General features: G+C 51.2%; 7 protein-coding genes across 10 annotated transcripts; 3 read left to right on the top strand and 4 right to left on the bottom strand.

Moving 5' to 3' along the window:
* Positions 1–48,403: 48,403 nt before the first annotated feature.
* On the bottom strand, positions 48,404–56,098 carry RHCG (Rh family C glycoprotein; the record flags this gene model as incomplete). Its single annotated transcript, XM_082060712.1, has 10 exons — positions 48,404–48,469; positions 48,583–48,656; positions 49,022–49,146; positions 49,688–49,824; positions 50,168–50,305; positions 50,979–51,145; positions 51,538–51,685; positions 51,844–51,994; positions 52,467–52,653; positions 55,888–56,098. 10 exons carry the CDS (start codon positions 56,096–56,098, stop codon positions 48,404–48,406), a joined length of 1,404 nt encoding a protein of 467 aa, XP_081916838.1.
* Positions 56,099–62,730: 6,632 nt separating this feature from the next.
* Positions 62,731–80,389, top strand: TICRR (TOPBP1 interacting checkpoint and replication regulator). Of its 2 annotated transcripts, none has more exons than XM_082061049.1 (22): positions 62,731–63,465; positions 63,973–64,258; positions 64,838–65,079; positions 65,329–65,566; positions 66,090–66,225; positions 66,959–67,101; positions 67,814–68,026; positions 68,608–68,756; positions 69,501–69,595; positions 69,951–70,044; positions 70,216–70,295; positions 70,605–70,847; positions 71,384–71,480; positions 71,736–71,808; positions 72,495–72,635; positions 73,130–73,220; positions 73,733–73,794; positions 74,619–74,774; positions 75,506–75,663; positions 75,860–78,137; positions 79,477–79,590; positions 79,925–80,389. In XM_082061049.1, the coding sequence occupies exons 1-22, from the start codon at positions 62,809–62,811 to the stop codon at positions 80,041–80,043; spliced, it is 5,865 nt and encodes a 1,954-aa protein (XP_081917175.1). In that variant the 5' UTR covers positions 62,731–62,808; the 3' UTR covers positions 80,044–80,389. The 2 variants fall into 2 exon arrangements, with proteins under 2 accessions (XP_081917175.1, XP_081917174.1); XM_082061048.1 differs by having other exon boundaries at positions 65,329–65,572.
* Positions 80,390–82,316: 1,927 nt separating this feature from the next.
* KIF7 (kinesin family member 7) lies at positions 82,317–93,112 on the bottom strand (the record flags this gene model as incomplete). 3 transcript variants are annotated; one of them, XM_082060861.1, is made up of 18 exons in its annotated part: positions 82,317–83,156; positions 83,565–83,714; positions 83,806–84,004; positions 84,394–84,600; positions 85,132–85,347; positions 85,468–85,644; positions 86,109–86,234; positions 86,462–86,659; positions 86,766–86,968; positions 87,296–87,430; positions 87,745–87,851; positions 88,106–88,305; positions 88,716–88,943; positions 89,080–89,217; positions 89,516–90,047; positions 90,636–91,047; positions 91,282–91,482; positions 92,797–93,112. In XM_082060861.1, 18 exons carry the CDS (start codon positions 93,095–93,097, stop codon positions 82,780–82,782), a joined length of 4,107 nt encoding a protein of 1,368 aa, XP_081916987.1. In that variant the 3' UTR covers positions 82,317–82,779. The 3 variants fall into 3 exon arrangements, with proteins under 3 accessions (XP_081916987.1, XP_081916986.1, XP_081916985.1); XM_082060860.1 differs by having other exon boundaries at positions 82,317–83,153; positions 92,797–93,097; XM_082060859.1 differs by having other exon boundaries at positions 88,106–88,302; positions 92,797–93,097.
* Positions 93,113–93,350: 238 nt separating this feature from the next.
* On the top strand, positions 93,351–96,917 carry LOC309443764 (ras-related and estrogen-regulated growth inhibitor-like protein). The gene is made up of 4 exons (XM_082061018.1): positions 93,351–94,341; positions 94,738–94,791; positions 95,217–95,293; positions 95,612–96,917. Exons 1-4 carry the CDS (start codon positions 94,188–94,190, stop codon positions 96,035–96,037), a joined length of 711 nt encoding a protein of 236 aa, XP_081917144.1. The 5' UTR covers positions 93,351–94,187; the 3' UTR covers positions 96,038–96,917.
* Positions 96,918–97,166: 249 nt separating this feature from the next.
* Positions 97,167–103,083, bottom strand: PLIN1 (perilipin 1). Its single transcript, XM_082060708.1, has 9 exons — positions 103,023–103,083; positions 102,196–102,254; positions 101,469–101,667; positions 101,290–101,372; positions 100,707–100,959; positions 100,326–100,516; positions 99,629–99,781; positions 98,716–98,949; positions 97,167–98,250 (listed from the first exon to the last, which is right to left on the bottom strand). Exons 2-9 carry the CDS (start codon positions 102,238–102,240, stop codon positions 97,879–97,881), a joined length of 1,530 nt encoding a protein of 509 aa, XP_081916834.1. The 5' UTR covers positions 102,241–102,254; positions 103,023–103,083; the 3' UTR covers positions 97,167–97,878.
* Positions 103,084–105,828: 2,745 nt separating this feature from the next.
* On the bottom strand, positions 105,829–111,222 carry PEX11A (peroxisomal biogenesis factor 11 alpha). Its single transcript, XM_082061026.1, has 3 exons — positions 111,105–111,222; positions 110,640–110,755; positions 105,829–109,077 (listed from the first exon to the last, which is right to left on the bottom strand). The coding sequence occupies exons 1-3, from the start codon at positions 111,158–111,160 to the stop codon at positions 108,512–108,514; spliced, it is 738 nt and encodes a 245-aa protein (XP_081917152.1). The 5' UTR covers positions 111,161–111,222; the 3' UTR covers positions 105,829–108,511.
* On the top strand, positions 110,724–123,048 carry WDR93 (WD repeat domain 93). Its single transcript, XM_082061025.1, has 18 exons — positions 110,724–110,784; positions 111,779–111,901; positions 112,032–112,299; positions 113,100–113,295; positions 113,952–114,016; positions 114,258–114,336; positions 115,069–115,196; positions 115,694–115,732; positions 116,658–116,745; positions 117,357–117,540; positions 117,763–117,833; positions 118,284–118,370; positions 118,674–118,805; positions 119,273–119,489; positions 120,242–120,302; positions 121,043–121,199; positions 121,329–121,509; positions 122,550–123,048. The coding sequence occupies exons 3-18, from the start codon at positions 112,036–112,038 to the stop codon at positions 122,665–122,667; spliced, it is 2,067 nt and encodes a 688-aa protein (XP_081917151.1). The 5' UTR covers positions 110,724–110,784; positions 111,779–111,901; positions 112,032–112,035; the 3' UTR covers positions 122,668–123,048.
* Positions 123,049–137,988: the final 14,940 nt, after the last annotated feature.

Genomic DNA, 137,988 nt, shown 5'->3' with positions numbered 1-137,988 from the left:
TTGTAGACTAGAAACTCAGAGCAGAGACTCATAACAGTGCTTCTTTTGATGGAGATGGGTCAAGGAGAAAGAAACCTGGATGCACGCCGGGGCGGGAATCTGGGGCGAGGTTGAATCAGGACGAAGTGCCAACTCTTTGGACCGTCACTTGGGCAGGACTCGCTGTTCTTGTTGTATCCTCCTTGGAAACGGTTCAGCTTCCAGCGCGGCAGCTGAGGCCAGCCCGATCCAGAGGACACTCTGAATCCTTTGCACTCGCCTCCACCCCATGCCACCCATTTTTAGCAGGGGGGAATTTGCAGTGAGAACACCAAGCAGCCCCTTCGCCTGGGTTTGGTTGTGGAGGGGTGGTTGCTCGACTGTGTCAGGATATCAAGGGATAGAGGAGAATCCTCTTCCTCCTCTCCTATGAAGGCACATCTCATTTTTGCATCATTCTGCTACAGTTGCTTGCAAGCCTTAAAGCAGCCCAGGACATGTACCTGCACCCGAAGGTGCATGAATTGAAATGTGTGTCTGCAGGGCAGGTAACTCAGTTTATCTCCACCGGTTGAGAAGAGACAGTTGCAAATGCATCATCTTGAGAGCAAGCTCTGAAACATCTCCCACGTTGCCTGCCTGTCCCCAGAGCCCCACACAGCTGCTCTGTGGGTGGAAGCTCTGTTTTCCTTGTGCCCCCGTGAACTTTATTTTTCGCTGTTTCTCTTTGTGTGCTGCTTAGATGAATCCTCTTCAGTGCCTACAGCTTATTCCAGGGCTTTACTGAGGATCTGGCCAACACATGTAGCCTTACTCCAGGGCACGGCTCTTGAAGAAACTACAAAATGGACACAGCATCTTTTTCATTTAAGGACTGTAAGACCAAACAGCCCAAATCCCAGCCTGCAGCCGAGTTACACAGATAACACCCATGCCCTGGGGGAGAACAAGATTGCCCCTCCAGATCCCACATCCTCAGAGCCGGCAGCGGGAACGTGGGCAGGAACATGTAGGTGTTGGCATGTACAGGCAGGAACACGTGTACGCTGGGGCGAGCGTGCCCATCTCTGCAGGCACAGTCCCACGCCTGCCTGTGTACCAGCCCATCTCTGGGCACTCGCCCTGTGTGACTCTGCCCCATACCTGCCCAAAATGTGGGTTTGAGGATGTAGGGTGACCATGAGGGTTGACGGTAAATTTACCAGTGTTAAATAGGTGGAAGAATGGTAGAAGGGATTAATGGAGCAATCCGTTTGGGATAGAGTGAGGGAAGGTTTCCTGATGCAACACACAGGAGAAGGAGCTAAAAAAGGGAGTGGTGTAGTAGAGAGGGATGTGAGATCAAAGGCTGCTCTGGGCCAAGAGGGAAAGCAGGTGACAGCCAGGAGCAGTTTGTGTTCCTGGGTGCTGGGTGGTGCTGAGGACACTGAAGGAAAGGCACTGGCTGCTCTCAATGAAAGCCATCGAGAGGAGAGACGGGGACATGGGAACAGGATGGAGGGGACCAAGCAGGGAGCTGTCACAGTGCCAGGGTGGGCAGTCTCCCAAGGATGAGCTGAGCCCAGAAGCCAGGACGTGACTAAGGTTTCCAGGAGAGCAGGAAGGAGCTCCACAGTTGGGTTGGTAAGGGGCAAGTCATTTTTCCAAATGCACTGTGTTAGGCCAGATGCTGGAGTTTGAGCACAAGCTGGGCAATAACACACTGGAAATTTAATTTTCCCTCCTGTGCCTGCACAGCATCCCCAGCATCCCTGTGCCACACCGGGGCTGCAGCCTGCCCTGTGGCACTGGGACCATCTGGGGACCACAGGGAAAAGAAGAGCTCTGTCAGCTGCATTCGGATTCCCCTTAACTCACTCAAGTGTCCACCATCACCGCGTGGGCGGCTGAGATCCAGAGGTGAATCAGGCCCTTGCTATTGTTGCTGTTGTTCAGGGCCATTTCTTACAAGACTCCCGGCATCTCAGTACATGAGTTTGGGTTTTGTGATTGATTAAAAGCAAAAATCTTGACCAAAAAAACCCAGAATGTTTACTTGCAACCTCATTGCCATAGTAACGGAGGTCCTGAGGACACCTGTGAAGTAGGTCACCGTGGGCCTTGTTTTGCTGCATCTCCAAGCATGGCACGGCTCTGGTTGGAGGGTGCACCCGCCGTGGTCCAGCTGGGCATCACCCCGGCACAGCTCAGAGCAGCTTGGGGATGGCCAGACTGGAGACCTGCCCTACAGTGACAGCACCCAAGGGTTCCGAGGGCTGTCCTGTGCCCTGTCATGGGGAAAATTCTGTCCCTCCTGCTGCCCCTATGCCAGCTTGCTGGTGTCCCCCACATCAGGGCTCCCATCCCAGCCTACCCTGTCCCCATCCCCCACCACCTCGCTGCCTCCCTCCTCCCTTTCCCCCGCGCCTCTTCTCCTGCTTTGCATAATTTTCCATTTTCAGTGTCCCCTTTTCTTTTTCTCCTCTCCATATGGTGCGTCCCCCTCTCTGCCTGGCGCAGGAGCCGTCCTTAACAAGCTCGGCAAAGCCCTCTCTCTCAGAGACTGCACATGAAAGATGCTCTGTAAAAACAGAGGCCAGGATGGAGCCCCCCTCTTTCTCCCCCTTGATTTATATGGGGCTGGGATGTGGGAACATTTCTGGGTCGCACTTTGGAGCCGCCGGGTGCTTGTGACTGTTTTCTCCAGCCATTCAGTGCAGACCCCTAAGGCCAGCTCGTCCCTTGCCTTTGATCTGCAATGCAGAAAGAGAGGCTGGGGCAAGTTCGCGTCCAGCCTGAGCCCTCATTTTGGCTGGCAGAGAGGGATGCCCTGTCCCCACTGCACCGGTGGCCTTTTCCATACAGCTGTTTTGGCTCCCTCCTACATCCCTGGCACCACCAGGACCTTCAGCCTCACCAGGTCCAAGGTGCTGGGTCCTGGTGAAGCAGCAGGTCACAGATGTGAGATACCCAGCAACTCAGCACGTCTGACCCTCTCCTGCTCCACCACCCATCCTTGCCAGCCAGCACCCAGCCAGCCAAGCCGGGGACCAAGCAAAGGGTGGCCGAGGCTGGTGACGCCTGCCCAGCATTTGATGGGTTAAGCCAGTCTCCAGCTAATTTCTCCCAGCCGCTCCCCTCCTCCTCCTCCACCTCCTCACACTTCTGTATGCAGCAGGCAGGGCCTCAGCGCAGGTTCCTGCACTGAGCTGTTGCCAGGGGAGTAGTTAGGCGAGTCTGAGCTATGCGGGGAAAAGGCCCGGGCTGTCAAAGTGTCTGAGATGAACCATAGCCCGGTCCCCCTGCAGCTGGGCCCAAGCATGCATCAGCCCTTGTTTGGAGCCTGGGAATGGCAAAGCCCAGGGAGGTTCAAGGGCAAACTTGCTATTCATTAGTCAGGGGTCCTTGACGTTCCCACTCTCTGTCTCCCTTCTTCTTCTTCTTCTCTTTTCTGTCCTTCTTTTGACAGATTCCTGGGTGCTTTTGGGGAAAACTCCCCTCCTCCTCCTCGCCCCGGCAAAAGCCCTCCACATAAACTTCCCCAGCAGACAAGGCGGGAGGACAATAACGGCAGGGCCGCGATGCAAACGAGAGCCGGCGGAGCGGCTTCATCCCTCGGGTGTCCTTTCTCCTCTGGTCCTCCCCGTGCTGCTGTGGGAGAGCCAGCCGACGCATTCATTTTGCTCAGCTTGCCCATCGCTGATGTTTTATTATCTTGATGCTTGCAGGAAATTGTAACTTGAGATAAGAAAAATGTCAGCCGCCTTCTCCTCTCTCCCATAGCCCAAAGCACCGAGAAGTTCCTCCATAGGAAATGTAAATGCTTGCCCAGGTGCACAGGACGAGCACGAGATGGAGGGAACCTTGAGAGGCCATGTGAGCATCTCCACCCGGAGATAAAACTCGCAGTGTAGGCGTAACATGGAGCCTTCCCCCCCGCCCCACCGAACAGAATATTTCATAGTTCTTAGAAGCTGAAGCTCCCTTGTAATTATCCAAAGCAAACAGCACGTATTATTAACTAAAAATGATTTTTTTCTCACCCCCTCCCCGGGCCCCTAGAGCAGAATGGAGGTGTAATTGTGCTAAGGAGTTAGCAGGGGAGAGCACAGCTTTTGGTCACATTCAAGTTGGAGGGCTTGAGCCAGGGAGGTGGTATGAAAGGCTGGTATTTGCATAAGCAGCGTGCATCCCTACAAAAAAAGAAAGATATAAGGGGCTTGCAAAATTCAATCAAGGCTGGGAGTGAAGAAAAAAAAAAAGGGGGGTGAGGGGGAGGGAAGGAAGGGAGGGGGGGAAAAAAAATGGACAGTGAAAAAGGTTTTTCTGAGTAACACCCTGGCGAGATTAAATTGTCCAGAAAGTTTCTCCATGTGAGCTGGTGAAGCGGAGGCTGGGCTGAGGGCAGGGGAGGAGCAGGGTCCCTCCTTCCCAGCCTCAATAGGGGATAGGAATCTGATTAGGCAGAGTGTCCTGCATCCATTTGCCATCATTTGAGGGTTTTTTTTCCCCTTCTTGCTGCCCAGAATAGTTGTGGCGGGGCAGTCTGACAGTGTATAAACCTCGGCACTGGCTTTGTAAGGGCACAGAGAGGCACAGGAGCAAGTGCTGGAAAAGAATCGGAGCTGTAATTGCAATTGTTTATGCATAGTTTTTAAAAAAGAGAGGGATAATGAATCCACTTGCTACATTGGAGGATGCTTTCCCCATGCAGAGTGTTGGGCTGGGATCGGGACCTGGCGCAGCCCTATTTTTGCAGGCACCCACAACGCTAGACTGAACTCTGCCTACAGAGAAAGTGCGTGCGGGAGGCTTGGGCTTTCCTGAAGCTTATGTCAAGTCATCTGGGTCAGTCCAGGCCCCCGTGCCCCCAGTAACCAAGTGCTGGAAGGTGCAAACCCACCAGGCAGGCAGGGCATCGTTTCCAGGGCGGACCGATGTCTCGTACCAACGAGCATCCTCTCTGTCTGCACCATAGATTAGTTTCTCTGTAGGTCACAAAAAGCTCAGCTTGCCCAGGGCAGGGGTCTCTACCCTACAAGGGTCTTCCCTGGCAAACACAAGGGTTCAGCCTCCTCCTCTCCTGGGCTTAGGAAAGCAGCCACCACCATTCAGATCCCATCTAACCTGACCTCAACATCCTTGCCAGCCTTGGAGGGACATTGGGGGTGACTTCTAATGTAGGATAAAGCAGTGCTGAGCCTTGGCTTCTTACAGCCTGGGTTTTCCTGCACACACACCAGTGTGGGGTCTGTCCTCTTGGCACGCTAATTCTCTAGAGACATATTGTGGTCCTTCCCAAAACCCATGCAGACGGGGTGAGTTTGGCTTCTGCCTCTCTTAAGTTTTAGGCTTGCTTCAAAGTTGCAAAAGGGAAGGGATTTTCCTCGGATTCCCATCAAGTGCTTCATGAATATTGCAATAAAGGGGTTACAGAAGATCTATTTTTAAGAGAGAGAAAAAATACCCATGAAAATTTCAGCCTGGACCCCAGAGTGTAGAGTATTTGCACAGTTCAAAGAGTTACAGTGGTTCATCCAGTTGCAGCCCAGGAACGTCGTGGTGCGACCTACAGCAGATCACATGCCGGCTGCTCCCAGGGCGGCTCATTAGAGAGCCACACAGAAGATTTATCTCTTAAAATGGGCTTGCAAATATTTTATAAAATTTGCAATATTTTATAAAATTACAATTTGGTGCAATAAAAAGAATAAATTAGCCAGCTGATGGTTCCTTTTGCTGTCTGGATCCTAGTGTATTCAAGAATTAGTTATATTAGTCTTTACTCCTTCCAGCATAACAGTTTATAAGCAGAGCAAAGGGATGAGGGCAAAGGGATGGGACTGGGTTTGGAGGCTGTGCTAGGGGATCTGCATTCGCCGTGGCGAAAGTGCAAAGGAAATTTGAAAAAAATCAGGGAAAAGGAAGGAGAACCTGCTGCAAGGTGCAGGATGTGTGGGGCAAACCCCAGGAGGTGCGGGGAAAGCCGAGAATGGGACTTTCACTGAATGTCACAGCTTCGGCTGCATCTCGGTGGCTTGGTATCACTTTCTCCAGCCAGCCAAGGGTGCCGAGGGCAGGGAAAGTTAACACGAAGATTAAAACATCAGAGGGCTGTGCCTTTAGTGGCTCTGACATGCAGAGTAATCCCATGCCCCAAAGCCTAGGGAGGAAGGACAAGCAGCAAGCCCTCCCCTGGCTGGCGGTGCGTCGGGCAGCCAGAGGTAGGGAATTGGGGCAGATGCAGGGGAAGCTCAGTGTCTCAGTGTTTTGTAGACTGGGACTTTGGCATGGGGAAGGGGGGAAGGTGTCCGGGAGCTGTGGGAAATGTGTGGTGAGAAGGGAAAGAAGTCTGGAGCTTTGCTCCATCAGTGAGCCAAGTTGGTCTGTTCTCAGCTGAGTCCTGCTGGACTGTCTCCCTGCTGGAGATTGTAACTGCTCCATTTTTTTGTTTTGTTTTCTTCCTAGATCCCAAGGAGTGGAGAAGGGACTTTTCAAGTCTGGGAGTTCCTTCTTGCAGTTGGCTACCACCTGTCTGGACTTGCCGTCTGACATCTCCGCATTTCTCCAGGAGGGTCCCGACCTGCTTCTCTGATGGTCCCAGGAAGGAGGCGACTTTGGCTCATGGACACAGAGGGTTTCTGCACCATGCTGGTTCAGCCATGGGGAGGGAGTCAGAGCAGCACAGGGAGCCAGGGGATCATCCCGCATCACTCCTGTACATTGTCTTCAGTGCCCTGAATACCCCAGAGCAGGACCACAGTGCTTAGGCAGAGAGGCTTGAGCAAGCCACCATCTCGCTTGGCAAAATACTGGAGGCACGAAGGTTGGAGGGAGCTTTTAGCGCTGGGCTTTGCTCATGGAGCAGAGCTCAGCCCTCGCCATTCTTCATCCCTGAGTGCGCAGAGGTGCAAGAGCACAGCCGTCCCGATGGTGCTGTGCTCGGGGCCCAGAGGACTATGAGTCTGCCCAGGCCAGGCAGCGCTGCTGCTGTTTTATTGCACCCTCTCTGTTCCTGTAAGAGAAACATACTGGCTGTAATTCTCTCCCATTAAAATCCACCCCCCACCCCATGCACTGTTGAAAATAAACTCTCCCTTTTGCAAAAGTGAGCTGTGTGATTTGGTGCACTCTCGGGATGGAGGAGGTAACGGGCACAAAATAAACTCAGGCAAATCAACAGGGAAGCAGGAGCAGCTGAAAGCCAAGCAACCGGGCTGCGCCATGCCCCACATCAGGCACATTTCCCTCAAAGCCCAAGCGAATCCCTTGCCGCTAAATGATCTTTATTTGGTCTGAACCCCGTCTGGGAAGTAACTGCTAAACCCAATGCAAACAGACCCCCGTGAAAGAATATAATGAATATGTCTCTCAAATGATTTGGAGCCCTTCTGCCTGCAGAGCAGGGTTCCCCATTGTGCCCGGCTCCCGGCGTGCTCGGGGCAGGCTGCGCGAGGTAGCCGCTTTCCCAGCTGAAATCCAAAAAAAAGCAAACAATGGGTCAAGGCCGGCATTGTGCGAGCCCAGGCAGGCAGAAGGAGCGCAGCCCGGCATGGCCAAGTTCAAGGCTGGGCAGGGGGCCGGGCGTGCAGGGATGCTAATGGGGGCTTGCGGGGGCTGCGGAGACGCGGAGCAGGGGGCCAGGGGCTCTGCGTGCCGTTATCCTGTGCGGCCGCCAGCACCTGAAAAACACCTTATGGAGAGGCAATGGGACTTGACTGCCTGGTGCAGCAAGGGGTGCTGGGGGCACTGGTGGGACTGGGAGAGGTTGGGGTAGCTGGGGAAACTGGGACTGCTTGGTGGGCTGGTATTACTGTGGGGGATCAGTGTTACTTGCATGGGGACTGATGTCACTGGGGACAGAGTGGTGCTATCGAGGTGTTACAGGGAAACAGGTGTTGCTAATGGATATTACTGGGGGACCTGGTGCTATGTGGGGGACGCAGAGGGAGATGATGGCACAGTGCAGGGCCCTGCTTGTGCAATGTGCATCCTACTTGGTGGGGATCTCTGGATTTGGGAGCCCCGCAGAGGACACAGCCTCTCTGGGTGTTACACACAGCTCTGCCCGGTGCTCCAGGCCCAAGCAGGGACCCCCCCACACCCCCTCATCTCCCCGCCGATCCCCCCGGCGCGGCACATCTCCCCCCTCCCCGGATGAAGTGTGCGGAGACAGGCGGAGCGGCCCGTGGAAAAACACCATGGAGGGCCCTCACAAAGGGGGTTTTATTCAAATTTGTTTAGAGTTTAGCGGATTTGCATGAAAAATGTGTGAGAAAAGCCGGCTCCAATGACCTCATCCCCAGCTGCCATTAATGTTCAATTAAGTGCTGAATAGCAGCAAAGGGGGAACCGGCCGGGACGTGCAGAGAATCCAGGCTCGGGCGCAGACTGTGAGAACCGGGCGGCCCCCCCGGCCGTCTGGCCCCGGCCAGCCCCGACGGGGTCCCCCCGCCGCCGCCCCCCTCCTCATCGGGAGGTGCGCTGAATCCGTCGGGTCTCAGTCCGTCTGGGTTATCCCCCGGATCACTCGCATCCTAAAGAAAAGCGGACACCCTCCCCGCCCCGCCAAGGTGGGTGTTTGGGGGGGTAATGCCCCCTCTCTCTGCCACTGAGACTGTTGTCACCCCCCCCTGCTCCCCGGCTCGCCCGACCCGGAGCCGCTCTCCGCCTGGCAGACGGTGTCGAAGCCCAAGTTCAAGTCCACGCCGAGGGGCTCTGCCCCGGGATTCCCAGCTCCTTTCTATCCCCGCCTTTTGTTCGCCTCTGACAATTGCTCTTTATTTCTTACACACCCCCAGCCTCCCCCCCCCGCACCCCCCCTCCCTCTCTGCCCGCACTTGGCACCGTTTAGCTGCCTGCCTGCAAACTTAACAAGCCCGGTTCTTGGTATAAGCATTCAAATTACCCTTCTTTCTACATATAAACACGGCCCGGGGTGTGCGGCTCTCCCCGGCCGCGGGGTCCCCCCGGCGCAGCCCAGTTCCCCCGCACCGGCCCAGGCCGGAGGAAGTTTCTGCTGCGGGACACGGCCGGATCCAGCACCCACCCTCTCCGGGGCTCCCCCGGGCCAACTCTCAGGTAAGGGAAGAGTTCCCCCATTTGCTTTTGGGGGACTGCCTCTGCTGCGGAGCGCGATGGCACGGCAGGTTTTAGGGGGTGACGGGGAAGGTCTCTCTGCAGGGGGTCCCGCATCCTCCCGCCAGACCAGCTCTGCCCCGGGCACGCTGATGCGGAGCCCCGAGCCGGCCTCCCCCGGGGGTGCGGACCCCCCCCAGCAGGCGTGCGGGGGGAACTCTGCCTTGGCGGGAACAGTCGGAAAGCCAGGGGAGGGGGGCCTTCCCAAACTTGCCTCTGCCCCGGCCTGCCTCTCTCCGCCCCTCTTTGGAGGGGAACACCCACCCGGGAGCCGGCCGGGGAGGACCCGGCGGGCCGGCACCCCTAAGGCTCCCGGGGACCGACACCGCCGGGCCCGCTGTCCCCCGGGACAGGGAGGGGGGGCACGGGGCTTCAGGGGCAAATCCCCCACCGGGGGAAGCAACAGCAGCATCCCTGCTGAGGGCACACGCCCCACTCCATAGGTGCGATACATGGGGTTGGGGAAGCCACAGGATGCTCAGGAGGGCTGGCTGACTCGCCAATAAATCCCCTCCCAGCACCTGCGGCTGGGCAGTGCTGGGATAAACTGGCCGGGTCACGGCGGGTCTGGTGGGCTGTGTCTGCGCGGAGGCCTCGGGCACAGACTGGCAGATTTGGGGTTTCGGCTAATTTTATTTTTTACTGAGTGAATTTCGGGTGAAGGAAAGGGAATAAACCTTCCTCCCACGATCTCGCGGTTAAACTAGAGATAAGGGACGGAGGCAGAAAAAGCACCTTGACTGGCGAAGGGGAGAAGGGAGGAGGATTTGGGAGAAGGGAAAAAAAAAAAACAAGAGGATAAGAGGCTGAGAAGGGGTGAGATGCGGAGGCAGCAGCGGTCCGGTCCTTGGGGGATGCTGCGACCAGGGGACACCGCGGGGACCGCGCCCCGGGTACCGCGCTGCCACCCTGCACCGCGTCCTGCGGCAGCCGGTAGTATAGCACGGCGTCATAAATTACAGCGTAACGTATCATATACGTGTTTTATATATAGTATGGAGTGTATGTATCACTGTATTGCATTATTGCCGTGCGCCGTCCCCCGGGGTTTCCATCGTGTCCCTGTCGAGGGTGTGGTGGGGTCGCCGCATTCCCGCTCAGGTTGCGGGGACCCCGACCCCCTCCCCAATACAGAGCCCTGAGCTCTAACGGGCGTGTTTAAAAATAGCGGTGTGGGTGCACCTCGGGGCAGTGGGAGAGGCCGCTTTATATAATTGTTGTTGTTATATTATTATTATTATTATTATTATTATTATTATTATTATTATTATTATTATTATTATTATTATTATTATTATTATTATTATTATATTTGGGGGAGTGGCTATTTTAAAACCCCACACCGGTACCACTGCCTCCAGTGTCCGTCCTATCCATGGGCCCACACATGCGAGTGTGCACACGGTTGCTTCTCCTCACTGGTGACGGTGGACACCCTCCACACCGCTCAACAGAAGAACCGAGGGCCGAGCCCCTCCGGGACACCCACCCGGGGCTCTGCGCCCACCGGGAGCCACGTGTGGTGCTGGAGGACCCACGGTGGTCACGAATTGCCGGGATCTCAGCGGCCAGGTCGGCGTCGGACCCCTCGGAAGCAGGGAGGAGACTTTTCTCCCGGTCGGTGGGAGATCAGAAATACCTCCGCTTGTGGAAAAAGCGAGGATTCGAGGATTTGGCTCTGGGCGTGGGGAAGGCAGGATGGATTAGGGGAGAAGGAGGGATGGAGGATGGAAAAGGAGGGATGGAGGAGAGAAGAGTTGGAGCTGGGATGGAGGGATGGAAGAGGAGAAGGAAGGATGGAAGGACGGATGGAGGAAAGGGCGAGTGGCGGGTGGAGAAGAAGGGATGGAGGGTGGAAAAGGACGGATAGAGGTGGGATAAAGAGGGATGGAGGTTGGTGAAGGAAGGATGGAGAGGGAGAAGGAGGAATACAGGGTGGAAATGGAGGGATGGTGGGGGAGAAGGAGGGAGGGGGGAAGGGTGCTTAGCCCCCGATTGGCTGCTAAACACAAAATCCGGCTCTGTGTTTGAAGGGAGGGGGCGCGGGCGGGCCAGGGGCTGCTGGGGGGGCAGAGGTGGGCGGTCGGGCAGGGCCCCCCCCGGCAGCCATTTTGTGGCAGTGCCTGCCGTCGTGCCAGGGCTGGGCGGTGGGGACAGAGGTGCGATCTGCCCTCCCCGGCCCGGCGGGCGGTGAGGGGCGCGGGGTGGGGAGAGGCCTCCATGCCACGGTGGGAAACGTATTACCTCGCCCGCCACGCTTGCCCATTGACAGAGATAAACATGCAAATGAGTCGCTTTGCATGTCATTAGCATACAGGCAGATTGAGGGGGGAGGGGCCGCCTGTGTGCGCACTGCAGCGTGCTTTAATGCAACACCCAAACAGCCATTGCTGGTGTCTCCCGCAAGCAGCACCTGCGGCTCCCCAGGCCCCCCGCCGCGGGCAGTGGGACCCTCGTCACCTCCCCTGCACCCCCTCGGCCCGCGGAGCCGCCACCGGGGCTGCCCCGCCAGGTACCCGGCTCGTCCAGCCCGGCCCGGGGCTGAAGGGCACGGGGACAGGAAGGAATAAATAAACCCAAACCTCGGGCAGCGTTCTTTTGGGTCTATTTCTGTGTTTTCACCTATTTCTGTGTTATTTCACCTTGTGCAGGGGAAGAGAGCGGGTGGGGGGTCCTTACCGTTGCGCCGCCACCGCCTCTTGCAGCCCCGCTCCGCCGCCGGCTTCATTTGCGTGGGGTGGGGGCAGTGGGGAGAGAAAGCTGGTGAATTTGGGGAGACGAGGTGCAGGGGGGGAAGCACGGCCTGGCTTGGGGGGTCTCCGAAGCTCCCGGAGCCGGGGAGCGGCGGGGGTGCATTTGCAGACGACGGGTGTGTATCTGATGCCCGCGTGCGTGTGGAGACACGGGTGTGTCCACGACCTCTGCATGTACCGACTCCTGAGTGTCCACACACGCGTGTCGCATCCCCCTCGCCCCCTACGCGTGTACCCACTCGGGCGGGTGTGCAACTCGGCGGGTATCCGACCTGGAGGTGTGTATATGAGATCTGTGTGTGTGTGTCCCCGCACACGCGTGTGTGTACCCGACTCGGGTATGTCCGCACAAACCGGCTGTACCCGTTCCCCGGGCACCCGTCGGGTGCACCCCTGAACACCGCACCCACGGCCAGGGGGTGCGGAGAAGGCCGCCCCCCCCCCCCTACCCGCTGCCGAGTCGGGAGGACCCCCCCGGCCAGGCTTCCCCTCCCCGCCGGCCGCCGTGCGGTGAGGGGGGGAACCACAGGGGTCCTGCCATCACCCCCCGGGTTTTCGTTGAAGGGGGAGCAGCTCTGCCGTCCCTGCGAGAAAGGCAGGCGAAGCAGCCTGCCACGGGCCGCGGGGCGAGGAAAAAGCATCCGGGGGGAGAATCCACCCTCCGCGGGTGGGGAGGGCACTTCCCGGGTACTTTCTCCCACCCAAAATCCCCGCACGGCTTTGATGAGACGTGGGAAGAGGGGGAAGCGCCCGAGCAGCCCCGGGTGCCGGTTTGGGTGAGGGCCCCGGCGGACCCCGCAGCAGCCGCTCTGCAGCCCGGGGAGACCTGCTGGGGAGTGAACCCCATTTAAAGGGCAGTCAGCAGCGAAATCACCCCCTTTTCGTGCCTCCCCGGAACCGAAGCACAACCCTTCGTACTACAGCTCCCAAAGCAGCGGGTCCCCGTTCTCGCAAAGAAACCCTCTGTTTATTCCTGTAAATAAACCCGCTTTTTATTCCTGTAAATAAACGCGCTTTTTATTCCTGTAAATAAACCCGAATTTTATTCATGCAAAGAAACCCACTTTTTTATTCTTGCAAAGAAATACGAGATTTTTTTTTTTTTCCCTTGCTAACAAACCCGATTTTATTCTAGCAAAGAAACCTGTTTTTCTCCGCCTCGGCGGTTTATTTCTGGTCGGGAAGGACAGGGCGGGGAGAAGGCGCCGTGGCCGGACAGGGCGTTATTTTGGGGAGGGGAAAACCCAAACTGCGTCGGGCGTTGAGAAAAAAAATCGCACTGGCTCGTCTCTGTGTCCCACAGCAGGGAAGAGAAAAGCACCGGCGAATTTGTTTTCCAAAACAATTTTTTAAATCTCGTGTATAGCTTTCCCCTGTGTTTCCTAGGGATAGCGAAAATTCACGGAGCAGTCCCGTAATGAATTATTTCTGCTGAAAATTCTTCCCAAATCCAGTTAATAGATTACTATTACAAATAATGCTGCTTCTTTTTTTCAGCGACTCTATTTACAATTGAATATTCGAAACACCGTGTTTTTTGTTTTGCTTTGTTTTTTTTAAATGTGTGTGGATTTTTATTTTTTTAAATGTACTTGAAATATCTATTTTTTTTTAAGCTTAGGCAGCGCTGCATAACAGCCCAGTGCCTTTAAAAACGACAAAAGTATTAGGTGGAGAGTCCGGGAGAAACACCGTGGCACAGACAACGCCGATGAATCTGTCCGGCGTGCACCACTTACGGGAATCATCCTTTTAATTTCAGTCTCGAGTGAGAAAATTTAGAGAGTAGGAAAAAGCGATTTATGGAGACCATGAGACCTGCGGCCACTGAGGCGGCCCCGGCTCGCACCAGCCACCGGACCTGCCCTCCATCCCCCTGTGTCCGACTACTGCGGGCGGCCGGTGGGATCTGGGCGGCAGGGACATCCCAGGGCTGAAGCGCAAAGTTTTCAGCGCTTGGCAGAATTGTTGCAAGGGCGATGTGGGGCACAGGATCCGTCCCGGCTCTGTGGAGCTGGTTCCGGTCTCTGGGTGCGGGGCTGGTACCGCCTTGTGCCGCCGGCCCCAGGCACAACCGTCACCGGGAGCACCTCTGGTTCCGGCTTTGGGGCCAGTCGCAGGCGAGGAGGAGGGGGAAGCGGCGGTTAACGAAAGAGGGCTGTTTTTCTGGCAGCAAGGCCGTTTTTTTTTTCGCTGGGACCGGGCAAGGCGACCCCGGAGCTTTGCCACCCCGTTTCGCCGTCATCACGGTCCGCAGGACCAGGAGCAACCCCGCATGCTAGCGAGGGCGGCGAAGGCTGGCCGAGCCGCTCAATATTCATTAAAACAGCTCTTCAGCTGCATTTTCGTCCCCCATACACGATTTCCTCGAACAGGCGGGTGCGTTTGCTTTGGGATGGGCTCCGACCCGCTGCCAAACCGTGGTCCGTGCCCACAGCACGGCCCCGCTGCTCAGCGACCCCTGCGGGGTTTGATCTCAGCCCGGTAGCCGATGGAAAAGGGGGAGAGGGACCAGGATCGGTCTCTCCTGGGGAGGAAACCCCCCCTCGGCGCGGCGGGACATGGCCAGGGGACGCGCGGGGACCCGGCGGAACCGCGCCCCGACGGCGGCCCCGCCCCTGTCCAGGGTCCTGAAACCTCCTGCGGCCGCTGCGCCCGCCGAGCCGCCGACGGGGCGGACCCCGGGTGGGAGGTGGCGGGAGCCCGCGGGGTGCAGGAGGGACCCATCAGGTGAGGGGTGGGACCTCTCGGGTGCGGAGTAGGAGTCGCCGGGGTGCGGGGCTGGAGACAGGCCTCCCGCCGGGGAGCCGGTGGCTCGGATGGCAGAGAGAAGGGGCGGCAGCTGTAGGGCTGGCGAGCGGCCTCGACGGCGCATTTCCATGCGCTATTCTTCCCCGATTTACTGCTTGTCATCGGCAGCTCAATGGGGGTCCCCCCTCTCCGGGACCATCGCTGCCTCCCCCCATTACCCCGGCCCCGGGGCCGCGCAGAGCCGACCCCTCCTCTTCCCCCCGGCACACCGCGCTGCCCGGCGGCTCGCTCCCCTGCGCGGCTCCGGAGAAGTTCAAGAAGTTGGCTGGCCCGGCTCCCTGCGCGCAGAGCCAGCCAAAACACCAGCGCCTGCCCCGGAATATTTCACTGTCGAACAGAGGGAAGGGAGGGGGGAGACAGCTTAACCCCCCCACACCCCAACCCCTCGGGCTCTAATCTCCCATGCATCGTTACAACTGTCCGCAATGAGGCGGGGGAGGCCGGGCTGCAATTAGCTATAGAGCTGCTCGCCTTGCAAACAGAGGGGCTCGGATTATTGCAAATTCATTTCTATTTTCCAGGCCAGCGCTTGTATTCTCTGTTAGCATAAGAATAGAGCCAGGCCCTGTGAACTCCTCCGACCTACTGACCCTTCTCCCCAGAAATGAATAGCAGCACTTTCCGTCCCCCTCCTCACCAGCCTCTCCAGCAGACTCGAGCCACTGCCTAAATTCCTAATCAGGGTAATTTAATATATCTTAAGCCCCTGGCTGCTTTATTTTCGCTCCTTTTTTTTAGTTTGTTTTAGGCATTCACTGGCTCTCACCCCGTCATTAGAGATCCTTATTTGACGGATATAAGAAGCTGTTATGAGACTACAAGTCTCTTTTTATCTTCTAAATAAGCTGTGCTTCCCCGTAATTAGAATGGTGTTCCCAGCCTTTGAGGCCTTTCAGGGCCGCCTAACAAAAAACTTGCAGGAGATGAATAATCCCGAAGTACAAACTCCACGGCCCAAGCAAAGAGCCGGGACAGAAAAGCCGCGCCGGGCTGAGGTTCGGGCAGGGCGGGGCGGGGCGGGGGGGTGACGGGTAGCGGCGGCGGCGCTCACGCGTGGGCCACCGTGGCCCCGCCCGCGCCTGTGCAGGGGCGGCTTTGCCCACACCCCCCCCGGCTACCGAAGTGTTGGGCTTTCGGTGTGGTTGGGGCAAGCCCTCGCCTCTTGTTTGGGGCTCTGCCCCGTGCACCTTTAGCCCTCCACTCCCCTGCGAGGGTCTCGCGTGATCACGGGGGCAGCGTGACCCAACCGCACCCCTGGCGCTGTCCCAGCCCTGTCCCCCCCCACGCCGGGGGATGCGGCCCCGCGGTGCCCGACGGAGCGGGGGGGGGGGGGGGGGTCCCCTCCCGCCCCACGTGCTCCTCGAGCCGTCGAGGGGATCCCGCCGGGGCCGCGCCGCTCGTCCCTCATTGGTCAGTGCGGTATGACGACATGCGACCAGGCCTTGCGGATTGGTTGGCAGGAAAGTCGGGATTGATGGCGTCACGGCTGCTCGACGGGGCTCCCCCCCTCACCCCCCGCCGCCTCTCAGCGCTGCTCTGCCCGCCAGGGTGGGGGGACACCACGGTGATGGGCGCGGAAGGCCGCCGTCCCCCCTTCCCCGCCCGATGCGTGTCCCTGTGGAGCGGCAGCCCCTGGTATTTCGGGAGAACATCGCGTGTATATCCATAGATATATAAAATAGATGTGGAAATGCGGGGAAAGTGGCTTTGGGATAATTAGCCTTCTTGATGTGGTTGGAGAGTTATCTAATCCAGAGAAGCCTAAAGGCATCATTACGGAGACAATATTTCAGGAAATCCAATTCATTGGAGCAAAAATATGACATTCATTTTGCTGGTTATGTTATTACAAATATCCTTCAAAGCCGACATTTCACGCCCCCCCCAAAAAAAAAAAAAAAGAAAAAAAAAAAGAAGAAATAAAATAAAATGACCAGACTAAAAGCCCCAAAGCTACAGACGAGAAAAAGGATGAAACCGGCGGCAGAGGGATCACCCCTCGCCTCCAGGACCTGGGCGCAACGGACTGGATGGAAGTGGTGCCCTTGATGCTGGAGAGAGCGCCGGGCGGGAACAGAGGGCTGGGAGGGGCGGTCAGACAGAAACCGTGGCGATCGCCTGACCCTAAACGCCGGGCACCAACGCTGCGGCTGCCCGGGGGCTGGAGGAGGCTGCCCCCGGCTCGGATTGCGCGGGGCTGCGCGCTATTTTCAGCCCTTCCGCGGGGGGACTGCAGTGCGGGCGGCAGTGGGCGGCGGGCAGGGCGGCTCTGCCCCGCCGGCAGAGTGTCGGAGCCGAGTGGTTCCCGTCCGGTGCAGCACAAAACCACGGCCCGCCGGGCAGGAGTTCCCCGCTGCCTGCGCTGCCCGGCGCTCCGCTTCCCGGGTATAAGTACAAGCACCACTGATGCTACTGAGGGAGCACCTGCCCCGGAGATGCTCTGCCGGGGTTTCCCTGCCCGGATCGGGCCCTTCCCAAGTCTTTTATTCGGGGTTGGGGCGGGGGAAGCGGAGCTGGAGCCGGTGGCTGGGTAGGTGTGAGTCGCTCTCCTCGGCGCCCAGGTTCGCCGGACCAGCATTTCCCAAAACTCCTTCAACGAAATCCGCCCCCGGGAGAGCCTCCCGCTTCCCTCCTGCGCCGCACCTCGCCGGGCAGCCCCCCGGCTTCACGCCGGGGCAGGGACACGGGTGGGCCTTCCTCGCCGTGCAGCGCACCGTGTGTTTTTTTGCAAAGCGACGGGCAAAACGGAGAGGGAAGATGATGTTTCCCAGCCGTGGACGGCAAAGTCTGCGGGAAAGCCGGGGGCCCCAGCCGGCCTCGGCCTCCCGGGCCTCGGCGTGGCTCCGACCGGGGCCGGGGCTCGTCCCGGCGGGGCGGCGGCGGGTGTCGCTCCCAAACCGCGCCCAGCCCGGCTCCTCCAGCTGCCGCCACGTCCCCGCTCCAGCTCGCAGCCTGGTTGTTTTGTTTAATTAAACTCAATGTCAGTGTTAATTTTCCGCCTGGCCGGGCAGCCCTGCCTTTGCCGGAGCCGGCGTGTTGGTTACAGATGTCAACGCGCCCCGTCGGGGCTGCGCCAATCCCCTGGAGACGCACCATTCCGGCCACGCGTGGCCGCGGGCTGCGGGGCCGGGAAGGACAGGGACCGGGCTTCCCCGGTAAAGCCCCCGCCTCCCATCCAAGACTCTGTCCTGCGTGGGCGAGCAGGGTGGGCAAGCACCGTTGTGATGTGTGGTGTGGAAAGAGCTGTCCCTGACTGTCTCGCGTGGATTTCCCCGGGGACACGGGGTGATTGGTGAGATCCCTTTCGGCAGGTTTATGGGGAAACCTGGAAGCGCATTTTGGGAGGGAGGAGTGGGTCTCGCCCCGGTGCTGTAGAAAAGAGGTTCCCTCCCGAGGTATATCCCTGGCTCTGGGGATCAGAGATGCTCTGGAGATGAGCAGAGGACATTGGGTCACCCCGAACCCATGGCAGCTCCAGGGCGGAGCCACCCACTCCACAGAGGTGTCCCAGTCCAGGACGGGGTTCAGGACAGTGTCCAGGAGGGATGTGCCCTCCTGCCTGCCCTTACTCAGTATCTGGCTCGCTCCCAGCCCTTCCAGCAGCCAGGCACCTCTCTCCTCTTGATTTCCCAATTACTTTTCCAACCCCTCCAAACTTTCAGTCCCTGCAGCCCCCCAGGTGACTGTCCAAGCAGCTCCCTGTGCTGGGTGTTCAGCTGGTGCATCCAATGCCCTTTGCCTCTTCAAGCAGTGAGTATAAGTGACCATTTACCTTCTCCCTACTATTCATGCTCTTGCAGTCCTCCCTCTTCTGTTCCCTGCTCCTCTCTTTCTACAGGCTGGAGTCCTACTCAGATGGCATCTATTGCACACCTCCAACCTGGCTCCTTGTCCTTTCCTGCTGCCTCCCCAGCCCTGTGAGATCCCCATGTGGAAGCAGGGACCTGCATGGCACAGAGTGAGCAGATCCCTGCCCTCTCCTCTGGTCTATCCCAAGGCATTCTGACTCACTGTGCACCTCTTGCCCACTGCCAGTGACTGAGCTTATCTTTCCAAAGTCATATCCATGGCTCAAAGTGCTCATCCTCCTTGGATGTAGCTGTTTCATGGCCGTGTAGGCAATAGATTTGTTTGCTCTGTGCTCGACACTGAATTCCTCCCTCATTTTAAGGCCAAGTTTGTCAGCACAGTGAGACCCTTCCAAACCCCTCTATACAGTGCCAGGTTTCATTGTGTTGGAGCAGCAGTTGATACTGTCCCATCGCTGCTTCCTCCTTCCTCCCCAACACTTTCCGCCTGCTGCAGGGGCTCCAGCAATGACCCCTCTGTGCTGGGAACCTCCTGGGTTTGTTACGCCACTTTGTCTCCTAACTCTTCACTGGTTATTCATTCCCCAGCTGCTTTTCAAACTTCACTTCTCAGCAACAGGCTCAGCCTTATTTACCAAACAATCAGGTTTATTGCTGTTTCTCCCAATTCTTTGTTACCATTTCTATCTGTTTTCCCCATTAAACTCAGGACGTTGTGATTTTCCGGACCCCCTGTAGAGCCCTTTTGGGGAAGTTGGCTATCCTCCATTCCTATTTACAAAGACCGACTCACACAGGAGGCTAAACTCCAGCTACTGAAATACCCATTTCATATTTAGGTTCTTCTAAAAGCCTTGCCTAAATCCTGTCTTTTCTCACTACTTGTTTTCGTGCACTCAACTGAGCTGTTTTGCAAGCTCTCCTACTGTTATCTGGGCCTTCAGTCATCCAGCGCCCTGGAAAGAAAACTTATTTTGGGGGAATATCTTTAAGATCATGTTGGCAGTCTGCAGTGCAGGGGGATTCATCCCATTTTCTTCTTCCTCCGTTTTCTTCTGCTGCAGATGCCGAGCCCCTAGACATCCACCTTTGGGGCTTTTTATTTGTTTGCTGTCAGCAAATCATTTTTGAAAAATCCCTTTGTCCTGCTTCGTTGTTTTATATCAATGTTGGAGAGTTCACCTCAAAGTGGAGCTGAAGATGGGGTTTGCGGGCTGGGCTCTGACACAGGTGACCAGTATAAACCAGCCACCATATGCCTTCCCCATCCCAATGCAGGGGGGATTTACTCTTACCACCCGTCCCTAAACAGATCCTCGGTCTGGCTGCTGCCAGGGTCCAAACACCACCACCCCAGCCCCTTCTCCATGGCAAGCATCACATCCCAGGAGACAGAGGATGGGGAATGGTGGACCAAGGACAGGAGAGCCTGGGGGGGCTGCAGAGCCATCCCCTTGGCACACATCCAGCTCCCGCCTTACTGGAGGTGCAGGTGTGAAGGCGATAGAATAGGAAAATGGGCCCTGCCTTATTGAAGCCGCTTGTAAACAAAGCCACTTGAGTGGAGAGGATTCAGAGAGCCCAACAGCCGCAGGAAACTATAATTACGTTTAAATATTGTTAGCATCATTATCTTTTATCCGCCATCAGATTAAAACAATTATGGCATTTTCAGGAATCGTCCTGGCATTCTCTTGACCGGCGTTATCTGTCAGGCAGGAAATGTGATTTTTGCTTGGAGAGGCGCCAGCCGCAGCGCGGCCGGTCTCGTGGCCCCTGTGATGCTCCGGTCCTGGGAGAAGCCAGCAGCCGAGGTGGATTCCCATTTTATGGAGAAATCCGCATTCAACCCATTCCCTGTGATCAGGCATCAGTTGCTCCTTCATCCCTATCCCTAAATTGCTTTGAGTTTCTACCCATTGGCTTCAGGGTTAGCCGGCCTGGTGGTGGCAGGGGGAGGCAAAGGGGGGCATGCTGGTCCGTGCCATCACCTCTGCCGGTGGCTGTGGCGGCACGCCGGAGCGGGTGGCCTTGGCAAACACGGCTCCGTGCCTGAAAGCCGTGGTGAGCAATTTACCCGAGGAACTCATTTCAGGAGATCTAGTCTAAGTTAATTAAAGATGGCTGGCTGGGGTCATCGCCTTGGCAACAATTAAGGGCAGGAAAGACGCCTCATTAGTAATAATTTTTAACAAAAAACATAATTTTTCATATCAAGACAATCCCTGGCACACGAGGTGGAGGGGAGCAAGGAAAGGGATTCTGGCTTTCTCTCTTTCCCCACCCTGGCTGTGGGTTAGGACTGGGAGATGGGAAAATGGAATGGAAAGGAAAATCCCCTTTGTGGATCCAAAGGCTAGTGAGGGTCCCGTGGCCAGTGCCTGGGCAGCTGTGCTGGACCGATGAGGAAGGGGCCACACAGATGACAGGGGATATTCCTGGGGGGCAGAGGGTGGGATCTGGCTTCTCGGGAAGGGGAGAAGAAGCCAAGAACTGGCCATTGCCACTGTGCAGGGGCTGCCTGCACATCATGTCCCAGGGGGCATTGTGCCAGGCTGCCACCCCCAACCACCAGCAATAGGGTTATTCCTCCAGCTGTGCCTTTGTTTTTTCATTTCCCCCCTTGTACTCCAGAATCTTAATGGCACTGCCTACTAATGCCAGGCTGGGCAGAGCAGCTTTATTTTCTACTTAATTAACTGTCATCCTGTGATTGATCAATTAATGATGGAGCCATCATGGTAATGCTCTGGGAGCCGTTGTGCTGGGGCCAGGCTGTGTCACAGACTCACCTTTCCACTCCTACCTGCTCTGGCACCCTGGAATGCTCCCCCCAGAGCCGGGGCTGCTCCAGATCCTCTCCTGACAGCAAAGGACAATGTGACAGATGGAAAATCCCTTGCTCCCAGCAAATTTGGCCATTTACAGGGAAGCTGCAGGAGGGACCAGGGACTTAGAGTGATGCTCCTGCCCTGACGTCTCCGGCTGGGGTTGCAGAGAGGGCCACTTCCCTGCCGGACACAGTGTTTGCTGCTGTGTTGAGCTCTAGTCCAAGTATTTATTCTGTTTCCCCCCTTGCAGTGACATTTTGGCTTGGGAGAAAGGACGAGACTGATGTTGCCCATTGGGGTGATGCTCTCGCTGCTGAACTGAAGGGGCCAGGGTTCAGCAGAGCCAGCAGCTCTGACAGAGCGGTTCTGCTTGTGGCCTCCTCCTCCAAAGTTGCACACAAGGCTCAAACAGGAGGGATAAATATAAACTCCATTCAGATATCCATAGAAACAGAGCTGGAGATGGAAGACCCCATGCAGTTATAACCTTCCTCCTCCTTCCCACATGTTGCTATTCCCAATGTTATTCCAGGCCATTTCATAAAACCAGTAGAGCTGGGCAGAAACCAATGGAAATAACCAGCAAGGTGTTACTGGGAAAATCACAGAATGAGGGAAACGCTCTTTCTGCTGAATAATTTATCTGTTAGCATTAAAAAAAACCAATCAGGATTGTGTTTAAAAAGGGGTGAGGCTGCACTTGGCGTGGCAGGGTGTGCCGGCACACACATGCACCGGGCTGGAAGGGATGCAAAGCGACTCCGGCACGGAAGCGGTGGAAGTCCTGTCACTTAATTACTGTTTCCTTTCCATGCCATGAAAAGTGCTGAGATGCAGATTTGATGTGCTGAAAAGCGTCTGGCATCTTGTCACGCACCAGCCCATCTCCAGTATTCAACAGCTGGTGAATACACCCCCAGACATATACCTGCCCTAAAACATTGCCGCCTGTTTACCTATAGATTGGTCCAAATGATAACATGTTTATTCAGACAACTTTGCCAGCTGGTAGAAAAGAAACCAAATTGGTACCAAAAGGAACCAGCCGCTTCTTAGGGCTGCTTGTGTGGCTCTTTCTCCCCACCAGCTCCAGATTGAGTTGTTTGTCTCATTGCATCCCTACACACACATCCACACCCACAAACAGATACATATATAATCCCGTGTGTGCAGCCAGGATAAAACCTTATATAGTATTATAACCATTATGCTATTTTCTGAATTAAAGCTTAAACCTGTCCATTGAAGATGACACATGCAACGCGGTCAAGCCCAAGAATAGGTCTGGAATCAACTCTGGAAAATGTCAATAATCGCCAGCATTTTCTTACATCCCAAGCCCAATCTGACGTAATTTCTGCTGTCGATAACACATGTTTAGGGGGAAAAGACATCCCAGGAGGCCCACATCTGGAGCTCTATCTCCCCTTAGGGGTGAGGTTTCTGCACCTCCCTGGGCTGGGGGAAAGATTATTTCTCCCATCCTCATGGCAAGGAAACTGTTTGCTGAATTAAACCCTCTAGGTGTTTTTCGGGTGGAGACTGATGCCTTTTCTCCACCTGCTCAGTGCCTGAAGGTGCACGGTCATGTTGGATGTGATGTGACCAGTGATGCTCGGGCAGCCCCTGGGCTTGTGCTGGCTGCTGAGCTCTCACATGCTGTAGCCATGCGGAGCCTAAAAATAAGCTGGGGCCTGGCTGGCAAGGAGGTTTTTGCAGTGTGCCAAGGTGGGGTGCAAAGCGAGGAGTGTGTAGCAAAGCAAATCTTCCCTGTAGTCATGCAAGAGAGAGCAGAGAGCTGGAGAAATTGTGCATATATTTGGAAAAGTAATGGCTGAGCATCCTCAGCATCTCCCTGGCTCCTCTCCTGCCAGCTACAGTCATACTGGGCAGGAGCTCAGTGGGTCCAGGGGATTTTGTAGGGCTGACTATGGGGTGGAGGAGGAGGAGAGGCCACAGGGGAGGCGGTCTGGCCGCTTGCCCCAACAAAGGAGCCGGGGCTGGCGGTGCCCAGCATGCCCTGACCCCGTGTGAGGCAGCTGGGACAGCACAGCCACATTGTGACCAGCTCATAAAGATGCTCTGAGACAGAGCTTGAGCCATTTAAAACCAATTAATAAGCTGTAAACTGCCCCGTCCCTTGCTGTTCATTAGGCAACCACAAAGAAACTTTATTTTAGAGTTGCAAGTCTTTTTTTTTTTTTTTTTTTTCTTTTTCAGAGAGAAACTTTTAAAATATGTAATTGGCTCTGGGAACCGGGACCCAAAGGGGTTGCAAAAGCAAGGGAAGCAATTGCCTTAATCAGTCCAAGATCCCTGATTTATTTATGTATTTATTTTGATTTCAAAGCAGTGCCGCTCATCATATCAGGGCCTTTAGAAACACAATTATTCTCTCGACAGAAGACCTAACCTAGGCTGCGATTATTTGCCTTTCTGAAAGGCGGCGGTTCCCTGTCAGCTGTCCTCCCCACAAACACGCTCCCACTCCCGCATCTCTCTGATCGATTTTAGCGTCCGAGAAGCATCCCCCTCAGCCTTCCCATAGCCACAGCCTGCACACCCAGCCCTTCTGCCGAGCTTCCCAGCTTCAAAGAGCTGGACAAGAGCTCGCTGAATAGTGTTTCTTTATTCCTGTTCTTTGGCTGCTTTTCAAGCGGTGGTCGAGAAATGTGCTCGTGTCCTCATGGCTTGCAAAAGGCACCCAAGGACACAGGTGGAACGAGCTGGGCAGAGTCGGCCCTGGGTGGGTTTTGCACCGTGGAGGTTTGCTTGTATTTTAGCACTGATAAATGTTTTATTCCTGGGTTCATCTAGGCTGAGGTCGAAGGGGAATCGGGGTGGGATTCGGAGGTAATGCTCTGCCGGCCTGCGGAAGCTGAGGGTGTTCCAGTGCTGGAAGGGAACAAATGGAAAGGCAGGAAAAGAGGGAGCTGCTCTTTGAAAAGAAACCTCCTCACAGCTGTGGAGGGATGCCCGGGGTCAGGGTGATACCTCGTCTGAGCACAAGTCCTGCCTTCCCACCCTGCAGACATCCATCCCCAGGGTGTGCGGGCAGGTTGGGACCTGCAAGACCAAGGGGGCAGCGAATCTGAAGGGCTGGGACAGATCCTGCTGGTGTTTCCCCCACCAGCTGCAGATTTTGCTGCTGTAAGAGGACAAAACCCTTTTGCAGCACCAGCTCTGCAAACACCCCTATCCAAGGAGGCTCAGGCACCCTGTCCCTAGGAGGTCCCTGTGTCTGGCAGTGGTGCCACATTGTGTCCCCAACCCCACCGTGCAGCTCCTCTGCAGCGGAACCAGCCACCCATGGGCTTGCAAGAAATCCTCGCGTGTTGTGTCCCCCCCATCCCTGCAATGCATATTTTGTGAAGGTTTAATTGGCTGCAATTATTAACTAGCACGGACACTGGAAACCTGCCAGTCAGGAAAATAATGAACCGTTTTAATACAAATTCAGCCCGTAAACAAATGCGGCTGCTGGGAGAGGCTGCACCGGCGTTGACTGGGGAGACCCGGGACAGCCCCATCGTCCCCTCAGCACTGGGTGAAGGTCCGTGTCCTAAAAGTCACCCCATGTCCCCATGTGAAAGGCCTTTCCCCAAAGCTCTCCCATGGTACCATAATGCCACCCCCAAACAGTAGCACCAATAACAGAGCAGGGGCCAAACCTGTGGAGATGTGAGACGCAGATTTGGGCTTTGGGGTAGGTTTGGGGGGGATGAATGGCGGGGAGGGCTGGCAGCGGGGCTGTGCATGGGGGAGCAGGTGTGGGGGGTGCCCAGGGCTGAGCCGTGCCAGAGCATCCTTGCTCCCCGCCTTGCCCTGCATCCCTTCCCGCTCCCATAAGCCCACCCTGGTACCTCCGCCCGGGCTTGCTCTGTCATGGGTACCCATCACAAACCCACCCTCCCTTGGCAGAGATCTCTGTCTGCCAACAGGAAAAGTATCTCTCACCCCAGGCTGCCCCAAAAAAGGGCTTTAAGGGCATCAGACACACACTCTCCTTTGCCCGCTGCAGGCAGGAGCGAGAAATTGTGCATCCCCCGCGCATCCCCCGGGCACCAGCATCCCCTGCCCCCCCCCAGCACCCTGGGCAAAAAGGCAGAGCCCTCCCAGCAAAGGATGTTTGTTTGTGGGACCCAGACTTGAGATCTTCCACCCAGGGAAATATTTCTGCCGAGGTGTGGAGGGACTGCTTTTGGTTTATTCTAAAAACAGCTACAGTTTTCAATGTTGTTTTTAATCTTGTCTCCTTTTTTTTTCTTTTTAAATAGTAAAAAGGGCTGATGGTTCCTTTAAGTTTTAGTAATTTGTGGAAATTAAAAAATAAATTAAAAAAAAAAAAAAAAAAGAAACAAAACAATTTGCAACGTGACCCAGATTTTAATGGCACTCTGAAATGGATGTCTCTGGGCTTTGTGGTTTGGGGTTTGTCTTTTTTTTTTGGATGAACTCGCTCCCTCAATGGTGAGAAATCTCTCAAATCAGGATCATGAAAGTGTTCTGAATTGTTTTCCTGATTTTTTAAATGCTGCTGACAAATTAATTGTTCTGTATCTGGATGGAGATTAAAATCCTCTTCGTCTTACACGTAGCTCACAGGAGCATATTTTACCATTAGAAAATAAACTGAAATTTTACAAACCAGAGTGATTTAAAATATATAAATTAGTAAAAAGGTGGAACCAGCTCTTTCCTCAGCGTCTTGTGTGTGTAAAAAGGCATTTTTACATCTTGTCTGGTTTAAGACTGTTGCTGCTTGCCATCAGAAGCGGTTCCTTCCCTTGAATTAAGCACCAAAGTAGTAAAGATATGGTATTTATAAACCAAAAAATAAAGCTCTCACAGTTTATTAAACAGCTACAAGGTGACAATAAATAATTTTAATGTCAATCAAAATTGGATTATTGTCAGTGAAATTTGGATTGAAAAGATAAAAGCCTGAAAGGGAGAATTGAAATCCAACCCTGGAGACGATTCCAATATCTCTGTTCCTCGTGGCAAATATTTTGGATGAGAGTTTAAACCAGCTCATTCTTAATTTTGGGGGAAAAATGTTGAGTGGGGTAGGCTTTTAAGAAATATGGTAAGAAAATACATTTGTGCTTGGTATTGGTGAGAAGAGATTTGTTTGTTTGTTTTGTGAAAGCGAGAGAAAAAAGATTATTTTATTTTATTTTATTTATTTTATTTTATTTTATTTTATTTTATTTTATTTTATTTTATTTTATTTTATTTTATTTTATTTTATTTTATTTTATTTTATTTTATTTTATTTTATTTTATTTTATTTTATTATTTATTTTATTTTTAAATTTTTTTAATTTTATTTTTAAATTTTTTTTTCTAAGTGCTTGGTTTTAATTTTCTTTTCAGCGTTAGGCAGCAGTGGGAGAGGGATGCTTCTCCCCACCCAGCCAATGTTCATCTTCCTTCCTCTTATCTTAGGAAACTCCAAACTAAGCCTCCTCGGAACGCATTGGCCAAAGCCGCCGGTGCTTTGGGACGGGCACTGATCGGTGCAGCCCAAATTCAAATGCCCGGGGAGCCCCGGCTGCTGCGGGGCTGCTCCACTCCCGGCACCAGCCACGGCTCCAGCTCCACCCCCGCCACACTGGGGCATGGAGGACCAGGGGTCCCTCCGAAAACCCTGGCTGAAATATTCCCCTTTGCTCCCTAAGACAGTCAGGGGGGTGGCATGTGCATCTGAGGAGAGAACAGCCATTTTTGGGGATGGTAAACAAAAAAATAATTCCGGAGCTGGGTGTGTTGGAGAGCAGAAGCCAAAGACATGGTTCTGGAAGAAACATTCTCATCGCCTGTTTTCTAACACCCAGATAAGGATGGTGAGGCTGGTCGGGTGTCATGGGGTGCAGACAGGGCTGCTGGACTCTGCTTGATTCCCCTGGGGGCTGAGGTCCCCTGGGTGGGGGGTCCCCTTCTCAACAGCATCACCGCACTTCCCCTCCTGCACCCCAGGCAGCGGGTCTGCCTTGGCACCAGGTTCAAATGGTGCCCGATTTAGGGCTCTAACCGGCAAATATTGAACCAGAGTGGCCGAGGCAGAAACCCTCTGTGTGTCTCCAGGACGCTGGATTTTATCCTGCATCCTAGTAATGCCCAATTCCTCCTTGAGAGAGGGGTCCCGATTATTTTTTATAAGGATTTAGGAGCATCACATAACTAAATATACTGTTTTGGGTTTTTTTAATGTATGTGCATACCAAATTAACACCCAATATTGGCTTAAAACCCACTGCTCCAGAACATGAATTTATGGAGGTGTGGGCTGGAAGTGAGGTGTCTAAGTTTGTCCCCAAAGCAGCAGGATGGACAGGGAGGAACTAGCAGGGAATGAGAGATTTTAATCAGCATGTGTGTGACAATACTGGGGTGAAGAAGGGGACCTGATACTGGCATCCTTGATTTGTTATAAATCACACCCATAAAAACAGAGGGGAAAAAAAAATAACCTGCAGAATTGTGGTGTTTTTTAGTGCCAGCTCAATCCCCAAGCTGGAACAAAGCTTTGCCAGCCCAGAAATAAATGATGCTGCACCAAACGGCTCTTATCCCTTCCCCGCTGCCTCCGACCAGGCAGCTTTAGGGTTTTAACGATGCTGACACGATGGGAAGCAGCGTCTGGGCCTGATGCTGATTTTTACTGGCAAAGGTAGCCCCATTGGGTGGGGTGGAGGTCCCAGGGGACTCACAGCGGGGAGAGGAGACTTGTCCCCATGTCCCCAGGTCCCCGCTCGGCTGTGGCTTTGCTGATGCCCCGCAGCCGCCGGGCTCCTCTCTCTGCTCAATTGCACAGTGCGCAAATGGAATCGCTCTCCTCGCTGTGTTTGTGGCCACGGGAGTGGAAGAATTACATTGGGCTGAAAATAGTATTTACTTTTACTGATTGAAAAATAGATGTTGGAAAAAAAAATAAAAAAAATAAAAAAGCAGGAATCGAAACTATAATTACAACAAACCGTATGTAAACTCCCAGGTAAACACTGATTATACTGTGTCATTTCAGCCAGACTTTATTAGCGAATCTTCCTTCTCTCTCCACTTGCGGTGGATGCAGCATGCAGAATCCCACTGCCTGCCATTTGTCAAGCACTTTTCACCCTAAAAAATCTCATGTTTATGGCCTGATCCTGCACAGCTTGTGTTGGTTTGGCTTCCTAGGCTGAGCCATGCCGTCACCCTCACGTGGGTGCAGAATGAGGCTGCTGGGATGGTGCCGTGGGCGCAGGGCTGAGCCGCCCCGGAGCACCTCCTCACCTTTGGGGAGAGACTGGGAAGGGGTTGGAGGGTGCCAGGGGGATGAGAAACTCGGGGTGTGGGACCCAACCTGCTCGCTCCTACAGCAGTGTCTCCCTGGGATGGGGTAGGATGGGATGGGACAGGACGGGATGGGATTGGGTGGGATGGGATGGGGTGCTCAGCTGCAGCATCGTCTTTCCTGCAGGCAGTTCACAGGCCTGGCTGTGGGAGGATGGGGCTGGCTGGATTCATCCTTAGGGAAAGGCTGTATTGAGTGAGCAGCTATGGGTGTCACCTCTAAGGCTCCAGCTGCAGCCTTACCAGGCCCCTTGTGTGCCCCCCAGCAATGAAGCCAGACCCTATTTGTGGGGACCTGCGTCCTCAGCACCCCAAATACAGGAGAGGAGCAGGGTTAGCAGGTTGTTCCTGGATCCCTGGGTTACGCAGCATCCCCCTCGCTGGCTGGCGTGGCACATGGTCCCGCAGAGCCTTCGGGATCTCTCCTCCCTGCCAGGCCCAGCAGAGACAGAGCAATGCCATCGCACTCGTGACACGTTGGTCCCCACTGTCCCCCGTGTCACTCTCAGGACATCCCAGAGAGGAACACAACATACCCTCCTCTGCCATGTGGTGCAAGGACCGCCTGGAAGCACCACCCTCTTCAGAAGAATATTTGGGGTGTTCTTTCTGCAGTTTTCTTGCGGGGGGCGAGGGGGGAGATGGGAGAGGAACAAGAAAACCACAGCTAAGGTGGGAAACGCCAGGTATTGCTTATACAACAGGGCTGCAGGGCCCGGCCGACCTTACAGCTTTGCCATAGTGGCACCCTGTGGCAAAATGCATTACTACAGCTGGCAGGGGCTTTGGAGGGGGACACGAGGCCTGGGGGGACCCTTGTCCTGGGGCCTCGCAGCCCCATGGGGGCACACAAGCCCCAAGCAGGCAGGGAGAGGATGCCAAGGGCTGAAAAATGAGTGGTTCCCATCGCCATGACATCCCGATCCCCTGTGGTGGGCACCACCCATCCCTGTGGGTGCCCCGGGGGTCAGCTGGGATGCCCAGACACCCCTCTGGGTCAGTGCTGGGATGCCGACAAGCTCACCAGCAGGTCCACGCTTGCTTAGTGCTCGCCGGTGGCACCCGCATGGCCGGGCAGCGTGGGGCTGCGTGGCAGCGTGGCGGGTGGGGGTGTGTGTGTCTGTATGTGTTGTGTTGGTTTTTCTCCTCCCGGAGCAGACCCGGAGTGACAGAGCGAGCTCTTTGTCTGCTCGCGCGCCTGCCTGTCACGGCTCCCGGCGTTTCCCAGCCACCTTGCATGGCGCGCAGCCACTTTGGCAGGAGCTGTCTCGGAATTTTAATGCAGCTGATTAACACGCCACGATGCAATCACAGAGCCGGCCGTACCCCTTCCCCAGCCTTGCCTTTTTGGGGAAAAAATAACCAAATGCAACTAGGCACCCGCACTCATGGTGCATCACCCTGTCCCAAACTGAGCTGGGGAATGGGACCCACCCAGAGGCACAAGGTGATCCCAAAGGGAGAAATCTCAATGCTGGTCCTGTCTCAGCCCAGAGAGCTGTGGGGTGTAATGTGGACACCTCTGCCGTCCAGTCCAGGGGTGGCAGAGCTGGTTTTGAGGCTGGCACAGGGCTGTGCCAAGGGATGTGGCACTGGGTAAAACAGCAAGGAGTTGCGGGAACGGTCACCTCTCCCTTTGGGAACACAGCTGAGTGATGGAAAACTCCAGGCAGAAGAGAAAATGGTGAAGGGAAGAGAGTGGAGAGGCAGGAGAAAGCTGCCAGCCAAGCAAAGGGAGGAGATGGGTGAACAGATAGCCCTGCAGCCCAGGAGAGGATGAGCGGGAGTTATTGACATAGAGGACACGGTGCTAAAAATTAAATCTGTCCCTTCCTCAGGCAGTGTTGACAGAAGAGGATGGGTAGGAGATATCAACGGCAGGCACACGTGTCCCAGGAGAGGGTGAGACTCCAGCAGAGATGGAGCAAGAAATGAGCCTGTGTGAGGGTGCTGTGCCCAGGATGGCTGCAGGGAAAGGAGGGAGGCAGCAGCTGCGGTGACAAGGACAACAGCCTGGGCATTCCTGTGCGGTTCATGTGCTGGTGACCGGGAGCATGGTGGCATGGCATGTCTCCTTACCACACAGATGTGCAAGGGAGGATGCTCGCAGGGGTAGAATCAAGCAAAGGGGGAGAGACTGGGAGATGCTGCTCAGGACCCATCACGCTGCTGGGGTGTGACAACGGGTAGAGGGGGACACTTGAAGGGAACCAGATACCCAGGGAATACGATTGCTCCAGTAAAGGCCTGAACGTTGAACATATGAACCAAAGGCAGTTTGGGCTCAGATGGGAGAGAAAACCCATTTCTGGAGCACCTCCTCCAGCGGGAGACGCCTTCAGAGACGTCATGGAGATTTGAACTGGCTGAGAATTTGGGACAGCTTAGGCTGGCGTTTCTAACTTGATTGCAACTGAGACAGCACTTCCAGGGATGGTTGTGATGTTTATTAATGGTAGTGAAGGAAGGGACCAGCAGATTTCTAGAGCCCCACAAGTGTAAGGACGGGGAACAGGCCCTTTCCTGGCTGTTGACCATGGACCATGACCATACAACTTCACCCTGGGGCTTACCAGATGTCAGCCATGTCCCCAAAAATAAATGATGAAGAAAGGGAGAACAAACCCCAATGCAAACAAGGCAGCACAAGCCCACCCTCTCACTTCAGGCTGCTCTCACTAGAGGCTCAATCAACCCCTCTTTGGGGACTGCGAGGCGAATGCAGATCAAATGCCACTTGGCTGAGGTCTCTCATTTTGCCTTCAGACCAGGGACCCCCTGGTTTCCACAGCTGCTGGGTGCAGACCCTGGTCATACCATTTCACCCTTTTGTACTGATTGAGAACTTCCTTTGGGAAGGTGGTTTCACTCCCATATGCGCCTTCCCTGGTTTTCTTTGGGGTTGTGTCCTCCCTCCAGCCCCTCGAGCATCCGTCTCCTCGTACCTGCAGACAATATCTGGTCCCCAAGCACTTCCACCTCCCCCCTCCTCAAAAGCTTCCCTCAGCTGTCTTTAAGTCATAGCTGAAATCTGCGGTATGTAGGAGGAGAAATTCAGTCTGACAGCAGTTTAAAACACCGCACTACTTGGCAGATTTAAATGCTATTTTAAATATAAGCTATGACACAATGGACAAAAATAGCATTGAAAATACCCTGTCATGTTCCATATTGCGAGGAATAGAGAAGCAGACCAGGATAGAAAGGAGCAGAGAGAGGGGCCAGATGGAGAGGAGAGGTTATTTTATTTGTTTTAAAGAAACTGGATAAATGTATTTCGTATGTGACTGGGTAAATGCGGTTTATGGAGCATGGAGAAAAAAAAATAAATAAAACTTCTCATGAAAAATCTACACATTTTATTCCATGTGGGATCTGCCAAAGCAGGTTTGCTGGTTAATAATTGGTGAGAGGATATGTTTGTTTCCAGGTTGTTTTGGTGATGCTCAGCACCAGCAGCCACCAGCTATCGGAGACCACTCTTGAGCCTTTTTCTCCTTTTTATTTATCTGTGATTTAACAGGAATTTGCTCTCCTCGAGAAAAAGAAAAAAGCCACCTTAAAATACAGTTCATTTGCGGCCCCTAGCACAGTGACACTGCGGTGTGCTGGGCCAGGAGCAGGCGCTGCAGGAACTGATGTATCGTACCGCTAGGCTGGGGGTGTCCCTGCAGGGTCAGCCTGTGGGACAGGGGAGGGATGGAGGGATGAAGGGCTGAAAGGGTGGAGGGATGATGGGATGAAGGGGTGGAGGGATGAAGGGATGGAGTCATGGAGGGATGCAGGTTGAGCCACCGCCTATTTCTCAAGGTGGATAGGTGTGTGGCTGGAAGATCCCTGAAGCTTGCCTGACCCCACAGCATGGTTGCCCGCCTGGTATGGGTACAAAGCACCCAGAGCATTTGGGTCCCCAGATTGCAGGGTTGCAGAAAGAGGTTTCTTCTTCACCTCCTTCCCAAATAAAAGCGCTGCTCCAAGCTGCTCTCTCCTCATCTTCTTTGACACCCCTCCACATGTGCAGGGCAGGAAGAACATCCAGCCCTTCTTTGGGTTTGTCTCAGAGGAGCAGTTTTTGGCTCCTTCCAACCCTCCCAGTAAAACCAGCAGCAAGTCTGATGAGAGAGGGTTGACCTGAGGACAGCCAGAGAGATTTGAGGACAGGTCAGAGTGCGAGCGAGCCTCAGGCTGCAGCACCACATGCTGCCCTGGGAAGTCCCAGAGACGGTGTTCCCTGCCACGCTGTTCCTGCCTGGGAACAGGCACAGGGACTGGCACCCATGTCAGAGTGGGGACAGGCACCCTTTGAACTTCATAAAATGGGCTGGAGTGTGGGGTTCACTTCCAGTGCAGGATCTGAGCAGCTCTGACTGCCTGACTACAATAGCAATTGCTCCTGCTTATGCTGGGGTAAGGATCCCATTGCTTTGCTGTGATACAGCCCAAATAGCATCAGCACTGTCGGAGCTGGCACTGGGCACTGGGTGCTCCATTCACTACGTGATTTTCATGCCCCATTCAGAAAAGCGGAACTACCACTCTGTAAAAGCATCCTTTTTGTGTTTGTTTTCTATTTTAGATGAAAATAAAAGAGTTTCCTTTATCTTTTGATCTGTGTCACTTCCTTACTGACACTTTCAGGATGCTCACAAGCATTTGAGGATGGAGGGTCCCCAGGACTTCCCAGGGAACCACAGCCATGCAGGTACAAACCGTAGCAGCGAAGCCAAGCAAGGATGGGGTGCGACCCCAGCTTCTCTCAGCCTTTCCCCTGGCTGCCTTGCCCTCCAAAATATCACCCCCTGTTGCAGTACAAACCTCGGGGTGTGGAGTTGCTGATGCTTGGGTACATAGCAGGCACAGCCATGGGTGTACACGGGGCTACTGCCCACCTGCAGCAGGTATTGCAGGGATGGAGATGCTTGTCAGAGCGGTGGCATTGAAGTCCTGCCTCCTCTTACCGCCCTGCCCAGCTGCGACGGCAGCTCAGCTCCCTCCCTTGCTCTTTGTTAACCACTGAATTCATCTGACAACTCAAAGAGAGAGAGAGAGGGGAGAGACCCTGCGGCCCGCCGTGGCCGGCGCGGTTCCCCGGCTCCCCCTCTGCCCTCATTTGCAATGCTTGAGTGGGGATTTCTCTATTTACTAAGCTAACAATGTGGGTTCCCAGGGCCTGGGCTGATGATGACATCCCGGCGCTGGTGGGTGGTGGGGCCGGGGGGGGCGGCAAGGGCTTGGTGAGGGGGGGGAATTGCATAATGCCGAGGCAGGCGTGGGAAACCACAGCATCTGTGAGAAAAGTCTCTGCCAGCCGCTTTGAGCATGGCTCAAAGGGCTCCTGGGGAAACCATGGGGCAGAGGGAGCCCCGGGGACCTGGTTGCAAGGGGAGATGCTCAAACCCACTTCCCACCACCCCAGACCTGCTGCCATGTCCCCACAGAGAGGCCAACGGCCCCGCTGCTGCTGTCTCTGTCCATGGAAGGGTTAACATGGGCCGCCACGGGTCTGCTCATTACAGGGTTAAGGGGGAGATGGCACTTGCAAATCCCTCAATTACCCGGGCCAGAAGGCTGCTCAGGAAGAGCTTTATTAACGTTGCGGTCTTCATTAACCGCTTCTCCACAGCTGCCTAATTACGGCCGCCATTAGGCTCGCTGGGTCTCCCCACCACTGCCCTGACCCCCAGGCCCTCTGATTAACCTTAATTACATCCCCATCCCCGGGAACCGGGTGCTCACCTGAGCGGGGCTGTGGTCGGGGGGCTCCAGGGCTGCCTATTTACGGGCATCCCCGGCCGCGTGGGGAGGGGGCTGGAGGCAGCCGGTGGGCAGCCGCCCGCGGCACACCAGATGTTCGCCGCTGAAAAGCAGAGGGGCTGCCCTCGCACTGAGCTAAGCGGCGGCAATGAGATCGGTAGCAGGGCATTGAGGGAGGCGGTGAAAGGGTTTCCCACCTGAGCCGATGGGGCTCGACCAGGAGGAGAGCGGGGCTTGCTGGCAAGGGAAGGAGAGGGATGGGAGATGCTGTGGGTGCTGCTGTTCCTCCCCTAGTGCCCAGCCCTGCCACGACACTCAGGACGCTTCTGGGTGTCCCCCCCAGCCTTGTTCCTCTCCTTGGGTTAGGCTGTGCGGTGTTACCCAGGCTGGATACGGCAATGCAGGGACGTCCATCCTTGGGTATGGCGGATGCCCACACTCGATATTTCAGGCAAGGCCACGGGCACTACGGAAGGTGGCAGAGACCTTCCTGTCCTCCAGCTCTGCCATCTCCAGAGTGTCACCACTGCTGCAGGACAGCCTGATGTACCACACTGGCCTCCTTCCACAAAGAAGATGCTGCTGCTTTTCTTCTCTTCCTCACCGAAGAGGGTGAAGCACGGCTTGGCGGGTGCAGGGAAAATGGAGCCGCTTTCTCCTTCTCCCGTGCTGCGAGATGCCCCCACTACCTTCTTCCCCCTCCTCAACACACACCTCCCTTTTGGGAGAGGAAAAAAAAAAAAAAGAAGAGATAATAAAGTTCTTATTTCCACCACATTTGCCATTTCCTGGTCTAAGTAAAGAGTGTCATAAGAGTGACAAGCTAAAAGCCACTGATTACTGTGGATTCATGGCATTTATTCTCTTCGTGAAAAGAGCAAACATCAGAAATAATGTGGTCCGGCCTGCCTTGGAGCCTAACCCTGCAATTAATCAGCATTCATGTGCAGAAGGTGCACAAGCATCTGATATGCAGAGAGGGAGTAATTAAAGGCAGATGCAATCTCTGCTTCCCGCAGGCCTGGGGAGGGCAACCGCACCCCCCTTCGCTGTGGTGCAGCCCCCCAAAGTCACCATCTTCCCCTTCCCTCCGGAGCAGCTGGTCATGTTCACCCCGTTTGCCTTTGCTGGGTGCATCAGGGATAGACTCTGCTCCTGTTGCTGGAGCGAGCGGGGTGACAGGGACCCCCTGTCCTTCGGTTTTTGGTGAAGCGAGCAGGAGGGCTTGGGGATGTGGAATTTAGACAAGCTTCCGATGCCTTGAACCCTGACACGGTGAGGTGACACGGCGAGGTCCCCGGAGAGGGGGATTGCTGTGGGCTGGGGCTTGCCCGGGACTATCACTGGCCTCCTCCTGCCGGGGTCTGCCCCGCTGCTCCCGCTGATCCTGTCAAGACCTTTAATCCGTGGGGGATCAGCAAATTAATCCACTAAAGCATGAAGGGCCTGAGCTGTGTTTAATCGCTCCCTTTTGTGTCAGGGGACGGCTAAATGACCATACAAGAGAAAAACCCACAGAGGGGTCAGAGGGGAGGCGGTGGGCGATTAACCCCCGTCACCTCCCTCCAGGCTGCGGCGCAGGGCGAGACGGGGCTGAACCCGCAGCCGCTGGGGCATCGTGGGCATCATTTGAGCCAGTGTCCCCTTGCATCCCGATGCCCTGTGTCCCCAGTCAGGGGTGGCATTGTGGCCCATGGCGCTCTGCACCCACAGCATGGCCAGAGCTGCACCAGCCATGGGCAAGACGAGTTGTGTGTCTCAACCCAGCTCCCAGCAGACAAGCTGTTATCACGGCAATTACTCCCCGATATGCCCTTTGGGAGCTATTTCGGCCGAGGGGTCAGCGGTGCTGACAGCGGCCAAATCCTCCCCTTGCCCCCGGGGAGGAGGAGCCGTGCCGGGGGAGGCTGAGCAGAAGCCGTCTGCCTGCTCCAGCACAGATTGTGCCAACGCGTGGATGAGCGTGGCGAGCACTCGCAGCCAGCACCCTTCAAAAATATCACTCAGGGAACAAATGACACCACCTCCCCCTCGCCATCCTCGCACACCAACGCCCTTGCCACGCCAGCCTGGGTGCTGTGGCCCCCTGGTCCCCCCTCTCCCATTTTCTTCAAAAGGAGAATAACCTGCAATATATATACACATATATATATATATATATTTTTTTTTTTTTTTTTTTTCCTTTCTGGAAACTAATGGACTCCTTAAATAGCAAAAATTGCACCCTGTAATTAAGATCTTGCTTTTTAAATGATTAATCATTCTAACCCCTTCCAGCGGCATCCCACTTACTGCTGCTCTCATATTGAAATGCAGATCTGAGAGGGAGGGAGCCGAGCAGGTCTGCGGAGAGGAGCAATTAAATCTTCCAGCTGTCGCTGGTCCACCCCATCCTCCGTTTTTTGTTGTTTTTTTTTATTTTTTTGTTTCGGGAAGCCCTGGGCGTTGTCTGCCAGGCTGGCTCCATGCCCTGATCCACATCCCCCCTTTTGAAACCCCTCATCTCTGTCCTCCTCCCCACCTCCATCCCTTCTTTTTCTGCTGTCTCTTGGCTTCTGGGCTCAGCGAGACTTCCTCACCACAAGGTCTGACCTTCTTTTCCTTGGAAGTGCTCTCAGCTCCCCAAAAGGCTGCCTGTCCCCCTCTTTGCAGGTGAAAGAATATAACACAGGGTTAATGTTAACATCAGCCAGGGGCTGCAGAGAACCAGTGATCCAAGTCCATAAAAAGCCAGCCTGTTTGGGGACTGGTGCTTTGTGTCTCTGCCTGCGCCAGTGTTTGCAGCCCTCTGAGGTCTCACCTTCCCGTCCTCCTCTTGGCTTTCCCCTGAACCACATCTCACTGTCAAAAATCAAATCCTGCAAAAGACACCCATGAACACGTGCCAACCCCCTGCAAGGGGTTCCCCACAGCCTCGGCACGTCACCTCCCTCCCTCACACTTCCCCGGGATCAACTCTGGGTTTCTCAGGATGCTGCAGCAGGAAAAATGCTCAGCTGTGTAGAAGCCATAACCAAAAGAAGCTCCTCTGGCCTAAATGCTTCCTGTAAATCCTCTCCAGGTTGGAGGGGATCCTTCAGGTGTTTTCTAGAAGCATGCAGTTGTTTTTTCAGTCCATTGCAATGAAGCTATGAGTGGATGGAAATCAGCCAGCAGAAAATGCACCTGGTTTCAGTCCCCAGCAGTGTCAGACTGATGACTTGGGAAGGGCAGGTTCCCTCCTGATCACCATCTGATAGGGAAGGGCCTGGGATGTGTGTCTCTGTTTCAATTCTCTGCAATAAATCACCCTTTTTGTCACCGCCTCAAATCAGTCCCATGGCAGGTCCGCAAGGTGGCCAGGAACCCAGGCCCCATCTGCACGGGCCAAGGAGAACCCTGGTACCCCAGATTTATTGAATTCAGCACAGAGTTTCTCCAAGAAACCAGAGAAAGGGGTCACTGGAGTTTCTATATCTGAGTGTCTTGTATCTCTCTGTCAGTCTGATTTTTCTGATATGGAAATAGAGAGGAGACAAGACAATGTGTAACCATGTGAGATGGGGGAAAGGGAATGACAAAGGAGAGAAAAAGAGATGGTAGGATGGGGAGAGGATGCTCCCCATAGAGTGGAAATGAGAGGAGAAAATGCTTTCTAGAGGTGGTGGGAACGGGAAGCAGGCTCCTGTGTTACTTTTATCTCTAAAATGCTCCTGGACTACACCTGTTTTCTCAAATGTTTCCAAAAAAACCCAAAGATTCCCAGAAGATCTGGGGAAGGGAGAGAGATTTGAGCTCCTCTGGACCATCCATCCTGCAGTCACTGCGCAGTGCATGGCGCAGTGCTGAGCACCGGGGCAGAGCACGGGAAGGATGCTCCATGGGTCAGGGGAGCCAGGAGAGAGTCTCCTCTGTATTACAAGCAAGACACTGTTAGCCCTCACCATCAGCACTGTTTCCACTCTGATTTTCAGGCTTATTCCTACATTCTGAGTTGTAATGTCTAGCTATGATGTGGCTGGAGGAGAGGACATTGTTCTCCTTCAGCAGGTACTGACATCAGCCAGCCGGAGCATCCCAGGACACAAGACAATATTGCTGATGAGGCCAAGAGGAGCTCCAGCCCTCCACTTTCCTCCTCTCAACATGGATATATCCAAGAGGGAAGAAGGTCAGTAAGTACTTTGTCCCTGCTGAAGAGTGCTCTGGTGTTCATGGTCATCAGGATGGCTTTTTGATGGCATGGAAAACATTGACCTGGGACTTCATTGCCCCCACAGCTGGAGCTCAGAGACCTTTTTCCCATGACAAAATGGAGACAATATCAACAGCTACGTAACAAGCATCAGGGGACATGAGCTGCCCTCACAAAAGGGTGACTTCTTGCAGTCCCCAGGCTCCTCTGACACTGCCTCTTATACAGTCTGGATTCTCCAAAACAACCAGTGATCCTCCAGGATTTTAAGGTGTTAAATGCCTGGTTTGATGGTGTTTTGACCTCATCTTGCTGGGAAAACCTCAGCAACCAGCCATAGAAAGGCCATGCTCCTGACTTATACATCCAGGAGCACCACAAGGGTTAACTGGTGGGAAGTGGAGGCGGGTACAGAGCAGTCCTGATGGGACCAGATTCCCAGAGCACCGGGAGGAAAGTCAGCAAACCCCACCAAGCTCTCTATTTATGGATCCCCGCTCCTCTGCATGGCCCCTTTCTTCCTCCTCTTCGCTTCCCTCTTTCTACACCCTGCCCTGAGTTGTAAGGCACAGGACCCTGTCCCGTCCTTGAGCCCCTTCCACACCATCATTTGCATTTTCACCAGCCTTGATTAATGCCAGAGCTTGTTTATAGAGTTACAATCTCCAAATTAGGTTGCTGAAGGCATCCCGGGCCAGCCCTGGAAAAATCTCGGTGGCTGAAAGGAGCCATAACTAAGCCTCGAGCAGACGTCTTTATTCAGCTGTAATTGACGTTTAACAGACGTCTGTAACTTCGTCTGGACTTATTAAAAAAACACGAAAAAAAGTTCTCCCCTCTCTTTATATTCCCCCCTTTTATCCAGCAGTCAAAAGTGTAGGAGCCCACCACACTGGCCCCACTCGGTCAGTGTGCAGCAGGGGCAGTGACAATAGTGGGGCTGAGACAAAGCCGCAGCCCACGCTGCACACACTGGCGCCTTGTATGTCTATTTACCTCCTAGAGTGGTTTATGCTAATTTATTGGCGAGCAGCGACCACTTCTGCATACTGATGTGCTGCCACTTCTTTCTGAGCGGGGGCCCTCGTCTGCAGAGAGGCCCATGGGGGGACCCCCTTCCCCACTGGCGGTACCCCAGGAAAGGATGCTGCAATGCTCGAGGCTCCCCATGTGCCCCCCAACCCATCCAAGCTGCTGGTTTGATTGCACAACAGCTCTTTATTTCAGTCCCTTTTGGACACGGGGTGCTGATACTGTCCATTTGCACTGGGATGTTCCAGGTGCTGGAACCAAACTAAACACATAGCCATAGGATGGAGCTAAGGGTGCAGAAATGCTATAGATAGCTGTGGAGACAGCCAGATTTTCATATAAATATATCTCTGCTGTGTTCTGCTGACATGTGTGAGTATGGGAGGGTGCTCGCAAGTCAGGAAGACACTAGAAATCAGGATAAAATTATTTTCTTCTTTCCTGAGTGCTTACATTGTGTACTATTCTTTGCTGCACAATGGTTTATTTCAGCACGGGGACATGAATTCTCAGATCAGGTTTTACTGACTAGTCCTCGAAGGCAAATTTTCCTTTATTTCTTGAGAAGACATGGTGCCGCGCAGCCCCTGGCTGGGGAAGGGCCCCTGTGCTCTCCTGTGGGTGATCAGACCATCAGGAGGGCAGTCAGGCCTCTTTCTACAGACCACGTCCTTCCCAGAGGAGGGTTTTATAGAGCATTTTCAATGTAGAGACTACCCAGAGTTAAAGGGTAAATTGGTTTTAGTGGTTCAGGATTCCCTGGGGAAAAGTGAAGTTGAACGGGGAGCTGGTGCTCTCGCCCACAAAGCACCTTCCAGCATCTGTCAAGCACAAGTCAAGGCGAAGCCAAGGTTTGGAGGTGAAGCCAAGGCTTGGAGGTGAAGCCAAGGTTTGGAGGCAAAACCAGTAGAAACAACTGAGGCAAAAGGAATAAAGTCTGGAGCATTTCGTTTTGACACTGACTTGCTGTTTGTAGCACATGAAGCTCCTAGAAACCTGGTCAGCGCCATAATGATGTGAAGGTTGGGGACAGTCAAACATGGGTCCTCATGACCATTGTGTGAGCATTGGGTCATGGTATTGCAAAATGTTAAAGTGAATAAGCAGGGCAGTTTATCCAAGAGGAACTGAGCCTATTTGCAGATTTAAACAGGAACTGGGCCAGGAAGCTTTAAGATGCCTGTCACAAGTCCTTTGGCCTCCCCAGGAGAGGATGAAGGTTGTGCTCTCCCATTGCTCCTCTGCACAGGCCATTCCTTGCTGCAGAGTCAGGCAGGAGATCGGTCCGTGCAGCAAAGGATATGTCTCATGGCTAGCAGAGTCACTCAAAACAAGTGAGAAATCTGACCTGAACTACCAGAGGAGTGGTAAGGTCCCAAAGCCGGGAGCTTGTCACTGCTGGGGTGGCCAACAGCTGGGAAAAAAGGATGACAGAGAGTTAGTTGGATGGGCGGGACTGCGAGACACAGCTCAGAGGTCAGCAGGTCTCGCCTGTGCTTTGCTGGCTCAAGTCTAGAGAGACTTGAACATGCCCTTGAGAAGCTGCTGGCTGGGAAGGATTTATTTGGGGTGGGTGCCCACTGACAAGTGTGGCAAGAAACCTGTGCAGCCGCTGCTATCCATGGTGAGCACAAACTGATAGAACACCTGCACTGTCACACCACCTTCCCCAGAACGCCAAATGTAGTCTTCTTGGGAAGACTGGAAAAAGCCATCATGCCTCTGATGTGACTTCAGACTACCTTGGGCACTGGAAATGCCCTGTTGCTGTCCACGGAGCTGAAAGTGGCCATGGCATTGGCACTGACACTGCTCCTTTGGCTACCAAGGGACTCCGCAAACTGGAGAAGAGCTCAGCTCACCAGAGAAGCCAGTTTTTCAGCTGCTTTGTGCCGCTAAAGCTACAGGAAAGAGCTGTATCGCAGCCACGGATCTGGCCTTTTGTGTTTCTAACCCGAAGGCTCAGGGTTTCTTTCCTTTTTATGCTGCCCAAAGCAGTTACTTTTGCAGCCCCTCTAGCACCTTTCCCTGGGGCTTTTTGCAGCAACCGGGTGCAGGGCATGGCTGTGGGGAGAATGTAACTTGCAGTGCCATGCTGGAGTGATTCCCCATTCCTGTGGAAAGGGAAACAGCCTCCCCACAGGACTCTTGCACAGTCCTCCTGCATGTCAGTGCAATGAGCCCCGGTCACCCCTGCCTGTCTTGAGATTCAGGGCTCACAGGAGTCTGAGGTCGAGAAAGTCTTCCCAGGCTGAGGTAGGGACAAGGGGTTTCTCCAGGCTTCCTACAGCTGTGCAGAGGGCGGATTTCTTGCACTGGGCTGAGCACAAAGCCGCTGTGCATCCGTAATACCAAGGGGTGTCTTTGCTTGAGGCTGCAAGGGAGGTTCGGCAGTGGCTCTAGAGAGTCCCTGGAGGTTTCTATGCACAAAGGAGAGCCTCCAGCCTCCCTGCACAGTGTCCTGCCTGCAAGGGAGGGCAGGCAGGGCACTGGGAAGGTGCCAGCCCAGGGTCTGGCAGCCTGCAGCCCTGCCTGCACCGCTGCCTTGCGAGAGAGGAGGGAGACGTGAGTACCATGTCTTAGGCGAGGGCACCTCATGCTGGCAGCTCCAGAAATAGCCTAGAAAGCCTTTGTTTTAGCGATTTCCCTTCTTTATTGCAGGGTGGTTGGCCCCGGCTGGGATTGGGTGTGGGGAGAGGTGGTGAGGTTGCAGGGACCAGGAAGCTGGCCCAAGCCTGGAGATAATCCTCCGTTTTCCTCTGCCACATGTTGCCTTGCAAGGTCAAGCTCCAGAGCCACCCCTGCATGAAGTCAAGCCAGGATTTTTTTTAAGCTACCGGCACCAAGCATCCTCCAAGGCCAAGGTCTTGCTGCACCCCAACTCAGTGGTACACGAGGGCTGTGAGTATGCAGGGGAGTGGGTTGCTCTTCTGCAGCTTGTCTAGGGACACCCTTGTGCAAGGCAGCAAAACCCAAACATTTAGAGCTGAGCCCCCAACTCCAACCCACCCCCAAAATGCTTCTGCACCTTTCCTTTCCTCCCAGGATAAGCCACCTCAGCAGGGCCATCCCAGGTCTCGCTGGCGAGCTGTTATCTGCCAGTCAAAGGTGGGTGAGAAAAGAAACACCCCCCCCCCAAAACCAAGATGTCTGGTGTGAATCTCCTGATCCTGCTAACCCGAGGGCTCTGCTGAAACCGGCTGCGTGCAAGCGTCAGCCCGGGGTCTCACTTAGCAACAGGGCACGGAGCAGCCAGCGGCTGGCGGGAGTAAAAAGGGTCTTTTCTTGTCAGTGAAAGATTCATCGTTGGGCTGAAAGTGGCCCCTCCCCTCTTTCAAATACTTGTCAGCAGGGAGAATACAGCTTAGATACTGGGCTGATCAGATCATGGCTAATCTGTTATTCCTGGCCGCGAAAACTGCCGGAAGACTTTCAAACAACTTCACTGGGAGCGTGTGCGGCGGGAGGGAGCGGGCAGGAGACACTGAGCTACTGGCAGCCCTGTGTCAGCATCCCCATGGCACCCCCTGCTAGTGGTGTGCGTGGCATGGGCAGGACCGGTCTCCCACCCCATGCCAGCGTGGCCTGGTGGCATCCTCTGTGCCATGGGCAGGGGCGATGGAGGGGAAGAGGCTGGCACTGAGCAATGGTGAATGGACGAGATGGGCTGACCAAAGTGTCACCTGTGGTGGGAGCCGGGCCCTCCCAGTTGCATGTTTTTTTCTCCCAAACCAGGTGGTTTTCAGAGGTTTGTCACTGTGGAAGGGCATTTGCCACCCACATCTGGGAGCCTTGGGACTGTGCCAATGACAAGGTGGCCAGCTCGGAGAAAGGTGCTTTTTTCCTGGTTAATCCATCCCTCTGGGCTGAGATGTGTGCAAAGGAAAAAACAGATCAGACAATTCCACTTGACTCAGTGGTTTGCAGGAATTTCACATGGTGGCCCAGATCCTGCTCCTGTACAAGGGGGTATATTAAAGAGATGCCCATTAGCAGGAGAGGTAGAAGCACACTCACAAATACCTCCTACGTGTCCTGCTATGCCCAGCACTTGAGCCAGTGTGGGCGGCCAGCCCAGGGGACAGTGGCAATACATCCTTATGGCCAGAAGCCCACTTCTCCCTGTAAAACCAGGGTAGATGGAGCTGCTTTACCCATTGCCACTGCACAGACCTGATCCCCAGGCCTGGCACATGCTGCTCTGCTTCTCCCCAAATGCTCTGCATGCCCATGCATCTTTTACAGGCACCTTACCCTGCTCCCTAGCTCTCTTGCTGCCGCTGCCTTGCCCTGCTGCATGCCGCTGCTAGCCTGGATTTAGCTCTAAATCTGCCTCTTCTAGGCTCAACATTAACCGTGATTATGGTGCAGGACCTGCCGTGGCGATGGACCCTCGATGGGACAGCTCTGCCTGTGATGGAAGGGAAAACTACCCCAAAGTGGCTCAAGTTGATGAAAGCCCATGACAGGGGGACAGATGCCCAGCAAACCTGGGGACTGGCCTGCACCCTGGCAGGCTTCTCTTACTCAGGAATAATTAATTGCCTTCTTGAGGATCTTAGCTTCAGCCCTTCCCTGCTCATGCTCCAGCCCAGGAGAGGAGGGAGGGAGGAGACGGCAGTGAAGAGGGTAGAGAATTAATTGGACATTGTGTTAGGAATCGCCTCCTGGTCGCTGTCAATCTTGGGAGTGAACAGCCTCTTGTCTCACTCAATAGGAACTTTATATGCTCCTTTAATCCTTCAGTCCGTATTGTCAGAGCTTCCCCCCTCCTCCTGTCTCTCCTTCCCACCACAGGACTTTTGATGACCCCAGCTGTCTGAGGCAATACAAAGAAGCCCCTTAACTAACACCCTGTGATCTATACAGGCAATAAGGAGCTCCCCTTGACAAGGATTTGAGGGCAGAATATATGCAAATGCTGGGAGGTGCGTGGGTAGGGAGGTGTGCCGAAAAAGGCGCTGCACGGCGGGGCACGGCTCCTGGCCCCGGGCATGCGGTGGCCCAAGCGGGGATACGGTGCAGGTGAGGGCTGGCTGGAATGAAACAGGGCTGGCTCGGGCTGGCTGAGCATTGCACATCCCACCATGGGCTAAAGCAAACAGGAATGCCCCGTTCAGCTGGGCTGCAAACCCAAAGCATCCATGGGCACATAAATGGGGGGCTCCTGGTCCATGCCAGGAGCTTTGCTCCTAAACGGCCACCCCCCGAAGTCAGGAGGCCAAGCTCCTTCCCACATTAGCACATGAATGGGGTTAGGGGTGGGGGGAGGCGGGAAGGGGGGCAAGTCCCCACTGTCCACTCAAGCAAACAATTTGGCTAGCAAATTGACATAATTACAAGGGACAGGGAGAAAAGAAAGGCGAGCCCCCTCCCCTGCGCTCCAGAGGGCCCGACCCCTGCCGAGTTACTTAGACCCTTTGTGGAACTCAATGCTGCGTACTGATGAGGGGACGTATGCCCTTTTCAAGGGCCCTAAGCGACCGGCTGCCCTAATCTGATTACAATTTACAGCGCTCCTTCAGAAGGGGCTGGAGCCGTGCTCACGCAGGCACGGACACGCCGGGTCCGACACGCACATGCTCACAGCAGTGCAGAGATGTGCACAGCAAACGTAGATGGATGCACAGCAAAGGTAAATGGGGGTGCACAGCAAAGGCAAATGGATGTGCACAGTGGTGCAGCAGCTGGCAGGCTGGCACCTGTGTGTGAGGGCACACCAACACCACCGGTAATGTGGACAACGTGGTTTTCAGTGCACCAGTTCTGTCTGGTTAAGAAGGCTGAATGCATATGTGTGGGCACATCACCAGTGGGAGACCTGCCATAGCTGGTGCCTCACCGTGCAAGGAGCCCATTTCAGTCCAAATTTGGAGCTTGCACCATGTACCTGCACCCACACACATCAACACACACATGGATGCAGACGCAAGCACACAACCCCCCTTCTGCCAGGCAGGCCTGCAGATGGGGACCCTTTGCAGAGGTGTTGGGGTCCCTGCCAGGGGTAGAAGATGGCAGAGACAAGCAAAGACCTTTCCCCAAAATCTCTGCAGCAACTTGCAGGAGTAGAGGTGTGAGCAAAACCTACCACCTACCTATTAAAAGCAGGATTAAATGATGCTCTTCCCTGTCCCACTCTCTCTAACCTCCTTTGGGCAAACCAACGCCTTTACATGAGATTTTCCTTTTTTATTTTTTAACCTCTTTTCTGCTCTGTGTCCCACAGATCCCAAGGGATTAGCATCCAGACTGGGCCTTCCAGCCTCCTTAAAAGCAGGTTGTTTCAGCCAGCCCCCCCATGGGAACCTGCCCCAGGATAACTCTGGTCAATGCCTCCGGTGCTTCCCAGCCAATTTGTACCACCTAATCCCCACGGGTATCGACAGCCCCTTTCTCACACGTCCTCCCGCCTGCCGGAGCAGCCCAATCCTTTGCTTCCCGTGCTCCCCTGTTGAGAAACCCTCTGTCCACCGCTGGGGCCGCGACCGCACTTCAAACACGCCAGCCCGACCGCGGCATTGTGTGCCAGGGAATTAAAACTGCAAGGGCAGTCCCAGCGAGTGATTTAGGTACTGAGACCAGACTAAGCCCTGCAAGAACATGGGCAATAAAATGCTTCGCTGCCCAGCAGCCTGGGCAATTTAGGTGTCTTCCCACGAGGAGGAGGCAGAGCCTGGAGGAGTGGGGAGCGGGGTTGGGGCTCCTTCTGCCAGCACGTGGGGTAGGACCATCTCCGGTGCTCGCAGACCGCACCAGAGATTCGGGCTGGCCACCTCGCTAAAGCAACACAAGTTGCTCAGTCTCTGCTGTTACTGATCCCCATGTCCCCTTTGCAAGCTGCTGGGGGGAAAGACCAGAGGCCACAGGGGCTGGACACTGTCTCCCCATGGTGGGACGCTGCCTCCCCAGGGGCTGGCATGGCTGGATGCTGGCTTGTCTGGGACGTGGTCAGAGGCTTAAATAGGTGGGACAGAAGAGCAGCGGTCCAGGGAGGCAGTAGGAAATGCAGTGTCCAAGAGGTCTGCCTCTGCTTGCAGGTGGTTTTGAAGACTCGGGGCAAAAAGTTTAGGACTCGGCTTTTGAAATGAGATTGTCTACAGCGCCTGTCAGGAAATGTCCCTGTGATGGTTTCTGACAGGGTCTGTGGATGAAGCTGTGAACAGAAAATGGTTGTTAACATCCTTTACCCACCGCAAAGAGGCTGGGAGATCTTCCTTCCGCATATCCCAGTACAGGGAAATGAGGAACTGCCCCCCATTTTCCAAACCCTGCCCTGGGAAAGGGTGCAGCTCAGCATACACTCAACCTCTGCAAGGATCATTCTCTGGAGACCATTTCTAACCCATCAGACATCTCCTTTGCCATCATAACAGGATGCACAATATACCACGGTATTTCTGAATTTCCCCTTAGCCAACAAACCCTTTCCTTACATCTCATGCTGCTGCTGTGCTTGAGACCTTGCCTCTGGAGGATTTTAGGCCTTTTCTCGTTTTGTTACTCTTATTTTTTCGATGGCAAGGTTGTCTCAGGCCAGAGGTAATGCCGGTTCAGAAGAGAGCATCTCCTGCGCCTGGCTGTCCCCGTCCCCATGCTATGGTGGGGGAACACAGTGTTTTGGCGCCTCCTCCTCTGTCACAATGTTTTTCAGCTCCACCAAGCAAAGTGTCCAATTAGAGCGGAGCCTCTTACTTCCATCTTTGCCGACATTTAATTAATATGCTGCTGCTGGCAGCCGCTGACAAATTCCAGAAACATGTTGTAAAGGGTTTTTGTCTTTACCCAGCATGGAAAATGAGGGTGTCATATCCCAAGGGGATGTGAATAGCTACTTTTGACTCCCCCCCTCAGGTGTGAGAATTACAGCTAGACGCGGTGATGAGACCTATCAGCCCTCCTACCTCCTTCCCACCCACCCCCTCCCCGGCTTTTCTTCTCCTGTGCCTTGTATCATATCATCCTGGAAAACATGTGGGTTTTCGGTCTGATTTTCATTCCTGTCTCCTCCAACTCTGGCTGAAACCTCATGGTGTGGCTAAGAGCCAGGGGCTGTGCTCTGGCTTTACGCTCTGCCCATCAGGATAACCCTGCTAAATGGAAGCAGCAGCTTGATGACACTGGAAGAAATGGCTGAGATCTAAGAAGAGGAAAGGGTCTTGCCGGCCTGCGACACACAGGCAAACAAGGTTCCTGAGGAACTGGTGGGGGCCTCAGTAGAGCAGCTGAGAAGGTGATGGTGGAGGCATGTAAAAGTGTAGCCAGAGGCAAAGCTGACCCTTGGATGGCAGCGTGACATCCCCCTCCAAAAAAGCCACACCAGCCCAGCCGGTGCTTCCCACACAGGCTCAGCCCCCGCCATGGACAGCCTGGCTGCTGCCTCTGGCTGCTGTATTTTAAGGTGCCAGGTCCTGAGCCAAGTGTCTCCTCCCCATCGCCATTGCTTGTGCATCCACTTTGGTCCCTGGGCACCGGGGGTGTCCCAGAGCCTCTGCTTTACCCCCACCAGCCAAGATCTCTGCCAGTAGGTGCCCTGTGCCACTGCGGCTCTGGGTGACATCCCGTCCCGCTCTACTACTCACACAAAGGAGCACAGCTCTGCAAAGAAGAACGTGTTTTTATTTGATTGATAACAGTTCGTTACAAAAACTGTAGAGAAGGGCAGAGCTGGGCGCTTCATCCTCACGGGGAGCAAACGAGCCTTCGCCCCCAAGGAGGGGGGCCCGGGGTCCTGCGGTGGGGGCAGCCACGCCGCCCCCCATCCCGAGGAGGCAGAGCCCTTGTCGGGGGGCGGCGGGCGGCTCAGGGCGAGGCGGGCTTGTCGGGGTTGTGCATGTGGTACACGTCGCTCTCCTCGTCCTCCGGCACCTGCGGCAGAACCTCCTGAGCGCCGCGGGGCGACAGCGCCACCTTGTGCCCTCCGCCCCCTCCCCGCTCCCGGCCGCGACCGCAAACCTCGGCCGCGCCGCCCCCCGCCTCACCTCCCAGTAAACGTCGTCCTCGAAGCAGTTCTCGTCGGCGGGGTCGCCCCAGATGGGTAGCTTCAGGATGGCCCCTGGAAGCAGCCGGGCAGCGCGGTGGGCAGGGGACCATAATGCGCATGGGATGTAGGCAGGGAGCGGATGGCAAGAGTCCACCCGTCCCGGCAACAAAAGGGACAAATGCACGCTGGCATGGTGCTTGGTGCCCATCTCCACTTTTCTCCCAACCCATTTGAGCTTGCTCCCCGGTTTCCCCAGCTCCCGTGAGCTTTGGGGTGTCCTGTTACACAGCATCCAAACGGGAGCAAGCCAGGGGCTGCAGCCCTCGCCATGCAAGCGGGCAGGACACATCCAGCCACAGGCAGCAGTACGTGGACACCTCCATTTTAGCAACAGGCTGGATTCAACCCTCCCCTCTCCGTGTTCCCCTCCTGCTTACCCACAAGGGCCCCTCCAGCTAAAGCCATCAGCAGGGACACAAAAATGCCAGCTGCCTGGAACCCTCCTTGGACGCTGGGTGTCCGCGTCTTGTATGGGCCGGTGAAGTCAAATGCCTTGATGAACCTGCCAAGGGCAGAAATGGCGAGGATTGCTCCCAGCAGGAGATCTTCTCCAGCCCCAGAGGAGCCGTGTTGCCCTGCTCCCTTGGGGCCTCCTCCCTCACCCCATCCCTCTTCTGCAATGGACCAGGAGAGTGTCGCACTGACACAAAAAACTGCACACTTCCTTCTCATATGGCCCCTGGCAAAGCTTTATCCAGGACTATCCTGAAAAATAAACATTTTGTTTGTCTTTCAGACATCCAAGCCCTACCTGACCCCCAAAAAACTATGCAGGGGTGAAGGAGGAACACTTCCCCACCCACTATTCCCCAGAATAATGCCAAGCAGAAGGGTTGTGGCTCACTTTCTGAGGCCACCAGAGTCTGCAAGAGATGAGCCTTTTACACTTCAGTAAGCCTGACATAGCCAGTGCACCCCCATGTTTTTGAGGGGGAAAGGTGCAACTCTGGACAATTAACAAGGGCTGTTAATCACTCCTTGCTCCCAGCCCAAGGAGCCCCAGGTAAAATCTATTTTCATGGAAGAGTTTCAAGCTGTCTTACCCTTCCTTTCCGTATACCTCCTCTGTGGCTGCAGCTGCAGTGATGGCCCCCACGATGCCCCCAATAAGGCCCGGCATGGCATGGAGATTGTGGATGCCACACGTGTCCTGGATGTGCAACCTGGACTCCAAAAAAGGCTGAGAAGAAAGGAGGTAGAGAGTGATCAGGGAGATGAGCACAGCCCTGGAAAAGGATTAGTTTCCTCCATAGGGGTCTGGAATACACAGAGAAGGGTTATATTGTGTCCCATTAAAGGGCTTTTAGACAAAGATGTGGGCCAAACTGAAGATAAAATAACAACATGTCCTCCAAACACTGTCCTGTTGGGAGACTGAACCTTCCTGAACATTTTGGGGCTGTAAATGAAGTCAGAAGTGCATCTAAATAGATGATGGAAAGTAGGAACCCTTAAACGGAAGTAAATCGATTTCTGGTCTCCTTAGCAGGACCAGGGCTGCAGACCTCTAGAGCAGCACTCACCGTGAGGTAGACATACCCCACTGTGGACACGATGCCACAGATGAACCCCACAATGAGGGAGCCGTATGGAGTCAGCATCATCTCCGCGCTGGTGCCCACGGCCACGCCGCCCGCCAGCGTTGCGTTCTGGATGTGGACCTGTAGAAAAAAACGCCCTGTGTTGGCATCTCAGGGAGATTGCAATTGCTCAGGGGTGGTACAAAAGGCAAAGCGGGAGAATCAGCTCTGAAAATGTTTCCAGAGGAAATATCAGGGCCCATTTTCCTGCTTGTTGGTGAAAAACAAGAGAAGAACAGGCAGCCTCTGTCTGTAGCACAGGTGCACATAGACTCCCACTCCCCGTACCACACACATTCTTTGCATCCACAAATCTGGATGGGGAGTTGTGATGAGATGGAAATTGTCTCACCCATGTGTCATGCAAGCTCTGCTGTCACAGAGACATGTCACCCACACACATAACACGTACAAGTCAGCCCCCCGATTGCTCACGAGCTGCTGCGCAGCCCCTGCTCAGCCAAACGTGGCTCTGCAACATGCCCATCAGTAGCAATTTAGGCAAGTCCAGTCCCTGCTGTGACTGAGGTCCACCACGTGCAGGACATCACCCTGCACCTCAGGCACTGCAGGACTCACTCCCCATCTGCTTGTTCAATACAGCCTCTGGGTTTCTGGCTGGAGGCTGGTTGCATCATTGTGCCCTGAAACCCAGTATTTGTTCAGCAAAGGACAAGCACCACTTGCTTACTGAACCCTCAGTCAACCTCATTATACATCCCCTGGGCAGTGCATGGCTCTTCTCCCAGCTTACCATGTCAAGCTTGCCTTTCTTCTGCAGCATGCTGGAGAAGGCCACTGTGGTGAGGACACAAGCAGCCAGCGAGCAGTAGGTATTAATGGCAGCCCGGTGCTGGGCATCCCCATGCTCAGAAATTGCTGAGTTAAAACTGGGCCAGTACATCCATAGATACAGGGTACCTGGTGGGATGGAGAGGAGGTGACAAAGAAGAGAAAGGGAAAAGAGATAATTCAAGGGGTGAAAAAAACTCTAAATTATATCTTTCTGCACGGGGGAAAATTAAATCCCACAGTCCTGCTGCCCTGGAGCAGCACAACCCATGATGGGAGCATCAGGAGGGGCTGGAAGAGAGGGGGAACCAAAATGCATCCTTGTCTTCAAAGGTGCTATCTCAGGCCAGCTACTGATGAAAGGAGCTGAGGAGCTCTGAGAGGTGGAAGACTGGGACACAGAGCTTCTCAGAGCCACATCCTGGTTTCAGTTTGGTTTTCCCAGGGACAAAGGAGGGACCAGCCCTCTGCAGGCAAGTGGTCTGCATGTACCAGCGCCCCTGAGGCAGGGGCTGACTCACCGATCATAGCGAAGAGGTCAGATTGGTACACGGAGCCCTGCTTGTCCTTACTCTGCTCCAGGTTGGGTCTGTACAGGATACGTGTCACCATGAGGCCAAAATAAGCTCCAAAGGTGTGAATGGTCATGGAGCCACCAGCATCCTTAACCTGCAGCCATGGGAAAAGAGAGGTTTGCTTCTGCAGTTGTCACTTGTTTTGGAGCTGAGGTCTGGTTTGCATCATGTCCAACTCATCTGCCCACCCATTCATCCAGCCTGCACTCAGTCATGGGGAGAGAGGGACAAAAATGCTGCATAAAGCCTTACATGAAGGAGGTTGAGGAGGATGTACTCATTCACTGCGAAGAGTGTGACTTGAAACAAAGTCATGACAAGGAGCTGTATGGGGCTGGTTTTGCCCAGGATGGCCCCAAAGGCAATGCACACAGAGCCCACACAGAAATCAGCATTGATCAGGCTGGAAAAAGGGGAAGGATAAATGTGGTTAGTGAGAGAATACTCTTCTGTAACTCACCCTCACCCACCCCGAGCTCTAGAGATCCCACCTGAAGACAAATAGGTGATTTAGAGCCAGCCCTGGATCTCCCACAGACCTTCCTCCCATTCTGACACACTGCCCAGGACAGGTGCTTTCCCACAAATTATTTAAATAATGTGGATTATGTATGTTTTCAGCACTGGCATCCATGGCACTTGGCTTGGGACTAAGGGGTGGCACTCATCTCACATTTCCCTTTGAGCAGTACCAGCACAACAGCAAGTACCTTTGGGCTCAAAGGTGGAAAGCAAGTGGAGATATATGGAGGGAAGACAACATTTTAGAGACTCATTTGCAGGTAACAAAGGCACAGGCGCTGCCAGCTGCTCCTGTCCCAGCTCTTCCACTGGCTGGTCAAGAGGTGGCATCCCAGAGCCCGTCTCTTCCTTACTTCTCCACTCCAATGAGGATTTTCCCATTCTCGAAGGAGTGGAACCAGCCTTGCATCAGGAGAGCCCACTGGATCCCAAAGGCAGCGAGGAGGAAATTGAATCCCACGGCTCCGAATCCATAACGCTTGAGGAACACCATGAGGAACCCAAAGCCCACAAAGATCATCACGTGGACATCCTGGAAGGCTGTGGAGAGAGAAGGGACCATCAGCTCGGTGGGGAAGGCAGGGCTGCAAGTGCTGTTTGAAGTCAAGGGTGAAAGGAAACTAATCACATTGGTGGCAGCAGGGAGGAAATTCAAGAGAAATTGTGTGTTTGCCCCATGTCCCCACATTTCTAAGTCTGAGAATAGCTCAGCTTTTGGAAACTGGCTTTTGGTTAAAAGGCTCAGTCTTGAAAGTAAAAATGTCTATTAAAAGCTGCATGCAAGAGAAGACCGGAAACAATGGAGTGTACAAAAGATAACATTTTCCTATTCAGATTGTTTTTTCCCCTTCTGTAAAAAACTCAGCAAATGTCATGTAAAATAAAAAGTGAAGTTTTGTTAAAAAGACATGAGTGCTCATTGTGGGTAGGTCCATCCAATGCAGGGTCCCAGTGATGGCTCAGAGCAAGAAGGGAAGTTTACAAATACCTTTTTAAATGCCACTGAAATCAGTAGCAAAATATCCTTGTGACCAGGATCCCACCTTGTGAGATTTTGAGTGTTTAAACCACAGAGACCCAGTTCTTCCCACAAATGCTCAGACCTGCTACCTCAAGCCCCTCAGATGCCCTTCCCCGGGGGAAACCAAACCTGCGTGAGCCTCTTGAAAGAACTTCTCGGTGCAGTAAACCTGCTGTACTTTTTAATGCTGCACATTTCTACCAGATAAGCATCACTTTGCAATTAATTGAGCTGAAACACCATATACTTACAAATTGAACCACACAAACCCCCACTCTGGAGGCCACTCTGCCCATGAAAAATGCAGGAGACCCAAGGTTGGGTTCCCCTGCTGGGAGACTCACCAGCAAACCCACTCTGTAGAACAGACAAACACAGCATTGATGGAGCTACGGCAGCAAGTTCTGCATTATGCAGCACACAAACCATTACAGGAAATTCAGTGACTGAGAATCTGCTCTACCCTGAACCCCATGCTGAAATCCAGCAGCCCCTGATCTGCTCCTGCAGTAACAGTGGGGTTGTGTCTGCTGCTTCCACTATGGGCTGGGTGAGGATCTGGGTGAGATGTAGTTCTGCAGAAGCCTTGGCTTTTGTCCTTTGGTGCTTTACAAGATCTTGAAACTTGTTTAAGGACAAGCATTTGGACGGGCTCCAGCAATGTAGTGCCATGTCGCAGACAGGTTAATCTGCTTGTTTTTAAAAATTAAAAAATGCCTTCCATGCCTATGAAATCACTTGTTAAAAATGGAAGGAGACAAGATCTGCTTCAAATGCATGTCCTAAGAAACAGTCTTCCTAACTCTGATTTTACCATACAATCCCACAGACTGTCCCTCTGCAGCTGTATTTATTCTCCCAACCTCTCTTCTCCAATGTAAGCAGCACAAAACACAGCTAGAATTATCTGCTGCCATTTGCATTATATATTCCCACTTTCATCCTGAAAGCAGAAATACAGAGCTCAGAGTTAAAGCTGCAGACTGTGTGCCCTCTGAAAACCCAGAGGATCCCCACTGTGTGTTAGACCTGTACAAAGCCAGGAGGAAGAGCAGGTCTTTCTTCAAACTACACCCAGTCTAAAGCATTATTCTAACTCTTGCATTTGTTTTCTCTTGGTGTTGGCATAGTTTGGAGGCAGCCCAAGTGCTGCCATGCCCTAAAGGTTTTGTAACCTCGCTTTTGTTGAAGGACAATTGCTGTCACTATCAAGAGGCAGTGTCTAGGCTTTGGGAACACTACCTGTGCTGGAGAATCTCATTTATTTTCCCTAGAGAGTGGCTGAGTGACCCGTTAGGGAACATCACTGTCTGATTCAAAATGAGGAGGAATTGTCACACAGACTGGACCTGGCAATGGACACCACTGACACAGCCATGTACAGGCTTCCCTCTCTTGCCTTCCCAGTCAGCTCTGGGCTTGGAGGAGCTGTCAGGTTGTCACTCCTATCCCACTGCCATTGCAGACCCGTCCTATGGACAACAGCAGTCACAGAAACATTAATACGAATGATCCTTGAGTGTTCAACCATCCCACTGTCTTTCTGCATGCTGGATGGACACAGGGATCACAATGCCAGCATTTGGTCACCCTGCCGTGTTTGTCCCTCTTTGCAGAGAGAGAATATTTCTGATTAGATAATGGAGAAAAACCATCTGTGCTTTTGGGCACATGAGCCCTTCCTCAGATCTGAAACAGAAACATATTCAAAGCTAAACTGAGCTAAGAAGTTGCTCTCAGGTTGATTTAGTTACGCGAATCCATGCAGCCATTTGCAGGGGAATATTTTGCGCTGCGGAGCAGGGGTGGGATATGAGTACAGAAGAGATGTCATGTCCTTAGCTCCTGAAGGCTCTTTCTTGGACCTTGCTGTCCTCCCAGCACATCAGTGACAAGAGCAGCCCTCAACCTGTGTGGGGTTAGTCCCAAGGGCACATCTCAAGGGTCAGTCCAGGGCAGCCATGGCCATAGACTATCTCAGAGGCTGGCTGAGCAGCAGGTTTCTGTAAGCAAATCCTTTTCTGAACTAGTTAATCCTCAGCAGCTACAGGTTTCTATAGCTCCTTTGATTTAGCAGGTGTTTTTAATGGAAATGTTCTAAATAGATGCATGACTCAGGCCTGTTGCTTCCTTGGAAACAATTGCCTGCAGAAGCAGCCTGTTTCCAACCGCTCGCAAAGATGACCAGCCCTGGAGATCAAAGCTGGCCAAAGGCACGGCCTGGCCAGAAGAGCTTTAACCACCTGAATAATCCCCCTGGCAATACAATGCAGTGATCCAAGAGCCCTGGGAAGCTGGCAGGTTAGGAGGGCTCCGGCAGCGAAATGCCAGTAGCTAAAGGGTAATTTACTAGTGAGGGGGAGGATGTAGGAAGGGGAGGAAGATGTCACAGGATCTCGACAGCCGTTCCTCTGCATGCACAGAAAAGCTTGCTCTGATCTAGAGCTGAGGGAGGGGGCAGCAAGCTGAAACTTGCAGGGTGCTGGGAACACGTCAGCTCTATTCCTGGAAAAAAAGCCATCACGTACTGGTGTCACAGTGCCCTGCTGACAGAGCCCCAAGAGCACTGGAGGGTCATGAGGCTTTTCTCTTGCTCTCTGGTGTGCGCCAAATCAGCCTCAAGGCAAGAGCCTGATTTTCCAGCAATGGGTGGAGAAGTGACCTCTGACAAGTGATGGGACGGGATGGGATGGGATGGGATGGGATGGGATGGGGACCAGCCAGCACCAGGATTAGGCTTCCCAAGTACTCACATGGATATCTGAAGTAGAAATCATTCTCTATGTCACTGGTCAGGTTCCTATGTCTCTTCTCTTCCTCCCAGTGTGCGTCGGCTTCGGGGTTGAAGCGCACAAAGACCCCGAAGAGGACGATCATGGCCACCTCCCAGAGGAGGCACACGAGCGGCAGCCGCCAGCGCATGTAAGTGTTCTTCGCCATCCCCTGGTGCCTCGGCCGCTCCATCCGCAGGGATCCCTGGGGTCCTGGCAGACTGTGTGAGCCCGTGTCCCTCACACCCGGCCAAAGCAGGTGACATATATAGGTTGGAGAGGGCGAGGTGGGGCCCAGGGAGGTGCCTGCGGCAGGATCACATTTCAGAGTTCAGGAACTTTGGCAGGTTTGCTCCTCTTGCCCTCCTTCCTCCCTGGGAGGAGGGACAGGTCTTTCCCCCTCTGAGCTCCTCTGAGCTCTGCCTCCCTGGGGACAAGAAGATGTGGAGGCCAGTGGGAGCAGGGAGTGGAGCCTGGGTGTCCTGCCCCCTGCTCTGCCTGGCCCCGCACCCCTTCGCTTGCCCTCGCAGGAGCACCCTGACCACCACCATGCCCAGCACCCTCCTTCCCGCACTGGGTGCTCCCCTCACACCCCCTGGCTCTGCAAGCACCCTTCCCCAGCCGGCACTGAGCAGGAAGGCAGGGTCCTCCTTGCTCCAGCTCTCAGCTGTCCCCCTGCCCATGTCCCACAGGTCACAAGGGAGCAGCCCCAGGCGACTCTTTGCCTTGGGGTGAGACTGTCCTGCTCCCCGCTTTGCAGCCTGCACCTGGACAGTCGACCACACCGTGCAAGCCAGGGTGGAGGTATGTGGCAACAGGCTTGCCACCCCCTGCACAGCAAATCCCAGAGCCTCTTGGGCAACACCAAACTGTCACCGGGGCCTGTTTCCTCCTAAGAGTTTCTGTCCTGGGTGTGGAGATGGGGGGACACAGCCCTGCTGTGTGGGTCTGCCTGGGGCTGCCCACACCCTCCTCAGAGCAGCCATCTCTGACCCAGAGCAAACGGGGTGAGCTGTGGGGCCTCCCCACATCCCTGCCAAGGCAGCCTGAGTCACTGGGTGCAGGTCCTGGTATGGGACAGTCCCAGAAGGAAGATACGTGCTTCAAATAAGACACTCAGGTTGTACACACACGCACAGACAAGGCTGCCATGTGTCTATAGGGATATGGAAGTGACACATGATCCATCATCTCCCAGAATGATTTACCCAGTGCACCCTTCCATCGACATGAGCCAGGCTGGGGCTGTGTGAACCAGGGCAGTTCTCTGAGATGGTGCAGGAGACCTCAGAGCTGCAGCCTAAATGTCCCCTCCTCTGCTATGGGGCTTCCTTTAGTTAATAAACACAATGCTCCTTTCTTCCCATGGTTTTGAACTGTGTGCTCTTTCCCCAAAGAGCCAGCTGAGACCTCCAAGTGGGTCCCAGCTCCTTCCTCTGCCTGCAGATCCCAGAGACGCCTGTCAGTCTTCAAGGGATGAAAGACTGCAGCCCAGGCAAGCTGCCTAAATTTGCTGATGGCATCTAATTGTGGCCTGCAGGCTGAGCAAGCAACACTGATTTCTGTGTTGATTAGGCAATAATTTGGTTTTGTTTTTGTTTTGTTTTTTTTCTTGTTTGCATTCTTCTCAAAATGACAGATGGCAGAAAAATGTTGTGGATGATCTTGAAGAGACTGAAGGCCACACAAAATCCTTCTTCAACCTTATTTGAGCCCCGTGCAGGCAGCAGGGCAGAGGCAGTTTTGGGAAGAGCCAGGGAGATGCAGCTCAGGAGCACTTCTGTATGGCAGAGGAACCAGCCAGTGATCCAGACACACCAGGGAGGGTCACCTGGGAGTAAGAGAGCAAATGAACACTGACAGCGAGTGAATGCCAACCATGGGAGAACATTGGGTGCAGGCTTCTTCCTGCAGCCCTGGGGGAGCACTGGGAGGTCAGGGCCACAAAACAGTGCTACGCTTGTCTTTCCAAGGGTCCAGACCAGCACCGTTCCCCTCCCATCCATGCTGGTGCTAAGGAGAAGGGAGCTCCATCTGCCCAGCCCTTTACACTGCACGAGCAGAGCTTCAGCCGGCTTTGGCTGGGCCAGGGTCACTTGGTGGGGACACCTAAAACAAGTGGATGTTGTTGCTGTCCTGAGGATGGGCACTCCCTTGAGTGATGCTGCTCAGGACCCACCCACTGTGGTTTTGGGTCTCCCATGACACATGGTCTCTGCGGGGTGTTCTCAGCTCTGTGCACCAGGAAAGAAGAGATCTCCAGCTAGAAAGAAGCCGAAATCCCTAAATAATACCTGAGCCCTAATCACTAGAAGCACTGTTGATAGTTGCATGTTCTGCCGCCTACATGGTAGGAACGGTCTTCAGCCAGACCTTACAGCAGCTCTTAGACACCTTGAGTGGAGCATCTTCCTTATGAGGAAAGGCTGAGGGAGCTGGGTCTCTTTAGCTTGGAAAAGAGGAGACTGAGGGGTGACCTTACTAATGTTTACAAATATATAAAGGGTGAGTGTCACGAGGCTGAAGCCAGGCTCTTCTCAGTGACAACCAACAGTAGGACAAGGGGTAATGGGTTCAAATTGGAACACAAGAGGTTCCACTTAAATTTGAGAAGAAACTTCTTCTCAGTGAGGGTGGCAGAGCCTGGCGCAGGCTGCCCAGGGGGGTTGTGGAGTCTCCTTCTCTGCAGACATTCCAACCCGCCTGAACACTTTCCTGTGTAACCTCATCTGGGTGTTCCTGCTCCATGGGGGGATTGCACTGGATGAGCTTTCCAGGTCCCTTCCAATCCCTGACATTCTGTGATTCTGTGAAAGAGAACACGGAGGCACAGAGGAGCATTTTGTATCACAGGGGAACTTGCTACGACCGGGTAGTGTAGCCACCAGCAATTATGCTCTGTGATCACCCTTTTAGCAGAAGAAACCAAACTGCAGGGATTTCCAAGCTAAAGTTTCACTAAAATTGCAGTGTCCCCAGAAAAGCAGCCTGTGAAGCCCTTGCAGAGCCCAGGAGGCAGCAGCTCTGTCCCACCTGCTGTCCCTGGCCCCTCTCTCCGGCGTCTGGAGGCTGAGGACAAAGGCTAATAGCTTTTTGGCTGGCCTGATAGTCTCACCTTGCTGCACCACTTCGTGCTGACCCTTCTTATCGCCCTGCAGATCAGTCCTTTGCCACTGCAGTCCCATCCAGCTGGGCATGCTTCGCTGGCTGCCACACCGTGAGAACCATTAAATGACCAGATTCTCTCCAGGCTCCTTTGCAGGACCAGAGTAATGCCAGAAAGGCTGACAAGGCTGCCAGCAATGCAGGCAGAGTGCTTCCTGCAGTGGGTTACACCAAATCCTTTGTGTCCATCCTACTAGGTACCTAACTGTGTGATGGGACGCATGGGGCAGATTTCACCGTGCTCCAGTCACAAACGCCAACCTGCTTAAAAGCCCATTTGGAAACTCCACACCAGTGTGAGGCAGCACAATGTGGGCTGGAAGCAACACTTGCCTGGTCTACCACTGGATTTGGTACATCATGTCCAGCACCTGTAAGAGCAGCAAGGTTTCCCCAGAAAATCATTGGGATGATGCTGGGGGAAGAGGAGCAGGTACATTTGCCCTCCTGCCCTGGAGATGTGGGACCAGGCTGGCAGCACTCAGGTCTCAGTTGCCCTGGGAAGGCTCTGTGTGAGGGTTATACAGTACTGGTCTCAGTTGTGTCTTCTCTCAGTTTTTCACTTTTACAAGCACTAAAAATACTTGAGAGATGTAAAACCAAAATCTAAAGTGCACAGAAATCCCTCTCTCTTGCCTGGAGGGCTCAGGGCAGCTTCACTCTGGAGAGGACAAGACAGGGGCTCCTTGGCTCACTGCGAACTGTTTTGGTAGATGTTATTGAAGCCAACACTGGGGCCAAGGCACTGTACCAGCTTTGAGAGGTGACCCCCAAGCCGAGGACCCCAGAGGTCTGGAGGTGCTGGGGAAGGGCAGAGCTGGAAGCACCATCTCCACCGTCTGCAGCGTTGCAGGCACTGGCCTGACAGCCCTGCCTGCTCACCCTTGCCTTTCCCTCCTTTATCTCCTGGCAGCTCCAAGGATTCACTGGAGTGAGGAGAACTGGGTGAAACCAGGCAATTCCAGAACTTCTCCAGGGCAGGGATGTGAGGCTGGGCCAGCCCGCATGCAGCGGGCACCAGTCCTTGTTACTGGCTGGATTTGCCCCAGAGCTCACGTGGTCTAGCCTAGAAGGGAAACAGATGAAGTTCTCTTCTGTTAAGACAGGGAACTGGGAAGTTGCCTCCCCAGGAGGCACCAGTGACATCCCACATCATGCTACACCCAGGCCAAAGCCACCTCCGAGAAGCACAGCCAACCCTTTCAGCTTGCCCCCTTCCCCTCCAGCAGCTCTCTTCCTTCTCAGAAAACAGCCTGGAGATCCACCAAGGAGCCCCTTTCCCCAGCTTGACTTGCTCTTCCAGAATTAGTGGGCAAATAAGCAGCAGCCACTACCAGTAGCCTTTGGGCACATGGGCACTGGAGGAGGATGATATTGGGGGGGTCAGAAGGCTCCATGCAGCACAAGGGAGTCTCAGGGTGTTGCCCAGTATCAAAGGTGACTCGTTCCTTGTGCAGGTCTTGGAGGAGTGTCCTGACAGTAAATCACCTGAGACAAGCCAAAACAAAGCCTTTTTTTTATTGCTGGCTCAGCAGAACAGCAAATAATCTCACACCAGGGTGGGACAGAGTGGTGGTATGGTGGGAGATCAAACAGTTCATGTAGGTCTGGGTTTTCTCAGCCCCCTTTTCAGCCCTCACCTTTAAATATCACTCAGAGAGAAATGTTAGAAAAAGGTCAAAATAAAGCAAGACTTTTTTTAAGTTAAAAAACCCTGTTTCAGTCAAAGTGCCAACCAAATGTGAGCCCAATTTATAAATTGTTTTTCTTGTGTCTTCTCCTTCCTCCAGAGAAACTGCATTTATCAGCAAGTAAATGATTGTCCAAGGGCTCTGTTTGAGAGAGAAGCCTGTGTCCTTGGGGAGCAGGCGGAGAGGGCGAATGTCTCTGTGAGCAGCGCAAGCACGAGGCAACATGAGAAGCAGAGGCATGACTGTAGGGGGGAAACACACAGGTCACTGGGGCTCAGCAAACATCTCTGGTGGCTTTCCCAGGAGCTGGATGGACTTCGAGAGCAAATACACTGGGGTGGGCAGGAAAGGAGAAGGGGTTCGAGCAGCTGGTGGCAATTCCTGGGTCGGGAGCTGCCAAGCTTGGCTGGGAAACTACCCAGTGCCCTGAGTTTTTTTCTGGTCCCAGGTAGACTGTGATAAGGCAGATTTTGGTCACACTCTGCTAAGTGTCCTCAGCAAGCTGCTGGGATGGTCAGCAGGACAAGGGAAGTGATCCTTCCCCTGTACTCTGCATTGGTGAGGCCACACCTGGAGTATTGTGTTCAGTTCTGGGCCCCTCAGTTCAGGAAAGACATTGAAGTGCTGGAGCGGGTCCAGAGAAGAGCAACACGACTGGTGAAGGGACTTGAACATAAGACCTATGGGGAGAGGCTGAGGGAGCTGGGGTTGTTTAGTCTAGAGAAGAGGAGGCTTAGAGGTGACCTCATCACTCTCTATAACTACCTGAAGGGAAGTTATAGCCAGGTGGGATTGGTCTCTTCTCCCAGGCATCAGCAATAGGACAAGGGGGCATGGGCTTAAACTCTGCCAGGGGAAATTTAGGCTGGATATTAGAAAGAAATTCTTTACAGAGAGAGTGGTCAGGCATTGGAATGGCTGCCCAGGGAGGTGCTGGACTCGCTGTCCCTGGAGGTTTTTAAACTGAGATTGGACATGGCACTTAGTGCCATGATCTAATAAATGGACTGGAGTTGGAGCAAGGACTCGATGATCTCTGAGGTCTTTTCCAGCCCTGTCGATTCTGTGATGGACACCAGTGCTGGGCAACGGCAGTGGGAGCATGACAGGGTTGGCTTTTCTTCAGGGCTTGTGCGGGCGAGTGATTTATTGCCAAGCAGCACAAGATGTCTCACCAGGTCAAGAACAACTCCCAGCCAGGAGGAGGGACCCAAGGCTCCCCAAGCTGCCAGCCACCCTTTCAGCCAGGGAGACCTGGTGTCCTTCCCTTGCTCTTGGTGGCAGGTTTCTCCTGAGCACCCGAGTGGATCAGCTCCTCGTTCCAGCTCATTAACCCCACTTGCGTTTGCAGTCACCAACAAAGCCAAACAGGTGCTTTGCTGCCCGCTTGCCTTTGTTGCTCCGTAAATACGGCTGGCTGCCGGTGACACTGGTTCGGGCTGGGGCAGGCGGGCTCTGAGAAGGGTGTGGACAGGGGGTGGCTCTGATCTGCGGGGCTCCCTCCTCCCTGGGGGACCCATCCGCGCCCCGCCTGCTGACACCGCACGGTCGGACGTGCCCCAAGAGCACTGACATCATCGTGGCGTCACCGCCCTTAGGTCCAATGAGGGGAGAGGACAGAAAAACGTCATCACCACTACGCGCGCCCCGACGGCTTTAAATTTTAAATTGGCGGCAGCGGCCAATCGGCTCGCTCCGAGCGCCGGCTTCGCCCTCTGCTTTCGTCACGGACACCCGCCAATGGAATACCGCGCTGCTCCGCACGCACGTCGCGGCTGGCCAATCAGCGGAGAGCACCGCTCGAACGGCTGGCGCCGCTTCTCCCTTCCCTCCCCCGCCTACCCCCAGCGCGGGCGCCGCATTGCGCAGGCGCACCATTCGGCTGCTCCGCCGCGGCCCAATGAGAAGCGAGGAATGGAGGGGGCGGGCGCTCGGCGGCGGCCAATGAGGACGCGCGAGGCGAGGGCGCCAGAAGTGATCCGGGGCGATGGCGGCGGCCGCGCTCTGACGGGCCCGCGGGCGGCCGTTGGGCTGTGCTGAGGCGGCCATGGCGTGCTCCCACAGCGTGGTGTTCCTGCTGGACACGGCCAGCCCGGGCCGGCGGGCGCGGCTGCAGCGCGGCGCCCTGCGGCTCCTCAACCACCTGGGCTGCCGCTTCGGCCTGCCCCGCCTCCGCTGGGCCTTCAGGTTCTTCGACTCGCTCGGGGGTCGCGGTGGGGCCTCGCGGGGCGGCGGCTTCCGCTCGCCGGGGCCCCGCGCCTGGGCCCGCTTCGAGGAGGAGCTGGCGGAGCGGTTCGGGGCGCGGGGACCCGCCGCCGTCCTGCCCGGGCCGGCTCCCCGCGCCGCCCTCACCCACAATGGCCTCAAGGAGACGCTCCTCGACTTCCAGTGGGACCGCCCGGAGATCGCGTCCCCCGCCAAGCCGCTCCGCAGGAGCCGGGGGACGGGCCTGGCCACGGGCGAGCCCCCGGAGAGCCAGCCCCCCCCCGAGGGCTTTGTGAACGCTGTCTTCCTCTTCTCCCCCTGTCCGCACTCGCGGAGGGAGCTGCGGCGGTTCGTGTCTGGGAGCGACGCCCCTTCCTCCCCTTGTGACCCCCCTACGGTGCAGGAGCTGGCAGAGAAACTCCTGCCCAAGAGTGTCCAGGAGCTGATCGTGGACCAGAAAATCACGCTGTTCTGGGTGGACACTGCTGAGTGGTCTCAGGTAATGAGATTATACTGCTCTGGTTTCAGTGGCCATCTTCTACATGGCAGCTTTGTGCTGCGGTCCCTGGGGTGATAGGGGAAGGTGTTTGGTTACTGTCACGCGATCTTGTTCAGCAAGAGACCGAAAACTGGAATGGTAATTCTCCCCGTGGAGATGGAGATATATCAGCAATTGAGTAGCTGTACAGTGTTTTTTAATGAGTCGTCTTGTGCTTTGAGTTAGGTGGGAGTTAAAGCTATTCAGAATTGCAAATGGCAGCCTGACAATTCAGGTGTCTAGACACATGCTTGAAAATATTGGTTACCTCTTAATTCAGTGGGAATAGTGTTTTCTTTATTAGATTCTGATATGGTTAATAAACTCCATAAAAACATGTGGAAAGCACTGTGTTAAGATGCTCTGTCTGCATTTCCTATGCCAGTTTTTTTATAAGCATGCAATCTCTGTTCAAATATGTTATCTCACTGCCAACATTAACTTGAGACCTCTCTTATTTTATTTCAGCTGATTGAATCCCCAGATCATGTTGGATACTGGACAATGTTTGAACTGATCTGTCAGATGGGTGGCACCATTTTGCCATCTGAAACCTTAGTGCAATGTTTGAGTCACCACAGGGCAGATTTTGCTCATGGTTTTCTTGGAGACTTAAGTTGCCCAATGCCTCAGACTGTGCCTTGGACCATGCTTCTGCCGTTGGATGCAACTTTGAACTGCTTGTTCTCGAAGCCGTCTGTATTTCAAGCAGTATTCCCCCAGCAAGAAGGAACATTGGTTCTCAGCATGCCTGGTAATTAAAAAAAAATAAATTAGGTGTGCACAGTAATAACTGTCATCTTTCATGCAGGATCCTTGATGAGTTTCCCTTGTGAACAGTATGTGTAGAAGTAACTTAAGATATTGAAGAGCCTAAGTCTAAAAACCAAAAAGTCCTGCATGTGCTTCAGTTTCTCTGATATGAGAGTTATTAACCCTTCAGAGTTATTAATTCTTCAGTTTTCTGTGCTTCCAGAAGTTTGGGTGTATGAAGAGCTCTTTGCTGGTCTCACCTTGTGTAGCTGTACACTCTTATACATGCTTTGTCTTGGCTTCAGTTTAGCTGAACTAAGAATGCAAATAAAAAGCTCCTTTAAAAGAAAAGCGATTAGCTTTAAAGCAACATGCAGTGTACATTGGCTCTCTCTTTAGTTGTCCCCTTGTGTGCTCAGCTCCTTTTTGAGGATATTTGTTCTGCAATACACTTACTGTAGAGCTGTTTGCAGTTTAATCTCAAAACCTTTTTTTTTTTTTTGCATTGAAGTCTCTTCGTCTATATGAAAACCCCATTTTACCTGCTTCAGGACTTTTCCTTTATCTTATCCTTGCACAGGAGGAAAGAAGCAGGAAAGCTGTGCTGTGGTCCTGGAACCCCTAGCCATGAGCCAAAGACAACTGCATTCTCCAGTACATATTTTTCTGAAAGGTAGCTTGACAGGTTGGAGCTTGATGCAGGCTGGCCCCTTTCTCACAGAGAGCTGGATATTGCAGAACTCATGGGCTGAGCAGGCAGAAGGTAACAGGTCACTGTTTCATCGGCTGTTAAAGAGTCTAATGACTGAAGAACTGCACATGGTAAATCTTTCTCTTTGCCTTAAACTAATATTTGTTCTGAAATGAGCTGTGATCAAAGAGGTGACAGTGTATCTTGTTGTGAAGACAATAATAGTGGTATTTGTTGCACTGCAAGTCATTTGGAGTTAAATTCAGAACGTTCTTTAGGAGAGCATGTCAGTCTATAAGCTGTTTGTAAAGTATCTGTACTCCTTAGGTCTCTGCATTTCTAGAAAATGTAAACTTTCCTCTTTTTTTAAAAAAATGTAGGTTGCTGAGGTATCTCCATCTAAAACTTGGTGCCCCTGCACTGCTGTTTTATCACCACTTTCTGAGTGTGCTGCGGTTCTGACTATACTTGGTCCTGAGAAGACTGCTGAAGTTCAGCGGTGCAGCCTTGCAGGAGCTGTAGTGGAGAACTCTTCCCAAGACTCTGCTCTTCACCTCCCAGAGATTGTGAATAGCGTATTGAGTAAAATTAACACATCGGTGGAAGATTCTCTGGCTGGTATGGGTAGGTATCAGGAAATGCAAAACTTACCATCTTATGATCATCCCTAGATATGAGTTGGAATGGAGAAATCTAAAGTAATTTCTTCAATGAGTGTCTCTCATTTTTGGGACTTGTTAATTTTGTCTTGCCTTCTGTGGCTCAGGCCTTGTGATGTGATGCAGAAATCTGCACTGGTGTACCTTTCTGTTTTATTGACAGAGAATTAGTTCCCATTAGCTTGTAGATAAAGCACAGGTGCTTGTGCTGGGGATAAGTTTCTAGAATGAGGTTTCCTGAAATGTGTCCCATCAGCCATCCCTGGCCAGTAAAGCCTTTGTGTGTGGCTGCAAGGCTGTGTGCCTTTAGCTCACCTGTTTTGTATTAGAGTCTGCCAACCTGATATATTGGCTATTAAATTGTCCCCCGCCAGGAGCAAAGGTTTGGAAACCCCTTCTTTAGAGTCTCTGAAGGCTGGGACCTTCTGCCACTTCATTTAGTTTCCTTCTAACTTTTTTTTTTTGTGTGTGTCTGCTCACAGGAGAAGAAACTCCTGTGCCAGAGTGGGTCCAACGGGAGCTGTCCCATGCAGATGGCTGGCATCCCTCAGTGCTTGACGCATGGTATCCTGCATCGAATGCTTGTGGAGCAACCTCAGATCTGATGGAGTCATTCAGGTATTTTTCTGAAACACATCTGAGTAATAACCAGGGATTTCTGCTTCCTCTTAAGGGAGTATGGCTGTAGTGTTGCTTGGAGTTCTAGAATTAAATGTTTCTCTTAGTGCTTGTATTTCTGTAGTGAGTTTACTGTATGCTCTTGCTTCATTGTGTCTTGGCGTATTTGACAAAAGGAACTGGGAACAGGCTTCTTGGGTAGCAGTTTGCATGCATTAAGATCTTGACAGTTTCAGGAGTTGTGGAGGTGACTTAAAATGACCAAAACTACTTGGGGGAATGCCAGACTTCACCATCTTATGGTTCGATAAGATCCACTGCAAGATGCTGAAGACAGTGGTTGTATTGTCACAGTTGGTATTTATTAGGAATGAAGCCTGCTTTTCTTCGAGGAGCTTGCTGAGTGAAACAAAAAAATAAATAGCAGGATATGATACCTTAGCCCAAAGTTGCTCGTGTAGTTTTGTGGCATATCCACTGTACATCAGGCAACTCTTGTTATGCTTGTTTCCAACTTGATGTGACCCCTTTAAGAGGGTGGTTTGGATTGTTTTGTATCTTCTAAGTAAGAGTTTTGGGGAGCAGGCATTGGAAGAGTACTAGCATGTGTTGCTTGCACTACATTACTGTGGGCTGGTACCTAGAAAAACCTGGTTTCTGCACACTGAGAACAAGGAACATGCCTCCTACTCCCATTTTTTTTTTATAACTACTAAATGACTCTTTTATATAGACTGCTGCAGGTTCCTTGTGCTAATGGGAAGGATGACACAGACCAATCTGAAGTTGAACTCTCAGAGAGTCTATCTGAGCTGTACCAGAGAAAATTCAGCGAAACATCTGCTGCAACTGGACCAGGAAATAACAAGAAAAGACGTATGTATACTTCAGGATCACACGTGCATGTTGGCAATTAAAGATGACAAATACTTCTCAGCAGGCCTTCTTAATGCCTGAACCCTAGAGGTCTGTACTCTCCTGAGCATGCTTTAGAATTTTTTTTAGAGATCGTAATTTACATATTAATATTAGGATTGTCCTTTAATACAATGCAAATAACTAATTCAAAGCTGTGCAGCAACTGACAAAACTGTTAAAAAGCAGCATGCAGAGCTTTGCAGTTTCACTAGATGTTGAAACAGGGACCACTCCCAACTACTAGTAAATATTGCAACCTCTCAACTTTGTTCTAATTTGGAGAAAGGAAACACTTCCTTATAGAAGAACTTAATCATTGCATTTCAGTAGACTAACTACAGTTGCATATATCCTGACCTTATGTATCCCTAAGTCTTGCTCTGTCAGCTATTTCTGTGATGTAAGATTGCGTCTTGGATATGTAAATTCTGATTATACCTATATAAGCACTTTCACAGAGCAAGAGTTTTTACCTGATTTTTACTTAGAGAAGCAGCTGCCTCTACAGTTATTTTTGTGGAGAAATATAAACCTTCTGGGCCATGTTTTCCACTAGAAGGTTGCTAATCTCATTTGACAGTAACACAGAATTCAGTATTATGCTCTACCTTCGGTAGAGTTCCTGCCCCAGTGTGTCTGATGGCAGAACTCCCTTTTTGTGGTGTTGCAGGTGGAATTCCCCGAACTCCAGTCAGGCAGAAGATGAAGACCATGTCCAGATCCCTCCAGATGCTCAACGTAGCAAGACTGAATGTAAAAGCTCAGAAGTTTCACCCTGATGGTGTGTCACTAGCAGTGAACGAGAAGCTTCCACAGAAGCTTTCAGCAAAAAGATTGGATGAAAAGGTGGAAGAAAAGGAAAAGGCACTTAAAATATCAATAGGTGTGTGTTGCCAGTCCTGATATATTAGTAGGTCATAAGGGCCTTTTATGGAAGGGAGAGGGAAGGATGATAATGGAGTATTAGGTGCTAGGGAGCAGATCAGTGCTTGTGTTTCTGCATCTTCAGCTTGGCATGGAGTGTGGTTATTTTTTTTCATCTTTCTCCCAGTTTTGGTTTCTATAAATGTTCACAACCTAGTGTTACAACTACTCCCAGGGTCAGTTTCCTGCCTTGTCTCCATCTGCAAAAAGCAATAAGGAACTGTCTTTCCCTTTTCTTTTTAACCAAAAGAAGTAGAGGGAAACACCCATCAAGGTATAACTGGAAACGTAGTCCTATTTATTAATTACGCAGAAGTAAAGTGAATTTCTTGACTGCTACAGTAATCTGAAAGCTTGCTGATCTACTTGGAACTAAGCTTATTATTTGTCATGGGTCTGAACCTTGGACTGCTGCTTTTGGTGTTCTGTGGTCTGGATGCCCCTTTGGAGAAAATCTATGAGATTCTGCTGCAATGAGTGTTTTATCAGTAAGGTGTGGTGAAAGGGTGTTTAGTTAACTTTAGACCACTTCCCTTGCAGACTTCAAAACTGAGGAGGAACTGCAGTCCCACTTAATTGCAAGCTACCAGAAGGCTGTTGCTGAGGGAGATATTTCATCTGTGTGTGCCCAGAATATGATCATGGCCATTAAAAAGTTCTTGAAAGTACAAGATGCCAATGAGAAAGAGGTAAGAAAGAGCATGTGGGCAGGGTTGTTACTGATCTGGAAATTAATGTTTTTTGCTATTCCACGCTACCTTTTTTCCATCTTACATGAAGTTTTTAGGGGCAGTTACGTGTAGTCAAAACCATAACCAACTAGCTACTTCTACCTGTGCCAACTCAATAGTGAAAAAGGGTAGTTGCCAAGAATGTAAGGAAATCCAGTTAAGTTATCAGTCTAGACCTTTGCTAAATTGTGTTGACTTCATTCTGAATACTAATTTCACTTATTCAAAGACAGTATTTAAAAAAATATTCCAAACCATATTTTACAAAAGGTGCATCTTCTGGTTTTGCTTTACATAATAAATCTAGACCTGCTACTTCTCCAGGAAAGAGAAATATAGTTCAAAGTATGTTTTACTTTAAATGTATAAACAGTGTTAAAGATTGTAACTCACTGAAACCAAAATTGGTAAACTTGTGAACAACTGAAAAAAATACTGTGGGAAGACAAATCCATTGTTATATATCCATATATAAATCCATAGAAGGCGGCCTGAAGCTGCAAGTGACGTTCTTTGCGATTTCAAGCTCTTAAGTTCTATGTCTGGTGTCATTATAACTTTGCTTCTGAAAGAAAAAGATAATTCTTTTCCTTGAAGGAGAAGAAAGAAAAAAAGGGTCAAGATAGGAGGTGAGGGGGAAACCCATGTCCTGCAGACAGGGAACAGACTTAAAGTTTTTGCTGTAATTCTGTCTCTCTGCAGGTGGCCTGTGTGGAAAGAGTCAGAAACCACCTCCTGAAGACCAGCAAAGCGCTCAGGCAACAGCACAGTTCACAGAAGGAGGCCAAAGTCAGAGAGTATGAGACACTATTTACTTCAGCTTCTGAGACACTATAGAGTTGGTTAGCAGTTTTTAGTGGTGGCTTTTTTGTACAAGTGGAACAGTATTTACATGGGGTAAATATTCCAAGGAGAATATCTGGTCACAGTAAAAACATCCATTAAGTGCAAATATACACAGGCTGTGTGATAAGCATTGCAGTCTATATCTGAAATGAGGCATCTACCGTGCCACCAGAATTAAATGCCAACCAAATTATGCTGTCAAAAGGAACCACTTCCCCTCCCATTGCTTTTTTGAGTATACCTTCTGCAGTAAACATGCTGATTCCACCAGAAAAAAAGGCAGTGAATGACTACTTGTTTTCTTAGGTGCCGACTTCAGGTATTTTTGCGCCTTGAGTTATGTCTTCAGTGCCCTTCACTGCAAAGCAACGCTGATGAAATGGAACAGCTGTTAGAAGAGGTAAATTATGGATCAGGTTGTGTTTCCGGATGGCCCTAGAAATGCAGACCTTGAACCTGGAGTTTTCCACTAATTTTTACTGTAACCGTTTTATATTCCTTGCTCAAAAAATATTGGGTGTTGCAGCTGTCACCAGCTTAATCCACTTTCCCACCTGGCTTTCTTTTCCAGATGACAGATATGCTGCGAATTTTATGTCTGACTGAAGACCCAGGGTATCTTACAAAATTTCTAGAAGAAATATTAGAATTGTAAGTTCTTTAGGATGGTTTAAGTGTTACTGGGTACTGTGGTTTCGGTTGGATATCTGAGTAAACAGCAATCTACAGCTTTCATTTACTGCATCTTTATAACTTTCAGTTTAGATATGGTCTTCTTGTGCTTGTATCTTCATCAAAGAAAAAGTAGATGAGGAAGTAAACTCATGAAAAAAGTTGATTTTCAGTTGTGGGGTTTTTTTTAATTGACACCAGAGAAAAAAAAATTCCTTCAGACCTCAAGATTGGAACATTGACAGTTTTGTGGGTGATTGCATTTGATGTTGGTTCTCTCTGCTCTAGGTATATGAACTTTATACCCAAGACCCTTGGAGATATTTACTATGGTCTCGGTACACAAATACCCTCAAAGCTGGCATCTGTTCTGCCTTCGGACTTCTTCAGTGATGACTCTCTGACTCTGGATAGCAAATCTCCAGGCCTTCCACCGTCTTTATCATCTGTCTTAACTCCTGGTGCTGTTTGTGTAGGCACTGAGAGTGATCAGCTTGAGGAGCTGCGCACCCGCTCTGCCAAAAAAAGAAGGTAATAATTCCGAATGGGAAACAGCTTGTTGCAGCCTGGGCTGAGGAATTGTCTAAACTATAGCTCAGTAATTTTGTTTCTGTTGCTGGATAACTGGTTGGGGCAGGCTGGCACCTGCTGACAGTTCTGCAAGCCTGAGAGAAATATTAAGGGCTCCCATTTTTCATTTGAACTTGCCATTGTTGACTATATGAAAGTGTAATCTTCATTCTGTATGTGTATCTTATGCATAAGTAGAGTTTGTGTCTTCCATGAGAAGAAAAGGAATATACTGTAGACCTTTATGCTGGAGATCCTGCATATGTTTTAACAAATTGTGAAATGAGTTTTAATACCAACTGTAAAGTTAGGTATTGCTGTTTATATCGCAAATAACTTTTCAGTTTTGTAACTTAACTGAGGTACCATTGCAATTTGCAATGTGAATTTAGGTAAAGATTTCCTATGTCTAGAGTCAAGCCTAAGTTGAATTGTCATTAGGTTGATAACCATGCTTCTGACTTTATTTTAACTTAATCTTTGTCTGCTTTCTAAAGGAATAATGTATTAGCCAGACACAGGAGCATGACAGAAGCACCACAGAACTTGCGTCAAATTGAGATTCCCAAGATAGCCAAGAATCCCAGCAGAAAGGTAAAACTTCCAGAAGGATTGTGTGTGAATTGCTCCTGCGGGGTGCAGCAAAGCTCTGAAGTGACACTTGAGTGCAGAAACTCTTGTGCTGTGTTCACTTAGTAGGTATGTCCTGTATCAGCTGTACAGAGATAAAAGTAGTTTTGAAGGAGAAATTGAAACAATGTGTGTATGGTTCAGAGCTTACAGTTAATATTCATAATAGTTAACTGTAACATTAAATTACCAGTGTGGCTAATTTCTTTTTTGTTTCAGGAGAGCTTGCGTTCTTACCTTGCCACTGAGAAGTCCCAACAGATGCCTTTGTTGCAGAAAGAAGCAGTGCAAGGTATATTGAGTTCTAGCTTTTCCATGGAAAGGTGTGTCTTCAGCACATGTTCTCCCTGTAAATTTTAGTGAGCTGTGATGAAATTATGCTGAACCATGCTGGAAATCAAAAGGAAGTTTTGCTGAATTCTGCAGGAACTTTGAGCAAAAAATAATCTCTATTCTGTGTGTCCTCACACAGAAAAAACTTAAGTCCTGTGTTCTGAGAGGAGAACTTTTCTGTTCGTCCTTGAATCTTGCAATTATTTCTACCTTCTCTGTCCTGAAAACAAGGACAAGAGTGGACTCATATCTGGAAACAGGATATTTCTCTGCAAGATACTTAAAATGAAATCTCACATGTGTTCTCTGAACCAATATGTTGCTTGAGATTTTTGTAGCTCACTTAATGTTGCTCCATCTAGGACACTGACTAGCTGCTTTTTCTGCTATGGCATCTGCTTGTAGCTTATTGCTGAAATAATGCAAAGAATGCCAATTCGTAATAAGTCCAGGATGGATTTAGAGGATGACATTTCCAGTAGCAGAAAAACAACTTTTGAATGCTTTGTGGCCTCTAAAAAGTTGTTTTTCTATGTTGGTATGTCATATTCCCATCCCCAGTGGCCAGAAAAAAAATCATCTTCCAGGGATTTCTTCTTTTTTTCCTTTTAATATGATCATTTATTGCTTTTTCTTGCCTCACAGAGGTTACAAAAGTAAGAAGGAACCTCTTCAATGAAGAGCTGCTTTCACCATCCAAAAGGTCAATGAAGAAGATGCCTAGAAGCCAGTCAGTGTCTGCCGTGGAAGGCCTAAGATACAAATGCACTGATGAAGGCACTAAAGGTAGGACATGACTTGCACACGTAGGGTTGTTGTGGATGATCTTTTGCTAAAGTTCCTATTCTTGCATCTTCAGTTCTATGCAACAATTATACTTTTTTAATGAAGAAGAAAATATTTCAGATGATTGCTGTGGTGGTTGTAGGATGAATAAGATATTAAAACTGAACTCTGAACTGAACTCTGCATCTCATAAAGAAAACTCATGTTAAGTGCTTGGTTAAAAAAGAATCTGTGAATGGAAGACGAAGAAAGAAATTTATCTTTGTAAGTTAATTATGTCTGACACAAAGTCAGTGCTATTAATGATATTGAGGGATTGAGAAGGAAAAGTAGACACTGGGCTCTGAAATGGTCACTTATGAGTGCTGGGAGACTGCACAATGTTTCTATATTGGCTGTCATTCTTAAACTGAAGCCTGTACAACACTGTATGTATTTATTTGTCCTAACTGCTTTATAACTGTGTGATGTTGTAGCTCTTGCTTGATTTTTAGATCATCGGAAGTTACTGACGAAGAGAGTTGCAGAAACACCACTACATAAGCAGGTCTCCAGGAGACTACTACATAAGCAGATCAAAGGCCGGTGAGTGAGTGCTTTCTTTCTTGATTTCAGTAAATATTGTATGTATAATTAATGGCTGCGAGCACAAGAACCAGGTATCTTTTTGTGGTCAAAGTGTCATCCTCACCTATGTCAGCAAGAGAACCAATGGATGCTAATTTCTGTTGTCTGAGTGAGGAGGAATACTGCTTGCTTCATTGTGTAAGTCAGCGTGCTTTAATTCCTGCAGCTAACTTTTGTTCAGGGTCAGTTGCTGTTTCAAGGGCCTCTGAAGGAAAGGCCTGAGCTGTGTTTTGTGGACTCCAGGCTGAAATTTAGCATTTACCTTCATGTGGAACCATTACGTATACAGCTAGGCAGTTTCCCATACTCAACCGTTTTTTAATAGTAGGCAAAGTGCTTACTGATCGCTTAGAGTATCCAAAAAAGCAATGTGTTGTAGAACAGACCACTGCTTTTCAGTCTATGTGGCAAATTCTGTTTTTGTAAATGTGACCAGTATGTAAAGTCCAAAATGTCTGGTGTTTCTCAAGGTCTTCTGATCCAGGTTGTGACACTGGCATTGTAGAAGAATCTCCAGAGAAGACCATAAATGGTAAGCACTCTTTTTCTTCTGATTAAAGGTGGTTTTGCTGTGTTGTAGCTTGTAAGATGACCGTGCTTCAATTTAGGCAATTTGTGAATGGTCAGTACAAACGTATTGCGCTATTCTGTTGGTGGGGCAAAGCCTCCTCTGACAGAACCACTTACTGCTCGTGGCTTTGACAACCTTGTACAGTATAAGTTAAGAAAGGTAGATATAACTCTTTTAAATGAAAATGCATGAAGAACTTTAAAGGTGAACAAGATTCTGAGCTGCTGTCATTACTGTCAAACCAGTGGGTGCAAGGTGATATTTTTTAAATGTAACTTCAACATGCTGTGCTGTGACCCTAACACTGCTCTAGTTTTGACTGTAGCAGACAGCTGCTGGGCTCTGTGGAGTGTCTCCATGTTATGTTGACTACTGCTGTTTCTTTTCCCCAGGAAGGAAGTAGAAAAGAGCATGGTTTGGCAAACAGGAAGATAAAATCGCTAGTAAAAAGAGACAGGAGAAGGAATTGATCATTTAACCTGGATGTAATTTGAGTTGAACATGGCTTTTCTAGCATTCCTTTCTATATAATTGCCAGAGAGGGGTGAGAGTAATCATGACTTAGAGGAGGGGGCATTATGAGTTAGAAGATTTGTATCCATTAATACTCCAAACCCCAAGAAAGCTGAAGCTTTCTTCTTCACATGCTTGCCTCCCTTCACAAGACAGTTAGGCATATGGAAGTTCAGTAGAGTGTGTTCTTTTCAGTTAGGAACCGTTCCTGAAGATCTCCCCGTTGTTGAGGGAGAAAGAAGGCTCAATTTCCAATGTCTTTACCTTTTCAGAAGTAGGTTTGAGAAGAAGCCCACGCATCAAACAGCTGTCTTTGAATAGGACCTGTTCTGGTGTTCTCAATTCCACTACACAGCCCAGCTCACGAAATTCACAGCGAGTCCATCAGGGACAAGAAGGGGAGAGCTGTATGCTGCAGGATGTCAAAGGTACTGAATGGGATCTGAGCAGGCTGATATCGCTGATCTGAAAAGCTGATGCGGATAGATCAAAGTCTGATTTGATTGGTCTCTACAAGAGACTGTAGGAAGCCAAGAGCTATCATGCAATATCTTCTGTAGACAAAAATTCATCCCCAGTAATTATTTTTTGAATTGGGAATCTGAATTTGGAGGATGGTAAGGCAACTAATTTCTATGATGATACACTGCCAACTTAACGGAGTCAGGCCCATCTAATGGAATACCACTGATTGTCAGTCTGCATTCCCTGAATGCAGCGAAATCCTTGTAAAATATGGGACAGAAACCCCAAAGCTTACTTTCAGTCTACTCTGTGGCAGTATAAAGCAGTGACTGATGGGATCTTCTTTGTTGGCTGTCTCAGTAGGATTATCAGCTACAAATGGTGACATTTAGTTCTTTATATTGTACTTACTAGAATCCTTAGTCATGAACCAGAACTTTAAGCTACAAGCTATAAATAGAATAGGAGGCTGAGCTATTTTGTACTTTTTGTCCTACTAGAGCACTCTTTCTACAGATGGATATTAGTTTCATATTGGGGAAATAACAGTAATTCTGGTGAAGCTTTAACATTTGGCTAGAAAAGAACATGCTAGGGCTTTGTACGCTACTTGTCCATACATCTGAAGTGATTGAAACAATTGTTCATGGCAGGTTACTTACTGTTAGTGGAATAGTACTATTCTACTTTACAGGCATTAAACAGCATTCAGAGAGCCCCACTGTCCAGACTCCCAAGAGGTTTTTCTTTGGTGCAGTCATTGACATGTGTAGTCCTGCAGCGAAGCCTTCACCTGGAAGGAGGAGAACAAGAAAAGATTCCTTACACTTAGAGGAGCTGACCGTATGTCAGGTAGAAACACTCTCTTCCCATCCTCTTTTTCTGTTCATGTTTAGTGAATCCTATGCATCTTAAATTTAGTATTTCTGTTAAGTCCAATCAAATGGTTTCTGTGTTTTGAATATTGAGAAGTAAGTTGCAAGAAGGGTATATAATACCTCTGGAAAGAACAAGCATGATTCTTTAATTTATTTCTCTCCCTCTTCAGACTCCTAGAAAAACTCCTCATAAATTTGCACAGAAGCTACCAAATTCTGCCAGTAAGCTACCGAGGAGATCACCTCGCATTCTCTACAGGACCCCACAGAAGCTGGAGAAGACTCCTCGCAGAAGTCCAGCTGCTAAGCAGACTGCAGTGAAGTGTTTGGGAAAGTATTTCTCTCATCCTGTACAAAGGGTCAAATCACCATCTGTGTTAAGTGAAAATAAGAGGGTTCACTTGCTGCAAGGAACTTCTAAGGATTGTTCTCCAGCAGAAAAACTTTCCCCTCCTTGCAAAGAGACTGGTTTACAAGTACCAGAACTTGAAGGGCTCACAGTGCTCAGTGCCTCATTGTTACCTCTGACAGATTCAAATCCAGCTGCCTCTCCCTCCTCTGCTGTCCAGGAAAGATGTTTTGCAGAGCAGCAAACTCCAAGGCATTCCTTGAGATACCTCTCAAAATTAGCATCTCCAGTTGGTACTCGGAGGCAAATCCTCCCAAAGGAAACTCAAGTGCAATCAGATTCATTACCTCGAGCAACTAAAAGTACTCCCAGGAAACCTGAAGATCCAGGTTCAAAATTATGTACCAGCCCACTGAATGTGGAAGTGTCACCGCTTGCTGTGAGGCTGGAGCCTTCCTTCAGTCCTCCTCTCTGTCAAAGTCCCACAAATGCTGTGGCAATCTGCTCTCCTTCCCATGTGCAGGCTATGGAGTCTGATTGGGAACCATCTCTTCAAAAATCTCCAGTTATTACTGGCACTTCACGGAGATCCCTGCTTCACACATCCAAGGAGGCCAAATGTGAACCAAATTCTGGAGGAGAAAACCTCACACTTGCATGTGTAACACCTTCAAAGAATAGGGAGAATCATCGTTACAGTGTTGGTAACTCTTGCGTAGAAAGCCTCCAGCTTTGTCAATCCCAAGTTACTGAAAATGCTGCTGTATTGGAGGAGAATAAGCAGATGGATGTGGCATCTCAAAAGTCTTTTCCAAGAGAGGACTTGGAAAACTTGGAAAAGCAGTTGTCTCCCAAGCCTGCTGGAGGGCAGGTCCATGCACAGAATGCTGAGATAGAGTGTGAGCAATTGATTACAGAGGGGAACTCCAGCGCAAGCACCTGTGTGTCCTTCCAAGGGGGTTCTCAAACAGTTAGTGACGACTTGGAACCAAGAACCCTGCTGAGAGAAGAATATGTGGGGCTGAAGGCTCCAAGTCTTAAGAGGCACTCCAGATTTGCCCTGAATACTTCACCTCCTGCGCCAAAACCTGCTTCTGCCTATTCTTTACGCTGTACTGCAGACAGGAGACAGAGGGAGGCTGCAGCACGGATGGGAAATCCTCAACTTATAGACAAGTTCTCTACTCCTAAAAGTCGTTGCAAACCGCCTTTGGTTAGTTCACCCACTTACGAAGTTGAACTTGAAATGCAAGCTTCAGGCCTGCCCAAGCTTCGCATTAAGAAAATTGGCTCTTGCTCGTCATTGGAAGTTCAGCCTGAAGCAAGTGCCAGCAAACCCAAGGGAGGAGAAAGCCCCTTTGGTGATCTTGCTATGACCTGGTGTAGCAAGCACCCAGGAAAACCAGCAGCTGCCTGTGTTTCACCGTCCTGCTTTCGCTCTTTCCACAGTACACCTGGGAAAGGCGGAGGACAGACCTACATATGCCAGTCGTATACCCCAACAAGCTGCGCTTCTAACACCACCTCCCCGTCCCCCTTGGAAGCAGGAGTTCCCTGGACACCTCCCAAGCAGAAGGGAAAGACTACCCCTGATGCCATCAACGATTGGCCTCGGAGAAAGAGAGCAGCAAGCAGGACTGCTAACGCTAGCTGTGGTCAAACCGAGAAGAATGCTGATGAACAGAAGAGAATGTCCACAGGCAGAGAAGGAGAGGTGAAGATCTTGGAGCACTGCAGCAGCAAAGTGACAAATACTCTTGGGGAATTTGGACTGGAAGGGATTTACAGGCTCCAGGATCAGGCATCTCCTAGTGACTCTGATTTGAGGGCTGTTGAGGATTTTGCCATGGGAGCTTTTGGCTTGAAATCTCGGAAGCGAGTCTTGACTTATCTGTCACCAGAAAAGGAGGAGAACCGTGATCCCAAGAGATCTTGCACTGATAGGTGCAACTTGGATCTCACTGGCTTTTCCACAGATGAAAGCAGCAGAAGCAAATCAAGAATGGACTCTGTACCTCTTGAGAAACCAGGAGCATGTGCGCTTATAACTCCTGAGCAGCACAGTTGTGGAGGGGATGACGATGTCTTCCTTTTGTCAGGTAATTAAGTGGCATGAATGACACACCATTGAAATCGGAAGTGGTTAAAACTGTGTGGTAGACAAAAACAAGAAAAAAAACTTTTCTGAAGGAGAATGAGATGGAGGGGGTGAGTAGGTTTTAATTGACGTAGAAGTTAATTATGTGGAGAGGCAGATTAGATATGAGGAGTTCATCAATGGAGTATTAATGATGTGAGAGAGATCAGAGAAATATGAAAAAGGAGGAGGCTGGAGGAAGCAAAAGGAAAATTTGTAGAACTTGAGGAGGGAGGGTCACAATTACATCTACCTGCTGTCTTGTAAATGGTGATGACTCAAGTTGAATAAAGGTGGTGTAAGGTCACTACGGTGTACTGAATGGAGTGTGAACTGTGACTTAGGGAAGTGATAGCTCTTCTATTGCAATACATGTTGAAATCAGACCAGGTGATTTATTTGGGTTTTTGGTGATGCTGCCAGCTATTTCTGCCCAGCATGCAGCACTGAAGTTAACTCTCGTAAGTGTAAAGCTGCTGCAATATAGGCTGGAGCCTTGGGGGTTAGTCCTGGGAATGTTGGTATTTATTAATGCCCCATCTGCTTGTGGGGGTGGGGCCATTGAAAGCAGGTATCAGAAATTTTTGCCTTGCTAGCAGTGATGTTGTGGCAGTAGGTATTTAACTTTAAACTACCTATTTGCTTTTGCTGTGGGTAGAGATGATTCAGCTGACCTTGGTGAAACAGGCTGTCTCAGCTCTGTAATCAAGGCCTTGTGAATTGCAAATACTTAATCTAGAATTGTTCCAGAAATAATGGAAGTTATGGGGGACTATGGCAGATGTTGTTCTATAGTCATTGCATGCCCTGAAGCTAAGCCTCAGTGTCTGTTTCCTCTCGAAAGGAAAGGTTTGTATATAGAGGCAGTGTCTTACTCATCCAACAGGTATCACTGAGAAAAATGGACAAACTTTAAAGCACCATTAGTCTGTATTTGGGACATGGAATAATAGCAGTATTTAGCCTTAAGCTAGACCTGTAAGAGATTTCTGTACCTACAGAGCTTCTTTTTGTGTAAGAGACGATCACAGTTGTAACAACAGTTTCCTTCCAGGACACATAAGGTAACTGAAGAGTAAGTTTAACGAGTGAAGTGTTTTTCTACAAAACCACCTAAAAGACTAGCTCTAAGAGCTAAATCCAGAGTGTCGTTTGCCTTTCCTGATGCCAGAAACCCACTATGCCAGCCTAGCTTTTGATTCAGATAAACTCAAAGTATCACTTGTACTGATGGAAGTTTCAAACTAGAATAAAGGCTGTGTATTGTCAGTTTGCTGCAGCATCTCACTGTGCTTTTCCAGGCTCGACTCCACCACTGAAGAGCACGCTTTCTGCTAACAGCCTTCTAGCGCTGACCCAGTCCCCGCTGCTGTGCCAGGGACAGACACCACCATCTCGGAGAAAGCATCTTCAAGGTAAACACCTGTGCTGGAAGAAAAGGCTTGAGCAGACCAGGTTTCCACTCCACTTGCCTCCCGCTAAATAAGAACAAAGGCATACTGTGCTAGGGATTGGTCTTTGTGTAGAGAGCCCGTGTATCTGCCACTTCTATGTGCAGTGTCCCCATCTCATACGCTTCCAAGAAACTTGCTGTGAATTGGGAAGTTTGGAAGGGAGGGGAGGTAGCAATGAAGAAAGCAGCTAAGTAGGAAGTTATTGTTCGTGTTGTTTCCAGTTGGTATCTTGCTTATTGGAGTCACCAGTAAACTTTAGCAAACTGTGGCTTAATTTATTCTTTCTGTTTTGTAGAAGAGGAAACCGATGCCTTCCAAATTACTGCTGACCAGGAGCTGTCTCCATTCCACATCATGGCTTCCAGGAAGCATCCCCTTAGCAGGACTTACTCACGGAAAAAGCTGCTCAGCTGAAGTTTGGAGACAGAACAACATGGAAAACTTTGCATTATCCCAGCTGTACAACATCCTTTTTAACCAGGACCTTATGTTTGGTGCTGGACTGGAGCTGTCTTGTGTTGGTAGGAGACTGGATGCAAGCCTATGACAGTGGAAATAAGGACAACTCTAAAAGGGTTTGTTTTTAACCTCAATTGCAGCACCTCTCCATATGTTCAAAGCCTATCTCAGTCTTTGTGGTACTTCTCCTGCATGTGATAGCAGAGTTCTGCAGTGAAGGTTCAATTCTGCTAGGTAAAGAGGGACAATTGTCACTTTTCTACAGTTTTTGTGTAAAATAAACTGAATTTTCATTGTGTCACTTAATGAGAAATCTGTCTTGAACCCAAATCATGGGTGAGGGCTTTGGGATGCAGGAAGAAGGATGCGAACAAGGATGTACAAAACAAGCTGAGTGTTCCTGCTGTGGATCTCATCCTGATACTAACTGGATCCCTTGCTTAGTTGCATGCAATTTGCTGCAGCTTAGTGGGAAAACAACTAGCAGATAAATTCTGGATGAGTAAATTACTCAAAAATACTTAAATGCCAAAGACTACAGAGGTGGGAAAGACAACTTAGTTGAAGGAGAGGAGTTTGAGTCTTCTGCTGTAGGTTACGAATGGTTTGGTGTATCTGCTCTTGGCCACTTCTGGGTAAGCAGAAGCTGATGGATTAACTTCGTGCTTTCTTGCAAACTTGCAATGAGGGGTAAACTTCCTCAAGAGGTTAAACTTGATGGAATAACTAGAGATGACAGTTCAAAGATTACCAAACTGAGTCACTGCTTGAACAGTGACTTAGTACCCTGTGAAATGTGCTTGCATTCTAACCTCATGAAGGCAGCAGGAGCTGTGACTCAGTGCCTGGGATGCAGCCTCCAAGGGGCTAAAATTGTGCGTTATCTTGGAAGGGCTGGGTTTTTCCTTTAGGACAGCAATCTGTGCACAGCAGGGTATTGGGAAGTCACCCCGCTGTGCCCAGCAAATGCACAGGAAGCAGAGCTGTGAGGATGGTGTGAGGTCATCCTGAAAACAGGCACAGCAATGCACAAATTTGTTACATGGTATTGAATGAAATTTATTTCCTGGCAATGCTATTTATTGTAGGAAGGCTGACTCTCCCTCTGCCAAGAGAGCGTGTCTATACCAGTACATAGTGACAGGACAAGGGGTAATGGCTTTAAACTGAAAAGAGGGGAGGTTTACATTAGATATTAGGAAGAAATTCTTCCCCATGAGGGTGGTGAGGCCTTGGAACAGGCTGCCCAGAGCAGCTGTGGATGCCCCATCCCTGGGAGGGTTCAAGGCCAGGCTGGATGGGGCTTTGAGCAAGCTGTTCTAGTGGAAGGTGTCCCTGCCCATGGCATGGCGGGTTGGACTAGATGATTGTTAAGGTCCCTTCCACCCCAAACCTGTTTTGCTTGTGGGAGAGGTGACACCCGCTTCACAGATGTGGATTGATACACAGGCGTGGAGCTCCAACCACTACTACTTTTCCAAGTAGCATGGATTATTCTTGTCTCTGCTGAAGAACATTTTTAGCAGCAGAAAATAAAGGCTCTGAACTTAAATCTTGTTCAGCTCAGCCACACCCAGAGCCCTCAGCAATGTCCTCCCTCAAAGCTACACACCTACAGGCAAGATCAAGTGTGTAAGAGGATGATCAGGTAGTTCCTACATCAGATGGCAGCTTTCAACTTGGTGTATGTTATTCCTCAAATGGTACTTGTGGTAGCTGTGCTCCTTGTGATTTCAGACTGAAGCAGTGGCTTGGTTTTGGGGATTAGGTAGCCAAGCTGCTTTCTCCCCTTGTTCTTAAAGCAGGGAGCTGGGCTTTCATTTTTAGCTCTGCTAGAAATAAACTTATGTCCCACATCCCAAGGTGGATGGTGTCAGTGTTAAGCTGCAGGATTTTATTTAACCTCCCCTATATCCAGACCAGGAGTTTTCCCAAGAATAAGAAAATGCTGCTTAAAGCAGCTTGTAGGCTGGAGCAGAAAAGGGCACCGAACCAGGGTTGCTTTTACCCTGGATGCTTCAGACAATTCTGCTGCTGTCTGGAGATGCTTTTCCTGCAGCAACTCAATGTAGGAAGCCTACCAGCTCTGTGAATACTTAAAAAGCAGTTGCTTAAACATTAAGGCAACACTGTGACAGTAGCCAAGTTCCTATGCAGTGAGGTTTAAATATAACCCCTTTCTACATACCAAGAGTAAATGACTACAGCCTCTGATAAGTGACTGCTTCATAAAAAACACTCTGCTTTATTAGAAAAGTTACAGTAAAAATGTAAAAAACCCCCAAAGTTACTACAAAAATCTATGTACAAGTTCTGCAGGACTGCAGAGCATCTCTCCCCAAGGCTGCTAGGGCTGAGCAAGCCCTGCGGCAGGGGTTTCCAAACTGTAAACAGGTTTTTAGTGTTTAGAGGCCAGGGTGGGAGGTATCTCCCACTACCCAGTGTTGATGCTGCTGAGGGTGCAGGAGCAAAGGTGTCCAGTCAGCAACTGTGTAGACTGGCAGCAACGTGGGCACTGTAGCCTGATAGTTATTTCCCTTATGATGAAAATTCATGTAATTTTCTTCCTCAGGCCTCTGAAACGTACCAGGTTTGTAGCCAGGCTGGCTTATGGGGCACAAAGGCTCTTAAACTCATGTCATTACTATCTGCTGCTCCCTGCCCTGTGCCAGGTAAGCGCTAAGCCTGCAATTAGACTGGGTTTTTCCTCACGTCGATCATTGCCGGGTGGTAAGGCACTGGGGTGACGCTCAGGCTGGCTCTGCGCAGCTCTCGCCGGGGCTTGGCGGCAGGAGCCAGGCTCCGCGGTGGGTGCACCTCCAGGGGCTGCCCCGCTCTCGGCAAGTGCTCGGCGTCCCTCTGCCGAAGGTCCGCGGGGCTGTCGTTGGGCAGGGACGAACGCCGCCACGTCGATGGTAAAGGCGCGTGCACCAGGTCCCTGCTCTCGTCCCTCACCCGAGGGCTTTCTTCCATGGGCACAGGCTGTTCCCCAAGGCTGGGCTCCTCGCAGGGCCTGAGTGCGGGGGGAGCTCTGTCCCCAGCCCCGTGAATGCTTCTTTCCATGCCTACTGGGAAAGATTTGGGGTACAGTGAGATGAGGAAGAATATTTTACAATGAGAGTGGTAGAACACTGGCACAGGTTGCCCAGAGTGGTGCTGCATGGTGCTCCCATCCCTGGAAACATTTAAGGCCAGGCTGGATGGGGCTCTGAGCAACGTGATCTGGGTGAAGATGTCCCTGTTCTTTATAGGGGGTTGTACTAGATAAGCTTTGAAGGTCCCTTCCAAACTATTCTATGAGCATCAAGATATCTAATCTTCTCATCATAATCAGTGCCTGTGGAGCACTTGTTCAAGGCCAACAAAGTCCCACACCACTCCTCACTCTGCTCCAGGCTCTTGCTGCCAGGGAAAGGAATTTAAACTCCTTTTAATTCAGTAGGATCAGCAAAGCCCCAGCCTGCTTTTCCTCTCACCTTTGGTCTGTCCAGGATGGAGGTTCATGTTACTCAGCCTCTGGTTCAGCTCCTGGTTTGCCCACATGTAACGGCTCAGCTCCTTCTCCAGCACCTGAATCCTCGCCTCGTACTGCAGCTTGCTGCTGGCCAGCCCCTCATCCATGTGCTCTACAAAGAAAAACGAGGCCATTTCAAGCTGCGAGCCCCGTGAAAGACAAAAGCTGTGCCACTGCTGCCCGTTTTGGAGCTGGGCGGTTACCGCGGCTCTGCTGAAGCAGTAACTGTATGTTCTGCTCATGCTCCTTCTGCTGCAGGGTGAGCTGCCGGTCCATCTCCAGGCGCTGCCGTTCCACAGCTGCCTCCAGCCAGTACACCAGCTGCTGCTGCTCCTCCAGCTGCATCTCCAGCTCCGAGAAGGCAATGTGCTGCCTGTGCTGATCCTCTCGCAGCGTCACCACCTGGCCAGGGCCCAAGAGCAAGAAACATCTCAGCTCCTTCAGAGCCTGGAAGCTTTCCCGCACCACTGAGCCTGATCAAGTTACTTTTTTGGGTACAGTGTACAAAGGTTAGTAGTTCTGGGATGTCACAGGTGCCTTGCAGAGGGAAAGCAACATGTGGCTGCACTGCTGTGGCAAAGCCACAGCAGGGATCCATGCATCCTATTCACTAGTTAGGCTTCTCTCCCAGATGTTGGGGACAGGCAGGGATCACGGTGCTGTGGCTTTGTGACCTGACTTTACAGGGTAAGAGTACAGTAGGACGCAGGCAGAAAGCTTGAAACTGAGGAAAATGAGAGTTTGGCCAGATACTAGAGCTCCCACCAGCCCAGAAGGCAGTTGTCTCCCACCTTGTCAAAGTACTTGCAGAGCAGAGCTCGGGTCTCGGAGGAGGACAGGTAGCTGAGCTTGGCCATGAGGTTCATCTCGCACTGGGACAGCAGGCTGGCTGAGGCCCGCAGGACTCGTTGCCTGCATGTGATGGACTCATTCTTGTACTCGATGGCTGCATCCAGAGCCTCGATTGCCTCGTCCAACTGGAACAAGATCCGTTCTTCCTGCCAGGGCAGAGCTGCAGTTACTAGAGAGCAAAGGGTTTGCTCTGTCTCACTTTGTCCTGACCTCCCTTGTCACCTCAGCAGTGCTGGCAAGAAGATGGGTATGCACAGTTTGGGGATGTTGGGGAATATCTGCTAACAACCCCATGCTCAGGTGTTTACTTAGAATCACAGAATCATTTAGGTTGGAAAAGACTTTTAAGATCAAGTCCCACCATTAAGCTAGCACTGCCAAGTCCACCACTAAGCCATGTCCCTAAGCACCACTACTACATGTCTTTTAAGTAACTTCAGGGATGGTGATTCCACCGCTTCCCAGGTGTTCCAATGCCTGACAACCCTTTTGGTGAGGAAATTTTTCCTAACATCCAATCTAAACCTCCCCTGGTGCAACTTGAGGCTATTTCCTCTCTCCTATCGCTTGTTGGGAGATGAGACAGACACCCATCTCCCTATAACCTCCTTTCAGGTATTTCTTTCTTACTACTTTCTGCTCTTGTAAACAGAGGAGCCCAGCCCAAGAAAAGGTACCTCTGGGGACAGCAGGGTGCCCTGACGCAGCTTGTTGTCGAGTTCCAACCTCTGTTTGAGCAGCTGGTCCTTCTCCTGGCGCAGGCTGTTGATCTCCTGGCGGATCTGCTGCTGGTCGTGGGCGCTGCTGTGACGCAGCTGCCCGTTCTTCTCAGTCAGCTCCTTCTCCAGGTGCTCCAGGCGGCTGGACACACGTACTATGTCATCTGTCAGGGCCTGAAGCAGAAGATGCTCAAGGGGATCTGCTCCAGAGGCAAGTCAGACTCCCAGTCCCTTTCTACTCCCACCTCTGCTGGAAATCAAGCAAGGGGTTGAGGTGTCACGCTCTTGTCCCACCTGGCTGGAACGCAGCCGTTTGCTCTCCAGGCCGTTCTTCTCCTGCAGCAGGGCTTCCTTTTTGGCCACGACAGCTTCCCGCTTCCGCAGCTCATCTTCCAGCTCATCCAGGGCCCGGCGCTGCTCCAGAACTTTATCCATCTCTGTATCCAGCCACTTCTTCTGTTCCTCGATTTTCTGATGGAAGGAGAGGAAAAAGGCATGTGCGTGCATGCAAACAGCAGCAACAACGCCCAAGACTGCTAGACTAAGGAGCAATGGGGTTGAGAGTCTTGAGTCCATCTCTGCTAACACTGGTTTTATCCTTCCAGCTGCTCTGAGAGGCAGAGCTGAGCTACAACCACAGCTGCCAAGGAGCCCGTAGGGGCTGCATCTCTCACTGCCCTTCTGCTAATAGACAAGATTTCACAGTTTCTCTACCAATGATAGGATTTAGAAGAGAACCCTGGTCATTGGGGTAATGTAAGATCTAAGTCCTCTGCTACTAGACACAAGTGACATTCTGGACTGTCCTCCTCAAGGGCAGGATGGGCTACGTCCCATCTCAACTTGAAGCTCCTGCTTCCTCCCCATCAACCAGCACTCTGCCACAGCCACCCCCTTGGAACTGGAAGGAAGTGGCAGGTTCGCTCTGCCTGTACCTGCTGCTGCTCCAGGCTGATCATGGAGCCGTTGCTGCCGCTCCGCCGCTTCCTCTGGAAAGCTGCTATTTCCTCTGTTTTGATGCGCAGGATTTTCTGGTGTTGCTCGTGCTTCAGTTCTAGTTCCTGTATGGGAAGGAGTAGCTGTGAGCCTCAAGAGGAAGTTTCTGTTCTCTGCTAGTTCTTTGGATACTCCTAAAAAAAAATCGTCTCTCCATCCCCATGATCCCCATGCACTCCAAGACAATCACAGACCCCATCAGAGCTACTCATCTGCCCAGCAGCTTGCAGAGCCCACCCATCACTGTCTTCACAAACACGGTGGTAGCACAACTGCTCCTGCCTGTTCCTACCTTGACTTGGTGCTGCCTCTTATTCACCTCCGTCTCCAGCCGCCGTTTCTGCTCGCTCTCCTCCCGCAGCCGGCGCTGCAGCTGGCCCTGCTGCCGCCGCATCAGCTGAATGTTCCTCTCCAGCTCCTGCACTCGCTTCTCGCTCTGGGCTGAGAGTGACACCAGCCTCTCCGTCGCCTGCTTCTTCTTGCACAGAACCTGCCGGAGGGCAAAAGCTGCCCTTGGGCTCGGTGCCTTTTGCAGAGATGTTTCCCAGCTCTGCCCCTGCCCAGCTCCCCGGGCAGACAGAGCCCTTTCCACTCACCCGTGCCTTGCTCTGTGCGGCGGCCACACGCGTGCGGTACTCCTGCAGCTTGCGCTTCTCCCCGGGGTCGCACAGCTCTTTGCTCTCCAGCTCCTGGAGCTGCTTCTGGCTGTCGCTCAGCTCTGCCCGCACCTGTTCTGCCTCCTGCTCCAGCTCACTGATCTTCTGGCAGTACTGCCTGTTCAAAGCCTGCGCATCCTTGCCTGCAACACATCCCCCCTCTGCCGTGATCTCCAGGCCCCTTTCCTCGCAGGCAGGATCCTGCCAAGCGATGGACCTTTCCTCTCTCTTTCCCCAACTATTTTTTGCTACTGAATGCTCCCCTTCCTTCACCTGCTCCAGGGAAGGAAGAAACCAATGGGAAGGGTCTTAGCTGGAGAGATGGAGAAACAGGGCTCTGCTGCCTACAGGAGAAGGCACTGAGCATAAGCAATGCAGGGACGGAAGGTGAGGATGGGAGTAGAGACAAAGCACCCCAATTAGGAGATTTCATGGGGAATGGGTGCACGTTCCTGCCAGCAGCTCTGCACCTGTCTTAATGAGCTCCGTGATCAGCTCCTCCTTCATGCGGATGTTGATCGCCAGCTCTCGGATCTTCTGCTGTGCTTGCACCAGCCTCCACTCAGAACCTTTCCCTGGCAGGCGCTCCTGCCTCCTGCAGACCTCTGCAACACAGATTCCCAGGTGAGGAAGGTCCTGTCTTAGCAGCCAGCTGACAGAAGAACAATCTGATCAGTAGCCAAGGTCTGGCACAGCATTGCTGAGGGTCACCTGCGGCTTCCGCCAAAACACACAGCTCTCGCCAGAGCCCCAGCGGCTCAAGTTTCTCCTTAAGAAAAGCAGCTGCTAGACTGTCATCTGCTCCATTTTTGTCCTCTGGGCTCATCCAGGTGAGACATGCTGCCTTCCTATCAACAGTACCCAACAAAGCACCACCAGCCCTAGGAAGACTCTCCAATAACCTACAGCTGGCACTTGCCTTTTGACAGCTCCAGCTGCTCCTCCTGAATCGAGTGGGCATTGCCTCCACTTAACTCCTCGCTCAACTTGCAGATCTCCTTCTTGCTCCAGCTTTGGATCCCGTTTCTAGAAGAAGCAGCAAATTAATTAGTAGTGTCTGGGTACTGCCAGAGCTGTTTCCAGCGAGATCCACAAGCTTCAGAAGGAGATAGAAATAGTCGCTGTGGTCAGGAAAGATTGTAATTAGCTCCCCAGCAAGCAGGCAGCTGTCTTGGTAGAATTACTAACCCCAGAAACAGCGTTTGCTTCTACATCCTATGTGAGGGCTGGGTCACACAAATGCCAGGGCACTGCACAGTGCTGGGACAGTCTCAACTCACCGGCGCTGGGACAGGGACCGTTTCTGTTCCCACTCCTCCTCCTCTCCCGAGGACAGCTCTGCCGGCTTCTCCGGGTCCTGGCTGAGCTCCCTCCTCAGCTCTGCGTCTTTCATCTCTGGATTGCCGGTTGGGCACTGCGTGTGGTTCGGGTGCCAGCCGGCTGGGTCCTCCTCCTGGAAGGAGGGGATGCTGTCGAGCTGCTGGGGCAGAGGATCAAAAGAGAGGGAACACATTGTGTGAGAGCGGGTACTAGGAAAAGCAGGTGGCTACCACTGCTAGACACAAAGAAAAGCAACACAATGGAGTTGAACGTGTTTTCAGGAGGAATGGTGTGTTGCTAGACCCAGCTGCCTGCCCTCCCGCCTTCTGCTGCTCAGAAGCTGATCAAATCTGAGACCTGCCTGTAACAACCAAGTAAAAGCTTCAGTTTTGAAGCTGTGCTGTTTTTGCCGGAGTTGTGAATCTCTTTGGATGTGAACACTGAGCACAGTCCTCTAGATTACGCCTCTGGCAAGCTTCACATTCAGAGTCAGGGGAAAAAAGCAGTTCCTGTGGTGGAGAGCATCTGAAAAGGCAGCAGCTCCTCAATGGCACAGACCTGCACCCTCACCTTCCTGCAAAGAGCTTTTCCACCCTGCTCTGTGGGAAGGAGCCCTGAGGGAGCTCCGCTGAGGCCGTGGGATGGGGTGGCATCCAGCGGGGCCGTGTGAGGTCTCTGGCCAGCAGTCACCAGGTGAAGGTTTTCCAGCAGTTCTGGCACACACAGGTTGGGCATTGCCATCTCCAAGCGCACGTGCAGCTCTGAGATCTGATCCTGCTGTTCCTGTAGCTTGTCACTCTAGGAGGCAACGAGAAAAATGTGGTTTTGTACGTGTGGATCCTGGACTTGCTGCAGAGGAACCTGAAAGCTGGGCTGTGCTTTCCTGGGGAGGAGTGGGACAGGTCCCTACAAAGAGAGCAGAGCCCAGAAATACCTGCAGCTTGTACTGCTCCATGGCATCTTCCAGGGCAGCCAGGAAATCCCGGTTCTCCTCCTCCAGGCGCTCCACTTGCCTCTGCAGTTTGGCCACCTGCTCGTCTTTGATGGACTCACACCCCTTCTCGCTGTTCCCCTGCACCCCAAAATACAAGAGAGGCAGCATCAGCATTCACTTCGTTTTTTCTCTTCCCGTGCTGGATTCCGCAAGAGCACAGCAGCTCTGCAGACCCAAACTTTTCCTGTGAATTAAATCTCTCTGCCACAGCTGAATCCAGCTCTCCCTGCCTGCTCTGAGGACCATGACATTCTGCCTCCTCACTGCCTCTTGGCCAGGTTTCTTCTCTCCTGACCCACTGGGCTGTACTGAGGCCGCTGCATTCAGTGACCACCAGATGAACCCCACCTTGGAGCTAAACCACCCCAACCCTTACCTGGGCTTTTGCCAGCTTGGAGCCTTGTGCCTCGGGGCTCTGGTCTTCTGCTGAGGTGCTCTCGATGCCGCTATCCAGCCCAGCCGAGGTCAGCTCGCTCCTCTCGCTCTCCACCGCGCACAACCACTCCTTAACCCGCAGGATCTGCTCCACCGTCAGGTTACTGTCCTCCTGCAGCTCCATCAGCAGTCGGTACGCGGCGTCGGTGCAGGTCCGGTAATGCGCACACTCGGCCAGCAGCCGAGCCGTGGGGTCGGGCGCGCAGCGTTTGGCGGTGGCCGCGCGGTTGATGATACGGGTCTCGGAGCGGTGCCGCTGTTCCAGCGCCTTCTGCAGGTTCTTTATCTGACGGTGAAGATCTTCGATGTGCTCCGTCTCCTTGCGGCAGTTCACCACGGCTTTGTTCTGGATGTTTTGAGCCCGGCTGGCGTAGTTCAGAGTATTGAGGCTTTCATCGAAGTCAGCGGAGGATGGGCTAACACAGGCTATCATCACGGTCTGGGCATTCCCCCCCAGGGAGTCTTTCAGGATCCTAGGGAAGAGCACAGCAATTCAAATAGATAAAATATAATACAATACAGGAACCAGAAGGTTTCCAACCCCTTTCAGAAGTTAAACCCAAGGAAAAGCATATTCTCACTCTGCGGATGGCTCAGCACCAATAAGTTGAGCAGAATGATTAGCAGAGGAATAATAGTTTGGACCATGGCAAGTTTCATCTGCATAACTCCTGAGGCTGGGAGCGCCCCAGCTCTGTGATCGCTGCTAGGCACATGCTACACGGGAACCTCTTGGAGATTGCAAAGGCCACTTGCTCAAGCTAAAAACTAACTGCAGACCATCAAACAAGCCTACTAGGAGCCTTTCTTATTCACTGCCAGGCAGGAAGGGTCAGGACATGGTCCCAGTGTCCTATCTGGAAGTGTACAGAGCGGGTCTGTGAAAGCAGAAGGGACAAGTGGCCCTGCAAGCTCCTCTTAGCTACCCTGAGGACTTTGCCACCACCCAACCTTGCAGGCTGGACATGAGAAAAGCAGGGAGAAGCACCTGTCACCTCCCTCCTGCTGGGCCAAGAGCCTGTGAAATGTATACAGCATGGGGGACCCGGTCCCAGCTGTACCTGGTGATTTTGGAGTCCCTGTAGGGAATGTGGCTGCTCTTCCTGCGAGGGTCTCCCAAAGCACTGATGACGTTGCCCAATGCCAGGAGACCACTGTTGATCTGAATACTCTCCTTTAGCCTCTCCCCTGTGTTTCCTGTCTTCACAATTCGCTCCGAGCCTGCCAGATCCACAAAGTGAAACTTGGAAACCAGGACCTGGCCCGAGGCGGGGATGGAGGCGGGGGGGTGGTGGAGGAGCAGGCGGCCGGCCCCGCGCCGCTGTTCCATGGTCACTGTGAAGATGGTGTGCGAGCGGCTCGACTGTCTGTTGATGTGTGTCGCTCCTGTGTGCTTGGCCGTGTTCCCCATCTCCAGCAGGCTCAGCACCTCATCCAGCCCTTCTACTTCTGCCTCCTTCACACCGCAGAGCACTGCAACAGCAAACAGAGCTGTGGCTGTGCCCAAGGATGCAGATACTCTGCACAGCCTGGTGCCATCACCCTGCCCACACAGACCAGCTTTTCAGCACCAAGCAGGACTACGCACAGCAACCTGCTGCAGGGGAAGGATGGAGGGAGAAGACCTGGCTCTGCCATCAGGAACAAACAGCCCAACACTGGCCTTAGCGTGGGGAGAAAAGGGTTCTCGTGAGAAACCACACATACCAATGTTCCCCTTGTCATCCTCACGGATCTGGATGTCTTTGCTGGCTGTATCCACCTGCAGTAGGTCCCGAAACTCCTCCTTGTACACTTCCAGATAGGACACTCGGACCATGTAGTCGATCAGGTCATTCTCATCAATGAGCCTGAAGGTCTCGGCCATGGCTCGCGGGATGATGCCCTGCTCATCTTCATTGATGGAAGCTGCCAAAGAGATGCATGCGGTCATGGGGGCAGCGAATGTCTGGGGTGCCCTTGCTGGCCGGGGCCAGAGCCATGGGCAAGAGCCTGCTTGAGTGCACGTCAGCTGGACGGGAGCAGCCTCACAGCCTGGATTAAACATCCCCCTGAGTGTTTCTTAGCAAATCCTATCCCACTGCTGTGCTGGATTCCAGAATGCTGCTTGTTTCCAGTCCTTCCTCAAGAAGGAAAAAGCATGTTAGCATTTCAGCAGGTAGCAAACAGCACACCTGCAGCTACACCATGCTGTCCTTTGAAGCCAGCACAACTCCGCAACCTCTCCCAGCTCTGAGAAGTTGTGGGGTTTGTGTTTGTTTGTGTTTGTTTGTTTTGAGCTTGCAGCCTGCTTGTATCTGGCCACAGCACTCTGCTGTCTGAATTTCTGAATTGTAAATTTGCTTTTGTGTCCAACAGCTACATAAAAAGGCCATCCCCGAATGTGATGCAATGACAGCCTGAACTGGGAAACTGAAAACAGAGGTAAACTGAAAGTATGGAAACAATTTAATGTTTACAAATTGTGCAGTTAACTAAGGCTGACGAAAACATCTACAGTACATCCTGGTAAGATACCAACAATACCATTAAACCAGCACTTATGCTAGGGAAAGGTTTCCTCTTTCCTTCTCTCCTTCACATAAACAAACTGACATGAATACCACCCTACAGTTCTCCCTCTCCTTAGGGCACATTTCAGGACAAAGCTGACAGACTCCAGCCAGGTGACAGCAGTGGTGCCCTAGGAAGATCACCACCACCTCCAGAACAGCCACGGTCCTCTCTGCAGTGGCAGAAAAGAAAACCTACTTGCTGTGATCTCAAAGAAGGTGTTGTCCGGGGTGGGGGGTGGTTACAGCAGTGCGGGTGGTGGGAGGAGAAGCTGTTGGGGTGGGCAGGATGGAGATGGGTGGTGGTTGGGTTGGTGGGGTTTGGCTGGGAGGGTCAAGAGGGAAGGCAGGGTAGAAGGAGAACTTGGGATGGTGATGCTGGAAGTGATGGAGATGGTGATGCTGTTGGTTTGGATGAAGAGAGCAAAGCTGGTGAGATGGGTGGGGATGGTGGCAATGGTGAGGCTGCTGAGTTGGGAGCGATGGCTGGGACGGTGGCGGTGGTGTCTTGAAACGAAGGGATATGGTGATGTGGCAGTGGTGGGTTGCTGAGGAGAGCAGAGGAGGGTGGAGATGCTGGTGGGACCGGGATGCTGGTGGGACCGGGATGCTGGTGGGACCGGGATGCAGGCGGGACCGGGATGCAGGCGGGCACGGTGCCGCGACTCACCGACGCTGGCCTCCCCGATGGTGTAGGTCTTGCCGGAGCCGGTCTGCCCGTAGGCGAAGACGGTGGCGTTGATGCCGCGGAAGAAGGCCCGCAGCAGCGGCTGCACGCAGGCCCGGTACACGGCCGCCTGCCCCGCCGCCTCGGGCAGCACGGCGGCGAAGCGGAAGCGGCGGCGGCCCAGCGCCACCTCGCCGCTGGCAGCGTCGCCCCGCAGGCAGGGCCGGTGTCCCCGCAGCGCCTCCCGGGGCAGCAGCGGCCGCACCCGCACCGCCACCCGCACCGCCGCGCCCTCCGCCGCCATGGCGGGGCGGCCCCGGGCAGCGCGATGGGCCCGGCCCGGCGCGCAGCGATGGCGTCAGGCGGCTCCGCACGGCGCCGCGGAGGGGGAGAGGAGGGGAGAGGAGGAGGGGAGAGGAGCAGAAAGGAAACAGCCCGGGAGGGAGCGGGTGGAGGGAGCGGGGGGGTTGAGGTGGCGGCTGCGGACACGGGTGGGCTGCGAGGGTTACGGGGTGGGCTGCTCCCGGGGTGCTCCATCATTTGTGAGACAACGCTCGGGCACTAGTGACATGCTCCATCGTTTTTGAGGTTCTCCGTCACTTGTCAGACAACGCTCTGTTGCTCCATCACTTGTGAGGCAACGCTTGGTCACTAATGGCACACTCCGTCACTCATGAGATGCTCCATCGCTTGCGAGGCAATACTCTGTTGCTTTTGAGATACTCCATCACTTGTGAGATTCTCCCTCACTTTTGTGACAACGCTCCATCACTCGTGGAATGCTCCATCGCTTGTCAGACAATGCTCCATTGCTCTTGAGATGCTCCATCACTTGTGAGACAATGCTCCATTGCTAATGACACACTCCATCGCTCTTGAGATGCTCCATCGCTTGTTTGACAACACTCCATCACTTGCACGATGCTCCATCACTCGTGAGACAACGCTCCACCACTTGTGAGACGCTCCATCCCTTGTGAGATGACACTGCATCACTCGTGAGATGCTCCACCACCCCTCGCAGACAGCCCTGCAGTCGCCACAGGGAAGGGACAGGGGCTGCGTGTCCCTGCCAAGGGACAATGCTCCTGATGTGAAGATGTGGCCAGCCTCCTGGGATATGGTTTGCAGAGCAGCTGGTGCAGACAACTGGTGCTTCCCGGCTGCCTACCACGCTGGGGGATGATGGGGCCCGCTCCGGGCACTGACGTGTATTTGGGATGATCTGAGTGATAACAGAGTTTTTCATCCGGCTGCCTGCAGCTCCCTCTGCACCGCCCCTGCAGCCGCGGGGAGGGGGATGGCCCTCGCGGGTCCCCTGGGTGCCGTGGGAAGTGCTGGCTCCTCGGCTGCGCGGAGGGAGTCGCACACGCCGCCGGGACCACTGGCAAGTCATGGCTGCGCTTGGCATGGGGCTGCGGCTCCCGCTGCGCCGCAGCGCCAGCTTCACCCCTGACCACCCTGCCCTCATGGAGATGCCTGGTCCCACCACCCTGAAGATGGAAGCGAATGTCCTTGTTATGGGAGCAGACAATGTGGGGAAATCAGGTAAGAACTGGCCATGGGCTAGGAGCAGGGGGTTCCCAGGCAGGGAGACCTGTTTTTTCCCCCCAAAAAAGGCTGAAAACTGCAGCAGTGTTTGGAGAACAAACTGCAGAGAACAGCCTCATGGAGCAAGCTGGTGAGGTGAGGCTGAGCTTTTGGGTAGGATGGTGATTTGAGGTGGGGAAGCTCAGCACAACCTCGCAGGCAGCAGGCGAGCGGCTGGGGAAGGTATTTTCTGCTGAGCTGTGGTTTGCTGATGCTCTGGTTCGTGCTGCGCCTCTGCTCTGCTCGCAGACAGGGAGTTAATAGGGGGATGGCGCCTGACTCTGCTCTGGATTAAAAAATGTAAATCCTTCAGGTTTAGGGTTATTCTGATGGTGCTTATTCTCCTCTCTGCAGCTCTGACTGTGCGTTTCCTCACCCGGCGCTTTATCGGGGAGTACGGAGACATGGGTGAGTGCCAGGCCAGGGCCAGGTGGTTCCCATTAGGGACGGGGGTCAGGAGGCCAGCCGGCTCCTGCCTGCGGGATTTCATTGCTTTCCATCCTTTCCTGCCTTTTTCCAGAGCCTTTGCTTGCTCCTGGGATGCTCAGTGGTTGTATTTGTTCAGTGACTCATCCCTTTGGGGTGCAAAAGGTCCTGGCTGGCAACTGGTGTCACCAGTGTGCCTGGGGACTGCACGCTGTGGTGGTGACAGCCCTGGAGGCCACCATGTGCTGCATGGGTGTTGCTGTGTGAAGAGTCTGCAGACATTGCCTTGTAGAGCATGGTCTACCAGGGTGGACATGACAGGTTTGTCCCCATGAGGAGAAGACCTGGGTTGAACAGGCTCTCTTCTGGATTCATGAAGATGATGATTTTTCTCATTTTCTTGGCAGAATTCATTTACAGCCACAACCTGACTGTGGATGGTCGAGAGATTCTCTTCCACATCTGGGATGTCCCCAGTTCCCAGGTGAGAGGGCTCCTCTTCCATCCCTTGTTTTCACTCTGGGGAGAAAAAAGAGGTCTACTAAAAGTTGCATGGGGGGGGAACCATAGGCATAGGCAAAACTCTCATGTCAGGTGGTCTGTAGACAGCTAAATCCTTGCCTGCAGCAGCCTTGCTGGCAGGGTAGCAAGAGCCACCATAGCCCATGGTCCTCTGACTGAGGATGTTGAGGCTGAAGCACGAATGTTGTCAACCTGGATTGAGGATCACAGTGCCCTGTGCTAGCAGGCAGGTGTGAAAGGAGGGAGCTGGATAAAAGACCTTCCTTTTCTCCATCCCCAGGAGCAGGCAGAGGAGGGTTCCTCGGAGGAGAAGCGAATCCAGTGGGCAGACTGCTTTGTCCTGGTCTACAGCATCTGCGACCGCGCCAGCTTCAACATCCTGCCCCTCAAAATCCAGTTCATCAAGGCAGCCAAGGAGGGGCAGAGCCAGGAGAAGGTGCCCATCGTCATTGTGGGCAACAAACGGGACCTGCACCACCAACGGGTGGTGTCCAGCGAGGAGGGTCGGCTCCTGGCCCTCTCTTTAGACTGTGGTTTCTACGAGGTCTCTGCAGCTGAAGCTTATCATGGGGCCCTCATGGTCTTCCACGGACTGGCTGAGCGCATCCCTGACACCAAACTGGCGCTGAAAAAGGGGACGGGGATTCGTGGCATCGTCAAGACCATGTCAGCTGTGTTTGCCCGTAAGCGAACGGATTCACTCTGAGCTATGGCATGGGTGTTGCTTCTCTCTGCAGTGACCAGCTGGACCAAGCCTCCTCCCTGGATGCCCATGGAGATGGTGTGCATTTCCATAAGTACAATGGGTTCCTTGTTGTCCTCCTAACATCGGGATCTTGGTTTTCTGCCATACACAGCCAGTGCAGCTGAGGACTGTAGTGCCTTCCTCTTGGCTCCGTGATAGGACAGAGTCTCTAGTCTTTGCTGTACCAGATTTTTAGTTGCCTCCTGAGTTTTCCTTCCATCCTCCAGCGCTGGAAACCACCAGGTGATTTTTGCCACTACTCCAGGCAGCATCATCCCCAGCTCCTTTGGTGGGAGCTGCCCGGGTTGTCGATGAGCAGGGAGGACATGCTGCTTCTGCACAGCCACCTGGCTCCCTGTCCCCCTGCTCCTACCCTGGGATCCTTATTCCTGTCTTCTCACTGGTAACCCTGGAGCACCCATGAGCTGGCACGGTGGGGGTTTCTCCACCAGGGAGCCGCACCAGGACCTCGGTGAGGGCTGACGCCTCCCATCCCACCCACTTTGCTTTTGAACTGCCCTGCTGGTGGTTCTTTCACCTACAGCCTTTCAGTGATTGCAGCAGTTTCCTTTGTGCAAGTGTCATACGGGCCCTGCCTGGGAAAATCCAGGCGTGTGGCTGGTTCCCAGGATGGGGATTGCACCGTCCGCCTTCCCCAGCTGCTCCTTCTGCAGGGCTGCCCGTCCCCAGGGAGGAGACGAGGTGGGGAAGGGGTCGCCAGGCTCAACGCTGAACCCTTGTGCTGCTGGGAGGATTTTCGCTGCCTGTTCCCAAACCTTTCCCCGATTTGCCTGGGAAAGCAGCATGTTGGGCATGTGTGTGCAGTACAGACAGTGATTTCTCTGCTCTGTTCTGGAAAAGCAATAAATCATCTTTGGCAGGAGGTCCCCAGCTCCTTTCAGCTGTGAATTTGTACTCAGAACATGGGAAAAGACACGTATTGTGCTGGCACAAGCCCCCACCATCCCTGCAGCAGCAGCGACCTGAGGATATGTTTCCCATACCTGCTCCCTTGGCCCTGTTTTGGGTGTCTTGCCTTGCTCTGCTCCGTCCTTTTGGTCCTAAAGCAGCCGAGCAGACCAGGTGAGTGGCAGGTTGGGAAAGTTTATTTATTATTGCAGCAGTTACAACAAGGTGCTGCGGGAAGCCAGGCTGTCCTGTGGGAGAGAGGGGCTTCAGGAGCTCCACTTGTTCTCACCGGTCTTCTTCTTGACCCCACCACCCATCCCACCGTGAGCTGGAGGTGGGTGCCCAGGGCTTTCCAACTTATGAGCCCTGCTGCTCGATGGGGACCTTCAGCTCGTCCACAGGGGATCAATCTGTGGCCAGGGATGGACCTTGCAAGGAGGGACGGAAGGAGGAAGGGTGGGGAACCAGGCTTGCTGTGGTGGTGTCTGGTGGCTTTGCTGTCCTCCCTTCTCTGTCTCAGCACTGTTCTCAGCATGAAGCCCATCTAAGTCCAGGCTATCTGTTAAAGAGGGACCAGTATAGCCTAGTACCAGGCCTGGTTGGTCCCTTTTTCTTTTTTCTGGTCTCACCATTCTTTCCACATCTCCTTTGCCTCTCTGGTTACTTCTGGTCCCACCTCCCTCTACCTTCTCCTTCCACCAACAGGGTTTTTGGCTGCCTTTATTCCCCCATCCTGGCCCCGACGCGCTTCAGAAGAAGACATCCCATGGCACGTCTACCACTTTGAGCTCCTGTCCTGGTACAGGGGTGCGTGTGGGCGGCTGGTGGGGGCCCGAGCGAAGCGTGCTGGGGGGCTTAGAGGGGAGCTGGGATGTGCTCATCCTCCCCGTGGCTCAGTCCTTCTTGAAGGTCGGGCTGTAGAGGTTGGTGTAGTAAGCCCGGCTGTACATGGCCTCCGGGCTGAAGCGGTAGGAGCCCTCACTCACCCGCCTGTTGTAGGGGGTGAAGGCGGATTTCCGCGGGAGGGGGCACTCGGGCTCGAAGGCTGAGCTGCGGTAGAGGTTGTGCCGCAGGAAAAGGGGGTCCTCAAGCCCCAGGAAGGAGAGGGGATGATGGCCGCGGTACATCCGCCAGTCACCCCTCAGCTGGGATTTGTCCTCGGTGGAGGGGCTGTCAGGCTTGCTGTCCTCCTCCTTCTGCTCCGTCTCCGGGCTGGGTTTGCTGCTACCGGCTGCCTCCTCTTCCTTCACCGACTGCCTGCGGAGCTGAAGGCTGGGGTGAGTGCCCGGCTGGGCTCTGCTCTCCCTCTGCCGCACAGCCCCCCTAAAACTGCAGGGACTGCAGGACAAGCCAGTCTGGTCCCCAGTGGAGGGGCTCTTGGGCAGCTGCAGTGGAGAAATGGTCCTGAGGGAGCAGTGGGGTGAGGGGAAGGAAAGTGTGTGGAAGGAAGGTCTCATCCTGAACTTTCGCTTTCCCAGGAATTTGTGGTTGCATCTCAACTTAGGCATGAGCCTTATGGAGGTGCCACCACTGGCTGACCTGCCAGCTCTATGGGGAGGACTTGTTGTCACGGCTTGGGGGATGCTCAGGAGGAGGATGGGACTAAGGTGTCCCACGAGCACCACATCTCTGCGCTCTAGTACCTCCTGGCACCACCTGGCTCATGGGAGAAGGCTGGGTAAAGTGGGGTTTGTTGAAGATGGATGGGACCTGGCTGGGGACAAACTCACCGGCACGTAGCTGTACAGGGTGCCCAGGAGATGCTTGGGGGCACTGACAAGGGTGCCCCCAAGGGCATCCACTGTCTCCATGGCCTTGGACAGTCTGCGGGGGGTGAAGAGGATCAACCCCTCTGCTGCATCCCAGGCCACAGCCGGGACCTTCTTCACGCTGGAGATGCCGGAGGCACAGGCGCTTTGCAGGTTATGAGCCACACTGCCCACCAGCCCGGGGCTGTCCTCTGCCTGCCGAGAGACACCATGAGCTGGTGTGTCCCTGCCAGCCCCTCCAGGCAGGACAGGGCTGGCACTGGGCTCCCCATCCCCTCTGCAACCCAAAGCCTGAACACTTTCAGCTTGCTGCTTGCAAAAGCCACCGTGGCCCTTTGCAGCAGGGTCACTCCCTGTCCCCCTTTTCCATCCCGCCCCACTCCCAGGCCCCAGGGGAACCCCCATCCCCAGCTGCGCTTCCGCTGCACACAGAGGCGAAGGGCAGCAACCCCGACCTGCTGCTTCCTGTCCCCATGTCCCAACGGAGCTGCTGCTGGGGACAGTTCCCAGCTCCGCCAGCTCCCACCACCTTTTGCTGCTGGGACCATGGAGGGAGGATTTTTCAGGGGTGTTCAGGGGCTACACGGGGCGTGCGGTGCTGAGACCCCACAGCAGCAAAGGAGTCTGGAATATACAAGCCAGGGTGACGGTGCCTGGCACAGAGGCTGCCAACAGCCCCCAGTTTTGGAGGATCGGGGAATGGGGTTGTGCACACTCCCCCTGCCACCCCCCCCCCTCACCTCCTCCAAGATTCAGAAGGGATGGGAGCCCGGTCCCCAAGGGTGTGGTGGAACATCCCCTATGCCAACATGGTGCGTGGGTAGGAGTATGCTTTGGGGCACCCCTGGCTCACTGCCCCCCTTTTTCTCCATACCTCCTTCGAGTGGTTGTCATCTTTCTTCCCCACCTTCTCCTGCTTCTGCTCCTGCACCTTGCTCTGCCGCCGGCTCATCCAGCCGGCCCTGGTGCTCTCCCCATCACCATGGCCCCGCGGCGCCTCAGGCATGCTCGGCTTGGCCAGGCTGCCCTGGGAGGGGAACAAAAAGCCACTGCTGGGGGAGCTGGCATGTCCCATCTGCCCCATCCTGCTCATCCTGGATGTTTCACAGGGGCCCTGGGGTGCCCAGGGAGCAGAGGGGTTTGCTGCTCTGTACGTGGGAAGAAATCCTGAGGGTAGCTGGGAGCTCTGGGATTTTGGCACAGGTCAGGGACGGGGTTCCCACCACAGTGCTGGGTGGGAGAGGAGAGGTGGCTCCTTCTCCCCGTTCCCTCTGGGCCCCTGGAGGGGCTTTCTACTTCAGGGAGGATGTTATGGTAAGGCCATAAATCAACAATATACATCAGGAGATGGCTAAAAATAACTCATCCTTCTAACACAGTACAAGGCTGTGTGTGAATGTGCCACAGGAACTGCCAGCCCCGGCTTGTCCTGCTGAGCGGGTACACCAGCATTGCCCACCACTCTGCTCTCAGGTGTGCTCCAAGTACCCTGAAATATCTCATCCAAAAGCAAAAATGGCCCAAAAGAGGGAGGGAGCAGGGACCTGGGGGGAGCAGGTTTTATCACTCACCACGATGGGGATCAAGATGGCCAGCTCCTGCCCTTTGGCTTTGGCACGCTGGAGGCCGTGGGTGGTTTGCTGGTAAGCGCGGTGGGAAGCGGTGCTAACCAGGGTACTTATGCGGTCCAGGGTGCTGGGAGCACTGGGCTGCTGCTGGGAGACCTTGGCTGCTGACCCACGCTTCTCTTTGGGCTTCTGATCTAAAGGCAGAAGAGCACAGACAGAAGAGCAGTGGGGGATTATGTCCCAGTGGGACGACCCTCCTAAGCAGCCCTGTGCCAAAATCCAGGGGCTTCCTCCTGCCATGTACACCCCATGAGCGAGGTGCCACCCCACATGTGGCCAGCCCTCCCCAGACACCTTCAGATGGGATTTGGGTGTCAGGACTACCTGCTTCTTCATCCTCCTCCGGCAGCAGGTACTCCACCAGCTTCTCCAGCCCTCCCAGGGCCGTGTCGACCCCCGCAGCTGCCATCTGGCTCACCGAGTTCCTCCTCGTGTACTTTGCTGTTGTTTCCACGGTGCTCTTGGTGGCTTCGTAGCCTTCCGCCGCCAGCTCCTTGATCTTATCCACGGAGTTGCCAATGGTGCTTTTGGCACTTTGGAGGGGGGAGGAGATGGTGTCCTTCAGTTCGGACGCGAGCTGTGGGTGCAGAGATGGAGAATAAGGCTGCCACTGTGCTTGGGGCAGAATGGGACAACTGGAGGGACCACGGGGACACCGGCCATGGCCATGCTAGCAGACAGCCACAAGAGGGGGCTGGAGTTAGCTGGCAGGCATGGTACCTAGGATGCTGCTGACCTATATTTGGGAGCACCCCAACCATCCCCTGGATTGCAGGAGCTCCTGCTTGGAGGTGCTACACTGTTCTCCCTGAGCAGCCCATCACCATCAGAAACAAGCCCAGAGAAGACATGCTGTGGGCTCTGCAGAGGGGCCAGGGGGTCCCAGACTGTCCCACCTGTGATTTACCTTGTCGACAGGGTACTGGAGGGCAGGGATCTTCTCCTCCAGGTGGTCTAAGCCCCGGCATGCCAGGTTGTTAGCCACGGCAACTGCCTTGGGCAAAAGCATGGAGGTGGGTTGGTGAGAAAAGCTCCTGGGCTGTGCCAGGGGCTCCCACCAAGGGAGTCTTTGGGGGATGGACTTACACTGGGGCTCCAGCCTCCGCACCACGGGCTCCACGCTCCACATGGCCAAGGCACCAGCACCCTGCACCCCCCGCTCATAGACCTCGCACACTGAGGCCACGAGCGGGTGGGCTTCCTTGGTGCTGGTGTAGGTCCGCTGGAGGCTTTCGCAGGTCGAGCTCACCACCGGGAGCTGCAGGACCCTCTGCAGCACGTTCTCCTGCACATGGCAGATGGATATTGATTAGCCAACAGCCCTTCCCCAAGGAACACTCCACCACCCACACACTGGTGGCGTTTGGTGTGTTGCAGCGACCACAGAGGACCTCAGCTCATGCTGGAGGAGGAGGAAGGCATTTCTCAAACCCCACTGAGGGTCTCTCAGCTACATCGCATATGGCACAGCCATGGACAACCAGGCTGGCTGCTGCCACTGCAGAAGCAGGGACACCACAGGCAATGTTGGAGAAATGATGGTCCTCAATACCCCCATCCTGCAAGCCCGACCATCCAGGTTCTCCCTCTGGCTTTCCACCCTGCTCTGCTGCCTCTTCCATCTGCCCCAGCCCTTGCTCCTGGCCTGGGACCAGCAAAGTCCATTTTCCCTATGTGGCACTCTGTCCTGTCACCACTGTGACAAGAAAGGGACACAGACCTCAAAAAGGATTCCCTGGCCACAGCCTGTACAGGCTACCTGGCCCCCTGTGCACACCTCTGCCTTCCCCTCTCTCCCTCTCCCCACACCCACCTTGGCACTTCCATTCTGCAGAGACTGAGTCTGCTTTGCTGTCATGGTGACACGTCCTCCTGCAAAGAAAAGTTGGGAGCTGCAGCCCCCCACTGTGAAGGCAACACTGGGCTCAGCCCTCCCCCTCACTCCTGTCCCCCTGAGCGTGGTGGCGCCGGGAGCTGGGCTCAGACACACACCTCCTGTGGGTGCAATGGATGTGGCATTGCCTAACGCTTGACTTTTTACCAGATAAGCTGTAAAACCAATGACTCCACACAGCCCTCCCCTGCTAGTGTGTCTTAACACCCAAAAATGCAAAGAATTAGTTGAGAGGCATCTATTAACAGTTTGGAGGAGCTACAGTGCAAGGCAAGATAAAGAGCACTGGCAGAGCTGTACAGCAAACTCAGAGTAACCGGGATACTATAGATGTGCATGGGAGCCAGGCTAAGAGATGCAGGCTGAGAGGTGCAGGCTGAGAGGTGCAGGCTGAGAGGCGCAGGCTGAGAGGCGCAGGATGAGAAAGGCTACAAAGGCAGGACAGGAGCTGAGAGAGGAGCTGTGGGTGAGCTGCCCAGCCGTGCTGTGCATCCCCTCCCCACAACTTTGCTGCTCACAACACCCATGCCCATCCCGGTGCAGTCCCAGCTGGATGTGAGCGCCGCAGAACACCTGTCTCTAGCAGTCCCAGGTGGGTGACACCTGAAAGCACAGCTCCAGCTCCCAGCCCTGGCACACACCCCCTTTTCTTAGCCACAGATGGAATTTGGGAGATTTAGAGAAAGCAGGTGATCCCTGTCACATCCCTCTGGTCCCCGGAGCCCCAGTAGGGACAGGCTACTCACCGAGGGGCAGCTTGTCCCCAGCAGAGCAGGAGCAGAGGGTGGTGGCTGCACTGTCCCTTTGCCCAGGTCCTCTGTGAGCGATGCCTGGTGCCTCGGCCACTACCACCACGAGGCCCCACCTCCCAGTTGCGCAGGTTTGGGAGCTGGCGGGTTGTGGTGGAAAGTGGCCAAGAAGCCACCATAATTTGGAACAGATGACGGCAGAAATTCCCCTTCATTGTCTGCCCTGCTGAGCCCAGAAGCTGTGGCAGAGCTGGGATGCACCAGGGTTTAATCTTCTGCACAAGGAGCAGATGAAAAGAAGCTGCCCTTGGACATCATGACCTCGAAAGCAACAGATCACAGGCAGCCAGGGAGAAGGTGAAGAGTCCGGCAGGGTTTCCTGAGAGATTAAAACCTTCCTGCATTTCTGTAGCTCCTGTGATCCCCTGTGCTAGACCAGGATCCTATCCTATTGGGAAACACAACACCAGGAACATAGTTTCTCCCCAGGAGAGTCTGCTAAACACAAGGAGCAGACACATCCTGCATACAATAATCTAGGTTGGCCAGGTCTGCAATTTCTATGAGAATTCACTGAGGATTTTGGCGAGGAGCCTTTTAGCTGAGGGCCAGGATACACACTGTATTAGGAAAACTTCAGGCATTTGGAGGAGACAGAAATGGAGGAAAAAGTCAGGCTGGAAGTGACCTGGATGTCACCACATCCAACTCTTGCTCAAAGCAGGGCTACCCTCAAAGCCAGATCAGGCTGCTCAAGGTCTTGTCCAGTCTTGAAAAATCTCCAAGGAAAAGATTCCCACCTCTCTGGGGCACATCTCCAGCACTAACCATGCTCCAGGTAAACCACCTTTTCCTTACATCCGACTGGAATTTCCTCTGTTGCAATTTGTGCTCACCATCTCTTAGTCTTGCTCTGTGCACTTCTGAGCAGAGTTCGTGCCCCAGTCTGTGCTGGTCCATGCCCCTAAACATCTTACTCTCTTAACAATCCTCTGCTGGACTCTAGTCAAGATCTCACCTCTGCTGGTGGTGCCAAAACAGGACACAGGTCCCCAAACGTGGCCTCACAAGTGAACAAGGAAGAGCCACACTGATGAGATGAGGACAACATAGTGACAAGAGGACAAATGTCAGAGGATAAAGGAATAACTGAGGGGATCGAGGCAGAGGAGGGACGCAGTCAGCCTGCTGGCACAGGGCTGCTGGTGTCATGGAACCCCCGGCATGAGGCAGGGAGACCCTCGGCTGCACGTCAGCCATTGGGGAGGCTCAAGCAGCAGAGCCGAGTCCTTGAACACCCACAACTGCCTGATGTCCCCATGCAGGACGTGGAGGTGTGCACCCAATGTGTCTGCATGGCTCCCGCTCCTGGCTGCGCTGCTCATATGTGGGGGTGGGAGACACCCCAGGGATGTGGGAAAGGCACACACAGGAGGAAAACACCCCCTTTTCTCCCCCAAATCCTGGAGTTCACTTCCAGCCCCCAGCTCTGCAAAGCTCACAGACCCACCTCGCTAGCTGGGTACAGCAGCATGTGGATGTCCTGGGCTGTCTCCAGCCCACGGTGGGGTGGTTCACTTCTCTCCAGAAAGCAGGACAAAGGGCAGCAGCCTGCTCTAAATTTTGCTCTCTTGGCACTCAGACTATTTACAGCCCCGCTGGCTGTGCTGAAACGCAGGAGGCATGCCAACCTTCCCTCTGCCTTGGCAGGAGCTGGGAGCCTTTGCCCTACTGACGCCTCTGCTCATCCCCCCGCTTTCCCCTGGGGCAAAGACTGTGCCGGCCCCCGGCTCTGCAGTGCAAAGGTACCACCGCCTCCACCCCACACCAGAAACACTTTCTGTGTCTCTGCAGGCAACACTTAGAGCTCACTGGGTCAGCTGGGTGCAGGGAAGCACTTTTACACCCTTGTCTCTGCAGTCTGCTCCATAGCCATTAATATACCACGCTGAGGGGATGAGCCAGATCCCCAAAGCCCTGCAAGGTACCTTCACACTCAGGTCTGCGAGGGAGCTGAAGAGATAACTAATTCATTTCTGTGGCCTATGGCAGGATCAGCACTCCCTAAACCACTGCTGGCAGATGTCTGTCCAGTTTCTTTTTAAGGACTGCCTTCCTGGGCAATCCACTCAGTCTTTTATTTTACTTACAGTTTGAAAAAGGTCGCTTGTGTAACTTGATTCTCCTTTGCTGCAATATAAGAGTATTTACCTCTCAGATGGATTTAGAAACCAATTTATTGCCTTCCTCTCAGCAGTCAACCTTTTAGACACTGGGAGACGTCTCACCCTCCCCCAGGCACCTTTCCTCTGCAGAACCGGTTCATTCAGTCCCTCCCTGGAGATGTTGATTTTTAGAGCTTTGATTGTTCTTGCCACTCACCTGGGAATCCCGAGTGGTTCACGCACTTCTTCAAATATCATGCCAAGCATGGTATTAACATAGGAAGGCCTTGGCTGTAAGCAGAGTAGAAGATTACTTTGCGTATCTCACACAGACCACTCTCCTGCTAATTGTTTCCATTACAAAATGTGCATGAGACCAGTAATTCAGAAGGGAACCCTTGCTAAATCATTGCTGAATGCAATGCTTTATGTATTGTTCAGGAACTGACATTTTTGAGCTTCCAAGTTTGCAAGGCTCTTACCGCAGCGGATAGGAGCTAACAGTAAGCTTGGTTTTAATGGTTATCCGGACTCCATTCCTCCCTTCAGAAAAGCCAGAGATGGGAGGGAGGATTCCTCCTTCTGCATCTCTTTTTCCCACCTTCTAAGTTACACAGACAGACACAGTGTCACGCTCATCTCAGTTTATTTCTTCTGTTCAAACAATTGTATTCCAACCGCTGTATTAGAAACAGATACAAAAAACAAATAAGGCACTAAAAGGATTTTCTCCATTTGATCACGATTCTATGGCTTCAGTCATTATGTTAAAGAACGTTAAATTGCTAGTCCCCAGCTGGGGCGCAGAAGGCAAATATTAGTGCTTAACATCCAGTAAAGAGGGTTACTCCTGTATGCTCCAACCCAAGTCATGTAGAAAGGGACAGGTAAGGCTGAGACAGGGTGAAAATTCACTGCCCCATCTCCCAGGTTAAGTCTGTACTTGTTAATCCGCACCAGGAGAAACACCAAAGCGCGGCTCATGGCTTTGCACAGTGTTTGCCTGGCACAAGGGTAAAAAACACCCTTCTCCCTCTGCAGCGCATAGGGAGGTATATCTGGCTAGAGGCCACATCGGTGTGTTAATGCATTTCCCTTTCCCTACAAACTACAAGGGGAAAAGATAAATCAGCTCACAAAACAGTGAAAGAAGTATTTTTTACCTGAGAGCATCCCTGAGAGGAATTAAAAATGCATTTCGTTAGATGAAATTCTGTAGACAAATGGTGGCCAAACCTCTGCTGCCAGATCATCAAGACTCCTGTTCCTTCCTTACAGGTGTACACAGGGATAATGACCAAATCTGAACAAGGGAGGGATGGGCCCCACATTGCCAGGAGCTCGAAGGCAAATGGAGTAAAGAAATAAAACAACTCCATTGTTAAAGAGGAGAGGAAGTCCCTGAAGACAACACACCCCATATGTAATGCTCCACCACAGTCTGAACTGCCAGCATGCTCTACTTTTAATGGCATTCATTTCTGCATTAAAAAGAAGAGCTGCTGCAGGCCACATTTGCTCTTCAAGCACACTTAATCAGCCTGCCCCGCAACATCTTGTTTTCAAACACTCCACTGGCAGGCGAACAGTTCAGATTCAAACTGGAAATAATTCCGAGCCTGACCACAAAGACTGAAGGTAAACTGGGGCACTGCCTTACCGTGCCTACTCAGTTCCACAGCCTTCTCCTTTTAACAATGGAGAGCAGCACCTTTTATCTTTTTTTTTTTGTTTTCAGACACTATCAGAAATGATAAGAGAGTACCTTGGTCAAGGTTAGAGTAGTCTCTGCTCATACCTCCTGACAGATTAAACAAGGAGCCCTTGCACCAGAAAGTAGCAGAACACACAGGCCTAACTGTGATGAAGAAAAATGACAATTTTAACCCCCACATAATGTGCAAATTTTTCTCAGATAGTGTCAGAACTGGTACTCTGCAAAGTCAGGAGCAAGAAAGACTGCATGCCATGTAACTGTTCAACAGCTGGACACAGCATTTCTCCTTCAAGCCAGATTACACTGCCAGGCAACCATTCCCAGCGAGGTAAGTGATGAGCAATAGTGCAGTTGCAGGGCAAACACAAGGCATTTTCAAATGGTAGAACCCATTCAGCCAGCAAGGGAACACACAAGAAATCTCGTGGTCATGGGAGGGAAGGATAGGCAGGACCAGATAAGAAAATCTAAACCATGAATGCCCAAGTCCAGTAATTATTTTCTTCTCACAGGGGATTCTGATATTATCACAATCAACTCCATTCCCTTCTCTCCAGAGCTTACACAACTAGAAACACACCCTTGCAGCTTTTCTGACTTGGTGAGCTCTGAGCCAGGCTTCTCTCTTTAACTGCAGGTTCCAAAGCTCCTCATTATACTGGAATATTTCACATAAAATTATAACAGTAAAATACGCTCCTTGTCACAATACAATTAATGGAAAATTGTTGCACTTGGAATCACAGGGGTTTGGGAGTTAAGATGCGTGTGAGATGGGAAATGTAGTGCTTGTGAGTGATTTCAGATTCACAGCTTTGGAAACCCAGTTCCCTACAAATCACAGCATCACCAGCACCCAGACAAGCTTCTCCCACACTCTGTCCTTCACCAAAAGCCTCAGCCGTGGCCTGCTGGAGAAGTCAGAGTGAGTGGCAAACAGTCCTTGGCTCACATTATTGAAGGAAAAGAGGAAAGTGCTGATTTACTGGGACACAAGTTGGCACTCACTAGACTACAGGTCCAGCGTCACCAGTGCTGGTTACAGAGATCATTGGAAGGTCAGGTCACACCACTCTTCGCTTATCATCACACTGCATTCAAACCACTGCCTACAGATAACAGGATCCAGAGACCCAAGCCCATCAAACACTCATACTTGTTCAGTCCATTTTAACCACAGCACCTAATCTGCCTGATCCCACTATAGAAAATCTGACTGTAGGAACCTTTGATTGGTGAATTCCAGCTTTCCAGTGTAAATACAATTAGTTATGAGTCATATACCTATTACAGTTGCTTATGCAGCTATTTCACAACCCTGTATTAAAACATAGGAACATCAATATTTCCTTATCTTGCAAGTTCCAAGTCTTGTTTCTGTTTGTGAAATATTATTGTGCCTTGTTCCATCTCTGCTCCATTAAGGAGTGTGTCATGGCACCAAACTCATCTGCAAAAACACAGGGAAGGAAAAGGGTAGAATTCACAAAATTAACCTTGAGGTTACTGTCAGACATGTTCATTTTGAAAGTGCTGCATGGAGGATAAAAACCTATCAGAGGATCAAAGCTGCTGGCTCACTGCACACTATGCAGCTCTTTATGTCACTGTTTCAGCTTCAGGTGTGGTCTTGCTAATGTGAGGATCCCCACCAGCGAGGAGAGGACACCACAGAAACCAATCACTCCTGGGTTGGTCTTGTAGATCCCTAGCGTGTCCAAAGGACCTGAGAGATCACAGACGTTCTTCACCAAGTCCAGCAGCAAAGGAGGATGCCTTCTCAGTATCTGAAAGAGGAGGAGGAGAAAACCGTGCAAACCATCACATTTCACACAGTTTAGTTCCCGATCCTGTTTGTCGCAGAAGAAATTCTCCTTCATCTTTTCTTCCTGCACAGCTTGTTCCAGCCTCCAGAAGATCTCATACCAATCCCTGGCTAGATTCAACAGGACGGAAAAGTAGTAACACTTGGTAGCCCAATTCTGCCACTTTGGCTGATCGATGTCAGGCTGGAGCCCGGTGCTCTTCAGCCACAGGACCGCATCGCAGGTGAAGTAGAGGGCACGGCTCAGGTTGGAGGCTGTAAGGCAGAAGCGAGGAAACACATCTGGCAGCTGTGTAGTTCTCCTGGCTGCTACCAAGGCGTGTACCATGTTGCCCAGTCTGAACACTGCAAGAAACCCCACAAAAGTTAGTGTGGCTTGGTGTTTACTACAGAGACAGCCCTACGCAGGACAACTTGGCATGTCACTGTCCACATGTACTTTTCAAAACCTTAGTAGGCTTTGGGCATTTGTATGTTCAAGCATTTTCTTCTCACAGTGTGAGAAGCTTGTATTAGCAAGGAAAGGTGTAAAGATCTCAGCTATGTCCTGCAGCAGCCCAGGACCTACACATGAATTTTGTCAATAGTGTGGACTACGAGCCTTCTCCTGCTGTTCTCCTCTCAGCACGTGGGTGCCCTCTGGACCAGTATCACCCATGGCCCTGAATGAGTCCGTGTCAGCAAAATGTGACACAAACAGAGCCTCCAATTTCAGCTTTACGCTACACTGGGCTTCACTTAACTCTGTGGAGAGCAGATGTTACTGCACTAACCCCACTGCAACCAGGAGTTACATTTGTGCTAAGCTTCTGTGAGAGCTCGTAATTCACATGCCCAGCACACTGAGACCCAAGTCCCTCCTCAGCCATCAGTTTGTCAGAGGTACATGTAGCCCCCTGCAAAAAGGAACAGTATATTCTGTTTCAAGCTATAATATATGGCAAGCCTGATTTAATCCGCTGCACTGTTTCGGTTTCATCCTGTGAATGTTAACACAATATTATGCAAAATACTTTCCAGAACCTGCTGCACTGTCACAGTGACAGATGTTGGCAGCAGCCAAGCTTAGTGGAACTGTAGGAGTCCTGAATTTAGGCCTGATGTCTATTAGAGATTCGTTTAGCAGAAGCAAGAGAATTATGTCTATGCTGATAAACCAGTTGGCCACTGTGCTAGAAATTACCATGCTCAGGAGCTAACTGGAAAAATAAAACAAACCCATGGTAACACATTAAATTAGAATCTTTGCCTCATATATTGAAGTTGTTCCAGGATTGAGCAATTGATAGTAGGTGTAAGATCAACCCGAAAGCAAGCAATACAACCACAGCAACAGCGTAGCCACAATGGACACAGCTGTGACACAGAATGAAGTGATGCATATGGTTAGACTGTGAGAAGGGTATGGAAGGGTATATGACTTAGTAGAGTATAAATGCTAAAGAAAATGAATATGCAAAGTAGGATATAAAAAGCCATATTGAAGGACGGTCCTTCAGAGGTGATTTTATTGGGATGAAGATCTTTAATGTTAGGCCGTCCCAACCAATTAGCTGGAAAGACTAACGAGAGCACAGCAAGCCAGCCTGGCGTCCTAACTTTGTGGTCTGTCCCCAAGTGGAGATGACAACTTGATCTCTGCAGCAACAGCTGACTCTTAACTTATTTCTCTTGTTTTCCCAGCAATAATTCAGATTGCCTGATAGGAGAGAAGGCTGAGGAAGCCATAAATGTCTATTTGTCCCTATCTAGCCTGGCAAGCCAAGGTTCATTGACAATTTTGTGAATATACTAAAAGAAGTTTTGTGGCTCAGGTAAGTTAACCTCAGAAAACGTGAGGCCAGGAACTGTTCTGTTGGAAGGGGCAAGTGAAGAAGGACTCATCGCTCTAGACACCAGGTACTTACTTTTCCGGCCAGAACTCACGCTAGATTCCAACTTCTTGAGTTTCATTACCAGCTTCTCTTTATCAGCCTTATGCTCTATTAAATAGCTAAGCAACATACATGTGCACTGAGTGGCTCTGCAATGGAGAAAAAGAAGAGGAAAACGGTACACGGGTGACACATGGGCAGTCCACAGGAACGGCAGCAGCGGGACAGCGTGTCCTTAAGTTCACCCCCGCAGCGCCTGGGCCGGTGACACCCGTGGAAGGGGCACAAGCGCAGACGGGGCGGCCGCGGCCGTGGGAAGCGGGGAGCAGCGAGCGGAGTGCGGCTGGTGCCCGCCGGGGTCCCGGGCAGCGTTCCTAAAGCGACTGGGGGCTGCGAGAGGGACCCGCTCGGGTCCCATTGCCCCACGGGGGGCCCCCAAGAGCCGGCACCCAGGGGCCGCTGCCCGGCACGGGGAGGCTGCTTGGCCCCCGCACTCACCGGAACAGCAGGTCGCGGCCCTGGCTGCGGTTGGTAAAGTCCACGAAGCCCTCCATGGCGGCGGTGGCAGGGCGGCAGCGGCGGGAGGTGTGCGGGGACCGCGGCCGCTCCGCCCCGCTCCGCCCAGGCCCCGCCCCGCCGGCGGAACCCTCCGCTCCGGTGCGCGGTTCCGGCCGGGCCGCGCCGCCCCGCGCCGTTGCCACGGCGACCGTCAACAACCGGGCGGGTGTCCCCGCTAAAGGCTCCCCCGGCCGCGGCGCCCGGGACCCGCAGATAGCGGCTGCGGCGGTTCAGCCCGGGGAGGCCGGAGGGGAGCGGGTTGGTCCCGGTCCCGTCTCACCCCACGGCTCTGCTCGGAGGTGGGTCCGCCGGGAGCTGCCCCGGCCCCGCCGCAGAGGGGAAGGCTGAGAAAGCGACCCGGTGGCTTGGAAATGAAGTTTGTAACTCCCAGTGAAATCACCTGCTTTGCAAATTATTTGTTGGGATTTTAGCCAGGTCGAGTAAAGTGTTGTTTTTTCCTTTATATATATATATATATTTTTTTTTTTAAATTTATTTTATTTATTTATTTATTTATTTTTTAATGAAGAACAAGCTAGTATTTTTTAAATGCTTTTCATAATTCTTATACAAACTCATGCCAAAGTTTTTACGCTCCCTTTTTCTGTAGGCAGCCTACAAGTATCTGTGTGGCTGATATTCCCAGAGCAGGACAAAACCCCTGAGTAGCAGAAGCAATGCAGCAAGTAGGAATGAGCTATATAGAATAGAATTGCTCTGGCTATTTATACTGAAAGGTACCACCCTTTCCTTTTAGAAATCATTAATCTTTTTATTTTCACTTGTTACCTCATGAAAGCAGATATCTCACGATTCTTCGTTCTTCTGCATCTATCGTGATTCCTGCATCTGGGGCGTGTTCTGCAGGACCATGGCCGCGCAAATCCCGAAGCATCCCCTGGAGATTCCTCCACCATCTGAAAAGGACTGGCTAAAGGATGACGAGGAAGATTTCTTCCTGCAGGATCCTGATCGAGAGCGTGATGCGTTGCCTCAGCCCTTCAGGATGGTCAACAAACTGGTCACGCTTGTTTTTGAGAATGCTATGGAAATCATTGAAAAAAGGGAGATGCTCCGAGAAGCGGAGAAACTTAAGGTCCAGCCCACAAAATGCTTTCCCACAGCTGAATTCCAGGTACAGAGCTCCTCACAGCAGATAGTGTTTGATGATCCTGTGGGTCTCTTCCAACCAAAATGATTCTATGATTCTATAAGCAGCACAGCAGTTTTTCTAGAGAATATCCATTCGATTGATTTTACATTCCTCTGTACATACCCTTCTTTGGAATCCACCACCATCGCACTGATTCACTTGAAAAAGCTGCAGCTTCAAAGCTTGTCTGACAGGTTCTGCTTCCCACCCATCTATGACACCTCTCTGAAAAGAGAGAAACAGAATTTAAACAGCACTGAAGTCACCTTCTTCTCAGGCTGCTCCACCCTTGTCTGTCAAGGAGAAGTTAATTAGTCAGGAGCATATAGATGGGCAAACCCAGCTCTGGGTTATGTGAACACCCTAACGGGAGCAGTGTGAGCAGAAGGGCAGCGCTGCCTTCCCCAGCGTTACATGGAGGTATCCAGGAGGGTACACTGGCGTCTGCTGGGGTTCTGCAGTTGCCTGGAGCTGCTCAGCATCCCATCACAGCTCTGCATTAGCCATGGGAGGACCGAGTGCTCCTGAGTTCTTGGCCTTTAAAGCACTTTCTGTTTATCAGAAGGGGAAGGTGGAAGCAGACTTTCTCATTCCCAACACAGAACAATCTCTGTGGCAGAGATGAGATCCCCTCCCCTGCTCTTATGATGAAAGTTCATGCAAAATTTTTTTCCCTTGTAGAATAAATCAGCCTTTTCTGTTGGTGGATATTGCTGGTATGGCTGATGTGTCCTGTGCTGGGGAAGCAGCTGGATACACTCATGTTTTCCCTTTCTTGGTAGGTAACTGGAAGAGCCAATTGCTTGGCAGTGTCTGGAAAATACATCTTTGTTGGTCTGTCCGAGGGTCTGGCTGCCTTCACAGTGTTCAACTGGGAGGAGGTCTGTGCTTGGGATGCAGTGAAGACAGAGATTTGTGCCATCCATGCCTTGGATTTGGAGAATGAGCACCACATCCTGCTTGCTGTGGATGAAATGGGTTAGTGTGACATGGATTTCCTTGACCTAGCAGGGAATGGCTGTGCTCTGGAGATGCAGAGTTGGCAGCTGCATTATGGAAGAGTGGCAAATCAGGACGAACATTGGAATGGCTGACAGGTTTCCTAGAAAGCCCTGATAAAAGGGCATTAAATTACAGGTTGTAGGGTGAAAGAATGGTCTTAGGGCATTGTGATCAGTAGCAGGTATGGGTTTGGTGTTCCCTCCGGAGCAGCAGAGGCAGGTGCAGAGCTGAGAATGAAGTGCAGTAAATTTTGAGAACACCTTGGACCAGGCAGAAAGAACCATGGCTAGGTATGAACTCCTGCCCATGCTTTGTTTCAGCACCTGTAATTGCACAGCCCTGTGGTAAACGGGTTAGTTTGTTGATTCACCTGAAACCTTTCAATTCTGCTGGAGATACTTTTCAAACTGGTTTATCCATCTCTGTGTACAACTCAGCATATGCTGGTGCTGGCATAAGGAAGCCAGCAAAAGTTTAGTGCTGGAAGCAGTGGGATATTCCTGCTTGAGTCCAGGAAAAAAATGTAGTCCTGTTCACTCTCCTGCTCGTGTTGTAACAGCCATCTCCCAAAAGCACCACTACTATCTGTTAACTTTTCTCCTACTGCTGTTACTTTTGTATTTCTATTCCAGGGCTTGTCTGGCTCTTCTGCTTTCACAAGGAAAGCTTCCGACTCATTAAAATCCTAAATGAAGTGGTAAGTACAGAGCTAATTCTAAAGATGCTGGGCACAGGCTGGTAAGTAATCAATCATGAGGAGTACTAATAAGCCTCAGGAATTTCTGTCATGGGCAGCAGCACTCCAGAAGTGCTGCCCAATATTTATTATTGTTCTCCCAATAATCTGTCTGGGCTTCACCCTGTTGTGAGCTGTGTAAGGCCACGGAGCTCTCTGAATTTGTGATCTTGCTGTGATACCAGCCTGTTGTTCTTGGCAGGAGGATATCAGCAAGCGAAGTACTTGTGTGGAGGTAGTGCTGTCCACAGGAGGTGATTACGCAGGATTCCTGCTGCAAGGCAAGTGTGGGAACATGGTGTGTTGGGCGATGGCTGTTGTGTTCAAGCAGAAGGGCCAGCAGCAATGCTTTTAAAATGCTCCATGTGTTCTGGGTGAGCTGTCTGGAACTGGTCAGTGCTGTTCCCAGCTCCCAGAAGGCTCAGTGAATGCAGGTTTCTCTCTCCAGAAGTACCAAACTCAATTCTTCCTCTGGTTTGCTATGGCTCTCTTTTACACTGCAAAAATGTAGACCTGATGAATTTTCTGTGCAGGTGTAAGCCAAGCAGCATAGAGACAGTCTTTAAAAACACTACAACAAACTCCTTGCTGCAATGTTCTGTTTCATGGCAGCTGCCTTTGTCAACCCATTTGATGCTGGCAGGTTCTCTGCACCCATGTTTGGTGGAATCTGCATGGAAATATGCTGAGAATGAGATATGTAGCATAGAGACTATGTCACTTTCTACTTTACCTCGGAGGCTACAGCTCAAATTCTTTAACTGAGTCATTTTATGACATTTCTTTGGTGGGTGTGGGACCTCAAGTACTTCAGCTGGAGGCTGAGATGTCAGTGTCAGTCAAGCATATTAAGCCTAAAGTGGGAGGAGAGGTGGGATGCATTGAGTTCACAGGGATTTTATATTCCAAAAAATATCCAGATCTTGTTTTAAGGATGTAAGATAACAGAGGCTGCTTGCTTGAAAGACCTTTTCTCCTCATCTCCAATTGCTCAACGCGGTTTCCCAACGCAGACAGTACAAAAGCTTGGCTGGAGATCTACCGATTGCCTAAGGATTCCTGGCTGAAGGAGATGGAAAAGAGCTCAGGAGCTGCAGCAGGGCTGGCTCACTGGAGGAGGAGGTCAACTGCCATATCTATGGTACAAACTAGTTCCATCTCCCACTGTGCTATTTTTTCTTATACCCTTTTGCCTACAAGTCTTGCCCCACGCCTTGCTCCTGCAGGCAGCGACAGCAAGATACAGGCTGAACAAGCCTGTTGGCCCAGGGGGCTGGAATATATGTCTCTACAGCTGCCCATCCCACATTTCATAAGGCCTTTTTGTTATTGTGACATGTTTACCCTCCCAAGACAGACTTTCCAGAGAGGTTCCCTGGGTCCCAGGGCTAACGTTCCCCCTGCCGCTCCCTGAAACTGGCACCTCCTTTCCCAGCAGTGTTGCCCCATCTGAGGAGGCCCCGTGCGAGGGTATTCCCACAGGGCTTCTCCCTGATGTCACTGGGGGAAGGTGAAGGAAGTGGGAGCCCTGAACCAGGGTTTGTGTGTTAGATTGTCTAAAAGAGGAGCCTGGTGGGGTCATGGCTGAACCCCACTGAGCAGGGCGCTAACCACTGGCATCTCTGCTTCTTTTGGCAGAAAAGTCTGGAGCTGCGAGGAGATGGTTCTGCAGAGAAGGTAACTGGCTTCAATGAATGTCCTGAGCTGTTAGGGGGAATTTTAAGTGCTGAGTCAGTGCTTAGCCCTCTCCTGCATTGCTTTCCCCCTGCTAGATTTTACCTCTCAAGATACAGGCACCCTCTGCCCAGCACCTCCAGCCAGCTCTCTGTGATACCTGTCTCATAACCCTTCCCTTCTCCCTCAGCAGAGACTTTTCTGGCCATTCAAGCAGGAGCTGCTTCTCAGCACTGTCTTCAGGGCAAACATGCCCCTTAACTTGGCCAAGCCAAAACCAAACACCCAGGCATTCCCTCTTTGCTGATTCCATGTAAACCACCCAAGTTCTTGCCTCTTCCTTCTTGGACATGCTTGATTATTTAGCCAGATCTTTTCTATTTAGCCAAGTGTCAACATGTGTGGGTGGGACGGTGGCTGTGGGGCCACACTGGTGCTAGTCCCCTGTTAGGATTTTCCATTCCTAGCCAAGCATCTACGTGACCTCCTTCTGTCCTGGCTCTCTGAAGTAAAATCTGGTTCTTGTATTCAGCAGCACTCTGCAACCTTTAGTCCCATTTCTTCTTTTCTTCTTTTTTTTTAATTTTTACTTTTTTTTTCCTGAGCCCTGCTGTGCCCCACCCAGGCCTGTGCTGCAACAAGAGTAATTCAGAGAGATTAGCAGAATCAGAAGCAGAGGTTATTTAGAGCACAAAGACAGGAGGTGTCTGGGCATGTTATCCTTTGTAATATTGTTGAGAAAGTAGTGATGTCCCTGAAGCTTCTTTGCTTTGGCCTAAAGAATGAGCCTAAAACTAGTATCTCCTAGGCAATGTCAACCAACAGCCAAGCTTTGCATACACTTACTTTAGGAAGCATTTGATACCCATGAACAGGTGAAAACATAGCAGCACAATACAGTTCTCAGGGTGATGTTTTTCTGTTGCAGGAGTCTCCTGCGTCTGCAACTAAAGCTGATGCAAAGCTGAGTCTCCCAGTGCTGCTGCTGAAAGTGAAGCCACCCAAACCTGTTACAGGTCAGGACTGATTCTGTGCTTGCAACCTGCATCCCCCTTCATGTAGCAAAGGAATTGTGGCCTTTATGATTGCAGAACAGGTCAGGCAGTTTCCATATGTGCTCCCTGGTCCCTTCCTGACCTGTCTTTGTAGTTATGTCATCCTGCAGTGGAAGTTGCTTCTTAGCCCACCAGCTTGCATGTCACCTTTGTTAGCACAAAATACGTCAGAGTGTCTTGAAGTGGGTGTTGTACACCCTTGGCTTCATTGTCGCTAGAGAGGGTAGAGGTTGAACCCCTAGTTCACCTCTCTGAGGCCCGGATTCATAAGAAAATGCTGAGGATGAGGAGGGAGGGGACCTCATGCTGGCACACTGTGAGGGAGAATGCCACAGAAAGGCAAAGCGAGCTGGCTTCTAGTCCCTACCTTCAAATACTGGAAGATGGGCTAGTGATATGGGAAGTCACACAGAATATATTCTTGATGTTTAAATACTTCTACCAGGAAGATGCAGTCTGTCCCTCTCCAAGACAATGTCACTGTGAAGGAGGGATGGTCAAAGTGCCGCTGAGCACTCCAAGGTGTTTGCTCCTCCAGGGCTGTGCCTTTTCTCTTTGTGTTCCCAATCCAGGCAGTAGCTTTAAAAGCCCCTTGGATGCCTTGAAGAAAGTGGATGATGGCATCATGCTTGGCTTGGGCTACAACCACCTAATCAAGGACTCCCAGTGGGAGCAGCGGGAACGAATCTTCTGCAGCACTTATCCAGAGTGTCTGGAGACTGAGGGTGAGAGAAAGAACAAGGAGGAGATCCCCAGGTGAGAGGGAGAACCAAGCAGGATTTCAGCCCATGAGACTTCAACACAGGGTACTTTTTCAAGTGTAGGTGGAAGCGCCTGTCTTAGCTTTGCTTCCTTCATCCCAAGGCTTCAGGGCAGGGGGATAGAACCATTCCAGATCTTGTTGCAGTGCTGTGTACTTATCAAGGCATTTATTTTATATACATTTCTTACTTCCTATTTTTTTTTTTTTTTCTTCAGACATGCTACTTTTCATTTTCTTCTCCCTAGCCAGATCCTACAAGTACAACCAGAAATGAAAGTACAGCCAGGTAATCCAAACAGGCAAAAAGCCGTTAACCTATGAAGCATGTTGTTGTATTACATTGTACTGCAGATAGAGCCAATGGCTCTGGCTTGGGTTCACTATATAAATTGCATCTCCAAGGACATAAGCCTGGATAAAAATGTCAGCCCTGAGACTTGTCAGTCACCATCGTGTAGTCAAACTTAGCTCCATAGTTAAAAACAACAACAGACGAACAAAAACACAGAGCCCCCCAACATCAAAAAAGATGAGGGGGCACATAGGTAAGGTAAAAATAACAGACAAGGGGAGAGTTTGTTGTAGTTTATTTCTGTGTGAGCAGAGTTTCTATAAGTCTCATCAGGGAGACTGAAGGAGTACTAATGAGAATTTTCCAATGGTGTTTTGGTGTCCTGGATTGTTCCTTTCTTTGTCCTCAGTCTTCTCTCTTTTGTTGTCGCCTTTTCTGTACCAGATGTTCCAGCTGGCATCAGTGTGCACTGGGATGGGAGCCACAATCTCTGTTTCTACTTACTTAACCATCCACTCAAGGATAAAGCGGGTAGGAAAGTCTTGTTTTCTCTAGCAGAGTACTCTGTAGGGAGTGGGAGTGTTCAGTGGCTGTCATTGAGCCAGATCTTCATGATTCAGGGAAATAAGGAATGGGACGGAGAGCGGCCCTGTATCTTGTGGGTTAGGCTGGATTGTAGGGCTCCATGTTGCACAGGTTGGCAGTATTTTTAGTGAAGCCACTCTGGCAGTAGACCCCAGAATGGTGCATGTTTTGTTGGGAAACTAGAAGCTGGTACCGTGAAAGAGAATGCTCTGCACCTTCTTACAGTTATCTCTGTGTCCTTCTGTTTAGATTCTGATCCAAACCCTGAAGTTGTGTGGCCATGTGCAGCTCCAATTGTGTGCTCAGCTGTCAGCTCCTGCTCCAGCTACCTGGCATTGGCATGTGAAGATGCAACAATAACTATTTGGGATACACGCCTAGGTAAGTTTGCCCTTTGGGACTGTGTATTGGGATCACAGTGGATAAATTGCTTCCTTCCCTAGGAGTCTGCCTTGGTGTGAACAGGGACCAGCAGTGAGTTTACAAGCAAATCTGAAAATCGTTAGGACTCACTTCTTCATGGGATGCTTGGCCAGAGGTTGCCAAGGCAGCATGACCGCCTTAGCCGTGGCAGAACCCTTCCCATGCACAGCAATGCAGGGGCTGTGAGCCGCTGCAGCGAGTGCTGGTGCTCGTCCTGCCCTGAGGCTGTGAGACGGTCACTGCTTGGCTGCTGCACACTTGGGTCATCTTCGAGGCTGCTGTGGCATCACAGTCCAGGCTGCCATCACTGACATCAGGATTACGGAGCAGGCCACAGTCCAAGCTAAGCTTTTCTTGGATAAACTGCCTGTTCCTTTTTCTTCCCCAACTGTTGTGTTGGATTTTTTTTTTTCCTGCCTCCCCAGGATACCCGCTGTCTGTGACTGCCATTCTAGAGGAACGCCTCATCCGTAGCATCCACTTCTTGCAGAGTTGTACAGCTGCCAGTGAGGAGACACCTTGCCCTGGTACAGATCCTGCCTGTCCCATTGTGCAGCTCCTAGTGCTGTGTACAGACAGCTCTTTCTATTTGGTGAAAACACCCGTGGCTGGGAAGTCCAGCATCACGCTCTTGGCAGACAGGTGAGCCAGACTCTGACAGACCTTCCTCCAGCTAAAGCAACTGAAAAAGGTTATTAGATCCTAATTTCCTATTTTCCTATAACAGCAACTGTGTGGCACAGTGGTCAGGTCCAGCAGGGAGCCACGGGTTTCTGTGGGGCAGAGAACTTTCTGCTCCTTTTACTCAGATAGCTCTGCTTTGCTGCTGTCAGCAGCAAGTGTGGTTTTGCTAGGAGCTAGTTCCAGTGCTAAAATCCAATGGTTATATCAGAATTAGGGGTGTTTCTGGGTTCTTCTATGCACTAGAGAACAAGTGCTTGTAGTACTGACCTAGGGCTGATGTTCAGCTAGCCCAGTTACTGCCAGGTTCCCAGGGGAACTTTCTTCTCTTCTGCCCTTGCCAGAATAACTTCCCTATAGAAGTCAGAACAAGCATTTCTTGCCATCTTTCTATCAGTTTTATGTTCATTTGTCACCTTGGTTTGAGGAGAAGGGTCAGCTTTGGGGAAGCCGCTGCTCTGAAGGCTGTGGTTTCATGCCTCCATGGCAGGCAGGGGGTTTGTATCTCCAACATAGCTCCTAGGCAGGTATGCACTGGGGCTGGCCTTGGGGACTCCATCTCAGGAGAAGAGAGGCTTAGTCTCCATAGGGAAGGTGCTTGGCTGGAACTTTACACCAGCCTGCATGCCACAAATGACTATTGTCACTATTACAGCCTCTCAGTACGTGACAGGTACATAAAGCAGTGGCATAAGGCTGAATCTGTTTTACAGGCCTAAAGATCCGAATCTTGCTGTCAGTGCTGTGGTGCCTGTCCTGGCGTTCCCCAGTGCAGTGAGTATTACAGCTCTCTTAAGAACTGGGTGAGAACACAGGTCCATCTGGCCTAGGATTCTGTTTCCAGTAATGACTGTAACTCAGTGCCTGGAAGATAAAGAACAGGGTGATCAGATATGGTGCTGCCTTCACATCCTTTCCCAGCCTCCAACTGTTCTTAGCGTAGGGACTCCCTGCACCAGTTACAGACCTGTATGTAGCTGGTAACTCTCAAGGGATTTATCTTCTATGATATTACTCAGAATCCCCTTGCATCGATGTCCCCTAATTGACCACTGAGTTGGGAGGCACTGGAGGCCCTCTGCATATGGACAGGTCCATCTGCAAAGATGAGAAGGTCCAGGCACAAAGCTTCAGGCATCAGGGTCAAATATGAGAGGGCATCATGGTGAGGAGAAGTTGCAAGCACAAATCCAGCCAGACCTTTCAGGTGGCCTCAGAAAGTTTTCAGGCATGGTGAGAAAAAAGAGTAAAAGCTGCTTTCTAGAGCAGAATTCTGGATCTAATTCAGTTCTGACCTGCACTGTTGGCCCTTCCCAATCCCAGCCTGCAGAAATTCCAGTCCAAGTTCCCTGCACAGCCTGTTCTTCATCTTCTGTGGCCCTATGACTACTGAACAGGCAAAGAAAACAGCACCATTGTTGGAGAGGTGAAGTCCTGAATGTCATTCCATGTCCTTTCAGGAAATACTTTCACCTTTCTTATGTCCATTTCTAAGTGTCAATTTGCTGTTTCAGGCCCTGGTCTTCTCCTGGAATGGCACAGTGTCCCTGATGAACACTGCCACATCACAGATGGTTTACTGCTTCAGTACTCCACCTTCTCATGCTGTAGCATCTCCCTGGCAGCCAGTGTTCACAGTGGATAGTATGAATTGGTGCCTGCTGCTTCAAGGTGGGTAACACCTTGGAGTAGTCATAGGTACATGGTCACTGGGTGCATTCAGCTGTGCGCTGATCCTTGATAGTTCTTTTTATTGGATGACTCCTGATGCACTAGCCCATGGTTCTCACTTCTGTCTAGGACACAAGCAGCAGCAGAGAGGTGCATTGGCAGAGAGCACAGCCAGTCACAGCACAATCTTTATTTTTGATTTCAACTCCTACTCATTGAAGGAGGCTTTCCCAAAGGAACCCAGTTTGCCACTCAAATCCATGCAGAACCTGCCATGGGTTGAGAGATGTAACATTTTCTTACATGAGAGGTAAGGTTCTCCTTCTGCCCCATAGGTAAGTGCACCTTTGTTATTGTCAGCTATGGTGTTTCTCAGGTCCCTGCAAGGTTTCACCCTGGAGTTTCTGGGTTCTTCTGTGTGCTGTGACAGATTTATGTCTGGGTAAGGTTGATGTTGAAGTAGCTGGTTTCCTGAGAGCCACCCAGAACCCTTCCTCCTCTCCCTTGTCCTTCCTGGAACAACTTAAGAGCTTTAAGTCAGGATGCCTGGGGCAAGCTTGTCATTCCAGGTAGAGAGGTCTTGCTGGTTCTGATGTGCCTTTGTACAGCACAGATTGTGCAGGTTTGTCAGGGAATACAATCCTCACTTAAGTACTTGCCTCTACCTTCTGGCCCCATAGCCAGGCAGAGCTGGGATCTCTCTGTACCTTGCTCCTCCCCTCCATTCCGGGATTCATTTGATGTTTAAAAAGATTAGTGTTGAATGTTTCTGGGTTTGAGAAGGTTCCCAGCACACTCAGGCCGGTTGCAGAGCTTAGCTGATGCATTGAGTTCATGCCGTCACTAGATGGCAATGTGACATCTCTTATTGGGTGACCTTTTCCTTGAATTGTTTTGGGAACCTGGAGCCAGATCCATGTCAATATTGTTGTTGTTGTTTTTCTTTCTTCCCTATGCCTTAATTCTCCAATTTGGAGTGGAACAGGTGGGTGCGGGTCTGACCTTACAGCACACATTTGCTGGTAGCCTTCTCTCATGTCTTGTCTCCGGAGTGAGTCCTGTGGTGCTGTGTGGCTATTTAAGTTTCATTGTATGGTATGAGCCACCAGTTCTGTCCCTCCTTCTCATAAAGCTGGAGAGGAGACTCTTGTCTGCCTTACAGCAGAAAAAACAGGGAGACATCACCTCCAGGGGTATCTTGCTCCCTGGTTACTTAGGGAATCACTGAGGATTTTGGACACAAAGTCTGAATTGCTTAATTTGTAGTGAGCTCCAGGGAGCTATGGAGGGTTGTCTGAGCACCAGGGGAACGGCTGGGATTGTTTTAACCACCTTTTCTTCCCTCATTAGACAGCAGAGCCTGCCAGGACTCAGGGGACTGTCGCCAGAATACTGGAGTCGGCTGCAGGCACACGCAGCTGCCATGGACAAGGAGAGACAGAAGGTAGAGGGACAGAAGAAGCTGTAGTCAGCCTTGCATCCTGTGGGCCAGGCTCTGCACTATCACCATCCTGCAGACCCAGGATCCAGCACTGATATTTTGACAGCGAGTCTATTCAAATCTATCCTGCTGCTTGCCAGCCTGGGGCAGTTTGTTATCTGAAATAGCTGCCTGTCTGCCACTGCTGAGCCACAAGGCTCTGTGCCATGCCTCTCTCCTCTCCCTCAGCCTGTTCCAACAGGGTTCAGCCCGTCCTCCTCAGAGACAAACATTGCTGATGGAGGAGCCTTGGGGTGGGAAAGGCTTCCCATCGAGGTGGCAAGCCTGTGTGGTTCAGCGAAGGATTTGTGCTGGATCTCTGAGTCCTTCCATAGACCTGGAGCATCAGAGCAATGTGGTATGTTACAATGCCCCTCATTAATAAAGCATTTTCTCAAGTAAATGTCTCTTGCTCTTCACAGGACTGGCATTTTATGATTCTGATGTTCTGTTCTTGTGTTGCTGGGGCTCACCCGTGTGTTTCATCTTCTTCTCTGACCCAGCTGGGCAGAGAGCAGCATCCTTGTGCTTAGCAAGAGACCTGGTCTTTTCAAACCAGGCAGCAAATCCGCCATGAAGGTGGCATCCTCCAGAGCACAGCAGCGCCAAGCAGCAGTGACACTGCAAAGCGTTATCAGGCCTGACCTAGGCTGTTCCACAGTCCAGTTGTTTCTTTTGAATTCAAAACAGGCAGCTTTGGGATAAGATTGCTTAGAAACTGAAGTCTGCAAATGTGCAGGCAAGCTCGCTGGGTTAAGGTCAGGCTAGAACTGGTGTTAGAGCCAAGAATTAATGTCACTGAGGAGCAGGACAGAAACTGGGGTTTTGGAAAAGTCAGAGCTATGCTTAGCCAAAAACAGGCCAGGAGCATGGCCAGCACATTGTCAAAAACAAGCATCCCTCCTACAGGCAGCACAGGACACAGAACTAGCAGTGGCAATGTGAGGCCAAGCATCCACATATTTGTTTCTTACTCCAGAAGTTTATTAAGTTAGTAGCTTGCCCTGTATCCTTCAAGAGATGGGGCAAACAGTGATGCAGGCTCTCTGGTCAGTCTTTCACCGGTCAGTATTTTCAGGTCCACAGTCTTGTGGCAGACTGGCAGCACCTAGACGTGAGCTGCAGGGTTTGATTGCTCTGTCAGGGGCTGACAGCATAACAGCATTTTGCATGGGGCACCTTTGCTGCTCTTCAAGCAGTCAGGGGTCTGCTGGAACTTGATGGGCTTTAGGGGAGGTGACACAAAACACCCATTTTCAAGCATAGCAAATACATGCATTTTCAAGCATAAAAACCATGAGAAAGCCACAGTCTTTTGACAACTGATTGTGCTTCCAGGATGACTGCCTAATCCACAAAGAATCTGACAAATCTGCCAGCAAGCAGCCCGATCTGTGTGCATGGGTGAGTGGTATTTTTTCCAGATCTCCCTCTCATGATTCCCTCAAAGATTCCACAAAGCATCAATGCAGGGTGCCAGGGATTCAGCACAGACAGAGCTATGTAGACACTCAGTTTCTCATAGCAAGTTGTTTTGCATTGGACTGAGTTTTGATGAGAGGTCTCAGCTCATCCCCTGAAAATAAAGTCGGCCAGTCTTTTGTGGAGGTAGGAAAGGGGAGAAGCATTCCACTTGTTCCAGTCTCAGATGCCTGGTTGGAGAAGGACAGCTATTTGAATTAAACCTTCCTATTTGTTACATTTGTGAAGGGCTTTGAGGGCCATAGGAAAGCCTTTTGTGCTGTCATTTTCCATCTGCCACCGTCTACAGCTTCACAGCTCATCTGATTGTTACAGATATTGCTACTGGGTTGTGTGAGCACTTGCCATCTGCTTCAGTGCAAAGTCAAGTGGGTTTGCTCAAACCACCTTCAATGCCTGTTTAAGCTGAGCCACCTGATTCAGCACTGAGGTGAACAAGGAACAATCCTTGATTCTTCTGTTCTTGCTGTGGTAGCAGAGACAACTTAATTATTTTGTTTCTATGGTACTTTAAGAAACAATGGACCTTCTGCTGTAACTGGGCCCAGGGTATTACTCAGGGCAGCAATTCCTATTCCTGTATTGCTTCCCATGCTGCAAAGAGCCAGCACAATTAATGTGTGACCCATCAAACAGCACTAGCTCTAATTCTTGCTATTTTTGCAAATGTAAAGGGATTGTGGATCTGTTCCCTAAATCCTTCCCCATCTGCTTTCCATCCAGAAGAGGAGCAGGGCTTGCCTAGCATCAGAAGAAGAGGCAGTACAGGATCTGCTAAACAGTTAGAAGTACTCTGCAGCCACCAGTTTGTGTGCATTCATCTCAAGATGTGCTTGTTTGTTTGCAGCTTGAATTTGCTCTAAAACCCTAATCATGTGCTTGGCCAAGATAACCAGGAGCTGGCAGGCTCCACTGAGAAAGGAAAACAAGCAGCATCTGCAGGAGGCTGATGAAGAGCCTTTGTTTTTACTCATGACTTCAGCAGGGGACCATTTGTTTCCTGCTTCTTTGAAGGGATACAGAAAAATTGGTATACTCAGTGTGTTGACACGTGTGGTGGTGATGGAGCTGTGTGCTGAGCTCCACAGCATGTTCTAGAGAGGACCAGGGACACCTGCTTGCTTGTTCCAAAGACAATGCCAGCTATTATTCCACTCCTGGTCACTCTGAGCCCATGGCAGCTGAAGGTCTGAGCCAATATGAGCTATTCTGCTGCTGGAAACCATAGAAATGCCTTTAAGAGGTATCATAAATATCACCATCAAAAGATGAAACTGTTAGAGTTTTGGCTGGGCCAACTCCTAGCTCAGTGCCAAGTTCAGTGAACTCAGAGGTGCTGCCTGGTTATAACAGGAGCAATTTGGCTCTGTATTAAAAATAAAATGAAATAAATAATAAGAAGAAAATTGTTTGGTGGATTGAGGACTGTGAGGGAAGAAGAGGAGCTCAGATCCACAGAGAGGCGCTGGAGCAGTGTTTTTCCAGCGGAGTCAGTTTCTGCCCAGCCCTGCCGAGATGCTCTCTGTGGGAGATGAGGCTGTTCTTTAATCTCACTAAATTATCTGCTGTTCTCTGCAAGACGCCAAATGTCATCTTACTTCTTTGCATACTTGCTTGTGCTGTGGAAGGAGAGGAAATCAGAGGCTGATCTGATAAGATTCCCCCACTCCCGAGGGCCAGCAAAGGTTCGGGCTGTTTGGGTAAGCCACGTCTGCGCTGTTGAAAGAACTGTAGTCCTCAGAAGAGCTGGAGCATTGTGTGCTCCAGGAGCTGCACTCCCTGTACCCATACTGCCAGCTTTCATGCAACAACCCACACATCCAATGGTGCCTCACCACGTACAACCTGAAGCCATCCTAAGGAGGAATCTGCAAAGACATCTGTGTCCTATCTGGGGCAAATAATGTCCCTGCAAGACACTGTGGGGCATGCAGAGGTGCCTGCAGCAGGGCAGTTCCACCAAGTGCTTTCTGGAAGCTGTGGAAGAAGGGAAACACTCGGGTGTAGGGGCTGCAGAAACTCAAGCATCCTCCCCTGCTTTACAAATTTGTATCTAGACATAGGTGAACCGCTCCTAATTGCTCAAATTGCTCTTGTTGTCCAAACTGGTGTCGCCTCATTACCTCTTATGCCAGTTCCCTGTACCAGGGAACGGTTTCTCGCCTTACTTTGAACCCAGGCTATTGCTGTCGAGTTGCGCTGTTCAGCCAAGCTATGCAGATTAACTCTTTTAATCTTCCCTAATGCATTGTGCCAGACATCTCAGTCTGGTTTAATTTGAGGTTTCTGCAAACCCCTTCCAGTTTGTCTCTTTTTCTGTTCCAGTTTGCAGTTGTCCAGTATTTCTGGCACTGCTCTGCCTAGGATCTGGTATTATATAATACTGATATATGGTCGTTCACAGTGACTGGTTCAGCTGGCCCTCATACCTGGTTCTGTGAGAGCAGGACCATTGGCTGGGATGAGAAAAGAGCTGTGTTTTTGAGACCAAAATAAAGGGGAAAGTTGGCTGAGGGTGCTAGAAAGAGATTTGCATGATGACTAGGGTGATGCTGTGTTTCAGCTATTCACAGGCACTTTGTGCAGCTGAAGACAGACAGGGCTCATGCTGTGAAGAACTTACACCCTGTGTAAGCCAAGTGCTGGGGTTGGGGAAGGCTGGTTGTGCACTAGAGGAGGATTTGTCATCATAAGGGCCAGGTCTTCCCGTGTCACACCTCTGTGCCGTGCCATGCTCTGGCTTAGTCCCAGGAAAGTCTGTGCTTAAAGAGGATGGAAAGGTGAGTGACTCATGTCACTGCAGGGCTGCAGATGAGGCGGGAGGGAAAACGTACAGGATCTGAATGGCAAATTGGCCCAGGCTGCTGAGTGTGAAACACTTTGACTGCTTTGAGCTCGTCAGGCTGAACACCTTGTTCTGTTAGAAACTTCGAGTCAGACCACTTGAGCAAATGGCAGTTCTGCTGGATCATTGTCTGTGGGAGAGGGAAGAGGTGCGTGTTGTGAGTGGGTGTGCATGGGAGGTGGAGAGCTGTGGGGAAAAAACAAGTCCTGCACTGAGCTATGAGGAAGAAATGCTAATTAGGCAAGGAAGAGGAACCTGCCAGGTTGCAATCCTGACCTAACAATCAATTATAGGATAATATAGTGCAGTAATGCAGGGTAAACACTTGGAGGATGCTTCTGAATTAATTCCTTTTTGAAACACAGTGATAATTTAAAAATATCGGGTATCCTAATTTTAAACTGCCAGTCATACATGCCAGCACAGCCTGTGGTAAATTGTCCCAGTTGTTAAAATACCTGTGTTGTTTGAATTTACACCCTGTTGCTAATCTGAATAGGCCACATTCCATTATCCAGTCACTGGACCTTGCTGGATCTTTGGGAGATGGAAGAGCTCACCAGCAAAAGGTTTGCGTGGAAGGACTTACAAGCCATGTATGTGTACAAAGCAGATGTAGGGAAACTAAACAGTTCTCAGTGTCCATGGTGGAGCAAAGCAGTGCGTTCAGGTTAGGTGTGAGGGGAAATTTGTGCTGGCCATGGAGGCAGCGTTAGGGTAGATTTTCTGGAGAGTCATGTAGTGTTCATTGATGGAAACCTCCTCAAACATCTGCCAGGAATGACATCATATAGACCTTGCCCTGACCAGGGAGATTCACTCCTGTTGGGGAAACTCTTGAGTTCTTTCTAAGCCCAGTTTCCTGTGATTCTCAGTTTCTAAAAGTGAAATGCTCTGCATTCCTGAAGCCTTCCCCATACATTCTGCACTCAGGTCCTTTCTTTCCATGAAGGCTACAACATACTTCTAGTGTGGCAGAGAAAAATGAGAAAATTGTATCACCCAATTCTTGGGGCAATGCAGAGAGGCAGCATGAGAGGGGAGACCGACCAGGAAAAAGATTTGTAATTGCCCAAATGGGAATTGAATATTCAGTTCCATTACTGGTAGCTTTTGCTCTTTATGGATTCCCCCCATGACAGAGTCCTGGGGGAGACCGGGGGGTGACGGCGGATGAGACAAGACTGAACATCTCCCAGGTTGTGCTTCCCTCTCTTTCAACGGCCCTTCACAGCAGTGGATACTACAGTTTTGTCATCTCTTTTCTCCTGGCGCTGTCTCTGTGGATGCTCTATTTTAGCAATTCATTTTCTTAAAAATATTTCTGCCAAAATCATTACCAGAAGGTCCCTTGGCACTGGTAAATGTTTGCAAAGGCTGAATTATGTTGATCAGCATTGTGGACAAGCACCCTTCCTGCAGATTAAATCCAAGCAGGTGCTGCTGAGAAGAGTAACAAGGGGTAAAGCAAGTATGAGTGATAAAAGGAGGAAGCCCTGAGTTATTTTGCTTTGCTATGATCACTTTAATCAGTGGTTTTCAGGAACAAGTTGTATTTTTTTTCAGTGCACATTACCAGTGTTGTAAATCATCATTCCTCAGGGATCAGAAAGGCTGAGGTTATTTACTTGTTGGCACTAGAGCGAACAGATAAAGATAGAGACTTACACATTTCCTTTACAAAATGAATCTTAATCAAAAGCTTCCCTCTATACATTCTCTACCTCTTGAGGGAAAGCCTGACATCCAGATCTGGATTTTACACTTGTGTCTCTCTCTGACCACACTGATCCTAATCTTCCAGACTGGGGAAGAATATACAGAGCCTAACTATCATTTAGGCTACCTCTTCTGCTTCTGTACTTCCATTTAAGTCAGTCTTAAAAACAGTGTCTCTCACTGAACACATTAGGGCAGCCTCATTATATCATAATTATTTTGCTGAAAAACATGCGTCTTGTTGCCACGTTCCAGAGCTTCCAGAGGAAAGACAGTTTGCAGTTTGATTATCGTTGTGGTGATAGTTGTTTTCCCATTTAATTTTGACTTGCTTTTATTCTTTGGGAACAGAGCAACTCTCCCCCTTTTCAAGATGCCATCCTGCAGCTAGGAAATATTTAGCAAGGCACTGGGGCAACAGAACAGACACGTAAAAGGCACATAATAAAATATAATGAATTGTTGGTGAAAATGTCAACCAATTAATGCTTTCAGCTGTTGCAGTGCAAAAAAGACATATTCCCTCCCCAAAAGGTAGATCAAGCACTGTTATGAATTCCTAAAGCCTCTTTAGAGAATTTAAGTGTATCTTCCAGCTCTAAGTTGTAGACCCACATAGCATTTCAGCAATAATATTTTCCCAAGGATGAACTGTTCCTGAACAGAATGGCCACTGAAGTGCATTTGATTTTGTGAGGGATTTCAAGTTAGCAGGATCTAATAGTTCTATAAGGCATGTATCATCTGTCGGAAACCTAAGCGCTTCCCCAAGAAGATTGAAAACAATCCTGTGAAGGTGTTTACAGATCTTGAGTACAAACCCAGCATTTTTCCACCTGTCTTTATTATCAAATTAGAGGCACAAGGTGAAGAAGGAAGAAGAATCTTGAACATTAAGTTCTAGGTAAACCGTGAGCTGAGCCCCGTGTTTGCTGCAACCCCTTGGGCCAAGGCAAGGGTCTGGAGTCAGAAAAGCTGAGCAGGGCTGAAACTGTGGACACATCTGCAGTTGTTGTGCCTGCAGGAGCTCTGTGCTGGTGACAAATGGCTGACGTGAGTGAGACTGCGTCTGATGCAGGCAGTGCCCAGGCAGGGGCAGGAGCCTGGAAATTGCCTCCTACCAACAGCACGTTGCTGAGAGAGGAAGGGAATTTTGAACTAAATCTGCTGGAGACTCAGGGGCCTTCTGGGAAGGATGCTGATGAGGGCAGAGAGCTCCAGGTTATTCTCTTTTTCAGGAGCAAATGCCTTTTATGCGATCATTTTAGGCCCCCTCTTGGCTTCAGTGCCCTCCCCATGACAGTGAGGCTGATTATTTGTGCTAATGTCCTCATCTCTGGTGAACAATATTGCTGCTATATTTAATATGAGAGAGGGTTATTGCAATATTATCTAGGATGAGCCATAACCATTACAGGTTGCTCTGTATCTCAAAGCTAGTTTTAATTAAAACTGCCAATAACTTTTGAGTTCTTTGACTGCTGGAGTTGAAGCAAAGGAACAAGATGCTCAGGTCGTTTCGTTTTATTGTAGAACTGATTATTAGAAGGGTGTAATCGGGTTGTCTGGCAGCTGAGCCCTGCAGTTTCCATGCTGTGAGAGCCCATCAGAGCCTGGCTAGGCTCGCCTTCCCAACACATGTGTATCTGGGAGCAGGTTACCACTTCCACAGGCCCATCCACGGAAACAGATGTTATCCTCTCCCACTCCACTCATCTTGATTTTTATTATGAGCCAAAACTGTGGGAATTCATCTTGCCTGGGATGCTATTTGATCAAACACCCTGGTAACCTGAAATAAAGAACTGGGTCCTCAGCGACTGTTTGGTCTGCAGTAAATACAGAAAGTTTTCCTGCTCCCTCCTGAGCTTCAGCAAATCTAGACATCATATCTGCGTGTGACAGAATACAAGGTCATGCCTCCCTTTACCTGCAGAAAGTAGAAAAGAGCCTCACAAGTGCGATAATAAAAGACTGAAATGAACGTGCAATTGGAGATCAGAGAAGTCTTCTTGCAGGAAAGTGCTAATTAGTCCAATCAGAGATTTGTGTGTCTCTCTTTCCCTGTGCACATCAGAGTTCAAGCTTTTGACAGTCACAGTAAACTTGGAAAATCCATTTCTATCCAACACTTGATGGCTTGTATAAGCTACATAATTTATCTTCTTTATATAGACCTTTGCCTATGACCTACAGGTGATCAATACCCGAAGGCAGCAGAGGTGAGCTCGGGGCCGTAGCTGACACTGAAGGTGGTTTGCAGTCAGATATACTCGTTGGTTTGAAGGAATTCGCCCTTTTACCACATCCCTCTTCCACCCTCTCGCCCTGTGAGACTCTGGATGTGTTTGAGAAGTTACCCAGGGCAGATTTCTAGAAGTAGAAAGTAGGAGAGGGGAAAAGAACTGGGATTTCACGAGCATTAAGGCGGCTTTGTGAGGAGGGTACCACTCCAACCCCAGATTCAAAGGGGCATAACAATGAATTAAATGACCTCTTCCTCCCAGTTCCTCTGCCTGCGCTTCGTCTCCTGAATTTTCTTTCATATTGTCAGTCAATTGGCAATTTCCCCACCTCAGGTACTGATAGGTTTTGACTATTGACTAACACATCCCATGTGCTAGTACACTTAGTGCTGTAATTGCTATCTCCAGGAGAAAAATCATCCCAGATTTACCCTTATAGGAGATTTACACTCAGATTTACATCCTGTCCCTTTCCTTGGAGCATAGAGACAATCTTGCACAATTACATGGTTTGAATAATCTGGAATAGCACCAAATCACCCATCCCCTTGCTGCAATGATATGATTAGAGGCCTTTGTAAGAAACCTTGTGTACTTTCGCTTTATTTTGCTATCTAATCAGTTCACATTGAATCAGAATTAGCAGTGTAATATGAGGAAAAATACAGCCTATTTGTTTGGGAAAATAAAGGCAGGCAACAACGGTATGTGTAAGTGATATTCCTTCTTAGCTATGCCGTGAAACCGTTTTTTCTCAGCCTGAAACTTCAGTCTCGATTTCCTTAATAGCCAGCTCTTTCATTTTGTTCTCCTTGTTCAGCCTTAAAAGTTATTTACAAGGTACTTCTAAAAGTGGGTGATTTAGGCTGCTCTAATGCTTGGTTTGTTTTTGTCTCATCAAATTGCCTGCTGACCTGCAAGCAGTGGGCAAATCAGACTGAAATTAAAAAGGTGGTGGAATATGCCCCAGTCTCTGCTCAATCAATACCAGCCTAAATTACTGCAAACCTAGAGCCATGGTGCATGTAATACATCATTTTGTAACCCCATAAATTGCTTTTAGCCAGTCTCTTCTGATTTCTTTTTAATGGGCTTTCAGCTAAGATCAAGTGTAGCATCAGTTTCACATCAGCTGCGTTCCCTACCTGGGGACCATCTCACAATGGTGATGGGATGAGCTCAGCCAAATTGTTGTAACTCCTCAATGTTGGTCATTTGGAAGTTGCTCTGAGATGTCTCCCCCTTGCAATTCGCTTTCAAACAGGCGGGACTTTTCCGACATGGACTGTGGAGTCCTGCCTAGGTCTAGGCTGTTATTTATCTCACCCTTGTTTTAAAGAAGGGAGAGAGGATATAGGAATTTGGGATTTAAACCCTGGGTTATGTAACTCCAAGGCACTAATTCTTCCTATGGTTTCATTTGGCCAAATGGAGTGGTTTCAAACCCCAGTGGGGACCTCCAAAAGCTGTGGTCCTGCACACCTCTTGCCATGGCCTCCAGAGACCACAGCTGGGGAGGTGGTGCCCTGGGCAGCGTGTCCCCTGCTCTTGTTGCAAATGCCTCAAAAAACAGGGTTGTCTGCTCAACAGCAGACAAAAATGAAATCGATTGTGACAGATAAGAGGACAAAGGACTCACTCTGGGACAGAGCTCTGAGGGTCACACTCACCCATGTATCTTCTCCACGACACCCACCCACCCTCCCTAAAACACCCACATGCTCCCATCTGCTTCTGGCATGACCCACTGGGGACTGACTGCTCCTTTCTTCAGCAAATACAGTATATGGAAATCGGAAAGATTTTCTAGAGCTCCACTGAAAAGAAATACATATATATATATATATATGTATTTTTTTTTTTTTTTAGAAAGTAATGAGAACCTTAGAAAGGAAATGTTTAACTTTTTGGAAGAAAAGATCATTTGTCTGTGGGTACTTGCTGAACCGCTGACTGTGCTTGGCACTGACAGCAGCTCCTTTCTCTTGGCTTTTCTGTTCCACTTTTCCCTGGTGATTGTCTTGAAGAGCTATTAGAAAAACTTGGAAGAACTATGGAAGTAGCTGTAATTAAAGTACAGCCTTGGTGTGCGTTGGTGCAATGTGCAAGTGAAGCGATTCCCTGGGCTGGGAGACACATAATGAACTGAACATAAGATGCTTAAAATTTGTTGACTCGAACTGTGCAACTTGTAGCACCCTGAAACGAGAATGTAGGCTGTGTTGCTCAAAACATTTTCAGATGTTCAGAGGTGGCCAGAGATCAGATTTTCCTATGAATCAGAAGTATCAACCACCCCCTCCTTCCACCAAAACACAATCTTATTTCAAAACATCTTAATAAAAAAACTGTGCCTGCTATTGGAGGGCAAAAATGCAGATGTCCTATTTGAAGTTGGCATTTTAAAATGAAAATTTCCTTTTTGGCTTGTTTCCAGTTTTCCCAGGGGGAATGCCAGCATATTCCTGCTGGAACTGCTTTCTTCCTTTCAAATGATTTTCAGTTGGGAAGAAAATAAATTTTTCCCTCGGGACAGTTACAGGGTCAATCTCAAAGGAAACAAAACACTTCTGAGACCCTGGGGAAAAAATACCATGTTTCCCACCTTGTGCCAGTGCCTTTTTACTGTGCAAGCCACTTTTATCCTTTTCATAAAAGAAACATGCAAAGGGCAGCAGGTGTGTTGGAGGAAGACGTGCAAACAGTGGCAGAGCGACCCATGAGTAACTGGCCTTTATTTTTCTAGGACCTTAAAATCAGATGCTACCCCAGGGCAACCCAACGCAAACCAGGGTGGGATTTCCCAGCTCTGGCTGTGAAGGGAGAGAGCAGCGTAACCACTTTGAAGCTGCTTTGAGGTTTGCTGTGCTTCTGCTGCCTTTCATCAGAAGCCGACAGAAGTTTCAAGGTGACACGGAGAGGCCATTCCCGTGGCCTTTTCCTCTTGATGGGCGTCAAGTGGATTAACAGCTGCCCAGAAGTCACTGCAGTGTGTGAGTGATGCGGTCCTGCGTGTGCAGCCAGGATGTTGCTGGCAGCTTTGGAGGAGGGTACCACTTATCGCTGTTGTACTCAATAGGGAGTCTTAAAGCTCCTTAGATCTCTGTAACTGAATAAAACGCACATCCAGCTGCAAACTTAGTTCCTTTTCCTTTCTCTCTGAACATCAGGAGCAGCACGCTATAGGTAGCTAAGCCCCAATGCCTTTTTACATATCTTTATTTGAAATTGCAGTATTTAAAACCTTCTGTTAATAATAATAAAAAGCTCTCTTAATTAGTAGGATTTGTAATAGCGACACGGGCATACAAAGCAAAATTTGACAAGAGAAATTAATTTTGGAGAAACATAACAATGAACTTGTGTGCAGATCGCAGTACTGATAGGCATAATTTACTGCATCTGGTTTCAATTTGCAAGTTTGACCTTTCACCAAAAATGAATTTTAATAGGCAATTGACTTAAATAATTGGTATGTGTTCAAATCAATACTGGAACATGATGGCTAAGTGGTTAAAATAATTAAGGTGTATGAACAGGTTTTTAAAAGATTTTCAGATTCAGATCAGAACACCGGTGTTTATGGAGATGGGTTCCAGGGGTATGTTATCACTGAAGTATTGTATATGGCCATGACTTCAGCAAAATGACTTTTTTACCTTCCAGAATCCTCCCAGCAGGGCAAGTGCCTTTCCCAGCTGCAAAGAAACAGGCTCCAGTGCTCACCCCTTCTGCTCTTGCACAGGGGTTACGGTGATGAGGAGGATGCTGTGCTCTCTGGATTGCTATTGGAGTGAGAATTGGGGTTCACATCCACCCCAGTGTAAGTTAGAGCAGCCTCAGGGATGCTGCAGCAGGGATGCTGCTCTCAGCCCCTGCTGCTGCCCCGAGCTAGGGACACATGGGATTTCGGGGCTCCAAACCTGCAAGTGACACCTGTGAGATCTCAGTGAACTCACGTTTTGCACGTGCAGAGCAAAACTATGTTTTGCAGAGCATCGTTTCTGCAATGGTCCACAATAAGGTCCCTTTTGATTGACTTTCATTCATAATGCAAGGACAAGAGTAGGGGGTGCCTCATTGCACCCCAGCAGCAATTGCTGACAGGTCTGAAGTGTTAGAGACTGCTGAGGAGCTGGTGTCTCGTCTGAAACTAATGCAAAGGACTTTAACCCTGCACATTGAAAACAGGCACAGGGCAAGCCAGCACACTGTGGTTGGAGATGACATTCTGACAGGTCGTGGCTGCCAACCAGCCCCGCTGGCCACTGCAGCCCGGCTGGCGATCACGAGCTTTGCTCATTCTGCCTCCCCCACCTGGCTGCAGAGGGGATTCTCTGTACAGGACAATTTTGCTGGTGATTTATGAGGGCAAGTGAACTCCAGGTTGTTCTTCCATCTCTGACCTGGCTCTGCAAATGGAGCACCAGCGCTGGTTTTTCATCAGCGGCATGTACACCTCACTGACATACTGATGCTGAAATACAGTGAGACATGGATGATTTTATTATATCTTTATGCATGTGGGCTTTTTTTAGAAGATGTGTGCTTTGCTGCTGACTACACCCCCTAACATCTTTATATTTCTACCACATACAAAGTTTGTTTCTTTGTCCAGAAAGAAAAGAATAACAAAAAACCATGATATATATTTACATTTGGTCACTGTCAGCCTTTTCCTCTAGGTTGGCCTCTTCTTTCTCTCCCATGAAGCAACACAAATGATTTATTATGAGAGTCACACGTTTCCTCCCTGGGCAACCCAGGAGGTTGGGGTAGGAGCTTTCAGGTGGAGAAGATGAGTTCTCTTTTTTTGGTGCGTTGAATGCAGACCACCTGAAAAACGTTAAGGGCCATGAATTTATAAAAGGCTCTTCCCCACCTCAGAGGGTTGGTGATGGGTGAGGAGCTTAGGTTGGAGTGTCATAGGGTGAAGAGCTTTTGCAGATGAGATGATGGCTGTAGGAAGAGGAGCTGCTCAAGAGCCTGGATGAAGGTAAGGGGAGAGCCTGTTTTGCTTGTGCTTGAAATGGCTGCTTTACTTTGGGGCTCAGTCTCTTGTTGTGGTGTGCTGAGGAGCAGGACAAGGCTTCTGCTTGGGTAAACCAAGTGAGAAAGCAAATCTACTTAAACATGGTGAAGTTCTCTGGTCTTTCAGGGGGCATGTTTGGGTAGAGGGGACTGTGCCAGTGCAAGCTCTTGCAGTTCAAGCAGCTTTCAGTAGAGCTGCTCTGGCTGGTGCCAGGGAACTCAAATGTTGACCAGAGTTTGTAATGAGCACCTGGGAAAGATTTGTGGGTATGAAGTGCAGTGCTGACTCTGTGGGTAGGTGGCAATGTGGTCTGTGTCCTGGCACAACTCCTCTTCTGACATGCATCTACATCAGGAAGAGGAGGTTGGGCTGCAGAGCTGGTTAATGTGCTTAACTGAGAGGAGGGTGTGAGCTGGAAGGGGAGGGGCTATGGACTCTAGCTATTGCATTTATAACGAATTCTGCCTTCTTTGCATTTTATGTGCCTGGTTGTCTTTGTGGGTTGCAGAGAGATGGCTTTTGTGCAATGCCTGGATGCATGTTTCAGCTGATCAGGAACACATACTGAAAATAGTAAACCCCCAAATCTAGGGGCTTTTGCTGCTGGCTAAGATGATGTGATGAAGCCACTTGGTACCCTTGGGACAGGTCAGAAGAGCTGCATTGCAACGTTATCTGGTGTGGGGCTGCCTGTGGGAGGACTGCAGTGTTGCTGGGGACCATGGGTTCTGTGGTGTGCAATGGTGATGTGCATGAGGGCAGCACAGAGAAGCCTCCTATCTCTGGACAGGAGCATAGCGTGCCACCATGGGTGCTCCCTGCCAGGAGGCATCTCGCTCCCAGCGGACTAGCCGCAATTCAAGCAGAGTTTTGCTGCATCTTCTGAAGCTAAATTTAAGAGACTGTGTGAAAAGAGTTGCCTCTATTTTTAGCCCAAATCAGTTCCTCAGTGTGTTGTGCTGTGCAGCTGCACTGGGGTGATGGAGGGAGCAGCATGGGGCTGTGAGAGCAGGGTGGGATCAGCAGGACTGTACCTCTGGCTATGCCCAGTTTATGTGGGGAGTCTGAGCTCTCCTGGGATTTTGAAGTGTGGTGAGGAAGGTAAGAAATTTAGGATCTGGGACTGGTCTGACCCAGGGAGTGGGCAGCTGCTGTGCTGTGTCCCAAGGTGATTTCTGCTGTCCCCTGTGCCACTGTTGTTTGGGCTGGCACCAGTGTCTCCACTCACCTCAAACTGGGCAAGGCTCCGTCTCACCTGGGAAACCAGTGTTTGAAGTGCAGGCAAACTCCATGATGGTGGAACCCAGCTCCAGTGGTGTAAATCCAGAATAGAGCCTCTGGCTTGGCTGGATGTCCACAGGCTGAGCCGCATCTGGGGCTGAACAAGATTTCTCTCCTCTTTTATCTGCTCTCAATCTCAGAGTTGAACTCCTGTAAATAGACTGAACAATGCCATCAACATCATTGTCTGTATTTTAGCAAATACTTCATGCTTTTAAGGCTCTTTATTGAAAAAGGCGAGCAGGAGCTGAAGGACTGTGAGGAGAAGCACGTGTTTTGCACACACTTTTTTTTTTAAAGTCATAAATTCTGCAGAATAGAAAACATTTTTAGCTATATTTGCTCTCAAAATGGAACAGCTGCCAGCTCAAATATTTTTTTGTGGTGCTTCTGTAAATAAGGTTCACAGGTGTGACTGATACAGCAATCTATCATGTTGCTGAGTGGCTGCTCTGCTCTATGACTACAATTTGATCCCAATGCAGAATAACTTCTGTAATATATAGGGGAAATAATCATAGCTTCTTTGCACGGGGTATCCCTCTTCTAAAAATATAAAGAAGCTGAATCCTTCCATCAAACTGTGTTTCTGTTTAATTAATGCATACAGCAGACCCTTCAGTAGAGTCGCAGTCCCCAGGCGTGATGGACATGAAGGCAGCAATAGATGGCAGATGGGTCTGACATGGATAGAAAGGCATAGG

The sequence above is a fragment of the Streptopelia decaocto genome (assembly GCF_964273445.1).
Source record: "Streptopelia decaocto genome assembly, chromosome: 9".
In the NCBI taxonomy this organism is placed as follows: Eukaryota; Metazoa; Chordata; class Aves; order Columbiformes; family Columbidae; genus Streptopelia; species Streptopelia decaocto.
This window is presented reverse-complemented; position numbering and strand designations above follow the sequence as displayed.

Excerpts from the sequence above, each read along its gene's own strand:
- TICRR (XM_082061048.1), top strand. The coding sequence starts at position 62,809 with ATGGCGTGCTCCCACAGCGTGGTGTTCCTGCTGGACACGGCCAGCCCG. Across the intron at positions 69,596-69,950 it reads AAGGAGGCCAAAGTCAGAGA|GTGCCGACTTCAGGTATTTT; the intron begins GTATGAGACACT and ends TTGTTTTCTTAG. Across the intron at positions 73,221-73,732 it reads CATAAGCAGATCAAAGGCCG|GTCTTCTGATCCAGGTTGTG; the intron begins GTGAGTGAGTGC and ends GTGTTTCTCAAG.
- LOC309443764 (XM_082061018.1), top strand. The coding sequence starts at position 94,188 with ATGGCTGCGCTTGGCATGGGGCTGCGGCTCCCGCTGCGCCGCAGCGCC. Across the intron at positions 94,792-95,216 it reads CGGGGAGTACGGAGACATGG|AATTCATTTACAGCCACAAC; the intron begins GTGAGTGCCAGG and ends TTTTCTTGGCAG. Across the intron at positions 95,294-95,611 it reads GGGATGTCCCCAGTTCCCAG|GAGCAGGCAGAGGAGGGTTC; the intron begins GTGAGAGGGCTC and ends CTCCATCCCCAG.
- PLIN1 (XM_082060708.1), bottom strand. The coding sequence starts at position 102,240 with ATGACAGCAAAGCAGACTCAGTCTCTGCAGAATGGAAGTGCCAAG. Across the intron at positions 100,960-101,289 it reads TCCAGTACCCTGTCGACAAG|CTCGCGTCCGAACTGAAGGA; the intron begins GTAAATCACAGG and ends CTGCACCCACAG. Across the intron at positions 98,950-99,628 it reads ATGACAACCACTCGAAGGAG|GCAGAGGACAGCCCCGGGCT; the intron begins GTATGGAGAAAA and ends GTCTCTCGGCAG.
- PEX11A (XM_082061026.1), bottom strand. The coding sequence starts at position 111,160 with ATGGAGGGCTTCGTGGACTTTACCAACCGCAGCCAGGGCCGCGACCTG. Across the intron at positions 110,756-111,104 it reads GGCCGCGACCTGCTGTTCCG|AGCCACTCAGTGCACATGTA; the intron begins GTGAGTGCGGGG and ends TCTCCATTGCAG. Across the intron at positions 109,078-110,639 it reads CGTGAGTTCTGGCCGGAAAA|TGTTCAGACTGGGCAACATG; the intron begins GTAAGTACCTGG and ends GGTTTCTTGCAG.
- WDR93 (XM_082061025.1), top strand. The coding sequence starts at position 112,036 with ATGGCCGCGCAAATCCCGAAGCATCCCCTGGAGATTCCTCCACCATCT. Across the intron at positions 112,300-113,099 it reads TTCCCACAGCTGAATTCCAG|GTAACTGGAAGAGCCAATTG; the intron begins GTACAGAGCTCC and ends CTTTCTTGGTAG. Across the intron at positions 119,490-120,241 it reads ATCACGCTCTTGGCAGACAG|GCCTAAAGATCCGAATCTTG; the intron begins GTGAGCCAGACT and ends TCTGTTTTACAG.